Below are 144179 nucleotides of genomic sequence, written 5' to 3'. Positions count from 1 at the left end.
TCATGGCTAAGATGGATCAAAAAAGGCTTGGTCGACGACAGAAGTGATCCGAACCATCAGACCTTAGATCGGGTGTATCTCGCAATTCGAAATGAGTTACCTGATGTAAAATATATGATTTTGGGGTAAAACGAACTACTTTAGCCAATCAACCCAGCTATGCTGGGTTGCGCAACCCAGAATTGCAAAAAACCCCTAAATCGACGGTCGTTTCCCTGTTTTAATTTCGTTTTTACTATATAGAGTAAGTTTTAGTTTGATTATAACTCTTCATCCGTCGGGCTTTAAGAGTTGCGCCCAATGTGAAAAGAGCTTAGAATAATTAGGAGAACGGTTTGGTGAAGCCAAATAGGACACTTACTATTTTTGGCTGAAAATCTTGCGCACTAATAGACATCATGACCGTCTATAAATAGTAAGTTTACTATTTATAGTAAGTCGTGGATTCTAGGAGTTGTAGTTGTAGTTTGATTCTGATTTCTTTCTCATTGCTTGGTACCCTTATATTAAAGGGATGTGAACTCGTTTTTATGTATAAATAATCAATTTCGAATTTATTAGAAATTATTTTTATTTTCTGCTTTCTTTCCTCGTGGATTCGAGAAGTCTCTATGAGGAGTCCCAAGAAGCTCCGTGGATTCGAAGTAGTTATCCTCATCACGTTCATTCCTGCGTCAATTGGTATCAGAGCGAGGATTCCCCTCGGGCCAATGGCAAACAATGAAGGTATGTGTCACGCCGCAAACTCGGAAACTGAGCTCACAAAATTTTCGATCACCGAATCCGGTGCTGACAGCCTCTGCAGTACCCCATTCTCGACTCCTAGCGTCCATACGCCAGATTCCGATCCGGGATGCTACAAGGAGGGTTTTTTTTTTGTACATTCAACTCGTAATAAGCATAACCACAAGCATACCCAAATCACAAAGGCAACATCATCATCACATATCCATTAATATAATCAGTTGAGTACAATACTGAAAGGAAGATACATATATCAAAAATCGAAGCTCCAGAGGTCCGCTGTATGCCCAAGCTCAATGCTGCTGCAACCTATCATCATCTGCACGCATCTATCGTGCATAAGCTTATAGAAAGCTTAGAGGGTGGTGTAAGTGTGTGCACAAGGTAAGTGCCCAGTATTCAATACAATGCCGAAAATAGTGGTAATCCATAAATCGTACATTACCAGAATAAGCAGAAAGATTGACAAGATCATGAATTATCAAAGTAAGCAGAAATACTGACGAGATCATAACTCATGAGACAACAGAGTAAGCAATATAGAATAGCTATGCAAATAAGGAGTCATAAAAAGTTAAATGTCAGATGCCAAGAATGCGATGCAATATACAATTCCTGAAGAGTTCATGAATAACGTCAGCCATATCTATACCATATAAATGCAGTAACCCAAAATGCCATATGTGGTGTGAATGAAATGACCATACCGGAGTGTGAGGTCGGGATGATAGTACGTAGTATCGCAAGCTATGGGTTCCATCACAAGGAACTTCTATCCAAACCAGTCTCATACCTAAATTTGGATAGTCAGACTCAATGTGGTAAACTCCTGATCTCAGGTTAGTTGCGCGCCCCAACCGAAATCCTAGCCATTGCGAAGGCACACGTAACAAATAGTTGCGCACCACCAACCCAAGTGGATAGTGAATGAATGAATGCATGAATGAGTATGCAACTCCTACTCACTAAATCCACATATCAGTACAGTTCATCTCTGAGATCATCACCGGGGTTTAGTACACTCCAAATGGTACTGTCGCTCTCCTAGCGGCACAGTCCAAGTGAGCGTAAGAAACCTCACTATCCGCCTGGCCAATAGTCTGCCAATACCTATCCGGCACGTCGATAGCGGACCCATTTACAAGCTGGTCAAACTCAGCCTAGTATTGCCCCCTACCCTCGGGCGGGTAAGGCCACACCCCCTCCCAACCGACCACGACACAGTGGGAGACGCGGTCTCTTGGTATTCGGCACTCGGGCGCTCATGCATCCACTCGGTCTCGACGTTGGGGCGTCTCCTGGCCACGGAGGTTTAGAAATTTTCACCCAAGGACATCTATGGCGCCCGTATGCTAGAACCAGACATTTTCGGCGTCCCATTTGGCCATCCACGATATGCCTGTGGAGGCTACGACCCTGATGTCGCTAAGGCATATAGTAATCATAATGCGAGATGCATGAGTCATACAATCCAGGCATGCATCAATCCTACGCACACCGCGTGCTCATGTGAGAAAACCTCCGCCTATTAGGGAGTCTCATAACAACATGCTCAATGACATATGCAATGATCAACCACATCTCATAACAAACATGCAGATGATGCGTATGGGCATGTATCATGATGCTATGCTGTCACATACTCATAATCAGTATCAACAACCGGCATCGACAATCGACCTCGACAATGTGGACATTTACCCAACATTGCCCCCAAGGAATGACCCTCATGGATCCTAACATATAGTGGACCCATGACCTCACACAAGGTCCAAATATAGAACACCATGGGCCTTACTCAAGAGCTTAATACATATCACGATAGGCCTCTCACATGGGCCTCATATACAACACAATGGACTCCATCGCCTGAACCTCAAATGCATCACAATGGACCTCAACTACGGATCACATATACATCTATAGGTCTCGACAATCGGCCTCGGCAATCAAAAATCGGTAATCGGCCTCTATCGATATTAGGCAATTGGCCAAGACAAATCAGAATCGGTAATCAGCCTCGATCGGTATTAGGTAATCGGCCGATCAAGGCCTAAGGGAAGGCCACAGTGTGGACATCTAATCAATATTGTTCCCAACGAGTGGCCCACATAGGGCCAAATATATAATAGGCCCATGACCTTACAAAATGGTCTCATAAATCAAGTGGGTCGCGTCACATGGGCCTAATGCACATCGCTATGGGCCGCATCATATGAGCCAGAAATACATCTCGATGGGCCTCATCACATGAGCAGGAACATTTCAGAAACACATCTCAATGGGCCACAACGTATGGGCCGAGTATACATCACAATGGGCCACGACCCATGGGCCGCAACCCGTGGGCCTCAAATACAAGTGGGCCATATTAATGAGGCCCATATATAAACCTCAGGTGGGCCCTGCTCATGGGCTTCAAATACATAACATGCGGGCCCTACCCATGGGTCTTATACGCATCAAATGGGTCACGCGTCATGGGCCCAATACATGTCTCAATAGGCCTTGCATCAATGGGCCGCACTAATGGGCCTCGTACACATCAAGTGGGTTGCATCAAATGGCCGCACAAATGCACAATAGGTAGGCCCTGTACATGTAGCAGATGGGCCCCACTAGATGGTTAGTGTGGATATAGCATGCATACATCTAGTGGGTCACTCGTCCCACAGACGGTGTGGATAAAACATACATCGAAGCTAGTCCTCTATGATATGGACGGTTAGGATGGAATATATGAGGTGGGCTCTGCTCATGGGCTCTAAATACATTTCGATGGGCCTTAACCCAAGGGCCTTGAATACATCTCAATGGGCCTCAACCCATGGGCCCTGATATATATCATAATGGGCTGCCTACCCTGGATGACGTGGATAAAAAATACATCTTGGTGCATCCCGTCCAAATAGTTGGATAGTATGGATATAAAAACTTATATATATCATGAGGGATCCATGTGTACAACGGATGCATCAAGGTGGACCTTACACAGATGGACTGCAGGGAATAAAATATATATGTTGCACGGGTTCCACATCCCACGTCCAGAGATTGGGCGGTGTGGATAAATAAATACATCGTGCTGGCTCATACTGCATATGTACGGTATGCTTATACAACACATATAATAAACGTATAATAGGGAGGGCCCCACTGTCCAGTAGCTGCTGGACGATGTGAATAAGGACTGCATGCATCAAGATGTGCACCTCGAATGGACCACAAAATACATCAAAGTGGGCCCGACAAATAGGCCACAAAATACATCACAGTGGGCCCGACAATTGGGCCACAAAATACATTAAAGTGGGCCCGACAAATGGGCCACAAAATACATCAAAGTGGGCCCAACAATTGGGCCACAAAATACATCAAAGTGGGCCCGACAAATGGGCCACAAAATACATCAAAGTGGGCCCGACAAATGGGCCACAAAATACATCACAGTGGGCCTCATAACATGGGCCTCCTATACATTAAGGTGGGCCCCCACTGGACGGGCCACAACACATCAAGATGGCCTCCCCCTCACATGGTCATACGTACATCAAATGGGCCACACCAATGGGCCCCATGTATATCAAACGGGCCACACCCAAATAAAAGTGGTGGTAATGATTTCCACCATTTAAGTTCCTAATGTCCACCATAACATATGTTTCCCATCCAACATGTTCATAATTTATCGTAATGATAGATGAAGTAGGACAAATATCAGCTTAATAGGAAACTCCCATGGCCCTTAGAAATTTTCTGCGGTGGACGTCATTGTCCACTCCCTTGAATGGTGGGGCCCACTTAAACTTTAGATCTGACTTATTTTGTTAGTCTCAAGCCTGTTAAGACAAGCTTGCCAAATAGTTGGACGGTTTGGATGCAACACATGCATCAAGGGCGGGGTCCACATGAGCTATGGATCTGACTCATTCTTTAGCTCACGCCATGAAATGAGCTTTCAAAATGGATGGACAGCTTGGATGCAACACATGCATTATGGTGGGTCCCATGAAGGCCCACAATCATGTACATATAATATAATGTAATATAAAATCTATATATGAAATTTATAATATATACAATATAATATATACACACACACACACACACACACATCAGCCCCAGACGTGGGTGGTCCCACCGTCCAGGTGTAGACAGTGCAAGCCAAACATATACATCACCGGTGGGTTCCACATGGGGCCCACTATAACGTCTATACGCCATCCAACCCATTGATAAGGTCCACAGACCTTGATGAAGAGTAAAAACAAATTTGATATTGATTCCAAAACATCTGTGGACCCAAAATGGGTTTCAATAGTATACGTTCAATCCCACTGTTTCTTCTGACGTGGGCCACCTGAGCATTGGATGAGGCTGATTTTTAGAGGGGGCCCGCTGTTGGAAGTGGCCCACCATATGAGCGGGTTGGATGACAAATATACATCATGGTGGGGCCCATGGCTGGAGCCATGGGTCCCTGCCCGTTTTCACGCTGATGCCAGCAGCGTCTGCTGCACAACAGCAGGCGCTGTACCATTGTTTGTTTTTTTTTTGAAAATCTCATTTTTCTGAGGTTTTTCATACATGGGACCCACATCGGAAGAATCCACCCCGCCCATTAATTTCTACGGCCCATGACAAGTCCATCAAGTCCAATATTGGACATCTTCAAGCGTATAGGAAAAATTGAGTGAATTTAAACGGTGAAAGACACTGTTTGATATGGTATGGCCCATCAGTAAGTCGGTTTGGCCTCATTTTTCGGCTCAACGCCTAAAATGAGGTGGGAAACATGATGGACAGAGTGGATCAAAGCCCTACCTTAAGGTGGGGCCTGCATGAGCAACTCACCCTAAAGTTTACATTGAAAATTTATTTTGTATTTCCATTGGTTGGACGGTACCCTCGGTTCACACTTCACTCTTCAGCCACGTCCAGCGTCCCTGGACGCTGGACGGTTTGGGAAACACATACATATAAGGTGGACCCCACCTACAAATGTGCCACATGGGGGCCACCAAATGGCTGGATGTTGTGGATACAACACATATATAAAGTGGATCCCACCTACATATGGCTTGGATAGAATACATGCTTCATGATGGGATCCGTCCGAGTGGGCCACATGGCCACATCATCACACAAAACAATAGACAGAGGGAGAGAGAGGAAGAGAAAGAAGCACTCACCTTTGATCTTCTATTCCTTCTTCCGCCTATGCAATCTAGAACCCCAAGGGAACAATTTCGACGGTTGAGATGATGATCCAAGGGTTGGATTAGGTGGTAGGAAGGGGGCCACACTAGTTTCTCTCCCATGGAATGCCATGGACGATTCCATGCTTGGAAAAATGAGAGAGAGAGAGATGATGAGAGAGAAGTGATGGTGATGGGGTGTACTTGTGTAAGGGAGAGAGTTGACTTTAAGGGGGGTGGTTGTACTTGGGGATAGGTGTGAGTGATGGGAGTGATGTGTACTTGATTGATGTGATTGATGGGATTGATGTGATGGATTCTCGGGATTGCAACGCGCGGCGTTTTCCTCGAACTGAACGCAGGCCCACATATCCTGGCATGGGTATCGCCTCAGTGAGCGAGACGCGGCGTCGGAACCGCGGCGACGGCGCAGTCGCACTGGTATAAGTCTCGGGTCGAGCCGACTCAGACATACATGACACATTTCAGGGTCGCGCGCAAACACTGATAACCGATCGCAGGTCGCCGGAATTCGACCGGGATGACTGCGGAAGCCTACGGAATAGTACAGGCTAGGATACGGGTCTTACAGTATGAATCAAAATCCTGTGGACGGTGATCCAGAGATTCGTTATCTTTCGGAAAGAATGGAAGCTTTCCACTGGAAGAGTCAGTTGACCATGCAAGGGCTGCAGTCAACTCTCGACCGTCTTGCGGATGCGCTACTTCCACCCCTAGCCCTACGCGGTGTTCCACCACCTTTGGTTGCTCCACCACCCATGGTGGCTCCACTACCCATGGTTGTTGTATGACGCAGCCCCGATTTTCATAGAGCACTGACAGTGGCAAACTGTAAGGCTACACCAAATTATTCAAGTTCTAGCGACGAGGACCTTAATGAGGGTTTTAACCGACGACCAATCCATGGAGGTGATCATCTAGATTGTGCTGAAAGAGACTATCGAGGTAAGGCTGAACTTCCTAGTTTTAACGATTTATTACGTATAAAAGATTTTCTCGATTGGCTAGCCAAAGTAGAGAGATATTTTGATTATATGGACGTGCCAGATCATAAAATGGTAAAATTGGTAGCGTTTAAATTAAAATCTGGTGCTTCTACATGGTGAGAACAATTATAACTCTCACGAGCCCGCCAGAACAAGGCGCCCATCTCATCATGGCCACGGATGAGACGTCTTCTTCGATCACGGTTTCTCCCCAGTGATTATGAGCAGATATTATTCCAGCAATATCAAAATTGCCAATAAGAAAATCGAACCGTCACAGATTACACTGAAGAATTTCAACGATTAGCTACACGAAACGATCTATCAGAATTTGAGTCAAAGAAGGTAGCACGATTTATAGGTAGATTGCGACCGATAATTCAGGACTGAGTTCAGATGTACCCAGTCAGGACCATGGATGAAGCAGTTCAATTGGCGGGTAGGGCAGAAACACAACTTGTAAGAGCTCCTACTCATCCATATCCTTCAACTCGACCCCCCATGACAGGTCCCACGCAGGATTTAATGCTGGCACGAGGAAAAGATCCAGTAAGAGAACGTCCTCAACCTCTTACAATCGCAAACCGTGATATGGGGAGCGGCTCCTCAAGACCTTAACGTGCAGCACCTACAACAGCGGGTCCGAGTAGGATTCCAAATCCTTATGCTCGGCCAAGGTTGAACAATTGTTACCGTTATGACCAACCAGGCCACTTATCAAACACTTGTCCTCAACGTCCCGCAGCACACTTGACTATAAACGAATGGGGCACTGAAAATGAGGCCGCAGAAGAAGACCATGGCTTTGACAAACATGAACAAACCACTGAAGAAATAGCAGATGACGATGAAGTGACGGGCGAAGATCGTGGCAAATTTCTAGTTGTGAGGCGATTACTGTATGCCCCACGAAAGCAATTACATCCACAGCGACACAATATTTTTCGTACTCGGTGCACTGTCAACGGAAAGGTCTGTGATGTAATCATAGACAGTAGTAGTAGCGAGAACATCATCTCAAGAATGATGGTGGACAAGTTGTAGCTACTAACGACGAAGCATCCTTCCCCGTACTCAATTGGCTGAATAAAAAAGGTGAATGAGATCAAGGTAACTAAACAATGCACTATATCATTTTCAATTGACAAAAATTATAAGGATCAAATACTTTATAACGTGGTTGACATGGAAGCTTGTCATATGCTACTCGGTCAACCCTAACAGTCGGACCGTGATGCGACCCATTGGGGACGAGATAATGTTTACATATTCGTAAAGGATAGTCGAAAAATAATCCTTACCCCTATGACACCAGAGAACCACCCTAAGGCTTCTAAAGTGGAGAGGAGTTCCCTCTTAACCATTCGAAATTTCATGGAGGAATCCAAGAAAACCGGCGAGGTATACGCCATAGTGGTGAAGGGCGAGGAAGAGGAACCCACAAACATCCCTCTAAGTTTAAGACTATTACTAAACGAATTCAAAGAAGTCTGGATTGAGGATCTACCAGATGGATCTCGTCCCTGAGGCTAGCTTGCCCAACCGCCCTCATTATCGGATGAGTCTGAATGAGTATAAGATACTTCAGGGGTAAGTGGGAATTAATCCGTAAGGGTCTCTTGAAAGAAAGCATGAGCCCATGTGTCGTACCAGCATTATTAACGCCAAAAAAAGATGGAAGCTAGCGCATGTGTGTCGATAACCGAATTATCAACAAAATTACCATCAAGTATCGGTTCCTAATACCACGGTTGGACGACATGCTTGATATACTAGAAGGGACCAAGGTGTTCTCTAAACTAAATCTAAGGAGCGGGTACCATCAGATTCGTATCCAACCTGGTGATGAGTGAAAAACGACATTCAAGACCAAGGAAGGATTGTATGAGTGGCTAGTCATGCCCTTCGGCCTATCGAATGCACCAAGTACTTTTATGCGTTTAATGAATCAAGTTCTAAAATCGTTCACTAGCCGATTTGTGGAAGTATATTTTGATGACATATTGATATATAGTCAGGATGAGGCGGAGCACAGGAAACATCTCAGGTAGGTGCTATAAGTCCTACAAATTAACAAGTTGTACCTCAACTTGAAAATGTGCAGTTTTTTAACTGATAGCCTGTTGTTTCAAGGATTTGTTGTAACGTCTACAGGCATTCGTGTGGACGATGAAAAGGTACGAGTTATTAAGGAATGACCGATCCCGACAAACATTCATGAGGTGAGAAGTTTTCACGGGTTGACGACTTTCTATCATCAATTTGTGCGAGATTTTAGTACCATAGTCACGCCTATAACAAATTGCATGAAAAAAGGACCGTTCCAGTGGACCGATAAAGCTGACAAGAGCTTCATAAGATCAAGCATTATTTGTCTACAACACCGGTCTTAGTACTTCCTAATTTTGACAAATTGTTTGAGGTTAAGTGTGACGCTTCATACGTTGGAATTGGAGGAGTGTTATCATAGGAAGGTAAGCCGGTAGCCTTCTACAATGAGAAGCTCAGTGAAGCCCGAAAGAAGTGGTCGTCTTATAAACTTGAGTTGTACGCAGGCGTTCAAACGCTGCGACATTGGCGACATTATCTGATTCAAAGAGAGTTTGTTCTGTACACTGACCATCAAGCATTAAAGTTTATTAATAGTCAGACTAACGTGAATCGTGTGCATGCTAGATAGGTTGCATTTTTACAGGAATTCACGTTCGTTCTGAAGCACAAGTCAGGACAACAGAACAAGGTGGCTGATGCACTTAGCCATTGTGCATCACTACTTGTTACGATGAGCAACGAGGTGGTCGGCTTCGACTGTCTCAAGGAGCTGTATGCCGAGGATGAGGACTTCAAAAATTTTTGGATGAAGTGCCAAGAAGGTCACCCCAGTAACCTTCATATACAAGATAATTTTCTCTTCAAAGGGAATCGATTGTGCATCCCCAAAATTCTCTGAGGGAGCAGATTATTGAGGAGCTATATGGAGGTGGCCTCGATGGACACCTTTGGAGAGACAAGACGTGAGCTCTTGTGGAAGAGCGGTATTACTAGCCGCAATTAGTGCGTGATGTGGGAAAAGCCGTATAACATTGTCATATTTGTCAAACTTCTAAGGGGCAATATCAGAATACAGGCTTATACACTCCGTTACCGGTGCCTGATGGTCATTGGGAGGATTTATTAATGAATTTCCTGCTTGGTCTCCCACGAACACAACACGGTATGGATTTAGTGTTCGTGGTGGTAGATTATTTCTCCAAGATGACACACTTTATCCTATGCAAGAAAACCCTCGATGCAACAAACGTGGCGAATCTATTCTTTAGGGAGGTCGTACGGATACACGGGGTCTCTAAAACCATTACTTCTGATCGTGATATGAAGTTCATTAGCCACTTTGGGCGAACTTTGTGGACTCGATTCGATACACGACTTTAATTCAGTAGTGGTTACCACCCACAGACTGATGGGCAGACCGAAGTTGTGAATCACGTTGGGAAACCTCTTTCGCTGTATTTCAGGAGAAAAACCAAAGCATTAGGATTTGGCCTTATCTCAAGCAGAGTTTGCATTCAACAACATGGTGAACCGCTTAACAGGAAAATCAACATTCCAGATTATCTACGAACGAGTGCCTCGCCACACACTTGACTTGGTCCCTCTGCCTAAGCACCCAGGCACGAGCATTGCAGCAGAACATATAGCAGATAAGATCATAGGCATCCATGTGAAAGTGCAGACCAAGCTACATGCCTCGAACGAGAAGTACAAAGAACAAGCGGACAAGCATCGGTGACAAAAAAGTGTTCGAGGTGTGCGATCGCGTTATGGTCCATCTACGCAAAGAGAGATTTCCAACCGGGACGTACAACAAGTTAAAAAATAAGAAGATTGGACCCGTCCCAATTATTCGAAAGATCAATGACAACGCTTATGCTGTTGATCTTCCAGATGACATGGCGATCTCACGAACTTCCAACGTCGCGGACCTGACTGAGTATCATGAACTAGAGCAGGATGAGAACTAGAGGACGAGTTCTTTTGAAGTGGAGGGGACTGATGTAGAGCAGGTCGCGGACAGTTTCATGGCTAAGATGGATCAGAAAAGGCCCGGTCGACGACAGAAGTGATCCGGACGGTCAGACCTTAGATCAGGCGTATTTCGCAATCCGGAATGAGTTACCTGACGTAAAATATATGATTTTGGAGGTAGAACGAGCTACTTTAGCCAACCAACCCCACTCCACCGGGTTACGCAACCTAGAATTGCGAAAAACCCCTGGATCAACGGTCGTTTCCCTATTTTAATTTCATTTTTACTATAAATAGTAAGTTTTAGTTTGATTATAACTCTTCATCCGTCGGGCTTTAGGAGTTGCGCCCAACGTGAAAAGAGCTTAGAATAATTAGGAGAACGGTTTGGTGAAGCCAAATAGGACACTTACTATTTTTGGCTGAAAACCTTGCGCACTAGTAGACATCACGACCGTCTATAAATAGTAAGTTTACTACTTATAGTAAGTCGCGAATTATAGGAGTTGTAATTGTAGTTTGATTCCGATTTCTTTCCCATTGCTTGATACCCCTATTTAAAGGGATGTGAACTTGTTTTTATGCATGAATTAATCAATTTCGAATTTATTAGAATTTATTTCTATTTTCTACTTTCTTTCCTCGTGGATTCGAGAAGTCTCTGTGAGGAGTCCAGAGAAGCTCCATGGATTCGGAGTAGTTATCCTCATCACGTTCATCCCTATGTTAGGAGCTCTTTACTATGACAGGGGGGCCATAGGAAGCTATTGTGGTCAAAGGTTAGGTGGGGCCTACCATGACGTTTATGAGAAATCCACTTCAACCTTTCCTTTTTCCGGCTCATGCGAAGACATGAGACAAAATGCGACAAATCCAAAACCCAAATGGGCCACACAACTAGAAAAGGTGGGGAGGAAATGCCTAAGGCATATTCCTATCATGTGGCCCACTTGAAATTTGGATCACCTCATTTCTTGGCAAATGTCCTAACATTAAATAGCAAAACGGATGAACAGGCCTGATGGGTAAAATGGTGAATAAGGCAAATCAACACCAAGTTGGGCCTGATGGGCAAAAACTATCTATCCTAACACCAAGTCAAACCCCTCACATGAAATGATCATCCGATGAAGCCACAAGTGTGCTCAACAACCTATATGGTCATGGCCAAGGTAATGAAATACATGGAACACAACTCCCCCTTATATACTGAGCCAATGTATCCAATCTCGAGTGCCAAAGAGCATCAAAAGTAATACCTCTTAAACCCATACAAACATGTTCCATAAGAAATAATTAAGAATAATTAAATGCATCATGCCATATAAATTAAGGTCTAATATCATCAGCTTTTCAGGGCACAACCCCAACATGACAATGAATCCATATGTCGCTGCCCTGCTTCCCATATCAGTATACGTTTGCCATTGGAATAGGCCAATGGTAACGGACTTGTTGGCAATATACATTGGTGGATTAGATCAGTCTTAACTAGATTGACTTGTGAATGTATTAGTGTTGACAAATCCAATCCTTAGACTTGAAGGCATGTGAAGAGTTCAAGGTTCTAGTGATGTGTATTTTGGCTCACTTTACAAGGTTATATTGGTGGCCAACATATGGGAGGTGTTAGGTTCATGCATCAAAATTCAATTAAGTTCACACAATTCCACATGTGATTCACTTGTTTACTTGGACAATTTTATAATTATTTATAGTTTAGACTGTCCATCAAGCCTTTCATAATAGCTAATGCATTTAATATCTTTAATTATTAATTGAGATTTTTCATATGTTGAAATTTAGTTTTAATGGTTGATTTATTTTAAAAATCAATTTTGGTGGACATCCAATGGCTAAGATCTATTGATCCATCCATTGGACCTACATGGGACATTGGGCCAAGTATGGTGGTCATGAGAGTGGAAGGATTAAGTCAATACAGGTACGTGAATAGATAGGATCACAGACGTGGAAGGATTAAGTCAATATACATACGTGGATGGATAGGATCACGGACTTCAGATGAATTTTCAACATGCCACCTACCTCCTTGGGCATCATTATCACCTTAGAGAGAGAGAGAGAGAGAGAGAGAGAGAGAGCAAAGAAAAGAAACTACCGATGAGAGAGAAGTAGATTCTTCTCCTCGCTTTTCCTTCTATCCATATGTCCACGCGTGTGGGGTCCACTTAGTGGACAACTCTCATTGTGTGCCCTTAGCATTATTGTAAGGGTTTGTGGGAAGTTTTCTCCACTTCTCATCTGCGATGGATTGAGGAAAGACTTCCTAATTAAAGATTGGCATTGGATAACAGTTTTCATTTTTCTACACTATTGATCTAGGTTGTGTATATGCATGTTTAGACACCTGAGTCTTTGTACTTAGCCAAAACGAACCGCCAAGCATACAATAGCACTATTGTGCCACTCCAATTCATCATACAACATCTAGCATACCAGCTCCATGCGCGGGGATTACAAAATAGAACGAATACTCTCTGAATCAAGCAACTTAGAAATGTAATCTTACTTCCGGATGTTAATAAAAGCCACTTTGCATGAATTATGTAGAATACAATCTAATATCTCATGCAACCTCAATTTATATAATATGCCTGACACCCAACGGCTAAATGAGATACCCAACATCTAACGGGTAACCGAAAGGCCATGATACCCTTATCAGTTATCACAATCTCTCAACCAGCAAAAGATATTTTGTTGCAAACAATATCATTTATATTTACAATTGTAAATTAATTACATCCATAGAGGGATTTCATTAACCAAATTAAAATACAAATTCAAAAGCTTATCTTCAGCCAATTCAGCCTGCTGACTCAAAACGACTGAACGAGTTCTTCCAAGCCACACCCAGAACTTTTCAACCATGGCAGCATAAGTGCAACGGCTATAATTCCTTTTCAATTAGAAACATGCACCCTCTAAAATAAGGATTTGATCACTTTTCGAGCAGGTCAGCCCCAACACTAGTAATATTTTCAGCATTAGCTCTCTCTCTCTAGCCAGGCCTGGTGGTGGGTGAATAGGTGGAATTAAGTGATTAATGGTACAGGTGGGACCCACATTTCAGTGATCTAAGCCACTGATCTAATGGATCATTCCATAATATCTCCCCCATTAGACGATAATATCCATCAGATGGACAAATCACAAAGTTAGCATCTCATCTAACATGCAAACTTATACAGTATACCTCCCATCCATTGCATGACTGATTTGGATCACTCATGCGGGTCCCACATGCACCAGTCCCAAAGCATGGAATGGATGGATTGAGGGATTTCTCAAACAATGTAAATATAAAAACCCATGAAAACTTGGTTGAAACTATTGCAACGTGGCAAGACCACATTCGCTAATTCAGTTTAGCATGATGAGGCTTTAACACGTGAATTCATGCAATCCACCTACTCCTATTTTCAGCTATATATTATTTATTCATTTATTTATTATTTTCATACAAGGATGTCTTACAAACGACTAGTGGGACGAATGGCTTAAGCCAGCCACTCACCAGATGCATGCATTTTTTTGGACCGGTCATCCACTTTTTTTCTATATTGCGGCCCACCTGATGAGTAGATTGATCTACATCGAGTATTTTTCAGTGGGGTGTTCCTCCATCTGTGTGATTTTATGAAAAGGATGGATGATAAACAAAAATCACTGTAGCCATAGGAAGGTTTCAGCGGTGCAAATCATTATTCCCACTGTTTCCTATGGTGTGCCCCACTGGATCTCTGGATATACTTCAATTTTGAGCTGAACCCCTACAATGAGCTGTAAAAGCAGATGGACAGCATTGATAAACCACATATGTTCACAGTGGGCCCAACAGAGTTTACTACCATAGAAGCTTACTGAGTTAGCAATCTGTAGGAGAGGATTCTATTCTATAGTCCACATCACTATCTACAATATATTAGGTAGCCTAAGTGGTTCAGGCCATTCATCAATGGGACCAAACCCAGGCCTATTTTCAATGGACCATCATCATAAGCTCAATCCGACCTACAGGTTTTGATGGTCCATTGATACCCATGATCCAATGGGGGCCACATTTGAGGATTCAAAACGGTTGATCTGTTGTGACCCACCCAATATCCAAGCTGACCGATCTTTATATCTAGCTATACCTTATATTGGAATGATTTCAAAGAATCAAGCCTACAAGTTCACAAGCTGTGCCGAGCCAGGGCCACCTCTCCTGAGTGGTGTGGGTCCGAATTGGCTCATGGGCGCATATAAATCCACTAATCAAAACAATGATGAGATGCTGACACCATCCTTCTGTTGGGCTTTGAATGTATCTCTGCATAATATAATTGAAGAGCACTCGAGCATGGACGGTCCAATAGATCTAAGCCCTTCATTTTGTTCACCCAACATCCTATCATCACGGTTATCTTTTGGAAATAGCTTCCACACGGTGCGGCCCATATGATGGCTGTAAGTACAAAACCACCTCATTTCACCCACGATTTTATTAGATACCAATGCCACGTGGCAATGTAGGCAGGCAAAGAGAATCGTATCTGCACGAGTGTTTGTCCTTTCATCATCGTGAAGCCTACATTTATTTATCAGCATAAAAAACAGGAATAGAAAATGGCCGAATTTTTAAAAACCAATGGCCAAAAATAGAGATTTGGACGAATTGGCACCTTAGAAGATATCTTGGGTGCCTAGATCAAGCACAATACAAAACCTAAGTATTAAAGACCGTTTGGCAACTTGTATTTGGTTTAAATTGAAATCCAAATCACAATTATCCTGCGTAAATTGTGATAACTTGTATTTGGTATAAATTGAAATGCAAATACCAACTGCCAGAAAATCTGTGTGAATTGTGGCAACTTGTATTTGGTATAAATTAAAATCCAAATCACAATTACCAGGAAATCTGTGTGAATTGGAATCCACACTCATATTTGAAACAATGTAGATGGAACTCATCAGGATCAAAATATTGTGTTTGGCTTGGAGTGAAATGTCTTCTGTAAAGATGCATAAGATTAATTCTACAAATTTTCTCAAGTTGGCCAATGATATTATGTAAAATCCACCTCGATCACAATGCGCATAGCCCCATTCCGCCCCATTTTAACCATTGTGCCGGAAAATCAGTCCAGTTTGCAATCAACACGAACCACAGGATTAGAAAAAAATATCAAAGACAACACTCACTCTCCAAATTATTTACCTCTGTGCCCACCTAAATCACAAAAGCAGCTTGAGATTTATCAATTGGAGTATAGATCTCATACGATCATCATGAGTGAAACTATCAATCATCATGGTGGGCCCTTAAAAATTCAATAGTATATGTGCTCTTTTATCTGTTTCGGTTCAAAGACTGAATAAACCAAGGGTGGATTGATTTGAAGCATTTAGTATCACATTTTATAAGTAAAGCACTTAAATTTTGAAGTAAAATTCAGACAATTTTCATACAGAAGTCACTGACGTGAACCACATGATCAACTAAAAACTTTCCAAATAATACATGATGTGATCCAATAAAACTAAAAACTTCCCGAATAACACCGGATGTGATTCAATAAAACTAAAAGCTTCCAAAACTAAAAACTTCCCAAATAACACCGGATGTGATTCAATAAAACTAAAAGCTTCCAAAATAACACATGATGTGATTCAATAAATCATTTCGCATCACTTGACAGCATAAATTCAATGACATTCGGCAAGAAAATTAAGTCATTGAACATCACCTGATAGCATAAATTCAATGATATTAGACAAGAAAATTATCGTCTTCAAAAATTTAAGAATCATTAGACACTACTCTTCACAATTGCCACCGATTCCAAGCTGCAAAATAATCCTTCTAACAATTATTGTATATCTTCGTCACCTAAAAAATCTCATAGATCTTTCTAACATGATGAGCTTTTTAACTGCCCATATGGTTCACGTCAGCGACTTCTGCATGAAAATTATCCAAATTTAACTTCAAAATAAATTCCACCACAAAATCCACTCAAAGACGAGGTACTTTATCCTCTCAACCAATAATTGCATCACTATAAAATCCACTCAAACCAACAAAAAGTACTTTTATCCTCTCAACCAACATATGCATCAGCCCATTAAAGGTCTCAAAAATCAGCTCAATCCCATATGAGGAAAAATTCACATGTCTTCACTTTACATGACAAACTACCAAGGATTCCAATTCACACCAAAACATCCTTTCTTGAAGTTCATGCCAGGTTGATATTTAAACTTTATATGGCACCTCCCTCCATAAGGGAAGCATCGATAAAATCCAATTATCACTTTTGTGCACTGTACTAAATACAATCACTTCTTGCTATTATCTATCATTATTCACAAATTCATCCTGCCAAATGTCGCTTCAGAGCCTGTTCAATTCCACCTGGCATTTGGAGATGACAGGAAGGGATGGAAAATGAATTTTGAAATCCACTACACAGGTGGGCCACACAGTAATGGGTGTGTTTTATCCATGCCGTCCATACGTGTACACCTTTTACACATGACATTCTAGTTATATTCTAACTATATACGTGTACACGAGAATGATTACAATTCCAGGATTTTGCTTCATCCAATGTTTTTCACGTATCCAGAATTTTGGATGGCCCAAATGCCATGGTATTTCCTGACATGCAATCAATCATTATGCAATAATGGTATTAATCCCATCCAATGGGATTCCATACCATTAAAATCCCCAGGACCAAACACGCCCTGAATAACTGCTCAGCGGCATTTATCACAACATCCTTGGCACTTGTAATAGCTTTCAGTGCACTTGGAAAACCGACCATCTCATGATCTTGTCAGGGATTGCATTCATGCACAGCTGACCATCTCATGGATCCTGTCATCAATGGACTGCTTTCCCATTTCCTGCTTAAAGTAACCATCGACTTGCGAAATTAGAATCTGAATCGTTGAACAAACGTCCTACTGCGCATACCAATGGCTATCATGGCTACATGGTCTAAAAGATGGACGGCTGAGAATCAAAATACATCAATAGTCCACTTTGGAGGCAAAACATGGCCATAACCAATGAATCAATACCCACCAAAATCATGGTCATGCAACTAACAATGTTGCATCCAAACCTATTAAACTAGGGATTAAAAAAAAAAAAAGCAGGCCCCTTTGCTCAAAAGATGGGCCACACTATTATAATGAAATCAACGGACAAGAAAGAATCTAACACAACATACAACATTAACCTCATTGTATAGAAACTATAACTAATGAAGAAGGTAGACCACACCTTGAATATAACATATAACGAAAATCAGGACACAAAGTGACTCAACGTACATACCAGCCCGATTTTCATGTCAGCCGTTCATCAAGTTGTGACCACATTCATCTAGAAAAAGACCTTCAGCTAAAAACGAAAAAAAAGACGAAACAGAGAAACCTGCGTATTAAAAAGAAAAAAGAAAAAGTAGATGTCAAAGGAAAAATAACATAATGATCTTTGAGTGACATTGGAAAAATAACAGAAACCCATTCTCATAACTTCCAAGTACCACACGCTCACCAACAAGGGTCTAAAAGGAAAGGGAGGAACGTCTTGAAATTATTAGAATGGGTGTTACCATAGGAAATATGAAAAAATAATAAAAATTATTTTTCCACATGTACCCGTTCTCATAACTTCAATTAGCTCTATCTCTCTTTCCATGAAAGAGCCGTTCAAACGGATATGGCCCCCACATCCATGCAGAAAGGAAAGAAAACCTGGATATCAATAGAATATGTTATCTATAGAAAAATCACAAAAACGATTTTCCATCATATAATTCCAACCTCTTACCCCTTTCGGTGAAGGTGCGTTGTTTCTCTTTCTGCATTAATATAAGGTTTTGTGAAAAAAATGATACTTTACCAAGACATGTTAGATTGTACACTGGCACTTGGAAATTACTTAAAGAATGTACACGTGGCGTATCATAGTTCCAATCCAACCGTTCAAATCGTATGCACCAATTTAGATTCTTAGTTGATGTCCCACTTAATAGACGGTTAGAAATGAAAATATCTGGCTGTCTTATTTCAAGAAAAAGGGTGGCCACGAATCAGAGTTTATGAATATTCAACCAGTTCGATTTTTGGAATGTATACTAGTAACTAAAGGTTCCACAGTTTAGACGGTTTAATGAGAGTTATAATTTTCTACATGTACTATTTTTAAGTGCATGCTTATCAAGATTCATATGCAGCCAGAGTATCAACCAACAACCCTAAGGAGACGGTGGTTTTGCAAAACAAGGCGGATTGCGCCCCTTGATTTCGTAAACCACTCTCTGGTTTCCCAAGCCTCTGGACGGCACAGATTGGCCGTATGAGTCGCCCCCATTTGACCCCAGTCGTTGAGGTTTCAGATGATATAAACCGTCCATCTTCTCTTTACTTCTATACATAATCTATGTTCTTAGATTCATTCCTCATTGATAATTTATAACTTCGATATCTAAATTTGAATGTATATCGTTGAAATCTTCTCTTACATGTTCGCAGTTCTTCTAAATATAGTGATGTTTATAATCATCAATTCAGTGTAATTTTCTCATTACTATTGTAATAGCACAAAATAGAGAAGAGGAACCGTTCCGATCATGGTAAATCTAAGTATTTAAGCTCGATGAACCGGACATGTTCAACACATTCGTACAACGAAGTCGCAAAATTACATTAGAAAAAAAAGAGAGAGAGGAAGAAACAAGAGGTTTGCTAAAATACATCCTAACGTATTTTGATGAGATACGTCGTGACTCTATCCGCTGAATTTTTTGGTATTTTTAGTGATCCAAACCGTTTATGTGATACAAATCATCTTGAATTGAGGATTTAAGAGAAAACAAATCTTAGATTGAATGTTTTTGTCTTAGATCGTAGAGGCTATGTTAACAGTTTAAATACAAAACAAAAGAGCAAAATTTGCAAATGATCAAAGCAATAAAATTAAAAGCGTTTGTTTTCTTTTGTTTTCCATCCTCTAATAAAGAGGAGAAATACCATATAAACGGTTCGGATCATTTTAAGATGACCCAGATACAAAGGCTAAGGTCCGGACGTATGTTTTCTGGCAAAACTTCATCAATTAATATAAAGCAATAAAACTCGTCTGGACTGGACCACTCACGAGTGCAGTCCTGCATCTCGGATGCGGGAGCGGATTGGGTCCGGCCCCGGACACACCCTCGACGGTGCAGCCTTCACGGTGGAGCCCATCTTGATCTATGTATTCTATATCTACGCCGTCCATCAATTTTTTTAGATCATTTTAAGGTATTATCCAAAAAAAAAAAAAAAGAAGCATATCCAAATCTCAGGTGAACCATACCATAGGAAACAGTGGTGGTTGATCATTAAAAAGTTCCTGCGGGTCACAAGTTTTGGAACGAGATGATATTTGTTTTCTCCCTTCATCAGGGTTTGTGTGACCTTTTCAGCAGGTTGCAAGTTAAATAAATATAACGGTCCGCCCTAGGAAGTTTTAAATATCGGGGCACTCAATCACCGCAATTTCTTATAATATGGTCCACCTGAGGTTTGAATCTGATCATTTTTGGGTTCATATCCAAAATTATCTAACAAAATAGATGGACAGCGTGGACTGAGAAAACATACATTAATGTGGTCCCAAAGTAAGGGCCGCACCTAAGCCCCATCATGCAGCCCACCGTTGGATGACACATCAATTAGGTACGGTCCATCGACTGCCACCTGAAAAGAATTATAAGGCCCAAGTAAATGACACGTGTACGATGATTTAGACAACTGCTCTTTTAAAGCATTCCTTCCAGCAAGTTAGTAATAATGTAAGCTACTTAGATTTAGTGGAGTCCATGACACACGTCAGTGTCACCCAACCGCAGGGAGAATCCGGATCCTCTCATTGCCACATAGATAAGATTCCTGATTTTGATTAGTCCACGTCATCATTTACACTATTAGCACTATGACGCATGTGATGACGCATCTTAAAGCACATTGCAATAAATAAAAAATAATTTATTTTTCTATTTGTAGCAAGTAAACGATTGACGCATGTGATGACGCATCTTAAGCACATTGCAATAAATAAAAAAAAATTTTCTTTTTTCTATTTGTAGCAAGTAAATGATTGACGCATGTGATGACGCATTTTAACCACATTGCAATAAATAAAAATTATATATATATATATATATATTTTGGCCTGTAGCAAGTAAATGATCAGGACCTAAGAATAGAGTATCACAGGGTAATAATAAAATACATAAGGTATAGTTTAGATGATACTAGATAATGGATATTAGGAGTCATGAGTAAGAGGTTATTTATGAGTAGGGGTGTACATCAAGTTGAATCGAGGCTCGACTTGGCTCGGCCACTAGCTAACCTCAGCTCAAACTCGGCTTGGTCATCGAGCCTGACTAGCCAGCTTGATCCAGTTCGGTCAGCAGTTTGAGTCGAGTTCGAGCAAAGATCAAGCCGAGTTCACAATTGTAACATTTTTACAAATACTTGGACTGCACCTTCAAAATCAGACAGTATTTGAGACAGCAACAATGGATTTACAGGTATTTTATCAAACACCTTCTAAGCAACATAAAAATCAAGGAAAAAAATGGTGTTAGTTTCATATACATACTTTCCTTATCACCAGCCACACTTCTGTGAGTCATTTTATCAAACATTTGGTGAGCAACATCAATATTAAAGTAACCGAGTCACCGAACTAGTTCGATCTAAGTTCGATTTGAGCTGGGTTCGATCCGAGTTGAGTCGAGCTGGGGCCAACTCGAACTCGGCTCGAACTCATTTCCGAGCTCGAAAAAATCAGCTCGACTTGGCTCGAACTCAACTTTGAACCAAGTCGAATCGAGCTTTTTTCGAGTCGAGTCAAGCGAGCTAACCGAGCTACATCAGTTCGTGTACACCTCTATTTATGAGCATGTAAATAGAATACATTTCACATTTGCTTATGCAAGTAAATGGGGGAACTATAAGGTAGTAAATTAGTGTACTTGTGATATTTGACTAAATGATCATAATAAGCTTATTATAATATATACTACAATAATTGTTCTATAAAGTGAGCCTAATTAATCAAAGAGTTAGATATCATGATTGGGTATACTGATGGACCCTAATAAAGTCACGATCAGTCTAAAATTTATATAGGGGTGATATGGTTCAACTATGTTAAATGTAGTCTTTTAATTGAATTGAAAATGCTAAAATCCCGTGGAGCTTGAATGAGAGGATTTACTATTGGCGAATCTTTTTCTTCTCATGCTTCTCCAACAACCCGTTTGGCACCAAGGATTTCAATGTATCAAAAATCTACAAATCTACATTTTAGGTTTAGCATCAAAACCAAGGACATGGATTTAGATTGAAATGTATTTTGAATTGCTGAAAATTGAGGATTCAAAATCACATCTTTAAGCTGTGATTCGAGAGGAATCGTCTCTAACAGCTTTATCACATACCATTGGAGAAGTTTCGAACAAAAAACCAAGACACCACGCCCCAGTTGGTAGAGTTTAGCAGCATAGGTGGGCCACACCATGATGTTTAGCAAATGTAGCCAATGATTGGGTTGTTTGGGAGTACCATCATCGTGCCATATATACAAAGGACACATGCATGACAATAACTTTGATTACTCATGATTCTACGGTTGGTGGGGTTTAGCGGCATAGGTAGGCCACACCATGATGTTTAGTAATGTAGCTATTAATTAGGTTGTTTGGGAGTATCATCATTGTGCCATGTACACAAGGAACACATGCATAACCATAACTTTGATTACTCATGATTCTCTGAGGGAGCCTAAAAAGGCATCTTACCTTGTTTACTTCTAAATCTCTTCCTTTCCTCTAATTTTTAAATCAGTCCCATTTACTCCTGATTCCATATACTTGCATCCAAATGCACTATTTACTCCCATCCAAATGCATCCTTAATTTCTAACAATTCAAATACGTAACTAAGGAAGAACAAAATTAAGTTTGTTTTGGTACATTTGTGATTCAAGATGCGGGCCCATGGTTTAGTGATCCAATAAATTGATCTTATGAACATAGATGTGGTTTTATTTAAAAACTCTTTACTTAGGTTAGGCATATTTAAAAGTCCCTCCACCTAACAATCTTTGATTAATAGGCATTTATTTGTCAAACTTTTACATTGGTTTCTTTTATTTCCATCACCCATTAATATAGTCATCAATTAACTAATTACAATTTCCAATCAATTTCAATTAATTCAAAAGAACCTCCCAAAGCTTTTAAATGACTCACCAGAGACTGTCATTGATTTCATCAATCATCCATTCATGCAACTAGGAATAGACCATTATACAAAAATAACCAATTAGACGATGTAAAACATCTAATTAATAGCATGGAAATTGGACAATCAAGATTGGGCGGAGAAATAAAATATGTCATATCATCATCTTGAAACATGTATTTAATATATATTACTTTGTATTGTTTATGATTCCAAAATGTCAATTTGGTTCAACCATGTTAACCACCATATGATATATGGTCTATCAACAACGGATAATTGTAAAAAATTGGCCTCATTGAAAGGGTTGTGAATATTACCTTGCACCCTAGTTTGCTCCCAATAATACTATTGAATGAATCATCCCGATTGATGATTGAGCATCTCAAGTGGCATTTAGAAGCTTTGGCATGTTTCTAATGTCCCTTTAAAAATGGAGAAATTAGTAAAACCCTATTCTAAAAATCAGTGTAATTCTAAGTTTTAGGACAATCCAAATTAATATGACTCTGTTCATTTTTGTGTAGTTGGATTTAAAATGAATACCAGCGGGTATATAGATTAGGCATACTCATTGATACGATTGATTCATCCATATTAGCCCTATTAATGGTAGGCCAAACCTTTAGCCCTTTATTAATGGTAGGCCAAATCTTTAGCCCTTAATATTAAGGATAGGCCAAATCTTATACAAACATTAGTACATTGAGGTGAAGCCATTCAACTACGTGTAAATGTCATTCTACCATTGTGAGGTCAGTTGTACTATACATTCAAAAGGCAAACCAAGCAGCTGATAATCATCCAGATGACAAACGAAGCGGTCGATAGTCATTCAGAAGATCAATCAAGCGGCTGATAATCATCTAGGAGCCTAACCAAGCAACTGCGTTGAATGTGGTCAAGTCAGCAAGAAGACCTGGAGCCGTTACATGATAGATGACAAGAGTAAAAATGAGGAGGGTTAAGACGTGTTAAACGGTTATAATAACCGTCAAAACGTGGGAAACATCTAAATGGTCGAATTGTGGCTATGAATAGTAAATGAATTCAGCAGAAAGATTTTTTCGCATACCAACCCAATCAAAGCTAATATATCTTTTAATTACATGTCATTTATATTCTTTAGTGTACTCACTCTACTTTTTTTTGTCAATGTTTACATTTCATAGCGTAATCCGTAGTATTAATTAAGTAGCTGATAATCTTAGCTGTAATTTGAATTTACACTCATACGTTGGATTCAGTTATCCATTCAGGAAGGCGTTATATAGCTGCTCTTCATGATTGACTGTAAAGATTCCTTTTCTGTTTTTTCTTTATTTGTATTAAATTATCCTTTCGTACAAAAGGCAAATGTTTAACCCAGAGGACTGACCTTACCCTTTAAATATTGTCTGATCTTTTTTACATACTGAGTGAGTGGTTGAATAGATGACCAATCTGATTCGATCTTGATCACATAGTACGTATTTGCCTATCTCGATGCTTGGTGTCATGGTTGTTCAATTTAAATTGAGTCGCAAATTCAATTCTGGCACGCCCGCACTTGTCACGTGACAAAAAACCACAAATCAAACATTAATAGGGTCCATGTGCTTATATGTAAGCCATGCAACTGGTACATCAAGGCCTTAAATGATGATGGGTTTCCTGAAAATGAGATCTATATAACATTGGGTGGGCCACACCATAAAAAACAACACATCCGCCCAAAACATCCAAAGTTCACATAGCAGCTTGCATGATAGTTTAGATCAGCCGCTCTTTTAGGGGCTTCCCACTTTTTTAGTGGGTGACACTTGTGACGTACATCATAATGCGGCGACCCTTCTGATTATGTTGGATTTGGTACATAAACTAATGTAGGCCCACGAGTTGAAAAAAAAAAGGTTTTTCTATTCTCTCTCTTTTCCCGAAACACTGTAGAGAGGGCATTTATTGTGAATTTGGATTGCCCATGTGACTAGATTCAGTTTTGACCATCCAATTTGATGCCCATCCTTTGCATCAGTTTAGACCATCCAATTTGATGCCCTTCCTTGCATCGTTCTTTCAACATTGTTTATAGGTTCCGTATTTAGGAACCTACGAGGATAAAGACCCTCTTTAACTTCCATTCTGATTGGCTGGTTCTTTCAACATTGTTTATAGGTTCCATATAAAGGAAACAACGAGGACAAATCCTCTTTAACTTCCATTCTGATTGATTGGATATCTCTCATAATGAATCAAAGGAAGATGCGACGATTTATTCCAGGAAATCCCTAACAAAAAATACACACTATTCCCTCTTTTCTATCAAAAAGATCATAACCACTACTGACATTCCACGAAATTTACCCACTGCCCTTTTTATCTTTACACCCTGCCATCCGTGGGTTTTTAGAAGGAGAAGATGGCCCCACCCACATTCATAACAGTATGGTGGTTGGCTTTCACCCTCGCATTGCATTTTAAATAATGATATGAACCGTTTATGCTCATAATTACATGCTACCTAGGCCATGATAAGAAACAATTGTTGAACAAATGATTGTGCATGAAGATGAATCTTTAATGGCTCACATTTAAACCAGGATTCAAAGAAGCATAATTATAAGACGTGGTGTTGAGAACATGAATGGTTTAAATGAATCTAAACCATGGGCCAGGGGTGGAAATCAACTGCCATATCCTAGTAAAACCCTACCCAACAATCCGAGCAAATAGCACACATGTAGTTTGCGTTACAACATATTATTGGCCCAAAAAAAAAAAATGTTGGTCCAATGATCAATCACACGTGTGAAAATTGGCTATTAACATGAAAATGTTTCAACATTCCAATTTCAGCGTTCAAGAGCTTCCCCATTCTTTTGGGGAGCAGATTAGGTGAGACCCCGGCCTCACCCAAGATGGTGAGGCCCATACCTTGGGGCCCACCTTAATTTAGGCATTATGTATCCACGCTGTCCATCCCAAAAATCAAGCAGATACAGTCATCAAGTGGACCATACCATAGGAAACAGTGGTGATTGAACGCCCTACCATGTTTATTTGCCATCCAATTTGTTGATAAGGACAGGTTACATAGGCTGGATGAAGGGGAAAAAAACACAAATATCAGATTATTCCAAACCATTTGTGGCCCATTAAGGGTCAATCACGACTAGACTCTCGGTCTTCCTTTCCGGGCTTTCAGATTTCTCAAGGAAATAGACTAATAGTCCACCTAATACTAATGGCCCAGGATCCTTACTCTTGATCCCGTGGTAGAATCTCAGGAGTTTCAACACCCGGTCAAGGGTCCGAGTGTCCATAGGTGGTGAGAGCCCACTACGGCGTGAGTGTTGGGGTGTGTGTGTGTGCATGTGTAAAATAAAAAAAAAAAATTAAAAATAAAATAAAATAATAATACTAATAATAATAGCCCAAAATGATATGAAAAAATCCGATAGAGGGCATGGATACGGAATATATACATGAAGGTGGGCCCACAATAAGGGCCACACCTTCGCGGGTGAGTTCAGGGTCTCACCTAATTCACTACCATTCTTTGGGATGTTTGTAGTGTGAGCCAGATAAATGGCCACTGTGGTCCCTACTACTGGCTCAGTGGTAGACAGTGTATGTTTGGTCACGAGTTCGATTGCCCATGTGGTGTACAAGTGCTAGTGTGCATGTTGAATGGCCATTGTGTGGTCCCTACTGTTAGCTCAGTGATAGTTAGTGAGCCTTTAAACACTAAGGTCACGGGTTCCAGTGCCCATGTGTTGTATGGGTGTGTGCGTTTTAATAAATTTTTTAATTATTATTTTTTTTTAAAAAAAAAAGGGAAAAAAAGCCTCATGAATAGCCACATGCTTCAAAGATTTTGCCCACTCCCAGCCCAGCCCATCTGAGGTTTCAATGGCATTTTTCTCATGTATATGGTACACGCCTAATGAACAATCCAACCATTGCACAAAAGTGGGTCCCTGGCCTGGCCCAGGACATGTATTATTATCATGGGCCACGGTTGAACGGTGCATAATTAACACAGATTGCTTGAACATTCGTAGCCTGATTCGTGGACAGTTCTATGAGATGGGACCATTTGATCAATTACATTTTTAACCGTCCAAATTATTCCCATATTGGTTGAACATTCTAACTTGATTCCTGGACAATTGTTCCACGAGATTTGACCGTTGGATAGTTCCCATTTTTAGCTGTCCAATAAATTCCCAGCAACCGATAATCAGTAAATCAAACAAGCATTATTTTAAAATGCTACATCTTCTAAATCTATAATTGTAGCAATTCAACTTAAATTACATATATGATGTCATGTGTAATTTCTAAGAGACAGACTATCACCAATAAGGCTCTGACAGAGAATTAAAGTTCTCTTTTCTTCAAGGTGGGCCCGTAAATTCTTCTCCGTTGTATTGGGTTTTCAACCATGGGCTGAGTTTGGGGCCCGGGTACCTGGCATGGGCTTAAGCAACTGAGCCCCAGCCCAGTAACAGAAATAGAATCACAATGTTAATTTCACCCAACTTACAAAAATATCAAAGGCACTGCAACCGTCCATACAATGTGATTATAAGGCAATCCAAACCGTCCACTCGTTTTTTGAATAAGACATGAGATATTTTTCATTTTTAACCGACCCTGTATGTTAGCCAAGCAATGAAATATTATTAAAAGGTTGTTCGGATAATCCTATCACATAACTGGCTTGGATCACTGAAAAAAAAAATAAAAATCAAATCAAATGAGTAAAGTCTCGACATATCATATTACAAAACGTTAAGATGTATACTAGCAAAACCTGTCAGGAAAATTATAAAAAAAATAGTCACCTGGAAATCCGCACCACGGCAATGGGCCAAAAAGGAAAGGGAAGAACCACTGGAAATCATAGGAATGGGGGGCATAGGAAAAAAAAAAAAACACACCTTTTATCCATTGTATAAAAGATGATTTTCCTCACGTACCCATTCCTGTAACTTCAAGAAGCTCCATCTCCCTTTCCATAAACACCCCCCCCTCTCTCTCTCGCTCTCTCTCTCTCTAACGCCATTTCTAAGATATTTCCCCTCTCAAACACCATTTTCAAGATATTCTCTTTGAATCGCAATTTCTATTATATACAAACATGAATGACATGTTTTTCCTGAAAACCGCTTTTCCCACCCATTGTTTTGTTCAAAACTGCTATAGAGCCTGAGTTGCAGTTACAAGAAAATAATTATACTCTGGTGGAGTATGATGGATCATACACAGGCACTTAGAAATTGCAGATGTGTCATATGAGTAGTCCAATTAAACCTAACAAATTATTGTATCTAACGTAGATTTATCATAATTCAGAAATTAAGCTTATTTGATTATCTCACGAGGAGTAGTGGGGACATTTGTGGGACGGTTATAAAATCCAACGGTCTTATTTTCACAAACAAGTTTTTACGGATCAGATGATAGCATTGTCCAACCACTCTGATCTTGGGTTTTCCCATGGAGGCGGTACGGTGCATGGTCCACTCGATTTTTTTAGTTAATATAAATCTAGCGAATAATTCCGAGTCCATGCGTATCAAGTGCCATGCACAGCCGAGTATCATATAAGTAAAAAAGATACCAAAACCCATGTGACCCCACAAGTCTGAGGGGAACGGATTGGCTACTCCCTCCGACACCAGCCCCGTGGCTGGTGGTCGGTGCTCTGTGGGGCCCACCATGATGTGCGTGTTTCATCCATTCCGTTCATCCATTTTTACCGATCATTTTAGGGCTTGATACAAAAAATTATAGGGATATAAATCTTAGGTGCGCCACACCACAGGACAAAAATAATGAATGGATATTCACAATTAAAATCCTCCTAAGGCCCACTGTACTGTTTATTTGACATCCAATCTGTTGATTTAATCATAAAGACCCAGATGAAGGGAAAAAATAAATATCAGCTTGATCCAAAACTTTTATGGCCCCCAAAACGTTTTTAATGGTCAAAATTCATTTAACACAGTTTCCTGTAATGTGGTCCCCTTGAGATTGAGATATACTTCATTTTTTCTATTATATTATAAAATGATATATAAAAATATATGGAAGGCATGGATGATACACATACATCATAGTGGGGCCCACAGAGCACTGACCACCAGCCAATGGCTGGTGTCAGGGGGAGTAGCCAATCCGTTCCCAAGTCTGAGATACTTGTTATTTGTGGAGGATTGAAACCGTGCATTATTTGAAAGTGAAACTCAAGTGGGCCACAGCCGAAAAGTGTAAGATGACGCCTAAATTCGAGCATGTGGCCCATCCGAGCGGCCAATAGCTTTGATTTGGAGGTGGATTGGATAATGACACTGCCGGAAGGGACCGGCTATTAGACAGTGCTCTGTGAGCCCCACCATGATGCAAGTGTTTTATCCACGCCGTCCATAAATTTTTCCATATCATTTTAGACAAGATACCAAATATGAGGTAGATTCAATTCTCAAGTGGACCACACCACAGGGAATGGTGGTGATTGAACGCCCACCTTTAAAAGCTTCACGGGGCCACGAAGGTTCTGGATGAAGATGATATGTGTGTTTTCCCTTCCTCCTGGTCTATTGACCTAGTCAACAGGTTGGATGGCATAAAAACATTAAACATTACAGTGGGCTCCAGTAAGTCTTTAATAATATGCTTTTAATCACCCCTCTTTTACTTGTGGTGTCGTCCAGCTAGGAAGTGGGTCTGTCTCATTTTTTGGCTCACTTCCTACAGTAATGACCCAAAATGGATGGACAGCATAGATAAAACATACACATCATGGTGGGCCCACATAGCATAGTGCAGTAGCCACGTAGCTACTGGTGCTGTCAGTATTCAATCCTCTCCCTTTAATTTTGGGAGCAGGTTAGATGAGACCTTGGATCTAGAGGTGGGTGGGACCCCTGACTATTGGGCTCACAGTGATGTAGGTGCATTAAATCCACATGGTCCAACCGTTTTCAAAGCTCATTTTAGGGCATGATTATGTGAATACCCTGCGGCATATGTACTACGCAGGCGGAAGGAAGCTCTTATTTTCCCTGGCTTTCTCTATTTGTCAGCTCTGTTTTGTTTTGATTTAAATTCATGGTCTACCCAAAAGTAAAATTGTGTTTATCTTAGAATCTCCACTAGCGAAAAGAATGTTGGAATTTATAACAGGTTAAAAATTATGAAATTGCTTAAAGGTCAAAGAATCACAAGATTTTCCAATTCAAGTAACTAACTTAGCTGGTATGTTCCGTGAATTTTGACTAATGGCATCAGTTACGAAAAAAGGAGTTAGGCACTCTGTTTTGCCCTTCAAATGCACAGTCTCTACTTCTTAAGACTATATGGTTTTAGAAAAGAATTAGAGAAATTTTGAGTCTAGTTATGCTTCACAAAGTTTAAAACTCCAGGCATGCCAAAAGAGAAAATAAAATGACACCTAATCTTACAACGCAAAGTTTAAGACCCCGAGTAAGCAACATGAAAATAAATAGAAATTAGCCTTAGCCCATGGGGTTTAAGACCCAAAGTAGGCAAGTAAAATAAAAAACAGTTAGTTATGAGAGAATACTGCAAAAAAAAAAAAAGTGTGTTTATTGTTGGTGTTCTGGTATGTGTACAAATAGAATGCGACTTAATTTGAGATGTGAGGAAAATTAAAAAAAAAACATCAGACACAATTTTCAGTTAAAATGGATGGTTGAATGTCTTAAATCATAACCTTACTCGTTGATTTCATTATCTTTTTGCCTTTGACTTTGACTGAGAGAGCAGTCGCGGATGACGCTAACTTCAAGGGCTGGTTAAACAACTCTTCCACGACAACAAAATCTCCTAGATCCTGCCTCTCTTTATCTCTCTACGTATTCTTCTTTCTTTGGATAAAAGGTTGTGGGTCATATTTATAAGAGAAATCTGTCGGCTAGCGATTGGCCGACGGTGTACACTTGGCAAAAAAACTGACATGTAGGATCTGTCAAAAATATTTGGTCAGTGCAAAGGTTGACAGATGACCGTCAGCTAGTGGTTGGCTGACGATATCCAATTTGAGTGTTTACATATGCTATCTTTTAGCAGAAGTTGCATGCAACTGAATGTTAAAGCGAGTGGACACTCCACCTCATGAGTTAGACATAATCGTAGTTTGGTCTACTCCAACTAGAGTATTGTTTGTTTAGAAGCTTGTTTGGTTAAAGATTAACCTAGACGTCTTGCGAGGGTTGGAGAAAACATTGTAATTTGTCCCTCCACATTTTGTGGCTTCATGGGGCATCAAGTTGTAACCTTTTTCACAATGCGATCGACATTTGTGCATCAAAGGAGTTTATGAGATTGGATTATCGGTGGTTATAGCCCCCGCGCTTTTTACAAACTTAAGAGGATATCACACTTATTTGGAAAAGGTAGTATTCGATGCTCATGATCTCCTAGGATTGTCGGTAAGATCGGTCATTTGTAATGGGCAGTTGCCTATACATTTTGCAACTTTATGGATCTCCCACATTTCAATGCGTTAAGCTTATAAGTGTGTCGATCAATAGAACTTTATTTGATTTTGGCTAGAAATGTTGCTGAGTTGTTTTGGCCATCCTCGATCAACCAAGCTCGACTGTCGATCGATCAAGCTTTGATCAAAAGTCTGCTATCTTGGGCTGTTTGGTTTACAACAACTCTAAACCTCTTGTAGCCAATTTCTAATGTTTCAAATGAGCTCATAAGACTATATGATGATCAAGCAAGAGTCTACCCATTTAAGAACAGATTATTTAGAGGTTATGTTGTTTTATGTATAAGGTTAGGATTACCAAGGCACCTCATAATTTACTTGTTCTTCATTTGTTAATGTTTCATGTCCTCTTATATCTTCGGTCTTCAGCTTCCAAGGATTCAATTGAATTATGGACAAGAATTTAAGTGAAAGCTTTTGTGGCCCCATCAAGTTTTTAATAATGGCCATTTATTTCTTGCATCATGTGGTCCACTTAAAATTTGAATCTGCTTCATTTTCGAGGTCATGTCTTAAAATGAGCTGGCAAAACGGATGGATAACATAGATAAACATATACACCAAGGTGGGGCTATAGGGACGCCCGTACTAAAAGGGTCACTAGTACATCCGAGTCCTTTTCCTAAGCATCTTTAGGGCCCTCATTTTTGAGGGCTCATGCAATCCCGTTATTGTGTGTCTATTTTTTTGGCTTTTTGGATGGCTAAGGTAGTCTGAAAATGGCACACACATCTGGGTTGTACATCATGTGGTCCGCACAATGAATGCTGTTGGCGCAAAATGTGCACATTTCCACTCATCAAGTGGGCCGCACATGTAAGAGAAGCGGACGGTTGGGAAAAGATTGACAGGATTCCACATTCAACGCATGATCAGCGTCCCAATCCTATCTTGGTGCCAGGACTAAGGGCAGCGGCTGATGACTGACCCCTATCTCACCCACGTTCCTTAGCGGTGCTTGTGTTTGGCACCTTCAATGCTCGTCTAGAAATAGTATTCCTCACCATTAGAATGGAAAATGGGCTGGGTTGGCCCATCCTCTAGGCCAGGGTAGCATTCAGGCATATGTTTTGGGCCCAATGAACAATTGGGTTGGAGCTGAGCCCGCATGTATTGAAAGTCCTGACAAGTAGGCAAGGCCTAGGTCGAGTCATTGTACGGTGGTGGTCCCGGCCGCAACCTCATTCATTAGCCCAGGCTAGCTGGATCTTAGACCATGGGCTGGGCCTAGACATACCTTGCTTAGTTTCACCTATACATTGTTTGGATCAAAATGGTTTTTGAGTTGTCCCACTTTCATGGTAGGGCAGCCTTCACAAACAAGTTGGATGCCATAAACACAACCTATGCTCGTACTTACTAACACAATAAGCTTATTCTACAAGTCCTTGTAGAGGACCCGGCCTCGTGCATATCTAATAACAATGCTGTGTTATTGACTGCTGCAAGCTTTAAAGGAGGCTCGGTCCTCGACTCTTCTCTCACATGTGCTAAGCTTCATCTCCCATCATTATGAGAGAGGAAGAGAAGGAAGATTTGGTGGCTGTTTATCTTCTCCGGCGAAACTCTAATCGCCAACAGTAATGGTCAAGGCAGTAAACTCTCTCTTCTTCCTCATAGTTGATGCATGATGTAACCATGTAAATGAAACTCTAACATTTGGTATCAGAGCCAGACCATGGAATCAATCATGGAGAGAGGAAATAGATTCAAACCCCCACCATTGTTACCCACGTGGACTAAATTTGTGCCTTTTTTATGTGTCCACTTATTTTGGGCCCAAATATCTAATCCAATAGCTAAAGTTTTGTGTAGTGTGTGACCAAACTTTAAATCATATCTATTTGATTTTATATTCATGGATATGTGTGTAATTGGGTTGGTTTCTATGAAGATACATGGGCTTCATAGCTGGTCATGCACCTATTCTTTTTGGGCTTCCATAAATTGGGGCCTAGAAAAGGGCCCAACTTGTTAAGGTGGAGACAGCACTTAACAATGCTGTAAGCTCTTATGGGCCTTGCCCATCAATCTATAAAAACCCTCAAAGCAGATCCAATTATCAGGTGGACCGTACGGTAATTGACCGTCTTATCATTAAAAACTTTTTAAGGTGTATATTAATGTTTTTTAGTATTTATTTACCATCCAATCTGTTGATATGCTCACATAAGCCTGGATGAAGGTAAAAAACCAAATATCAGCTTGATCCAAAACTTTTGTGGCCTGTTAATGGTCAATCACCACTGTTTCAAATGGTATGGTCCGCATAATAATTGAATCTGCTTCATTTTTGGAATAATGCACTGAAATGATTTGGAAAAACGGATGGATGAGGTGGATATATAATACATACATCAAGGTAGGACGGTAATCCCACTGTAAGGGCCAGACCGTCTGGGGTCAGGGCCTGGGTCTCACCTAAGCCGCTCTCCTGGACGGATCACTGCCGCATCCTTGAATGCCGATTGCGTGGTGTAGACATCACAATGAATTATCATCCATCTAAAACAGATTAAAACTGGTGTTTGGACCATTTACACTTATCCCCATGGTTATGTAAGCACAGTAAATTGCTGACAAGAGTATAACACCGCGTCTGAGAGCCCACATCGTTTAATTATTGGGCCTCAATTTAGGGCCGGTGGTTGCCCACGGGTTTGTACAATAGGCTCGAACCAAGCCCATTGCAGCCAGCCTACAGTTGGATTGTGCTAGGCCTCTATTAGAATGTGGCTCAGGTCGAGGCCGGCCGGCCATTGATCCTATGGGCCTCAAAATCAAGCCTTTTCCGGGGCTTGTAAATGTCAAAAGCAATGCCGGCTTATGGCAGGCTGAGGCAGGAGCCCAACGGGACAGCTCTAGCCTTGGTGAGCTAAGAGCGGGAGGCCAGCTTGATCATTGATAGACCTATGTAGAACGGCATTTATAAAAGTTTGTAGATCTGTAGCAAAGTTCCAAAACCAAAATGTCAACCTCCGCACAACATAAGCCCAGCCCATGCCCGATTAATAAATGGGTAATATTTTAGCCCCAGGGCCTGACCATAGGCCTAATATTCCAGGCCAAGGCCAGCATGAAGCGGGCCAGGCCAGAGAGCAGTAGAGCTCGATGGACAGCCCATTGACAGTACTACCGTGGAACCTTGGCCCTTAATCCTATAAAATACATGGCAATCTGGTAGTCTGCAGTCTGCCACGTAATTAGTTCGCGCGGCTCCTAGCGATTGAAGGCATGAATCCGACGGTTTTTTTGTTTTGTGACCCACATTTCAAGCCAGGCCATGTAGCATGCGGCACCCACTTCGGTATTAAGCGCTACTGGAAAAGCTCTGTGGGCCGTATTTTATCCACGCTGTCCATCCATATTGGCAGCTCGTTTTACGCATAAGATAAAAAATGAGGTAGATCCAAATCTCAAGCGGACCACACCTAGGAAACAGCCGCGATTGAATGTTCAACATTAAAAACTTCTGAGGGTTACAAACGTTTTAAATCAAGGTGATATGTGTTTATGTGACCTGATCAACCGGGTGCAAGGCAAATAAAAATTACAGTTGGGCCAAGAAAGATTTTAACGGTGGGCATTCAATAACCACGGTTTCCTTTGGTGTGGTGCCTCATTTTTGGGCTCATTAGCTAAAATGAGCTGGAAAAATAGATGGATGGCATATATATATATATATATATATATATATATATATATATATATATATATATATATATATATAAAGGGGCCCACGGAGCTTTCCCAATAACACACACTACCTACGTCCGTGCTGTGTGTGACACTGCGCAATCGAGTCCTGTAGAGAGGAGTAGGAGTTGGAAGCCTGCCTTAGTCCTGGGAGACGTACCGTTTAGTAGGGATGCCATGGCCGAAATAAACAGAGTCCTCAGTGGTCAGCGGACTGCCGGCTCTTTCTTCTGCCGAAAATACATTACGGGGAATGATCACATGCGTTCTAACACATGCTAAATACCGTAGTTCGGACACTGTAGGGGCCCACCATGATGCATGAGTGTCATCCAACGAGTCGCGATATAAGACTCCAATGTAGGCCTAGATTCCAAATACCAGCCTGTTCATTAAATTAGTTGGGCCACACCAAAGGGAGCAACAGGGGACATTGGAGATGGAACGCCTACCATAGGAATTTTAGGATGGACTGGACTGTGGGTCCATCTTGCTGTGCATATGTCATTCAACCCAATTGATGTGGGTTCCGAAATTTAGGTGGGCCACAAGCGAAACATAGGCTGTTAGATATTATGGTACATTGCTCTCAATGGTGTATGATCCCACGTGAGTATTTGGTAAGGTCCGTAAGGATGATTCTTCGGACGTTCAGTGCCCATGAGTCTCGCCCAATGTACCGTTTGGATTCTACGTACACATCACAGGCGTACCCCACGAAACTCAAACGCATGGTAATTACAATGCATTCGAACGCACGTGACCATCATCACAACCGACCAAATTGTTTTACCACAATGATGCCTGATTCGTGGAGTTCCGGGAATGAAGTGCGCGCACATCAAAACTATTTCAGCTTTACAAGTGGTACGTATGCATGGGGATCATGACCATTGATTTTCAGTGCCACATCCAAAATAAGAGACAAGAGGAACCGTGGACGTCCAATAACTGGAGGCAAATCAATGGTTAACAGAGAGTTTGTCAAAAGCTCATTTAATATTGGTTGGTTAGGATTATCTGATTAATGGGCTATCGTCTATACGTTTGGTTTTGTAACTGCCTTACATATTTGCAACGCGTGTCAATGGGAATTGCAACATGCAGCAATTTCTTGTGAGAGAAAAATACATGCCACCAACTTGCTACTTTTTAAAGATCGATGCAGTGCTTAATACGCACAAAAAGTAATAAAGGTTCCAGCCCCAGCCATCTTCCTTCAAGTAGGGGACTCTGATTCAAGATTATTCAGTACATTCCACCCTACTCAAACTCCTTTGGACCCATCATACTAATAGCCAGGAGAAGCTGCACGAAAACCATTCATCTACTCACCACTGAATTAGATGATCCATCGATCAGAATACTTGGTCTTTTTTAATTATTCATTGAATGGAGGGTGTAATGAATTTTTGGTACACACGACTCTACCAATTCATGAAAGAAAACATGTGATGCTACTGTAGCAGTATCCACGTAGGAAAAAGCATTCAAGAGAGGGAGAATATCAGTTACGATATGATAGCTCCAATCGAATATTACTTACTGTGCCCGTATCAAATATCATCATTACAGGAGTTTGTTGGTGTTGTTTGGATATCCCAGCAGCAGCAGCAGCAGCAATGCAATGAGAAACTGCAAGCGTCTGAGAGAGGGTAAGAGAGAGAGGCAGCAACGCAGAACAGCCATGGCTGCCATCTCAGCAACTACCTCAAGAATCAGATTAAACACAGTTTAAAAAAGACAAAAATTAAAAAAGTAAAATTTTTAAAAATGTTTTTTTTCGAAAGAAAGCAACAGAGGAAATGTCTACCCGACGACACACCAACACTCATCGACGGCCTACCTTATTATTGTTACGTGAGATTATATACATCGGAATTACCCAACCAACCCAACATTTATCATTTTCCTCTCTCTTTCTGCGCTGTGCACATCGCCCTGTCAGCCTGCGGCCGTTGCATAAGAAGTTTTTATTTGACTTTTCTTTTTTCTTTTTTTTAAATGGCGCTCAAGCGGGGCCCACGAACCTCTCCTGCTCCGTGAGGGCATGGCGGAAGTGGCAGCGGTGGCCGTAGGGGCACGTGTCGCCAGCGAGGACCATCCGGCAGACCTCAGTCTTGTAGCGCGGATGGCGGATGACCGGTCGGAGCTCTCCGATGCCATGGGCGAACTGGCAGTGGTCTCCGTACGGACACGTCCCGCTCTCCTGCCACTTGTTGCAGAGCTCCGTCTTGAACATGCCTTGGTTATAAACCTCGAACTCCAGCGCTGCCTCGTCGTTCTTCTCTCCAGGAACGTATACGCGTTGCTACAGTTATTAAAAAATGAGTAAAATACATCATTATTAAAAAAAGAAGATAGAAATCAGTTATTTTACTACAAGTGACAGTGGTACTAGGTATCCAACAGGTGGGGCCCGACTTCCAGTCACGTGATGGGCCAATCTGGACGGCTAGGATCAGAAATAGGTGACATTTGGATACATAATCCATAGACCATGTCGTGCAGCAATGACCGATTTGGATCGCTAGGAAGATCCCACCACCTTTGATGTTCTTTGGCCGAACAAGATCTCAATCGACGACCGTATATTTCTTGAGGAAGAGACCACAGGAATTATACGATCCACGGTTAAAAGGTCATGCAGCTTTCAGTCAATACTAGTGGGGCCCATGGTTCGGCGGTCTAGATCAAGAGTTCAATGAGTCCGACCATGCTCATTGAGTCGGTGGCCAGTACATACTGTTTAGATTAGAAATATTGCCAACGGTATGGGGCCCACCAAATCGGCTCTCCGGACTCCTAAAACCTGAGTTCCCAAGTACAAACTCGATGCGCGAGAGCAAAATGGATTCCTGGGCCCTCGGGCCAAGACCATGTAATTTCTCGTGGGAGGGGAAATGACTACGACAGAGTCCCACGTCCATCAATGACATATTCGCGATAGAGCACACCGAAAATACCTTTCACAGTGTCGCTTTTTAGAATATAAAATCCAATCGCGAAGGCGGTTCAGAAAAATGAAAATTTATTTGACCAAAATAACCTCCGGATCCTCTGTTTGCCAAAGGCACGACTTTCCCGCTTTTTTCCTCGTTTACTGAATAGTGATGGGTCCAATCTCAATCACCATGCAAGTACACGATCACACGGTCCAGTTAGATTGCAACAATCACAATTTTGCTGCTTGACGAAAACAGACGATCCGTATTCAACTAATTGACGAAGGCCATTATCTTCGAAGGGTATTTTCGTTCCCAACACAACAATGCTGCATTCTGAAACCATGTAAGCCCAACATCAGTGTAAATGACAACATTGCCATAGGTGAGAAATACCTTTCACAGTATTGCCTTTTTGGAAATAAAAAGCCGAATCTCGAGACGTTTGTATCAACTCCGGTGGACTTAATTCAGTAAAATCCCGGGAAATTCTCAGTTAATGACCAAAATATCCTTAAACCTATCGAAGTAATTGATTAAGGACATTGAATTCAAAGGGTATTTTCGTCCTTAGGCCAAAAATAATCAACGCATAGAGATTTAAACAGCTACTTAATGTAAAAACTACGAAAAATGCCTCGTATTAAAGCAGAAAAATGCTGTACCCAGTTTCCCGGGAGGATAGGGTCATTTCAGTCATTTTGCAATAGAAATTTTCTGGTTTCGTTAAAAAACGACTGCCTGGAAAAAGAAAAAATAAAATAAAATAAAGAAAAAGAAATAAAAAGCAATTATAAATGAAGAAATCGGAACTCACCGATCCGACAGTTAGCGGACTTGTGGGGCGGAATCGGTTGGCGCGACTAGAACTCGCGTTACTCCCACTTGGTGGACTCACCTTCAGAAATCCGCTCGACCGTACCGAGATGCTCTTCGGCAGTGTAACCCGTTCCGTGCTCTTCTTCTCGAAACGATTCTCCCCGTAACCAAGCACGCTCGTCGGACTCGTTTCCGGGACCTCGCTCGAAGCCCGGCCGTTGCGTCCACCATCTCCCACGCAAAGGCGCCGGAAATCATTCACGACTGATAGCGGCTGAAAGCCGGGCGAGCCGACTCGACTCGGCAGCGAGCTCGGTTTTCCCGTCAAGAGGCTCAGCCGCTTGCTTAGATCTCCGTTCGCAATCCGAAGCCTCGTGTTCTCCTGACGAAGCGCCTCCACCTCTTGCGTGGTTTCGTGCAGACGAGAGAGACACGCACCGTACTTTTCGTATAAATCGTGGTATTGTAACGCGAGCGTCGCTAGGTAGAGGCGGTTTTCCGTCGCGTTTGCGTTCTCTTCATCGCAGGAGCATGAAGATGGGCTTATGGAAATGGAGCTCGAGTTGGGAACAGAGTCTTTGGGAGGAGGTACGATGGAGTAGATACTGGTGAGATCGCAACCGTCGGAGTTTCTATGAGGAGATGCGGAGAGCCGTTGATTCTGAGAGAAATTGGGAGTCGACATGGCAGCTCTGATGCCGCCATTGGCGGGACCGATCTCCTTCTGCATTTGTTGCTGAAAGCAAAAGAGGAAATCAAACGAAATGCGTTTCCAAGCTAAACGCTTGCAGATTTTCTTGAAACAGAAGAGAAAATCGAAGGAAATGCGATTTTGGGCAAATTTCCAGGAGATTTTCTTGAAATCAAGAGAGAAAATCACAGAAATGGTCGTGGATTTTCGTGCAGAACAAGAAAACTTTTTAAGAAAATGCTGTTTATCAGCAAGATGAAGATCATTTTCAGTGATTTTTACAGATTCAGTGCAAAAACTATAGGATCTGAGGAATGTAATAAGCTAATCCAACTAAATCATCAAAGAAATGCATAAAAAACAAGATCTGATGAGATTAACAAAGCTCATCCAGTAAAAAAGCAGGAAATGGATGTGAAATCGATCGTCTGGAAAAAAACAGCTAAAATCACCTCTGAAATCGTGGTAGAAACTACCAATAGAGAGGGCGATCGGCTTTCTTCTCTCAGAGAGAGAGAGAGAGAGAGAGAGGGAGAATCAAGAAAATGGAGAGCGAGGAGGCTTATATAGGAGGAGAAAGCATGCTGGTTAGAAGGAGACCGGATCTGAAACCGTTAAATATTCTAACGGAATGGAGCGCCCGCACAGAGGCAGGGTCTTAACGGCGGGTGACATCCTACGTGGCCTAACGGACTATACTGTTAGTCACCCATGGCTCAGCTTGGCGCCGCATGTCCGAACAGACGAGTTCGTTTATTGGGTCTGTCGCGAGATATAACTAGCGTGTGAGTCCCCACCCAATGAGGCCCACACGCTGAGTGGTCCAATGATCAGAACTGTCCATATTGTGGAATCTACCTTATAAGGGCAACAGTTATCTGTAGATGATTTTATAACTATTTAAGTATGATCTGAAAGGAAAGGAAAGTTTTCAATGGATGGAATTCAACTATAAAATGCAATGGTTAGGATCATCACTGAAGCGTGTTATGATATAATATCGTGTTTATTACAGTAATTAACGAAATGAACGGTTCAAATCATCATACCATCTCATAAAGTGGCCAGTGCGTGGCAACGCACGCTGTCGTGAGTATACTGTTGGTATTCATCATACAATCGTAAACCTCAGATCCGTGGACACTAGCTTGTTGAAAGAAGACCACTGGTTATTTTTCATTTTAGCCGTCCAATAAATGTACACCAATTTGCAATTTAGATAATCAAATAATCACTAATTTTTGTTAATGATACATCTAAACCGGGACCCGTAATTGGGACAGTCGAAATTGAAATACTTTGTAGGCCGTATATGCAATTTTCAAGTAATTTCTAAGTGCCTGAGTATCATCCGTCACTCCCTGCAACAGTATCAAAGCTTTCCTCAATGGCCCACGTAGCAGGAATCTTGTTATCCTGAGATCTATCATCAGTGTCCATATGAAGCTGAGTTAAGGGAGCCGATGCGTGGCCCTCCATGCCATTTCTGCATGCACGTGGATTAGATGGACAAGATCGAAACTGTACATATGGAATTCCTGTAGTGACTGGACCATGATCCAAAATTCACGATGTTTGGATGACCGGAGCCCCTTAATTGGAGCCTTACAAATGAACACTAAAACACAAAATCTGCAGACTACCCGTTCAGTAGGAAAGTATCTTCTATCGGATTATTATAATCGTCCAATCAAAGAGATCTTTGGTCAGTAGCCAAATCAACGGTGGATCGAAGGGGTGTCTGGTTCAGATCACCGTACACGTGGTATGGTATTTGCTTATGGGTTAGAAAACGGTATTTTGCAATGTTGTTTTTAACGGGAGATCTCTGGCCGTTGAAATTTGGATTTGCAGGAACACAAAGATGTACGCGGCCCACCGTGATGTGTTATAGCTACGCATCGATTCCTTTCCCTGGTTGAAACATTCCTAGGGCCCGCCATGATGTTTATTTGCATCTAACCCGTTTCATGTGTGTGCGCGCACACGTGTATATATGTATACACACAAACACGTACGCTTGATCAAAAACTCATGTGGCCCCAAAGAAGTTTTTAATGGTGGGTGTTCGTCCACACTGTTTCCCGTGGTGTGGTCCCCTGAAGCATTCCTTCAGCCTCATGTTTGGGCTTATGCATTACAATGAGCTGGTGAAACGGATAAACGGAGTGGATATGACATATACATGACGATGGCCGCACAAGCTAATGGCTGCAGGCCCAAACCTACCTGGGATCTTCCAGACGAACGGTATGGATCATCACTGGCGAGTGGAGGGGGGCCAATTGTGTCAGTTACGGGCGGTTCGATTGCCGTTTCACAGAGAATCAACGAAGGGAAGACGGGTTAAATTTCTGACAACCAGACCCACGTCCATCTGAATCTGTCAGCATATCCGTACTTATAAATGTAAAATTAGGAGAAAGTCCTGAAGATGTTACATATTATATTTAGAGAGAATGCAATTTCTATCCACGGATCAAAGCTCTACATTATGAAAAGGGGAAATTTGTTGTCTGGATGTCTTTATATGATGTGGCCCACATGAGTACCGGAGAGACCTCGGTTTTGGGATCCAAGGAGATTAGGAGGGGCCTACATGATGAACGAACTGAATTTCATTAAAAAGCCACTGTTAGCCCACATCCATTTGCAAGCTACGCTTAAAATAGAAATGCTATTACCGGATTCATACTTTTAAAAAAATGTGCCGTAGCGTGCAACCGCTTGTAGGTGATTAGTCCTAAGGGCAATCCACCTGATTTTGAGTACTGATCACCTACAACCCGTTTGTACGCTACAGCCCTTTTAAGATTCGCTTTCATAATTTCTTAATTTCTCCATGGGTCGTTGTTTAACCTACAACTAACTGTAGGTAGTCTGTCCGATCATGGATAGGGTCTACTTAGAATGGCTTATATGTGGGCCTGATCATGGATGGGCCACAATTCCAAAATACAATGCTCATCGGGAAGGATCAATACTATTTTGCTCTGTTAAGTATAGTACGTGTGGGAATGAGTGATGCAGCGGTCGATCTGATGGTTCAGGAGACCTTTGGCCATTCCAACAGTCTGGATCACCCATCTGTGGCCCCACCACTATGTATTACATCTTTCGAGTAAGAGGCATGGTAGGGCCTGCGCTTCAAAAATCATTCAGTTTCTCAAATAACACCATTCAGTGCACGTGAATGGTTTGAGATCCAGACCGTTGACCAGATGGACCCTAGTATGGATGGGTTATCTTTGAAAATCTTCCATATCAGAAGATCCTGACCCTTAGATCAAAACCCACAGGCCCCATGGCTAGCATATAGGATCCAATCCAACCCGTTTCAAATACGGACCAATCAGGGGTCGAGAAATAGACTTAAAATCACACGTTTTGGACTAACTTTTAACCATCCATTTGATAGCCATGAACTGGATGGCTATGATCAATGCATCAGTGAAATTCTTGCCATATTTACCATCCAATAATTCCCGCAATTTGAATGGCTCGGATTACCGAATGCTTATCCCACATGTACCGTGGACGAGCCACAACTATTTCCAAAATGGTGGTGCACTATAACCCTAGTCTAGCGCCTCTACGAGTTGGCGGCATCTTGTCATCTTCCGTTCTGGTATTCCTCATGGGTATTTTGGTCATTAAAAAAGGCAAATGTTTTTCCGCTGCACGTGTAGCGTGCGTGCGTCTCATCTCAAGAAGAACTTTCTAAAATTAGGATTTCGAAATGATCACTGGATGCACACCAACGAGATTAAACGGTGGAGATGTGGACCCCACAAATCATGAACCATCCTGGGAACTGTCAGGATAACTACAAATACACTGTTATTTGTTACTCTTGATACGCAGGCACTCATAAAATATTCACGTGGCATACATTAACTCAAACTAAACCCGTTAATCCTCGCCCGCTAAGTCAGAGTCCCAGTATCAGATTAGTTGAAAAATCCTGACCGCTGATTCATGGGCATTTGTTGAAAATGGACCATGGGATAACTTTCATTTTTAACCGTCTAATATTACCCACCAATCGGACAGTTAGATAATCATTAACCGTATTTTTTGGATTATGATGCATCTAAAGTGGACCCAAAATTTTGCAGTTTAATTTGACTGTTGCCACGTATGCAATTTCTAAGTGCCTGTGTATTATCCGTCACGAGCTGCCAGAGTATCAAAGTTTTTCTCACATGCTATGCTTCTCATGCCACAAACCATAGCAAGAGAAATGCCAAAGGGATTACACGAGTTCATTAGCCGCACGTACAACTCTAGAGCACGAGTGAGAGATGTAAGCTGACCATCATGTGGACCCATTTTGGATTCACTTGTCCTTAAATCTGGTCAGTCCACTCATCAAGTGGGCCACATAAGTATGCTGAATGTCGAATGTTGTTCTGTCTTTCTATCCATCCATTGCTCGGACACGTGTGCGGCCATCAGAGTAGAGGTCCAACTGGATTCTTGACAGAATATCTCCAAGGTGGGTCCCGCCTAAAGAATGGCTGGGATCTATCGTACATGTTCTAAATTCGAAGTGGTCATTTTGTGGAGCGCAAGTGCACTGCACTCATGTTCTCCTATTATCAATTTAGCATGGCCACAAATTAATAAACGGTCTCACGGACCCGCCTTGGGATGATCCAAACCGTCAATCAGGTGAACGCCATCATCGGTGGGCCATGATTAGCCAACTTAGTCCAGGAACCCTTCCAGTTGGATATCAACGGTTTACTTCTGCTCAAACAGCCTGTACATGTACCATCATTAATCAGACGATCACGATCGTATATCAGATTGATTTTTTATCTGATTTTCCCATTTAATTCTGTAGACTACCATTCACATTTCCATCCGATTATCAATAGCAGCCAAACAATGATGATTCCTACTGATGGATGGCTCAGATCATTCCAACATGCATCCCTGTAGGCCCCATCCATCGAGACATACTAGGTGGACACTGAAAGCTCGCTGGATCCACTGCATGAGCTTTACAGGATAAGCTTAACCTAAACACTATATGTGAGGCCCACCGTGATGTTTGCATGACATCCAATCCGTCCATTATGTGAATCTCCTCGTGTCCCACTTGGAGCCCAAGAATCAGACCGATCTAAAACACAATTGGACCACAGCAGAAAAATCATGTGTTGTGGCTCACCTGAGTTTTGGAATGGCCTGATTTTGAAGCATCCATTCATCCTAGTGGGATACATCCTCTTAACGGACAGGATCGAATATATAAAAGGAACAGTGAGCGCCATACACAATTTGGAGTGTTTTAATGGTGCCATGTCACCACCGCAGTGTGGTCCACTTATATTTTAGAAATACACAAGAAAGATAATGGACGGACTGGATATAATGGATGCATCACAGTGGACCCACTTCATTGCATTGTGGTTTAAGCTTAACCTATTAAAGCTCTGTGCTGGCCTCCACTGAGAAGGTAGCGTTAAGAGGACCCGGTTTGGCTGGTGACCCCAACACTAGCGACCTAGCTGATGTCAAAGCTGGTGAACCTACCATGATTTATGTGTTTTATCCACGCCGTCCATCCACTTTTCCAGATTATTTTAGAAAAATTTCCCAAAAATGAGGAATATCCAAATCTCAAGTGGACCACACCACAGGAAACAGCGGGAAGAATGACGTCCACCGTAGAAACCTCTCGAGGACCGACAGTGATGTTTATTTGTCATCCAAACTATTCATAATGCTACAAAGACCTGAAAGAATGAAAAACATAAATATCATCTTATCCAAAACTTATGTGTCCCCCAAGAAGTTTCCAACGGTAAGTGTTCAATCCCCACTGTTTCAGGTGGTGTGGTCCACTTAGGATTTTTTGTGTCCCTCGTTTTTGGGCTCATAAACTAAAATGAGATGGAAAAATGTATGGACGGAATGGATGAATACAGATACATCAAGGTGGGGCCCACAGAGCTTTGACATCAGCTTCTGGCAGATATTGGTGTCACGAGCCAAACCCCATGCGAGGGGCCATCTGTCCGTAGCCGTATGTATTATAAATAAATGCATGCATGCATGTATGTATGTAAGTTAGTTAGAGAAAAGGGGTAATGATGATGTTTGCTTTGCGTGGAAGGATGGATGGTGGTGGTTCCTCATGGTATGATTAGATGATATATGGATTATGACATGTTATGGTGATATTATCATGTTGTATTTGTTGCTTCCTTATCAAAACTATAACTAACTCTATTGCTCTCCCATCAATTCCATGCATTTGGTGTATCAAACTCCATAACTTACATCTATTTCCCATGCACTTAGCATTCTTGGAGATGTTGAAATGAAACTTCCCTTTTTCATCTTTTTTATTTTATTTGTTAAAGCAGATTGCTTGAAATACTTGTTCACGGGGCTGTGTGGGGCCCATTAGAGATGTTTGTGACAAATCCACTTCGTCCATCTGTTTTGAAAGAATACAATAGGACAGGATTCTAAAAATCAGAAAGATGAAAAGCTCAGGTGGACCACCCCAAATGAAAGAGTAGGAACGGAAATGTCCACGGTTGAAACGTTCCTGGAGCTGACCATGATGTGTGTTCCATCTAAACTGTTCGCAGGGTTATTAACACTCGAATAAACTGTAGGCAAAACAACTACCATCCTGATACAAAACTTCTCTCGCCCTCGGGAGTTCAATCCCCACTCTTTCGCGTAGTATGGCCCACTTGAGTTCAGGATCTGCTTGATTTTTAGAATTATCCTTTTTTGGTCTTTCAAAACAGATGGACCGATTGGATTTTTCACATACATCCCTGTGGGCCCCACACAGTCCCGAGCACAGGAATATGCAATCCGCCTCCTAACATCAGATTCAAGTGGTTATGAGCAATGCTTCAGTGCTCTAGAGTAGTATAAGTTATAGTGCTCCTACTTGAATCAGTATACATAGAAAATACAATCCATTGATCTAGACGGTTCATTTGGTTCAATTTTCATTTTAATGACTAGTGACAATCATCACACTGCTCTGACAATCTTAACCATCTAATTTCTAGCATGAGATATTGATGGTTGGGATTGTTTACACAAAATAGGACCGATCGACAATTTCATCCATGCACTTGTTTGGACCCATCATGGATTGCTTTATTGTAAAGTATCACTTTTGTTAGGCAATCTTAACCATCCCATACATGGGTTAGAAAAATGATAACTATAAAAAAAAGTAAGCCCAAATGGGAATAGGTCATCTGATCAGCGTGATTATCACATTATCGTGCATGGAATGCATTCTGGACTTACTGGACGGTTCAGATCGATGATTGAACTGTCCAGATGACCCAATGCTGCAAGGAACATCATAACTTTTGATGTTCTCAGTTTTTAGATAGATTAGAAGAAATTAGAGAAATGCTCCAGCGCTCTCACAGCACAAAGCCGCTAGTTGCATCGGGTTACTTGCACAGTCCAATCAAACGATCTGAACTGTCCATTAAGTGGGGCACCTATTTTATGAGATGTCATGCAAAAATCACATTGATAGGATGGTCCAGTCCGTACATAAACTGGTCTTACTTTTTTAAGCCATCCTTTTCCAATACATGGATGGGATGGTTATAGTTGCCTAACAATAGCGATTCTTCATGATCATAAGACGGAAGAATATTGTGCACTAGTATGCATTGTATTACGTATGCAATTCCCATGTTTTGGACACGTGGACGGTACAGCAACCAACTTGGACCGTTCATCTGGTGGTTTCCAGGTTTGATATGCTGTGGCTAATATATCAATCCTATTGAAGGGCAATAATAACTTGATGAGGTATATGTTGATGGATGGTCAAAGATGATATTGGCAATAGTCAAATGGCCCACATCCAAATGCCAGGGAAAATATAGGACAATCAGATCCAAAGATAAGGGGATCGGGAACGTTGATTTGGTGGTTCGCAGTGTGGATGGGCTACTAGCAACCATCCGATAAGGGGCCCACAAAAGAAACGGTTAGAGCAGCAGTCCACATTCGAGATTTGACAACCAAAACTCACAACTACTTGATGGTTGGTGGTTGTCCAATCACTGCAATTTTTGGCTTATGGATGAAAAGGGGTGTTCAAAATGCGCTTAGATCAGATGATCAGTGGCCTTCAAATCAACGGTGATAAACAAAAATAGCTATCCGTGAAACCTTCAGTGCGAGGAATTGAGAAGAAATGGTGAATTGGATTATCTAATAGGTGTGACTAACTGACGGTTTGTTTTTTTTTTTTTCATCCATGGTAAGGCCCATTAGATGGACGGTGTACCGTGGAAGGATGGCTGTATAGTTCTTCGTGCTCCAAAAGAAACTGATCGTATGATCCAACTGTTTGATTTCTCTGTTGAACATAGACCATTGAGCAAGTTCTTTCGGCGTCCATATATGGGCCACTGATTGGATGGAGCAAGACTGGAAAAAGGACAATGGCCCACACGACATGAGAAAATTACAGCAATCAGCTGGCTGGGATAGCTCAATGGATGTGAGTTCCAGCTACAGTAAGCCACACCAAATGAACAGTCCGGATTCGTAAAAGGTGGACCTTACCCGTACTCGATGGGGCCTAGAAGTATGTGCCCCTTCATGTTTTCCTTTGGAGCCCAACAACCGGGACCGCGACTAGGCTGCTACCGCGGAGCTAGTGATGTGGGTGGGACACTGACCATAGGCTCAACCTTAATGTATGCATTGTATATCCACGCCTTCCATATGTTTTTCTAGATTATTTTAGGGCATGTTTCGCAAAAATGAAGCAGATACAAGTTTTAGGTGGACCACATCACAGGAAACAGTGATTATTGGCCATGAAAACCTTTGTAGGCCACAAAAGTTTTGGACCTACAATGGCCCTGCACGTACATGGACCACATCACAGCATACTTAATGAACTAGCGCATTGGACATGCATCTAGGTGCATTTGATCCAATTTTCTTTTTAAATGTCCTTGAGCTTCATGGACATTAATCACATCCATGAACATTTTTCCATGTGCATTATTAGTCCTTTCCATTCATTGGGCAATTTGGGACCAACCCTTGAATTCCTTAGCAGAAATTGCTAGTAATACCCACTTTTCCATATCTTCCTTTTTTTTCTTTTTTTATTATATATATACACACACACACACACACACACACACACCCAACACACTCACACTAGTGGAATTTCACCACCTATGGGTACTCGAACCCTTGACCAGGTGTTGAAACTCCTGAGAGTCTACCACCGGAGCAGGAGTAAGGACCCATAAGTGTAACAGAAATATCTTCCCCTAGTAACAAAAATAGGCCATAACGTGACCCACATGAAAATGAATGCCATAAAAGGATAACACAATCAATATTACATATGGCATACCCTCAAAATTGTAACAGAAAAGGGCCAACAAGAGATTAGCGAGATAAGCCACACAGTTCTTACTTGGTTCAGTTAGGCTTACAATGCACTTCTATAATGTCATCGTTCTCTAACCCTAGGCTCTTTGGTGTCGCAGTAGAACTAACTTTATCTCCATCAAAACAGAACACCAAGGTTTCCTTTTTGCTCTTGACTTTCTCGGCATACATTTTGAAGAGTCTCTCGAACTTGTCATCCTACAAAACAAGAAGGGATCGCATGCTGTTATAAAGATGTATGTTTTTTGGATTGGTATGAAGTTCTAGTTCCTGTTATGTCATATTACAGAAAATATCACAGATGCATTTCTACTCGTAAAAAGGAAGTATATGAGCAGACACATATCCCATAACTCTCAGCTCTGTAAATCAAAAGGATTTGTCGTATTTCACAACAACAAAAAAAAAAAAAAAAACCAAACCCTTTAGTATTCAAAAATGGTTACACTACGACTGTAACAGCTGTTTGAGTAACAGCAACGGTAGTGATTGTTATGCAATATGGTTACACTGTTCGAGCTCTATGGGCCCCACCATGATGTGTTGGATATATCCACGTTATGCATTTGGTGAGGTTATGGGATGTCTCAAAAATCAGCCATATCCGGAACTCAGGTGGGCCACACCCTAGTTTTGGAATGGCCTGAAATTTGCTGTGACCCCTCATCCAAGAGGGACATGCACAATGGATGGGATGGATGTCTGAACCACATGTCAATGGGGACCTATAAACAATCAAGAAAGTTTCAATGGGTGGGCATCTACTCTCAACTACTGTCTGTGGCATGGCCCACCCAAGTAATGGATTGGCCTGATTTTTACACCCATGGCCCACAATGGAAGGGTGCATCTGATTGATGGGGTGGATGTCCAACACACATCATGGTAGGGCCCACAGAGGTCGACTTCATGGTAAGCTCCCAAGAGGTCGACCTCATAGAATATATGTAGTGTGTGTGTGTTGACAATATTGTGAAAGTTTTGGAACCATATTGAAAGACTGCAACTAAACATACAAAGCTTTGTATTAAAAGTAATACCATAAACATGCGAAACTGCTTAAGTCCATCCTTGTCCTGGATGGAAATGACGATCTTTTCTCTTTTATCATTCGGTTTTGATGGCTGGTCTCCTTCAGGTTCTGGAACAGACTTTCCTGAACCACTAATTTCTCTTTTGACAGACTCCTCCACTGCTCGGAGGACATCCTCAGCTGATTGAGCAAATAATGCCAATTCCTGCTTCTTTAACCTGCACATCAGTATTTCATAAGCACCAACAATCAGGACTTCAGAATAGCAGGAACATCAGAATAACACAACTAAAAAGGGTGTGTAAAGCCCCTAATCTATTTTGCCTTTAAGTTAAAAGGCAAGGGAGTTCGAGGAATGAACAATCTCCTAATCTCCGAGGATACATAACACAAAAGGGGGGGTGACATGAAGTCCACCAAAATGGCCTTCGATTGGCTCATCTCACAGTAGTCTTCCGTACAAATCCAAGCCACAGATCTCAAATCATCTAATGGCCGACTTTGCAGAAAAGATACGATAAGGATTAAAAATACTGGTTTGCACCAAGGAAGTTGGTGGCTACACCAATTGCTAATCATTCTCATGCCTGGAAAAGTCCCTCAAGGTGTCAATAGCAGTGTTGCAAATTGTTAGATTACAATACTGACACATGCTCTAAACTCGGAGTAAAATTGATTTGCAATTCTCTTTGCCATTTCCCCCAAATCGTGAGCATCAAATTCACCAAAATCCACTTGCTACTTCAGAGCTCCCAATCCTTACATTGGCCAAAATGGCTGTTAATTTGAAGTGCATTCAACAAAGACCAGGCAACATGACCTAACGTGGCAGTGCAAACTAAATAAATGTATTCAATGAATCAACCTAATCAATTATCTGGCCACTTCCAGCCTTGAATTGATTGAACTTCTAGGAAACCAAACCCAACAAAATGGATTCACAAGGAACCCCACAAATTATGAACTGCAAACCAAACTTGAACTGAACAGCAAACATGGCAACAGTCAATAACGTCGCTGTAGTGACGTTATGATCTTTTGATATTGATGAAATGTATATGGAGTGTGTTTGGGAAGGTACATGAACCAACCACCCTGTGTGAAAGTGGATATGCACCAAGTAGGTTGGCCAGCACACAGTCTTGTGATTGACTAAAGGCACCGCAGCACCACCCCTCAAGAGAATATTCCTCGACATGATTATATTTTCACCAAGCCACATCTCACAACTACGGCCATTGTGGCAACATTTTAAGGTCCAAATGAGACTAGATGATCAGACCAGTTTAGATTGGAACCAACCATGGAAACGGGCTCACCCAAAAAACCCAGTCAACGTTTTCAGAACTCATCTCCTGTGATATAAGCATAAAATCTGAACCGTCCACATGATGCAGCACCCCATGCAACTCCTCGGGCCCAACTTTCACCCTGATCCAAAACTTTGGTGGGCCATGGCAAAAGAGAGTGACAAATCAAGGGTGAAAGTTAGGCCCTAGGGGTTTCATGGGGTGATGCATCATATGGACAGTTTAGATTTTACACTCATATCATGGGAGATGAGTTCTGAAAAAGTTCTCATGAGTTCTCGTGAGAACTGGTGTGCAGGTGAGCATTCCTCTATATATACATATATATGAGTAATGCTCACTCGCAACTAGTTGTATGTCTAACTAGTTGGCGTGTGGGGCCCACCATGGTGTTTGTACAACATCTTGCCCCTCCATGAAAATGAGATGCCTCTAACGTTAATGTAAAGGACTCTCTCTCTCTCTCTCTCTCTCTCTCTCTAAGATAGCAACAAGGCACTAACGTTAACGTAAAGGCTTACATCGAGAAAGTGGACATGTAAAATCAAAATACACAACCTCAAAGCAATGAAGAAATGGGAAAGATGATGGGAACTCCTGCCTTATCATAACCCAAAGAATTTTTTTTTATCAAATGTCCAAGATTTAGAGCCACCAAAACAAGTTACTTGTAGAAGTCAAAACCCACTTCAATACTAACATAATTACTATAATCACATCGAAATCTGATGTTGATGCATGCTCTCCTGGGAAAGTCAGCTATGAAGCTCTAACTCTAATCATGGTTAGAAAAGGAAAAGTTGTGCTAACCTCAAAATTGTTCCACCTTAACTCAAAATAATTGAGTCCATTCAAGATCTTGTTTGTATTTTCCGTAAGTGTTCCTTGAAAAATTTCTTCTACCTCTTTCTTCTCTATAATGGAGCAATGAGCCCCTTAGGTTTTTATTTTCTTTTCTTAAACATTTATTGCTTAGTAGCTTAGTGTGATAAAAATAATAATTGTAGAGGTGCTTTAACCACATTAGAGAGTTCTCCCACTGTCACCTACCTCTTTCTTCTATGTAATGGAGGATGAACCCCTTAGATTTTTATTTTCTTTTCATAAACATTTAATGTTTAGTTGCTTAGCGTTTCTACAACTTTTAGTTATTCATGCTTTAGTCATGTAATTTTACTAAATTTACGTTGCAATTATTTCAACATTGGAATGTAATAGTAATTTACACATAATGAATATTAAATAATTTATATGAAATATTTTATGTATGTTAATACAATTTCTTATACGATTCTTACAATTTTTTTTTTCTTATGGTTTATGTTTCCTTATTTTCACATTTTTAAAGAAAAAAGGAAATTAGGAAGGCATTTCAGCTTTCAAGATGCTTGCATCTCCTCGAAGCTCAGAAGTCTAAATGACTCACCTCACACCTCCTTTTGAAATTTGCTTCAAACATCCATTTGCATGACAATTATCAAATGAATAGGTGCATTTGATGGGGCAGATTTTGTTCCATTAGCCACGCCGATTGTTAATGTGATAAGTACATGCACAGAGCCACTGGTTAACTCAATACCATTTTAGTGTATTGCTTAAATTCCCAGATGGAAAGTGGTTGTATGTGTACCAATGAGATTATGTGTACATACCAAATTATCAATATATATTAGGTATTAATATATGAACTGACACTCAATAAAAAACAGCATATTTTGGACCAAAAAATTCACAAGAGGGCCCCACCTATGAGAACCGTTCATCTCATAGGCTAGATGATGGGATGGGCCACCCCCCTCACATCCGCTTTCTGATAATCATTGCAACTTAATAGTTACACTCCATGATGCACATTTCGATAAATTAGGGGCTACATTGTGGAAAGATTGTTGTGTATTCAATTGAGATTTGAGAACAACCTAAAACCAAGGTATTCCGTAATGGTAACGGTGGCTGTAACGGCCACCACCATTACCTTTACGATACGGGGCATAACGGCTATTACGGCCCCGTAACACCCGTTAAGGTCTCTCTCTCTCTCTCTCTCTCTCTAAATAAATTGAAAAACCCCCGAAAAACCTATATCTGCTCCGTAGTGTTGATTAAAAAGTATGAAAAATGTGTTTGTCCCATAATAGATCATTACGGGGCTATTATGGTCTTTATAGGGGACGTAACGGGCCGTCAACAACAATTACAGGTCATGTTTTTCCATAACGGTTGTTACGGCCGTTACGACCCCGTAACATGTAACAGTTGTGATGGGGACATCACGTGCACACTCGCACGCACGCCGCCCCTTACGCATGTACGCCAGAAGAAAGAGGGTCCCACCGTCGATCTGGATCGATGACGACATCCAGGGAGGACCTTCTAGTTAGAAGACGAAGTTTGGTTCAAAAGAGTGGGCCCGATAGTTAATAAAAGTCCATTATGAGATCTCATAATCGTGGCCCATTAGTCGGATTGATTTCATATTTTAGGTTTTGCTTATTGTTATTATTTAGAACATCATGAACGCTTTAGATTTCTCTGTTTGGTTTTTATTTTAGTTTACTTCATCGCCAAGTAATAGGTTACGCACATGGCGCGAGTTTTGAGGTATAGGGTTTTCTTATAAATAGGCACCCCTTGTACCTCTTTTGATTAATTGAAGATTAATAAAAATTCTGCGTTTTCCTACTCTCTGAGTTGTGAAGCCTAATTGGGTGCAAAGCCCTCCCTTCATCGAAGGGTTAACTACCGTGGTGCGAAGCCACATCTATCTCGATTCGCCCCCATCCATCTCCATCTCTACTACCCATCTTCTACTATCCCTTTTTCTCATCTCACCCCATCATCTACACTTCGAATCAATCATCTATTGCAGCAATTCTCTTCCCCACATCAAAATTTCAGAATCTGGCTCTACAGAAGGGCTGAAACTTTGGCAGAGCACCACGCATAAACCATACATCGGATCGAGTTGAGATTTAGGGGTTTTGGAGTCCATCCCTGACCGACCAAGGCCAAGGTGGCCTTTTTCTGAATAGTGGGCCCCACACACGTGTAGCTGGGATCACACGCACGTGCGTTTGGGCCATTGTTGTTGTCCACGCGTGCGGTACTTCTCTGATTCGTTTCTCTCCTCTCCTTCACTCCGCTTTCACCCAAAATCTCTAAACCTAACCCTAAATTACTCAAATCTCCAATTTCATGCCCTTTTTCTTGCCCTAAGGTTCCCCGAATTGGAATTTCTGAATCCCTTGGATTAGAAACTGATTACTATGCATGTGTGGATGATTATTTCTTATCTTTGAGTATAGTTTGGTTCATAATTTGTATTGATCCAGCCCTATCATGTGTAGGCCTGGACCCGCATAGATTCCCCTTAATTAAATGGTTTGGGCTTTCATGTGGGATATGGAATTTGTGTAATTGGTTTTGAACTAACGTGATCTCAAGCCTAAAATCTCACACATCATATTTGAATTTCATGTCCTGCATCAAATTTGGTATCAAAGCCTAGGATTCTTGTAGGGGAATTCATTACATATTTAGGGTTTGGTTGTTTATGTCCATTATGCATCAATTCTCATCATATATGGTTGTTTAGAGGTCCATAAACCCTGACATAAGCTGCTGAAATTTTTGTTATCCCCTTATTTGAATTATTTTAGAAATTAGCTTAGCTTTCTATTTCTAGGTTTAGAAACTTTCCTTTTCTTTTTTTAGAAACTTTCTTAATCTGTTTTTAGAAACTAATTTCCTTTCCTTTTTCTTTTTTAGAAAGTAGTTCACTTTCCTTTTCCTTTTTTAGAAACTAGCTTACTTTCTTTTTTTAGAAACTAGGTTGCTTTTTAGAATCTTTCCTTCTTCGTTTTTAGAAACTAGGTTGCTTCTTCTTAGAAACTTTCCTAATTTGTTTTCAGAAACTTTCCTTTTTCGTTTTTAGAAACTAGGTTGTTTCTTAAATTTAAAAAATAATAAATAAATAAATAATCTTATATTTTGACAACTATATTGCTGAATTTTGGTTTGCACCCTACACTAAACATGAAACAACTGCTAGAGTCACTAAACAAGCTGTCCCAACAGATCGAGTCTTGGGGTAAGCGCTTGGAACAAAGCATAGATCAACGCCTTGACCAAATAGAAGCCTTTCTCAGGACAAACCCCACCATTAGGGAAGATGGCCAATATCAGGTAGGTGGCCAAGAGGATACACCAATGAATAAAGTTGGCCAAGTAATCAGTTATGGGCGTGCACCAGGGCGCCCACCCCATGAGGGACATCAAGACCACTATTTTGAGGAGTACAACATGTGCGGCCTTGTGGCTAGAGAGAGTGCACCAGAAGCTAGTGTATAGTTACCCACTGAGGCCATTCTGATAGTGGATGAGTTTCGCGATGTCTTTCTTGATGATCTACCAGATGAGTCTCCCCCTAGGAGGTATATAGAGCACACTAGAACATGGAACACCATAATAACTACAGCCGAGTTTGCATTTAATAGTTATGTCGATAGGTCCACAGGTCTCAATCCTTATGAAGTCGTTACTGGTTATAAACCTAAGAAACCTATTGATCTTGTCCCTATGTTACTGTCCCATAGGCCGTTAGAGCCTACAGAGTCTTTTACGCATCGCATTCATTCATGACATCAAGAAATCAAGCAAAAGATCACTACTAGTAATGAACGTTACAAATTTTCTACAGACCAACATAAATGTTTCAAGGAATTCAATGTGAGGGACTCCGTGATGATCCGTATCTGATCCGAGCGGTATCCTCCGGGGACTGTTCGTAAGTTACACGCGAGTAGCGCTGGAACCTTCAAAATTATAAAACAAAACGGTCTCAATGCGTATGTGGCAAATCTTCCACCCTCTATGGGAATTAGTTCCACATTCAATGTGGAGAATTTAGTTGCATTTCAATAGGTCATTGATGAATTGTTCAGCCTTTCGCCTAACCATCCCGATTACCCAGACTTTTTTCTTAATTTATGGTCCCCTCCCGACCCATCTTCCCAACCTCTACGTCCCATACCTACCCGTCTCGACCCATTTTCTCAGCCTCTACCTCCCATGCATACCCATCTCGACCTATTTTCCCAACCTCTACGTCCCATACCTACCCGTCTCGACCCATTTTTTCAGCCTCTACCTCCCATACCTACCCTTCCTGACCCATATTCACAGCCTTTACCTCCCATACATACTCTTCCGAACCTTTTTTCTCAGCCTCTACCTAGCCTTCGCACACCTAGAGAGGAAATAGAGAATATCTTGGGTCATCAGATAGTTTCAACGTCGGACGACGGGTTTCAGAAGTACCTGGTTAAATGGAAGTCATACCCAGCTTCAGATAGCATGTGGCTCACTGAAGAGGATCTTCAGAGACTAGATCCTGACATCCTGGAGCGGTTCAGGAGTTTTATTTCGCCAGTGACAAAATCTTCGCAGCCGAAGAGAATTGATGGGGACATCACGTGCACACTCGCACGCACGCCGCCCCCTACGCATATACGCTAGAAGAAAGAGGGCCCTACTGTCGATCTGAATCGATGACGACGTCCAAGGAGGGCCTCCTAGTTAGAAGAAGAAATTTGGTTCAAAAGATTGGGCCCAATAGTTAAGAAAAGTCCATCATGAGATCTCATAATCATGGCCCACTAGTCAGATTGATTTCATATTTTAGGTTTTGCTTATTGTTATTATTTAGAACATCATGAACGCTTTAAATTTCTCTGTTTGATTTTTATTTTAGTTTACTTCATCGTCAAGTAATCGGTTACGCACATGGCGCGAGTTTTGAGGTATAGGGTTTTCCTATAAATAGGCACCCCTTGTACCTCTTTTGATTAATTGAAGATTAATAAAAATTCTGCGTTTTCCTACTCTCTGAGTTGTGAAGTCCAATTGGTGCGAAGCTCTCCTTTCATCGAAGGGTTAACTACTGTGGTGCGAAGCCACATCTATCCCGATTCGCCCCCATCCATCGCAATCTCTACTACCCATCTTCTATTATCCCTTCTTCTCATCTCACCCCATCATCTACACTTCGAATCAATCATCTATTACAGCAATTCTCCTCCCTACATCAGAATTTCAGAATCTGGCCCTACGGAATGGCTGAAACTTCGGCAGAGTACCACGCACAAACCGTACATCGAATCGAGCTGAGATTTGGGAGTTTTGGAGTCCATCCCTGGCCGACCAGGGCCAAGGTGGCCTTTTTCTGAATAGTGGGCCCCACACACGTGTGGCCGAGATCACACGCATGTGCGTCTGGGCCATTGTTGCTGTCCACGCGTGCAGTACTTTTCTGGTTCGTTTCTCTCCTCTCTTTCACTCCGCTTTCACCCAAAATCCCTAAACCTAACCCTAAATTACTCAAATCTCCAATTTTATGCCCTTTTCCTTGCCCTAGGGTTCCCCGAATTGGAATTTCTGAATCCCTTGGATTAGAGACTGATTACTATGCATGTATGGATGATTATTTCTTATATTTGAGTATCGTTTGGTTCATAATTTTTATTGATCCAACCCTATCATGTGTAGGCCTGAACCCGCATAGATTCCACTTAATTGAATGGTTTGGGCTTTCATGTGGGATATGGAATTTGTGTAATTGGTTCTGAACTAACGTGATCTTAAGCCTAAAATCTCGCACATCATATTTAAATTTCATGTCCTGCATCAGGTTGCCACCGTTACCTTTACGTAACGGCCTGTATGGCCCCGTAACGGCCTTGACGGCACACCATGCCTAAAATATATACAGGGAAAGCGTATCTTTTAACATATAACAAAGAATCTAACTATCTACCTATCTATAGTATGTACAACTATATGTACAAAGAGTCTACCCATCTATACATGTCCATTTGTATGTACTGTATAAATATATAGTTATACCAGAAATGGATGCAAAAGAAACTCTGTTGAAAGATGGTGGGGCTGCATATATCAAGTGTTCTAGGCCAGCAATGAATGGGTTCAGCAAAGCTGGCCCTAGATCTGATTGGATCTGGATTTTGGATCTTTCAGGCCGATGAAACAGATCGACAGTTCAGCGACACTAACAATGACAATGGCGACCAGCGAGATACAGTTTCTGGTGAGAGGTCGCTAGAAACACTGATCTGACAGTTCTAGATCCGATGTGGCTATCAGGAGTTTGGATCCGATAATAGTCATGCAGAGAAGATATTGGGCTTGAGAAAGAAGAAGAAAGACTGAGAATTGGTGTATGGTCTTCAAAAGACAATCTTTAACAAAAGGAACAGATTCACCAAAGAGATGGTGTATACAGCATAGTTTGAAAACTCAGTTACTCAACTTGACCCAACGAGATTTTGAGCTAAGTCCCTTGTTAACTCGCTGACAAGCTTGTCTCAGGCAGGACTTGACAAGACTCATCGAGTTGACTTGAAAACTCCATCGACTCGATGCGACTCGGTGTGGCCTGAGCAAGTCACTCCCCGGTTATTAGTGTTAGTTGCTTTTTTTTTTGTCTCTCTCTCAAAATAAAAACTGATGGAGATACCAACTCGATCAAGCAACATCCTCAAGAGCAGATGCACCAGCAGTGAGCTATTTGGTGCATTTGTATTTAGATGGGCATTTTATATACTACAACTATTTCCAAATATATTAACTTTTGCTCACATTGTGTACCACTCAAGCTGAAAGAGAATTTTAAAAGGATGGTTGTAAGATTAGCCATGCTTTACAGGACAAAATATTTGCAATTAAGAGAGCATGTTCATAGCATGAGTGGCGCTGAAATGAGGATGTTGAGATGGATGAATGGCAAGGCGAGGTGGGATAGAACCAAAAAATGAATCTAATCAAGGGAATGTAGGAGTGGCACCAATAGATAATAAGATGAGGGAAAGTAGACTTAGATGGATTGGCTATGAGCACCAGAGACCAGAACTACACTAGTTACAGGGAATGAGTTAGTACAAGTTGAAGGTTCTAAAAAAGCAAGGAGAAGGCCCAAAAGGACGTGGGTGAAGGTAATAAGAAAAGACTTGATGACCTATGGTCTAATTGAAGTTACAACCTTTGATAGAGTGGAATGGTGGAATAGGATTCATGTACCCAACTCCAATTAATTGGGATAAGGCTTGGATGTTGATGACAATGGTAATTAAATTTTACGCACAACCTACACACTCTAAGCTTACTGATTAAAGTATCAAGTGAAGACTTGTTTGAGTCTTTTTGTTGGCCTGACCCAGCTGGATATCTGGTCAATTTGAGTCTTCAAGTTTTTGAACTATGTATAGAAGTCCCAATTCTAATATATCAAAGAGCAGAGCAAATCTATCTCCAACAAGCAACATCGTTGGAAAAAATCCGTCAATGGTCTCACTAGAGATGGGAATGGAGATAGCTGATGGGGGTAGTCTTGGATCAATAGTCAGGGTGGGCTCTGATACAATGATGAATTAGGGACTACATTGTGGAAATCCTGTTGTGTATTCTATTGAGAATAACTCGAAATATACACAAAGAGAGTGACAGAGTGTGTGTTAATAGATAAAACAAAGAATATACCCAGATAACACAAAAATAAAATCTGATTACCCATATCTAGCATGTGCCGGGTACAAACTGCATGTGTAGTTGCATTGTATGCATACATATCCTGATAGATATATGTATCCTATTCCCTAACACATCCAATGGCCATTTTTTCAGACAATTAAGAGCATCCGATAGGGGAGAATTTTGGTACTTCACCGTATGACTTATTAGGATTGCCAAAAAAAATGTGGGTCCCCATGTATACGGTTTGTTGGGTTGAGCAATATGCTCTACCAGACATTGTACATTTTCATACCTCAACTCTTGTATCGTAGGATCCTCCTGGAGTGCCGCTGCAGCAGCTACCGGTTTCTTGGGTGGAGGCAGCAGCCAATCCTCTTCCTTTTCCTCCACACTTTCATCAACATTCACAACTTCACAGCTCTCCACTTTACCTTCCACCTAATAATCCCAACAATATGTCCATGTTAAAAGAGGAATAAGAAGAAAATATGATATCATATGAAACAGCTCCACTCAAATGTACACTTGCCACACGTTGCTAGAGAGTGGCAACTCATACAGCCATGCTATATGATCATGACATGAAGCATGCCAATCTGGACTGTCCAAAACATGGGCTACAATGTGAATTGAGCATAGCCGGTAAAGTCATACCCATCAGCCAATCCTGACTAGACTCGTAGCCATCAATTGGATGGCTAAAAGGAAAATGGTCACAGTCCAAAGTCAATGGTGGGAAGAGAGAAAAACTTTGACACCCTGGCAGAGTGCAGTGGATTATACACATGTACTTAGAAGTTACTCGGAAATCAAATTGCATACATTGCATTCAAGTAATTCAAAATAAACTCTAAAAACTATGGGTCCTGCTTTAGATGTAACATGAACAAAAAATTTGCCAATATTTAGCTATTTGACTATTGGATTTGTCATTTGTGGACATCTATTGGATGGCTCAAAATGAAAATCATGCAATGATCCTATTTCAAGTGTACAGGAATCAGAGGTTGGGATTGTTCAACCCATCTGATTTGGGGACTCCAAATAAACAACAATTGGTTTCACAATAGACATAGTTTAACTTGAGTAAATATATGCCACGCGAACAATTTCTGATTGCCTATATATCGAACGCCATACCCAGCCAGAGTATCAAATAACTCCCAAGGTGAAAATCGGACGGCTACAATTACCCAATTAGTATGATTCTCGAGCTACATGCCATCCACAACAAGGTTTACAATCTCTGCAGTCCAGGTTTGTGTATGTGTGTTCTATATGTGTACAGTGGATTAATTTCCTAGATTAGCAAATTGTGGTAAAATGCCGATTCTAGTCTATGCCAAAAAAAAGAAAAAAAACAACATTGAATCGAAAGACGATTGGATCGAATACTTACCGAGGGATTTGAAGCCCTCTTCCGTTTGGCTGTGAAAAATGGAGGCGAAGCCGAACAGTCATCTGCAAAACAAGGATAATCAAGATGATGATGGTGATGACAGCGATGGTGATAGGAAAGGGGGAATACCGTCAAGGAACACGAAATCGATGGGTTGAATGCGACTGTAATCGAAGAGCGGTTCCAGTTCTTCCGTCGATTCCTCCTGCAAATACCGAAAAAGATTCAAAAATTCAAACCCTAGAAACTTCAGAGAGATAGAGTAGAAACTAGAGAGGGATTTCTTACCATCTACTGAGACTGAGATTTTGAGTTTGCAGAGAGAGAAAGAGAGAGAGAGAGAGAGAGAGAGAGAGTGTGTGTGTGTGTGTGTGTGTGTAATTTTTAAGGAGAATGAGAATGAGAATGAGATTTATATTTGGCGGTTCATGAAATTTGAGAGCTTCTTCGAAGAACTGGACTGCGAGACCTCCACACGTGTGCGCGGTCTACCCCCAGGGTAACAGTTTGGTGGGTGTTACCCTTACCGTGTGGGGCCCACCATGATGAATTTGTTTCATATCCACGCCGTCCATCCGTTTTTTTCCTGATCATTTAAGGATTTTGTCTAAAAAATTAAGCATATCTAGATGTATGGTGGACCACATCACTGGAAAAAGTGGTGAATGACCAGTAAAAGGCTTTTGTAGGCCAAAAAGGTTTTGGATCAAGATAATATTTGTATTTACCTTCATCCAATTTTTTTTGACCTTATCAACGGGTTGAATGGAAAATAAACATTACGGATCTGCTTATAGTGGGCATTGGGAATTTTTTAACGGTGAGTGTTAATAATCACTGTTTCTTGTGGTGTGGTCCACCTGAGATTTGGATATACAAATAAATTTTTGTATAGATGATAAAATGGGCTGTAAAAAAGAAATGAACAGAGTGGATATACGAAATATTATCAAAGTGGGCCCTACGGTAAGGGTAACACCCACTAACATATTACCCCTGTTACCAGGGTAACACCTAATCCGCGCGCGCATATGAGCGGACGCGGATTGTGTGGTGAGGCGCTCACCAGCCACCACCCTTTACCGTGGTGCGAAGACTCCGGGGGGCCCACCATAATGTATTCGTTTTATCAACACCGTTCAACCGTTTCCAGCTAATTTTCGGGCACGAGAACAAAATTGAAGTATATCCAAAACTCAAGATTGAATGCCTACCGTTGAAAACATTTTGGGGGCCACAGTTTTAGATCAAGCTGATATTTTCCTTTTCCCTTATTCAGGTCTGCTTGACCTTATCAACAGGTTGGATAACAAAATAAACATCACTGTAGGCCCTGGAAGGCTTTCAACGATGGATGTCATTATCCCACAGTTTTCTGTGGTGTGGTCCACTTGAACTTTGGATATGCCTAAATTTTGATATAATGTACTCAAACGAGGTTTAAAAACGGATGGACGGCGTGGATAAAACAAATACACCACGGCGGGCCTCACAGAATCTTCGTACCATGGTAAACGGTGGGGAGCGCCTCACTACACAGTTCGCGTTCCACATGGCACTTCCCTAGGTATACATGTCATTTACCTCAAATCCAAGCCACCGAAAAGTTAAAGGGTCCACTGTATATGAATTATAAGTCAGAAATACACTGAAAGCAAGATTGTAACTGGTCTATTTATGGATATTAATCAACTGTAAAAGAGCAAGTAGAAAATGGTCCATATTCAACAAAACAATGTCCATTTAATCAGAGTTAAAGATTGTCTGAAAAACCATATATTCAATTAATGACCAATCCAAGTGGGTCCCGTAAGTTTTGACGGTTTGGATTTAATTTATATGCTATATTAGCATCGAATGGATACTAGCTACAGTACGCTTGCGTGCTTCGCCATCAGCACTTCTACACGCAGCTGCACATGGCAACATAACAAGTACGTAAAAGATCTGCTCCGTTTATCATGTCGGACTTAAGTCGGATTATTCCTAACCAAAAATTTAGATTATATCATTTCAGCTGGGCCGACAATCTTACCAACAGAAATCTAAACCGTCCATTTTTAGGTATGACAGTGTAGTAGCTGAGTTTAAAATCAAACTATCTACAGGAGATGTCCCACATGATTCGGGGATCTGATTGTCCTCACATCTTCTATGTTAGTACGTGTGGCTGCGTTGAGAGGTGCGGATGTGTTTGGGCAATCTAGCCGTTGATTACATGCAATTTGAGCTGTGGACCTGTGGTTATTGCGCAGGCAATCTCGTGCGAGATCCTGGCTGTTCATCTGTAGGGCCGCAGCAGGCACGCGCCACACGATGAAAATTTGACCAATCAGGTGATTCAGTGCATGAGGTAATCACACGTGTATTAGAAAATGTAGGGTTGGAAATTTTTGGACTTCCCATTCAAAGTACACGTGCGGTCCCTTTTGGGCCAGGGCACATGCGTGGTGGGCCAGATCTAGCGTATCTTGCGTGCGGATGCCTGCAGGTGCAAGTGCGCTTGCATGACTGATATTGGTAGTGTTCCTGCCACCAGACATTCCTTCCAATGTTCGAGATCCGTGCCCGTCATAAAGTGGGCCGGATTTTACAGGATCCGTGGACCATATGTCAGACAGGTCTACTCACCTGGGCGCGGCTTCGGTGGATCCCCGGTTCTACCGAGGTGGGTGGGAACCTGACTGTGGGGCCCAAATTGATGCATTTAGCTTACATCCACGCCATCCATCCTTTTTGAAAGCTCATTGTAGTGTATTATTCAAAAAATAAAGTAGATTAAATTCTTGGGAGGACCACACAATAGGAAACAGTGGTGATTGAATCCTCACCATTAAAAACTTCTAAGGGGCTACCGAAATGTTTATTTGCCATCCAACCTTTTGATAAGGCCACAAAGACCTGGCTGAACGGCCCACACAAATATCAGCTTGACCCAAAACTTTGGTGTCTGACAAGAAGGTTTTTAATGGTCAATCACCATTGTTTCCTACGGTATGGTCCATCGGAGATTTGGATCTGCTTCAGTTTTGGGATCATACCCTAAAATGAGTTTGACGGCGTGGATGTAAGGAACATACACCAAGGTGGGTCCCACAGGGATCCCACCCCCTACTCACATCGCGAGCCATGAAAGTACCGGTAGTGACTATTGGTCAATATATCAGCCGTTGATTTGTTTGTTGAAAGTCTGACCCCAGGAATAGGCAGAACAGGCTGATTTTCGGCCCAGAGGATCTAATCAGCGTGATGGGCTGATCATCACATTGGGAGGGTTGCTGATGGGCTGGGCCTTGAACCATCACTGGGCCCACAAAGTAAAACGTAGTCCTGGCCCAATGATGAACAAAACAACCCATTCACTTCATCCATGCAAGATCCAGGCTGTTCATTGGGAGTGCCCCACCATGCATGTGATCTAGCCCAATGAGTTTTGGACCAGCCCTAATCTGGCCAAATTGGGCTAGGCCGAAAGCTCGATGACAACTAGCCCATTGACAGCAGCCCATCCACTCATCAGGCGGTCCACCGATTGATGGGCCACATAATGGAAGAACTAACGATAGAAAACGATGGTGATCAGGTGCTTTTTAAGCACTGAATTAGACTTCTTTTTACAGTGACCGTCCAAGAAAGAGGCGGAGAGGGAGAGGTTGAATAGTTAGAAGTAGGGTGGTAGTGGGTCGGGTCTGGATCAGCCCAATCCGACCCTAGGCGGGCCAATTGTTACGGCCGATCCATGGCCCATTACCCTGTGGGCCAACCTGACCCACTTACAATAATCAATCTCAAGCACAAACCAGTGCGGACCCATTCAATAAAAAGCGAGTCAGGAAGGCAGTGCCTTTCAACACAGAGGTCTCGGATTCCAGATAGGGCTGTCAACGGGTCGGTTTTGGCCTGGCTGAGGCCTGCCAAGCCTGGCCCACAAAGTAAAACCTATGGATGAACCTAGCCTAGGCCTGTGATGGGCCAAAACAAACAGGGCCGAGCTCACCTCGTGACAACTATGTATGGCCCTACCCTAAAGTCCAGCCCAAACCCGAGGCTGGACACTTTTCCGATAGATCTGGGCTGCTTGAAACCCTAAACGGGCCAGGCTTATGGGCTCCTAAATAAAACCCTGGACCAGCCCTTGAGCCTTGTATTTCAGCCAGGTCCGTGTAGGTCATCAGGACAGCAGAAATTACTACATTAATACACATAGATTTTACTAACGTCTTGGCTAGTAACTAGAGCTGTACCTGGGTTGAACCAAGTCGAGCTTGGCACAACCCGGCTCAAGTCAGCCAATAGTTGACCCCAGCTCAAACTTAGCTCAGCTAGGTCTTCGAGTTCGTCTGGCCAGCTCGGCTTGATTTGGCCAGCAGCTCGGACCAATTCGAGCTGAGGTGAGTTGAGCACATTCAACATTTTCTCAAACATGTATAATACACCTTCAATTTTTCACAAAATGCAAAACAGTAACAACTCTTTATAAGTATTTCATCAAACACTTGATGAGTAACATAAAAATCAAGATATGAGGGCAGTCATACTTTGTTGAGTCATTTCATCAAACGCTCGGCGAGCAGCATCAATATCAAAATAATCGAGTCACCGAGCTAATTCGACCAAGTCGATTCAAGTGGAGGTTTGATCTGAGTCAAGTCGAACTCGAATAAGCTTGAATTCAGCTCGAAATTTTTTTGAGCTCCAAAAACCAACTCGACTTAGTCCGAATCCAATTTCAAGCTGAGGCGAGTTGAGCTTTTCCGAGTCGAGTCGAGTGATCTGATCAAGCTGACTCGACTCATGTACAACTCTACTAGTAACATTTCCAAACCTTTTAAATGGCACGTGGGGTGTTCCATTGTCAATCTCAACCATCCATTTATTCATACGAGCCAATTGTGCCAATTTGGTATAACCATAAGTTGTTTATGAGCCATAAATTATATTATTAGAATTATCAAATTAATGCATTACTATAAAATCATAAGAAATACAAAGTGACTATGTCTATAGATGTTTTAAAATGATGTTTGGACTTTTTTTCTCTCCAATTAATCTTGGCTTTTCATTTTCTTGGTATTGATAGAAAGCCTAAGATCATCGATTGGCATGATTTTTATACCATGGAATCTGGGCCAGAGTGCAGTGCAGGACTTGGTAGCCATGTGTTGAGTAGGACGCAGCCTGCAATTGATCTGGACCCAAAAAATGAGGCCCATCAACTCTCAAGTAGGCCAAAATGTTAGAAATAGAGGTTTGGATTGCTCAACCGTGATTTTGGAACAATGAGAGAATGTAGTCAGCCTTAATTTAAGTTAATATATTCCTCGTGTACAAATTTTAAGTGCTTGCTTATTAAGCATCAACCTAGTTCGACTATCAGGGAATCAAATAGATGAGTAGATTAGGTACAGCCAAATTTGGGCACAAGACGACTCAACTTGCTTAACTTGACTTATCCGACTTGTTTGGACCCGACTCGATCTTAACCGAATGGGTGAGTCAGTCCGAACCAAGTAAGCTTCGCCCAATCCGAACTCAACCGAGTCTTGTTCGAGTTACCCAGTAACTCAACCCAACTTGACCCAAAACTCGATCTAGCGAATCCGGCGCCGACAGCCTCCGTAGAACCCCATTCTCGGATCCCGACACCCATTTACCAGGTTCCGATCCTGGGATACTACAAGGAGGGTTTCAAATCATTAGTCTGATTCATAATGAGCATAACAAAAGCATAACCCACAATCAATAAGCACAAGAACACCACTACAAAATCCACTATGATCAAAAACTTTTTAGTACAATGCGACAAAAAGGGAAAATACAATGTAACAAAAGAAGCAAACTCCAGAAGCTCAGCACTCCAACTACAGCGAGACTATGGCCGCGACTACGTCCTGGCGTCACCGCACGCATCAATCGTGCATAAGCTTATGGAAAGCTTAGGGGTGGTGTAAGTGTGGCGCAATATAAACGTACTCAAAATGCAAGGTCGAGTGATGTGGAAACATGGTAATGAGCACATGAATGCAATCAGCCGTACCAAGGCTATGCGGTGCAAGATATGAATGCCATCGGCCAAAAACACGGCCATGCGATGTGAAATGCAACTCAAGCATGCCAATCCTCAACATGTATCAGTACAGTTCTCATTCAGGATAATCACCGGGGTTCAATACACTCCAAATGGCACTGTCGCTCTCCTAGCCGCACAGTCCAAATGAGCGTAAGAAACCTCACTATCCGCCCGACCAATAGTCTGCCAATACCTATCCGGCACGTCGATAGCGGATCCATTCGCGAGCTGGTCAAACTCAGCCTAGTATTGCCCCCTACCCTCGGGCGAGTAAGGCCACACTCCTTTCCAACCGACCACGACACAGTGGGAGACACGGCCTCCTGGTATTCGGCCTTCGTGCGCTCGTATATCCACTCGGTCTCGACGTTGGAGTCATCCTCTGGTACCATCGGGTTTAGGGACTTTCACCCAAGGACATCTATAGCGCCCGTATGCTAGAACCAACCATTTTCCGGTATCCAACCCAGCCATCCACGATGTGTCTGTGGAGGCTATGGCCCTGATGTCGCTAGGGCATATAGTAACTACAATCACACAAATGCAAGTGCATGAGTCACACTATCAGTCATACAGCCCCGTATATACCATGCACTTATATGAGGCAACTCCGCCTATCAGGGAGCCCATAAACAGTCTATCCAAAGGTGTATGCTATGATCAGTCATCCTCACATCAGGCATACATATGATGCGAATGATCATGAATCATGGATCTATACTAAACATGTATAAAGAGATGAGCTCTAGGTATAATGGAGATGACCCTATACGGCCTACTTACCATAATTATGGGCCTATCAGTGGGCCTTAGGGAGAGTTATAATGCGGACATTTAACCAACATTATCGATTCAATGTGGACATCAAACCAACATTGCTCCCAAGGAATGGCCTTCCATAAATCACACATTGTAATGGGCCTTTTATACATCTAATTGGGCCCTGACCCAAGGACCCAAGTACATCAAATGGGCTACATAACATGAGCCCCATATCTATATCAAGGTGGGCCTTAATGGGCCTCATAATGTGGGCCTAATACAAATCAAGGTGGGCCTCAACAAGGACCACTAATGCATGAAAATGGGCCTCCATAATGGGCCTTAAATTATCTCCGCAATAGTTGGGCCGTTGGATGAAACACATACATTATGATGGAGCCCACACTAATAGAGAGTGCGGTTGACAATACTTACCTAAGTGGGGCCCACCAAAATGCTCATTGTCCACCCAGCTTAAGACCCAACATAATGTTTCTTTTCCACCCAACTAAGGTCCAACACAATGTTTATTTTCTACCCCAACTGTTCATAAAATTACGTGGACCAAGGTAGGGCCCATTGTAATATTTATTTGTCACCCAACCGTTCAAAGGGTCTTATGGTACTGGGGTAGGGCCCACTGGACTGGGGAGCTGTGTACACAGCCAGGGAAGCCCACGGTAATGCATGTTTATAAATGTATGTATATATATATATATATATATTTATTATTATAATAACTATTATTATATTCACATGGACAGGGGGTCCACTGGGAGGTGGTCCCCAAATCCAGTCCACTCATTATGTGTGTCCCACTTGGCAGAGGGTACGGACCAAGTTTTAGTCGTATCCAAATTTCAGGTAGGCCCCACCAACAATTTTATATGTTTTAGGCATATATTCACCTGATTTTTTTTTTTATTTTTTATTTATTTATTTTTTTTGGATGGTGTGGCCCACTTGAGATCAGTATACGGTCGATTTTTAGGGACAGACCATAATCAAAGGGGACCCATCAAATGCTCGGTGTTGATGTCCGAAACACATCACGTGGGGCCCACAGCTGGAGCCGTGAGGCCCCAGCGACCGCCCCTCGTTGCTGCAGCAGCAGCAGCGCTGCTGTTTTTTTTTAAAAAAATTTTATTATTATATTTTTTTTTTGTTTTGGGGCCCACCGAGATGTGATTCACAATCCAGCCCACCCATTATGTGGGTCCCATATAAATGACGGTACAGACCAAGTTTCGGCAACATCTAAAACTCAGGTAGGCCCCACCAACGATTTTTATATGTTTTAGACATGTCTTCACATGATTTCAAATGATGTGGCCCACCGGAGTTCCATATACAGCTGACTTTTGGCGTGAACGGATGAACCGTGGGGACCCACCAAATGCTCGGGGTTGATGATCGAAATTCATCACCGTGGGGGCCCACAGCTGGAGCCGTGAGGCCCCAGCGTCCGTCCGCCCGTCACTCAGCAGCAGCAGCGCTGCTGCTTTAAATTTTTTATTTTTTTTTTATTATTATTTTTTTTTTGTTTTGGGGCCCACAGAGATGTGATTCACAATCCAGCCCGCCCATTATGTGTATCCCACTGTTCTACCCGTCCAGAACCAGTTTCACCTGCATCCAAACTTCAGGTGAGTCCCACCGAGTACCTTTTTATGATCTGGCATGTCTTCACATGGTTTTAGATGGTATGGCCCACCTGATGATCAGATCGCCTCAAAATTTTGGCTCAACGCCTAAAGAAGACTGGAGAATAGATTGGACGGTGTGGATCACATACATACATCAAGGTGGGGCCTGTATGAGTGGCCACCACTCCTCTTGGCTAGCCCGTTAGCACAGCCCACGTCAGTTTACACTTCACCGCTCGCCAGCGTCCAGCGTCCAGGAACGCTGGACGGCATGCATGAATACATTAATGTGGTGGGTCCCACGTAGATGTGGCCCACCAATACTTATACATAATATATATATATATATATATATATATATATATATATATATATATATATATATATTATATTATATTATATATATAATACATATTATATTATATATATTATATATATTATATAAAATATAACATATATTTACATATATAAAGTATTTGACCCACCTAAACGGTGGATGGTGTGGATCATCACCTACAATAAGATGGGCCGCACCGTCTAATGTAGATGGACGGGTAGATGTAACACATATTGGTGGGATCCACACCATCACAAAGGAAGAGAGAGAGAGAGATAGAAAGAGAGATATAAGGTGAGATAGAGGAACCCCGCCACTATGGGCCCTCTTGAATACATCACATACATCCAAATGGGTCCCACCAACAAGTGGGCCCTAAAATTTAAAATAATGGCAATTCACCCACCTTATCTTCCTTCTTCTTGGTCCCTTAGACTCCAATGCCCCTCAGCTTCAACTTTGATGGAGGATGATGGACTCTTGATGGTGGGGATGAGAGATGGGAGGGTGTAGATGGATGATGGAAGGTGGACCACACTTGAGAGGGAGAGGAGGCTTGGACGTTTGGGGCTTGGGGTTGCTTGGAGAGATATGAGAAAATGAGAGAGAAAATGAGAGGATGGGAGTGATATGAGGTGATGGAGTGATGGGTGTAATTAATGGGGCATGGGTTTGTTTGAAAAGTGAGTAAAGGAGGGATGGGTGAAGAGAGAGAGAATTGACTTTGTGAAGAAAGAGGTATGGGTTGTTGTACTTGAGATAAGGTTGCATTTAATGATGATTGATGGGACTAATTGTGTAGAGATTCTCTCGAAATCCGCAACGCGCGGTATTTCTTCTAATAAACGCCGATCGGCATCTTCTTACCTGGTATCGGTAGATTAGGTACAGCCAAATTTGGGCACAAGACGACTCAACTTGCTTAACTTGACTTATCCGACTTGTTTGGACCCGACTCGATCTTAACCGAATGGGTGAGTCAGTCCGAACCAAGTAAGCTTCGCCCAATCCGAACTCAACCGAGTCTTGTTCGAGTTACCCAGTAACTCAACCCAACTTGACCCAAAACTCGATCTAGTTGGACTCGACTCGATTCGAAACCTACTCAACTTGGATTTGGGTATATGTATAATTTAACAAACCATAATTTTTTAAGTATCTCTAACCCTATACACCATACCCGACCCCCACCATGATCCGATCCCAAACTCTCTCTTCTTCCCTCATCCTCCTCATCTTCCAAGGTCGACAACCACCCTCTCACCCTCTCTCTCTCTCTCTCTCTCTCTCTCTCTCTCTCTCTCTGAATTGGTGCCAACTCGAACTGACTTGATACTTTTTACTAGGTCGGACTCGGTCCGGATTAGTATAGGGCAAACCCGGATTTGAATTGCTTCAGGCATGTTAGACTTTGTACCAAGTTGAGTTGAGTCGAGTTTAGGTCAATCCTATTTCAAAACCAGATCAACTCGGGTCAGCCCTAACTCGGTTCAACTCGAATCGATGCCCAGCTATAGGTGCGGCCTGGCCTCACCCATGACAATGCTACCCTTACCATGGGGCCACCTTGATGTATGTATTCTAAATCTACGTTGGCAATCCCTTTTTCCAAATCATTTAAGGGCATGAGCCCCAAAAAAGAAACAAATCTAAATCTTAGGCCGGCCATGGCCATACCATAGGAAATAGTGGTGATTGACCCTTAAAAACTGATTATGGGCCACAGTTTTTTTGGATAAAGCTGATATTAGTTTTCTACCTCCATCCATGTTTACTTGACATTATCCACAGGTTGGATGGCAAATAAACATTACAGAATCATCACATCAGGCCCTAAGAAGTTTTTAATTGTGTGGAATTATGAACACTGTTTCTTATAATATTCTCCACCTGAGACTTATAGCTGCTGCATTTCTAAGCTCATGTCCTAAAATGATCTAACAAAACGGATGAATAACATGGATATAGAATACATACATTAAGATGGTCCCCACAGTAAAGGCCTGCCATCTTGGGTGCGGCCGCACCTAACCCGCTCCCCACTAACCGCGAGGGACACAAGCTGGCGGAACCGGATTGCCTGCCGTGTGACACAAGGATATCCCTCTGGCACCACCTGGTCGAAGCTCTGTCCGGGCCCACCATGATGCATTTGTTTTATTCACTCCTCCATTTATTTTCCAGCTCATTTTAGGGCACGAGCCTAAATTTATGCAGATCCAAAGCTCAAGTGGACTACACCCCAAAAATCAATAAGGATTAAATTCCACCGTTGAAAACCTTGTAGGGTCCACCAGGATGTTTTATTTGCCATTGACGGTGGGCCACACACAGCCTGGGACACGTCGTGACAAAGGGTTATCCACGGGAGCGGATTAGGTGCCAGTATCACCCAAGATGGTGCAGTCCTTACCGTGGTACCCACCTTGATGTATTTATTTTATATCCATGCAGTCCATCTGTTTTTAAGTATCACCTTAGGGCATGAGCTCAAAAATGAAGAAGGTCTAATTGGATTAATTGTATAACATCAATTTGATATTCAATAGTTTTAACGGTTGGGATCTCCTTATCAGCAGTTAGATTTTGGCTTATCCTTATGCTCGATCCATAAGGTGGGCCACTATAATAGACGGTTGGTATCTATTTCCGTTACGAACGTAGAAGACTGAACAGGGAACTCTTATTGCTCCAGAGGATACTAATTATAGCGCTTGTACTTCAAGCGCGAAACACGAACGCATCAAAAGTGCATATATTTAATCAACACCGTTTCTTATAATATGGCCCACCTGAGATGTGGATCTTTCTTCATGTTTTGTCTCATGCCCTAAAATGATCTTTCAAAACCTATGGACAGAGTGGGCCCACAGTAAGGGCCGCACGAAATCCACTCTCATGTCACTGTGGCGGGTGAGACAGCCCACAGGCAATCTGCATCCCAAGCTGGCTGCTTCATGCAATTCATTGCATCTTTCAATCCTTTACTATGATTTGCTAATGTCGGCATGTCATCTTTCCCAAAATAACCTTCACGAGTGCTCCGTCCAGATGGCAGACAGTAGTATGCGACACGGCAAACGGCCCTGTACAATGTCACAGTCAAGACAGGGGCATATATGGAAAGCATGAAATTTACTCTAAGGAGGGTGGTGATTGAACGATGGGGCGAAGGGACATCACACGTGCAACAGATCTGGGCCATTCATTAGGTAGTGCCCAATAAATAGCATGCAACAAAAATTAGGGTCGCACATTAATCAAATTATCCATGCGTACATTGAATTCGGTTCGTCATATATATATATATATATATATATATATATATATATATATATATATATATATATATATATTCTCTCCGTAAACTTCTAATTCTAGTCTTGAGTTAGACCAGCATGATGAGTGGGCCATCAAGTTTTTTTTGAAAAAAATAAAAATCTTATTATTATTATTATCATTATTATTTAATTTATTACATAGCACGTTCACAGTCCGCCATACGAAATCGGATTACCTGCTGAATACAATGTGCTTTTATCGTATTGACTAAACTCTGTTAGGCCCATTGGGAATGTATGTTGTTTATCCATGCCGTCCATCCATTTTTTAAACTTATTTTATGAGTTGAGACTAAAATTGAAGCATATCCATAGCTCAAGTGGACCACACTACAGGAAACACAAAGAATAATGATTTCTACAGTTGAAACCTTCTTAGGGCCTACAATGATGTTTATTTCCCATCCAACCTGTTAATAAGATCACACATACATGGATGAAGTGAAAATAGAGATATCAGCTTGATCCAAAACTTCTGTGGCCCCCAAGAATTTTACAACGGCAGACATTCAATTCGCACTGTTTCGTGTGGTGTGTTCCACTTGAGCTTTGGATATACTTCATTTTGGTCTTAAACACTAAAATTATCAAGTAAAATGGATAAACGGACAGGATAAAATACATAAATCAAGATGAGCCCCACAGAGTTTACTAAGTACGCAATCAGCTTCGGCACCCTACCTGATGAATGGCCCTTTTATATAGGGGGAGTGGATGATACTCAGACAAGGTATGACGCTTGATGCGCAGGGCGCCAAGAGATTGGTTGTCTGCTTTGTTTGTTGAAACAGGACCCTTGGATATTTTGGTTCTAAACCGTCCAATAAATGTCCACCAATCCGACAGTTAGACGGTGAAATAAGCGTAACTTTTGGGTCGGGATACACCTGGACAGGGGGCCATACTTTGGACAACTTAATTTGACTTGTATGCTACATGTGCAATTTCTAAGTGCCCGTGTATCATCCATCACACTCTGCCAGAGTATAAAAGTTCTCTTTCATGTATGTTAAGATATTAATTAAAGCTCCCACCAGTCCTTTTTTAGGCATACCAACTCATTTTTGGTGAGTCGGCCGATAAGTACGAATCCCTGTTCTTGCCACCTTTCTACGCCTATTTTTAGAGAATTTGAAGGTCAAATGAAATTTTTGAATGGGCTAAGGTGAGCCATCAACCTTGCTTCTATGGAGATCTTGACCGTCCAAGTCGTGGGTCCTATTGTGTATGAAGCTGAGGCAGAGATTTATACTGATAATAAATCCTAGCAGTCTAGATGGTGGCTATCAAATGGACGGTTGTAAATGGAATGGTCTGTGGTTCAAATTCAGACTGCCAAACATGTAGTCAAGATTGTCTGATTAGTCTGATTTTGGTCTATAATCCATTAAATAAATGGGCCTGTGTGGTTTGGTCGGTCTTGATTGATTTACATGCATGCCAAGTGTATGGTGATGATTTAGAGGCTATATTCTTTTGAAATTATTATTATTTTTTAAAATTTTTTTAATGAAGATTAGATCATTCCTAATCTTTGATAATCAAGCATTTAAGGGTAGATTAGTTGTTTGCTTTATTACATGGGTGCATGTCATGTCATAGGCTTCATCATCCATGCCCATGACATTAAGACGTGGGACAAGACTCCGGTGTTAGTTCATTACCATTTCCAAAATGGTGGTGAAGCATCCCACTAACATCTGCCATACATGTAAATCTTATCCAGACCATTGAAATAGTGGGCCACACAATATGGATAGAGTACATCTTAAAAGTGAAACCGATCAAGCAATCTAACCATACATTAACATAGGTGGCTATAAAATGGATTATTAAAAGCAAAGCAGTAAAAGCTTTCAACTCAAGAGGCAAGATCAGATGGTGTGGTTTTTTGCTAGGCTCCATCCCCAATCGGGTTTACATTCTGGACGGTCTGGATTGCGTACAACTATGCCATCATAGCTGAACCAGCATCATCTTAAAACGGTGGTGAATTATGGCAAGAGCTTGCCCTAAGATTTGGGTATTTGGGCGGATTTGGCTAATCCATCCAAAATCATCGTTCTTGATTAAGTAATTAAGGTTAAGATATACATATTAATGGTAATTAGTAATGCTTAACCGAAATACAAGTTTAAAAAGGGCAATTGAGTAATGAAGAGAAAAGGTGTCACTATAAAAGAAGACAACAACCTTTCCTTAGTTTACTGTGTTTAACTTATAAGAACATAAACAAATTGACAAATACCTGAATTGCCCTTATAGGTGACTAACGGCTGTTAATACGCTAGGTCTGCTTCAAGACCCGGGCCCACAGTAACTCAGGTTGGCCCACTTAGGGATCTAATCAGAACAAAACAGTTGTGAGGAGATGATACAGTGAGCCGGAGGAAGCAGTATTTGGTAGAACCATCATTCCACATGACACATGACAAGGTGATGTATCAATTGGGTCCACACACACACACACACATATATATATACTGTCACCAGGACAGATGGCTGTATTTTAAAAATGAAACCCATGAGACGATCCTGTCCATTGCTTGTCTATAATTGACCGTTAATTGCTTTTGTTTCCAATCAAGGCTGCAGATTATAAGAATAGAATTGTTTGATACATATTATTTTCGAGACAAACTATCCATGCTAGGGATAGAGTGATTTTTGAGACATAAACTATCCATGTTAGGGATAAAAATTGTACACATGGCATACATGAACTCAAATTAAATTAAATAAATTGTGTGACCCATTGCTAAGTCAATCCCAAAATCAGATTGGTCCAACAATCTTAATCTCTGATTTGTCACCATGTGTTTGTTGAAATAGGATAATCGGAACCACCACGCATGCAACTCCATAATGTAAGGACTTTGTGCGTCCCACTGTGATGTATATGTTTTATTCATATTGTCCATTCATTTTGTGATATAAAATGAAAGCATATCCAAAGCTCGAGTAAATGACACCGCATGAAATAATGGAGATTGAACGGTTACAACCAAAAAAATTTCGAGGGCCACAAAAGTTTTAGATCAAGCTAGTATTTGCATTTTTTCTTTTCATCCAAGCCCTTACAATCCCATCAATATTACTGTGGCCCATAGGAAGGTTTTAATTGTTGATGTCATTTTCTCTATGGTTTCTTGTGGTGTGGCCCACTTGAGTTTTAGAAATGCTTCAATTTTGAGCTCATACTCTAAAACAGGCAAGCAAAACGAATAAATGGCATGGACAAAACACATACATTATGGTGGGCCTCATAGGGTCTTTAATTGCACCATGGAGCTCCATGGTTCTGGTTTACCTTGCTATCGTAGAGTCTGACCACGATAAAAGAAGGTAAAATGGAAGAAAAAGAATATGATTTTCTAAATCTTGCACTGCAGGCCCCCCATGAATGAAGGCTGTTGAAAAAGAATCCCTCGATTAAAATATTCTAACCCTTCGTTGGTGTAGTGGGTCCCACCATAGATGGTGACACTAGGGATTCTCCTATTATTATTATTATTAAATTTTTTTTTATAGTGAATCCATTGAGCCTTGTGTTGACTTCATCTAGTGATTAGGTCCTGATCACCAGTTAATATTTTTATTTCATTTTTGACTGCCTAAATAGTATAATAGTCATTTTCTTTCATTCTTACTTTCGCTACCATAGATAAACGAAAACTGCTTAGTAAAGATCTGCATGACAATTAAATTTTAAAATTGCTAAAACTATGCATTATTAAAGGACATGGAATGGGTCTGAGCTATTTAGATAACTTCTAAAGAAAAGATCTCTGCCAAAGATACCTATTTTAACTGCTTTTGCAAACGGTTTGGCCCACATGCAATACATGGTTTTTCTTCTCTTCTCAAAACATCGACTTTAAATTAGTTAGCTCCCATTGGTTTCATAATTTTAATGGCTGAGAAAGGGAAATGAATTACCTTATGATTCTTGCTTTTATGATAGGAAAGAAACCAAGGGCTATAAATAAGTACCATCCTTGGCCCTCTTCACCATGCTTAATATTGTGTGAGGCTTTCCATCCATTGCACACACATTGATAAAGTTTTGGGGAGAAGGTGAGCCAAGAGCAATCCATGTCATCAAACATATGGGTCGCCAATCAAGACCGTTTATCTTCATGACTGATTATCTTTAAGCATTGGTATGTGCGTATTTAAAATGCACGGCTTAAGTATGCAATAAATCTACAATATTGTGGTTTTTATTTGATAAACTTGTTTACGTATGAGTTTCACAATCCTAGTTGTAGAACGTTAACCCTTGATTGAGTACTGATTATGGTTTACATTGGAATTCACTTCCTCTCTCCATGTGCATTGCGAGTCCCCAACACACTAGATTTATTAGCATATATAAACGAGGTGCTAAAATAAAACTATATACTATTAAAGGACACCAGGAAGGGTTTTAAGCCAAAATAAAATGAATTCAAGTAATTTAGTCTAGCTGAAGCCATCAACTAAGGGAAGCTCTATCTCAAAGAGACTAGCTTTTTACAACCACTTATCATTCCCTCTCTCCCACATTCTACCGAAAAGGAATGGATAGTGGACAGTGGTGGCCTAAGCTTTTATGACCACACACATAATCAATTCACAACAAATGCTTGGGTGTCTTACTAACTCTGTTGTCGAAATTGTCATGTGCTGGAATGTGTCTCTTTGGTAGGCATTGTTTGACAAACTAATTGCATCTCAAGGTATAAGGCTTCTTTATAAGGTGCATTTATCACTTGCAATTTGCAGTATGCAAGTATAAACCTTTATTTATTATTTATTATTATTATTATTTTTTTAAAAATCTACTCTGCCCTTGAAAAGATTGGATAGTTTTGAGTCAGCGAGTTTTTTTTCCCTTTTTTTTTAAAAAAAAAATCCTTTTTCTTTTAAGGCACACACCCACATCACATGAGCACTTATTCTCTTAATTTCAATATTGAAACAGAGTTTGTTTACCACTGAGCCATGGAGCCTGCTCCAAATGTGTCGAATGTTAAGTTAGCCTGTGACCATCTAGATAATTGGATCTCCAATGTAGGTGGGGCTGAGAAATATTCGGAAACATGAAACCTATACTGAGAAACATGAATCCCTACATCAATGTCAACGTTGCTTTGAAGCACATTAGCATGATATATTTCTTATTGTATCCTTAATTTTTTTATTTAAATCTATTCAATTATAAATTAGCTTAACACACACATTATTGTCATCATCATTACAGCCTGAACCCAACTAATTAGGGTTATATTCACTTAGCATGTGGGCCCTAAAATATTGGAAACGAGTGGATAGGTTAGAAAATTTCAGCCAAGCTTTTAACAGTTATATATTTGTTTTTTAGTGGCCCACATGATTAGTGGATCAACGGGATTCTTGCTCTAGGGGCATCATTATAATGGTGTCATTTTGACGCGTCCTGTATCTTGAACCTTTCATGCTATACTGGCTCATTTGTGACACATAAAATGAGCTTCATTGCACACACGACGGGTGGGCCTAGCACAATTCTATATATGTATATTTTGAGAAATTTTCTCCTAAGAAAAGGTTCCAATGCAGACCCATGAGAGCCCTTTAAGAATCCATCCCATGTGATGAATATATACAATCTAAGTCATAGAAACCCTTCGCCTAGCTTGGATGAAGGGTCAAGCAAAAAATTATGTTTTTTTTTTTTTTCCTACTTAGGTGTTTCTCGGTAATAATCAAAGGTAGATGTCCCCTCTCACTTTGCTGTGGCCTATTTGATTTTTGGATTGAGGTGATCTTTAGGTCTAAGGGATTTTATGAGGTGATGTGTTTGATCATGGACGATTATATGTCATGCAAACATAACAATATGGGATGAGTTCCGAAAGGGTTCTCACATGATCTCATGAGTTAATTCCATGGCATTGATGGCATGGACTTGATGTTGTGGCTAAATAATTGATTGTGCCTCTTCTCGAGCAATTTCGACTCTCCATTTTATAGTGTATTGATTGGATGGTTATGATAGGTAAGTAAAAGACACGCCTTGGGTTAACATCAAATTTGGAAATGTCATGAATATTTTCTACTTTAATTTTAGTTCTTTACACATATGCACACCACATGAAAACTCGGTCCGATAATCTTAAAGTTGAAACAGAGGTTGTCTACCTCTAAGCCAGAATGAGACCAAAATGTCACTATTTACAAGACATCCTTCCCTATTTCAATTGACTCTTAAGGCATGATCATAATGTCTTTATTATTGTATTTTCTTTATTTTTTTAAAAAATTATTTTACCATTGCTTATACAAGAGAAAATAGACAACTAATGGAGAAAAGGTTGATGCCAGTTGGACAGCCATGGTGTAAAACTCGTGCCAAATCTACTACTTAAATGCCGTCCTTAATTTAAGGGAAGAAAGATTTAAATGCTTATGCACACACCAAAAGGCAGACCCGTTGGCACATGTGTGGCGTGTAGCTGCCTTGTACACACGTGTGAGCTTATCAAAACTCAGGTTAAATAGCCTTCTCTTAAAAAATGTACTCAAGCTATAGAATTAGGAGAAATCATTCAATAATACTGGAGGATGTGTAGTACCATTGGATTTTCATTTTGTAAAAGTGGATCCCATGGTTCAACGGTCCAGACAGTTGCTCAGATGGGCCCTGCCATAAAATGTACAATCGAATAAAAGATTAGGATTATTGAACGAAGGAGATTTCGGAGCATACCATCATTTGTGGGCCCCATTAGATAGATGATCAGGTTACTAAAAGCTATGGGCCCACTTGTGCACAGTCCAACAAATATCCCTGATATTTTGAAAACTCTCCAACAAGGCACACGTTTGTGGATCTTAGCCACTCATCAGATGTGTCCGTGTACATAAAAAGAGACAGATATCAATGTGGTCCACTCAACTCATGAGGCTACTCGCCAAGTAAAAAAAAAAAAAAAGAGGCTACTTGCGTTGAGGGGAGATGGAAGTGGCGACATTTTTGGTACACATGCTAACAAGGCACACGTGTGGGTATCTTAGTCACCTGTCTAGAAGAGGCCACCAGGACAAACCCCAAGAATGGTGGGAGCGGATTCAGCCAGGCCTTGATGTATGTGTTTCCATCCGTTTTGCCAGTTATCCCAAAAAACGTAACAGATCCAAATTTCAGGTGGACCACACCACAGGGAACAGTGATGATTGAAAGCTCACCTTTGAAAACTTCCTAGGGCCCACCTTGATGTTTATTTGCCATCCAACCTGTTGATAGGGTCACATAGACCTGTATGAAGGGAAAAACAAATATCAGCTTGATCCAAAACTTTTTTGGCCCAAGAGAAGTTTTTAATAATCAATCATCACTATTTCCTGTCGTGTGGTCCATCTGAGATTTGGATCTGCTTCATTTCTGGGCTCATGCCATAAAACAAGCTGGCAGCTGGATGGAGTGGATGTACATGAAATACGCCAACGTGAGACCGAACTCGGTGTTACCCCGATCTGGCCAAATCCGCTCCCAAGAAGGGTCTGCCCATCAAGTTTGCCGCACGTGTGTAGTTAAATACATACGGACAATTTAACCTTCCAGCTTTCTCATACACGTGCCACCACTAATGAGTACAAACGGCCTGAGTTTTGGGTCAAGGCTAGCATTCGATGGACCCACCTGATGAAAGGCCCAGATCCCGCACAAGTGCTCCACTTTGGCACGTGTGCAGTTAATAACCCCTTCAATCTCTCTCCTTGGGCACAGCTTCCCGAAAATGATATTTCTGCCATTCCAACAAACACGAGGTTAGTTTTGGTAATTTTCTACTCTCCTAATTACACGCACCGAAAGGTTAGGGCGTAATTGTATTACACGATCAACCCATTCCTTACAAAATCACATATATTTCTAACAATATCTTATATATCCGAGGCAACTTCCTATCTAACGTCGCTAGAACAACTTTATCTACAACGCCGTGTGTGGGGCCATCATGATCTTCCTATCACATCCAATCCGTCCATCACGTGAGCTCCCTCCTGTAATATGCATACCCCAAAAATCTAGTCTATTCTCCTAATTCGGCCACACAATGTAAAACCTATAAAATTACATCGTGTACCAACCTGAATACTGGAATGGCCTGAATTTTAGTATATCCAATTCATCCTTGTGGGCCATACCTTATGAATGGATTGGATGGAATATACAAAACACGTTGAGCCCCACACATGATCAGGAAGGTTTGGACGGTGGCATCCCATCCCAACCATTCCATATGGTGAGACCCACCTCTGTTTTTGATCGACCTTATTTTTGGGATGCAGGGTGAAATAAGAAGGTTACCCCTTATGGATGGATTGAATGTGGGCCTTACATCAAGACGGGCCCCAGACACCACGTTGTATAGTAAGTTTGTTATACATACTCTTTTTACAAGCTCTGTTTTTTTTTTCCCTCTATAAAAGCTTCCTTATGTAATAAAGATGTCTTTGCTTTATAAAGGAAAATTGCATGCATGGAATCTTTCTATTCCTATTTTTCTTCACTACTTCTGCAGTGAAAGATTTCTTCTCCTTCTTTCTTGAAAATCACTTGGATTCTTTGGCAGATGGAGAGCGGGAAAGAAGGGGAACTAAAGGAAGGCGAGTCGCCGCCTTCCGGAATGTTCCCAGACGGTCTCCGAGTTCTAGTCGTCGATGATGATCCGACTTGCCTGAGGGTCGTGAAAGAGAAGCTTGTCTCGTGTAGATATCAAGGTATCAGTTTTAGATCTCTCTCTCTCTCTGTCTCTGTGGGTGTGGGACATTTTCATGTTTGGTATGAGGACCGTCCATGCTGAGGACTTGCATGTATAGCCTTTTCTTCTTTCTCTACTCATGTTTTAGTTTTTTAAATTTAAATTTAAATTTTTTATATTTTAATTTATATTTATATTTTTTGCATACCTGCAATTGAATATGTATATATGTGTGCAGGCATGTGTGAGTGCAGGCATGTATGAATGTATGGTTTTTTTGGGCACTGGGGTATTTTCTTTTCTTTTTTTTTTTTCTTTTTTTTTTAAATATTTATTTAAATAGGTTTTGAAGTTTTGGTATGAACATTTTGAATATGACTGATATGAGCCTACTGATATCTCTCTCTCTCTCTCTCTCTCTTTTTTTTCTTTTTTTTGAGTTGATTTCTTTGTTTCATGATGGTTTTAAAATTAGTTTTTTTTTTTTTTTTGTAAGTGTTTGCTGCAGTTGGTACTATTAGGGAGTTTTTGTTCACGGGTACTGTTTTATTTTTTTAATCTTATATTAAGATGTGGGCCTTTTCATTTAGATGCGTACTAATCTCTATTTGATGTATGTTATGAAGATTAAGAGAGATAATTGAAGAAAAATCGTGTTGATGGAAATCTTTCATTAGATTAAATCTTTTTGTAGACTGGATTAAATCGTGATTTCTAAGGATCTTATGCATGTTTTCTCATTCAAATCCTTTGAAATTTAAGCAGTATGAGAAACAATGGGCTGTTTTAGATGCCTTATTAGGCACTTTCAGTGGTTGATTTTTATGACTATTGATGGTGGTTTTACGGTTTCATCTTGTTCATGGGCATTTCTTTCTAAAAGATTGTCTGATTGGTTTACTTTCAGTTACAACATGTGAACATGCAAAGACTGCTTTGTCCATGCTCCGAGAGAGGAAAGACAGGTTTGATCTTGTTCTAACAGATGTTCACATGCCTGACATGGACGGGTTTAAGCTTCTTGAACTTGTTGGCTTGGAACTAGACCTGCCTGTGATTAGTGAGTGTTTTCTAATTTAATTTAATTATTATTTTTTTGGGTTTCTTCTCTGAAAACAATTGATTGACTTGGATCTTGTAATGGAAGTGATGTCGGCTGACACGGCGGTGAAGGTGGCGGTAAGAGGGCTTGAACATGGAGCTTGCTACTACCTTATGAAACCCATATCCTTCAATGAGCTCAAGAACATTTGGCAGCATGTCATTCGGAAGAAGAGGTCTGCATCGAAGGAAACCGAGCAAGCGGGCAGTGTCGAAGATTCTGAGAAGGCATCAGAGGAGGAGGTTGAATGCGCATCTTCAGTAAATGAAGGAAATTACAAGCAGCCTAAGAGGAAGAAGGAGGAAGATCTTGAGGATAATGATGATTGTGATGAGGAAGATAATGATGAGGATTCTTCTTCCCAGAAGAAGCCACGAGTGGTTTGGCATTTGACACTTCACACCAAGTTCCTGGAGGCCGTTGATCAATTGGGGTTTGATAGTAAGATCCCTTCTTGAAATTGATCATTGATTTTATTATCCGTGAGATACATGACCTATCTCTACCTAGCATGCTGTAAATCTACATGGTGATCATGACCATTGATCTGGCGGGATACCACATGGATGAATCTGCCATTTGTGTTAACAATCCCATTCTCAGACCATAAATTGGATACGGTCCATGATCATGCAATGGCCCACCAAATCGATGGTAGTGATCACTATACACAAGCTCCACATGTACGATAGCTGCAGTGATTTCCCTTGTTATTAAGCTCCTGTTGTGTTTCATGTGTTCTCACATACCCTCTATTATTTTCCATTATTTGGATTCAGAGGCAGTCCCGAAGAAAATACTGGAGCTCATGAATGTTCCAGGTCTAACAAGAGAAAATGTCGCTAGCCATCTACAGGTTTGAATTCAATGCTTGCAATTTCTTCATTTTCATGAATTTTAGAGAAGGGTTACTATCTTGATTTTTGGTTCATTCGAATGATATCTATCTGTAGTTTCTACCATTTCATGGCTCGTGCAATGGGTGAATCAATTGAAAGAATGAAAGTGAGGATATTGAGACCACTGTTGGAAACTTCCTAAAGCCCACGTTCATCAGGGCCATCCAACCTGTTGATAAGGCAACAGAGACCTGGAGTACTTTTTACAATACAAACAACAAAAATATCATATTCATGAAAATGGAATTTAATTTCCATGAATTTTGACATTTCCAAACAGGCCCTAACTTCGTTATTCTGCATAATGTGGAGCCTAGTTCTTCAATTTGAATACGAATGAAGGTGATTGTGATTTCATCTTTTGCACCTTATGTAACTAAGGGGGTGTTTGGATCAAAAGTTGTTTACAATAAGTTATATGCCACACGTAGCTTATCGTAGTTTCTACTAATTGAGAAGATAAGTATGTTTTGTAAATAGCATTCTTATTCTCATTTGTCTCTCCTATGCCTCTCTTCAGCAACTTATGAAAATTAGTAGAAAAGCTTTAAAAAAATTAACTGTATTGATTAAGTACTTTTAAATAAAAAGTTACTTATAACTAATCATAAACCAAACTTACTTATCTGAAATAAGTTACTTATCTACTGTAATAAGTAGAAAAAGTAACTTATTTGCTGGTATCCAAACGGGCCCTAAGTTTATTTTTTCAATTTACAAGACAGTTCTATCTTGTCTTTGTTACAAAGTTTATTTTTTCGATTTACATGACAGTTTTAAACGTTTGATTGCAGAAATACCGTCTGTTGTTACGAAGGCTGAATGATGCAAAGCGATCCCACTCCAGCCTGTCTAGCTCTTTCTCTGGTGGGCCACAAAAACCGAACATCGGATCCATTCATCCCCAATTGATTTTTGATTTCCAAGATCAGGTGGGCCATCCCCAATTCTCAGATCATCGCAACCTGATGGGACTATCGCCACTGCTGGCAGGACGCATGCAAAATCCCAATGCTCCCACTCCATCCATTGATCAGATGCAATTGATCAATCAAGAAGCACAAAACAACAACACCACCATGGCTAGATTAAGGTACGGCTCACCGATGATTGACGGCCAAGGGAACTTCCACCAAGTGCTGCCTGGTGGTAGTAGTATAGATCCAAAACAATCTCATCTCATGCAGCAGTGCGATGGAAGCTCAATTGGACGTGGGCTGGTCACACATCAGATGAGAGTGGGCCCATTGCCTCTTAGCAGTGAAACAATGCAGATGGTCCATCAGCCACAACAGTCGCAGTCAGGACTCCTCAGCAATGGTCCACTCGATAACTTCAGCATGCCGAGCATTCAAGGCCACCTTTCGAGTATCGGCAATTCAGGATCGTTTGCCGCCCGCTGCCAACCCCCACCTTCTAATTCAGGCAGTAATTACAGCGGGCTTCGGCTTACAAGCACCGGTGGTCTATATGGGCTAACTCAGGCTGGGCCAATCGCTGAAGCATCGAATAATACCAATTGGAGTAATAATCTGATTAATGAGATTAATAGTGGATCAAACTTGGGTTATGCTAATCAAGGGGTGGCCTCTCTCGGCAGGTTTGCAAACACCAATCAGTTGCCAAGAAGATTCAGTGATCAGATCCAACAACAGAATGATTTTGCAAGTGGGAGTTTTACGAAGCCAACGGAGAGTGATAGCCTGTTACCAGATGTTTTGAAGAATTCACCATTTGCCAACAGCTCATTCATACCTCAGTTTGATGAAGGTGATCTTGGAGATTTGGTTTTCAAACATCAGGTCAGTGATTTAATGGAGGTTTTTAGTAATACTAATAACTTTTATATGGGTGCTCACCCACGCATGCCAATGTTTCCAGTGCCTGGGTGATCTGGGTCTTGCAACTGGTGGGCCCCACTGCTCATTTGGTGTTGAAATGCAGGTGGTCTGATTTTTAGGTGGGTCACACATGAAGGATGAGTGTGGACTACTGGTCAGTGATTTTAACTATCCATCTCTACTTACATGTGTGGCAAAACCAAATGACCAGAAGGTCTTAATTTTTGGGCTGTGGCCTACAGGCGGTGAGGCCCACCGCCTGACCGACGGACGGACGGATTTTTGAGCTGTGGGGGTCCATTTTGAAAGCCCATCATTGCATTTCTCACATATCTCTCGTCCGAAATCCCTTTACCACATCTGTTTTACACTGTGCGTAAAACACCCCAGGGCTGTGGGGCCCACCATACTGTGAATGTACATGCACTCCGTCCATCAGGTGATAAGTCTTATTTGAATTGTTCATGTAAAATTTCAGCCGATACACCAATGGGAACAATGTAAAATCGCTACTAAAACCCCTATGATGGTGTTGATTTTTGTACATTCACTTCCTCCTAGTGATTTATACCTTATAAACGAGTTTGATGAATGATACACACCATGGTGGCTCCACACAAAAACCTACGGTTGGCATCCAATCCCCATTTTTCTCCATAGTGTGGCCCACCTTAGTTGTGCATCTGCCTGAAAATTTTCTCCACTGTCTAGGGCTCAAGTATAAAACCTGATGGGCGGACTGGATTTTACCCACGCAAGGTGTTGTAGAGGATCCCAGTCCATTGCCTCTTGAGGATGAAATAAATGGAATTATCTCAAAATAGAAAAAATTTCCTCCCATTATTTTAAAAGATTTTCAAGAGAAGGAGAGGTATTCACAAGTTTTTAAACTCTCATGCCAGCATGCACATACCGGTCCAAATGCATGCGTGCATACATATTACCATGCTTACGTGGATGTCCTATAGCAATCCATGAAACTATACACGTCCCAAAATGTACCAACTAACCCATGCATGCTCATGTGAATTTATTCATGTTTATATGCTTTTGGATTTTTGTCAGACCATGATGGTGAAGTATGTTAGCGTTCACCCACCTTTACTAGCACTCATCAGGGAATGTGATCATTGATCTGGTCCGTCCACAGGACTGTCCATCTCTTGGATTGGTCATTGGCCAAAATCCAGCTACACTAGAACGTCTACACCCATGCAAAAAGTATCCATCAATTGGACGGTCAATGCAATTTTAGACTATAATGCTTATACTGACCATCCAATAAATGGAAGTTGTAGGCACCCAGTAGTGGAACTTTCCGAATTGGCTTATGGGCAATGGGTTATCCATGATCTAGCCATTCGAATGTACCGCTCCAATGGCTGAGAACATCAACACACGAAGGCGGGTGAAGTCCACATACCTCCCTAACTTGGTGAAGTTTGACAAGACCTAGTTCTAATCTTATATAATAAATTAATAAAGATATATTTTAATAAAAAAAATGGCACTTGATTATCTGATTAGTGAAGATATATTTGACGGTTAAAATTGAATATCTCCAACAATCCTTTTGGAATGGACAAGCGTCCATGAATCAAAGGTTAGGATTGTTCAACAAATATGATTTTGAAATAAACATCTAAAAGTAAATATTAATAGATATTAACTTTTAAGCTTTCTCCAATATTTCAGTCATATATAGTAGTGGACATTTTCCAACTAAAATCCTAAAATACCACTAAAATCAAATATAAAAGTGATTAAGAGATAGTAACAGGGAATTAAAATTAAAAATTAAAATTATATAGGGAAATCTTGTAAAAGCTAAAGTATAATTAAATTAAATTTATTAATTAATACAATTAAAAATTGTAAATATTTTACCATAAATCATATATAAATTGTGGATATATATGTTTGTTGAATATGTATATTTCCCATTTCCCATTTTAAGAGTCACTTGTTTGTCCACCATTCATTTGGTTAGGAAATCATACTTATATACAGTTTGTATAATCAAAATAAAAAAGAATATTATCAGGCTAAAAGGAGTGATAGCATCAGGTTAATCATGCTTGAGTAAATAAATTAAAAACAAGAAGTGACCCATCAACTCACGTCTCCCACGTGATGAGCGGACTGGCCTTACACTTTAACAGTACGGTCCCACCTGATGAATGGTCCAGGAATTCCAATTTCTCAAAAATCTAATTTGAAGCTCCTGAAAATTTTGGGGTAATGTGGCCTACTTGAGTTTTAGATCAATTTGTTATTGGGCTCATGTATTAACATGAGCTGGGCAATGTCTTCATGTGGCTTTATAAAGCCTTTGTTACATGGGTTCTCTCTCATACTATGCCTTGGTGCGGGCTATTCATAAAAAACAATGATTCGTAAGAGAGGCTACCTATTACATTAAAGAAGTGAAACGACAAAATGCTTTGCAGAGGAAAAAGTAGCGAACAGCTACTTGCATCATACATCTTAATCAGTACATACGAATATATTTAAATGTACTAACCATGCATATTCACAGCTATAATTGGATTATGCTCGAGTATGTTTGCTAATTTTCTTTCATGTAAGCTTGCACAAATATTTAGGCATGTCTTCTAGAATACATCTTAATGCATTTCTATTGGACTAGGGATTCAACTTGGGTGATTTGTGTTGGGTTCAGTTGAGGGTCAACCCAAGCAACCTTTAGAAGAGTTAGCCCAATTTCCAACCTAACCCTTGGGTGAGCGCTACATGCTATAGATGGCTAAGCACTACGCATTACGCTACCGCTATTTAAAACACTGGTGAGAAATGTTCAACAAAGAGCTAAGAATGTAAGGGGCCTAACACAAATTAGAGATCAATAAATATTAGTCATAATATATATATATATTACATATAAGGTTGGGCTGTAGATAGGTGAGGTTGCCCAAGGGCTGGACCCAAATCAGCCCAACCTAGGTCAGCTAGAGGGTCAGCTAGAGGATTTTCAACTCATGCCCAACCCAACCACTGTTCAGGTTGGGCTAATAGGAAGATAATATAGGATACCACCAAATGTATCCTAGCAAAACCTCTAGGTGTATCATATTTATAAATGTACTAAGCCACCCAATCATCTTCATGCAGTTAGATTAGACGCATATTTATATGTTTTTATATGATCAATTAACAAATGAATTACGACATTGTCAAAAATTTCCACTATAGATTAATTAATTTGGTGAATGCAGGTACAAGATGTGGCCGAGCTCATGGAGCCCGACTTTGACATCAGCTCATTTCAGTTGGACGACGGCAATCGGATCGAGTGAATTCGATAGACATCCAAAAGCATGTCGCCATGGTTGCAAGTTCTACATCCCAAATGGGGCCCGATGGATGGCTGTAATAGGATGGATTTGTGAGGAAGCTATGAAGGAGTTCACTCAAGCTCAATCTCTTAATAAGTTATTTGATCTTGCAAGAAGACTCGATACTGTTTTATATTGCTTGGATGTTGTTGCAGTCTGGTTTTTATGTAGCCTTATAAGAGAATGCTTACTACTTAAGAGTAGCTTTAATCAGATCATAGAACACTTTCATAACATTATAAGTTATAGTGCTCCTAGTTGCATAAGCTCAGTTAGACACTCCAATCAATCGATCTGAACTGTCCATTGAGCCCAGGACATACTTAGGCTTCCATGCAAAAACTGCACTGATTGGATGATCCGATCCTTCCTTGATTTGAATTTATTAGCTATAAGCAGACCTTTTTCCAGGCCATGGATGGGATGGCTATGATTGCCTAATAAAAGCGATTCTATAGAATCATAAGAAATCTATTATGGTCTTGATCATCCAAATGAATGACCATTCATTGAACGGTTGATATTTGTCAGATTCGCATGGTAAACTACAAAATGTTCGTTGGACCTAATGAACGGTCTAGCACAGTTCAAGCGCTCCACTGTAACTATATGCAACTAGGAGTAATATAACTTATAGCGATTATTTAGACATGATGGAAACTATCAAATAGATGGATCGAATTGTTGGTTACACATAATTTTGTATAAATGATCTTGACCATCCATATTAGAGGCCACTGATTAGATGGTTAAGATGATCAGATTAGTGTGATATTTGCATGTTATCAGATGCAATGAGTGTTGTACCTAATGGAAAATAGAATAATCAAATGGACTGTTTTTAACTATGGTTGATATTAGTCTACGACTGACTTTTATTTCATTCTAGATTCGTTTACAGGCCATCCTTGGGCAGGACCAACGTAGACAGGCAGTCCTGATCCAACATCCCCACCTGCCACGTCATGATCTTGACCATCCATCCATAAGGTCTCATAGATGGACCAGATTGCAGATTCTCAACTTATCTGAGTTCCTTGTCAACCATAATAAGGTGAGTTGAAAAAAAGGGTCCGGATTTCAACTCTTATGCATGGATAGTGTTTATCTTAAATCAGTGAGATATTTTACACGTGGCCCAACAAAAAGGTCTAGTTGATGAACGGTCTGGATCACTCTGTTGTGCGGCTGAGGAGTACTAGGCTACAAGGTAAACAATCCCATATGAATATAAAATAGGGTCCGATGGAGGATCCACCTAATAGAAGTATTACACAGGGCCTTGCTACCAATTAAAGTGTCAGCGGTCCACTCCCTATCAATTAAAGTATTACACAGGGTCCGCAGCTTAAAATTTAAGCCTGTTTACTAATGGCACCCGTTTCAGGCTATCTGTAGGAGGCCATGGGCAGGCCTGAGATCGGTGGTTTCAGCTCAGGGTGTTTGGAGTTTCAAGGCTATTTGTCATTATCATGCATGGTACAACCCAGATCTTGCACCCATGGCCATCATGACCCAAGCCGGCTGAGGCGTATGTCTTACTTTGTAGTCTTGTCTTGGACAGATCTCGGCCCCAGCACAAGCCTGGCATCCAACGTATATGAGGCATACACGTGTATGCCAATCTGAACCGTCTAATTTATAGGTCCATATGTGGATGGCTGATCAAACAATCTTAGCTATCTGAACTTGGACAGCTAATCATCTTATTTCTAACAGTTTGATGAATGCAAGTTTTACGGCTATGGTTGATTCACAACGATGGCCACTGTGTGTACGATCAAGATTGGCACGCATGTGTGTCATGGCCCATGGCTGAGTTGCCACAACATAACGGGTAGTATCAACCACCACACACTATAGTCTTTGACCTCCAACTCTTCAAAAGGTGTCGCTTATCACTCTTAGGGAATTTCCTGTGTGGTCCACTTGAACTTTAGATCTCCATCATTTTTGCGCTCATGTATAAAATAAACCTAAAAAAACGGATGAACGGCGGGGATAAAACACATGCAACATGGTAGGTCCACAGCTTGAGCCACGTCATGCCACAGGGATATCCCCGTGGCGGGTTCGACAGGGAAAAGGATTGGCTACTCCCCCTGCCACCAGCCAATGGCTGGCTGGAGGTCGGTGCTGTGTGGGCCCCATCATAATATATGTGTTTCATTCATGCTGTCCATCTATTTTTATATATCATTTTATGATATTTCAAAAACAATTATGTATATCCCAATCTCAAGTGGACCACATTACAGGAAACAGTGTTGAATGAACGTTGACCATTAAAAACTTTTTGGGGGCAATAAAAGTTTTGGATCATGATGATCTTTGTTTTTCCCCTTCATCTTGGGTCTGCATTACCTAATCAACAGATTAGATGTCAAATAAACAGTACAGGGGCCTTAGGAGGATTTAAATGGTGGATGGAACTTAGGAGGATTTAAAACGGTGGATATCCAATCACTATCGTTTTCTTGTGGTGTGATCCAACTGAGATTTATATCCCTCATATTTTTGGAATAAAGTGCTAAAATGATATTTAAAAATGGATTAACGGAATGGATGAAACAAATACATCATGTTGGGCCCACAGAACGCTGACCACCAGCCACGGGCTGGCGGCAGGGGAGTAGCCCATCCGTTTCCGTTCCACAGGCACTCCGCTTCCGAAGCGGAGGCCAGTTGCAACGTTTTTTTGTTTTGGAATAAGCATACTGTGTGTGGGACCCACCGTGATGTGAGGATCACATCCACTCCGTCCATAACTTTTGCCCCTTCATGTTCACTCAATATCCAAAAAATCAATTCCATCCAAAACACGTGTGGATCAAGGCACAGGGAACAGCTGTGATGGGGATTCCCACTATTAAAAATTTTCAGGCTTTGTATGCTGCCTACTCTATTTTGTATACTCCATTCAGTCCATTCATCATATGCGCCCCACTAGCCTTAATGGACACATACAAATCTAGCCTTTCCCGACTCTGTACCCCCCCCCCCCCCGCCCGGTGATGCATATGTTTTATCCACACAGTCCATCCGTCACGAGCCCAAAACTGAGGGAAAGGGATTGGCTACTCCCCTGCCGCTAGCCAATGGCTAGTGGTCGGTGCTTTGTGGGCCCCGACATGATGTATTTGTTTCATCCATGCCGTCCATCCAATCTTCAGGATCATTTTATGTTATGAGCCCAAAAATGAGGTTGATCCAAGTCTCAAGTGGACCGCACAGTGTTGATTGAACTCCTACCATTAAAAACTTCTTGGGGACCACAAAAGCTTTGGATCAAGCTGATATATATTTTTTCCCTTCATCCAAGTCTGTATGAACTAATCAACAGGTTAGATGTCAAATAACCATTACAGTGGGACCTAGGAGGTTTTTAACGGTGGACATTCAACTGCTACTGTTTTCCCATGGTGTGGTCCTCCGGAGATTTATATATAACTCATTTTTTGGAATAAGCCCTAAAATTATCTTTCAAAATGGATGGACGGCGTTGATAAAACACATACATCATAGTGGGGTCCACATAGCACCGACCACTAGCCACGGCTGGTGGCGGCGTCGCTAGCAAAAACCGCTTTATGTAGATCACGGCACGGGAAACAGTGAGCGCACGGTTGAAAACTTCTTCCTAAAAAGGAAATTTATCCCATGTTTTGCTAGAGCATCGTATAACATACACGTCACATCATGAGTATGCATATAAGTCTATGCAAACCGTTCAGATCATCGGCACAAGTTGGTAACAATACAAAAATTACTTCCACGGAAGCATGCAAGCCGTTCTACTTGTAGAAATTATCATATTGAATCTGAACCGTTGAATGTTTTTAGCATTGGTATCGTTTCTTCATTTTATCTATTGGGTTTGGTCTCTTTCATATTGGGCCCCACAATTTGGACGGCTCAGATTGAGGAAAATACCCAAAAGAAGGATCCGCGACTGTATCATACGCCATAATCTCCTCGAGCACGGTATAATATCGACACCTCAAGATTAAAAAAGCGCCACATTCGCTACTGTACGCTTGGTGCCTAATACGCATCAGCGCCAGTAATGTTTCTTCGCATCTTCTTCTTCATAGTTCTACCGTGCGCCGGCATGGCCGCCATCTTTGTCATCTACCTGGTATTGCTATGGTGCTCCCTGAGGAGAACAGGCGGAATTGGGTACCCGCAGAAAGATCCGAAGGGGTTATCGGAGTCGGATCTACAGAAGCTGCCGAGGAGCGAAGGCGTGGTTGAAGGGACGGAGTGCGCAGTGTGCCTGGACGAGATCGAGAGAGGGCAAGTTGCACGCGTTCTTCCGGCCTGTAATCATGCGTTCCATGTCCACTGTGCTGACACGTGGCTTTCGAAGAAACCGGTTTGTCCTATTTGTAGATCGACGCTTGGGATTCCTGCAATGGAATGCCCGCAGAATCGCTAATTTTCTTTTTTCTGCCTTTTTGATTTTGGGGATTTTGACTGCTTTCGAGTTTTATGTTATCGGTTTGGCGCGATGCATGATTTTATCTTTAGGGTATCGTTTGGTGCCAAGCGTACACTTGATTTTGTAAATGTTACTCCATTATTATTATTATTATTATTATTTACTTCTAAGCTATTTAGAATACATAATTTTAATGTATTTTAAAATCTCTCCTTTTTATAGTGATGATCCTATAGTTTATGATGGAATCCTTATATCCCAAAGGAAGTAATCGGTTCTAACGTTGCAAGGTCCGACTCTTCACACACACACACAGTCGATCCCTTTTCACACATCATTTTAAAATACGAATCCAAAAAATGAAGCTCATAGACCTTTGCATTTAATTATATACATTGATAGGCCTTAAGACGGCTTCAGCTTTTACAGAAAGTAGTGATGACATGGTATGAAAGCATATGGTCAGTCATGCAACAAATATGCATCCGTCCACTCTTACTAAGGGCCTCGTTTGGCCACGTGCCTTAGGTGGGATTAAGCTGGATGGAATTAAAAAAGTAGTATTAAATGCATGTGTACGGTATTATCTCTGGATTGGGTGTATCCCATGCTTTTAAATGGCATGTTTGGAAGATATGGGAGTAACTTCTATAAGGGGGTTTGGAGCCAAATCCGGTTTGAGAAAGAGAAATTATGGGATTGCAAATGTATAAATTATTTTATATATTTTTTTGTGTCACCATCAAGGTGGGCTCCATTTGGACAATCCGACTCGTTCACCAAGTAAGTTAGCTCGAGCGGATCTTATGGATCCTAACTTTGACTGGTTTGGATGATCAGGGACCCCATAGAGAGCCTTGAAAGGTTTCAACCGTAGGAGTTCATTTCCCTCTGTGTGGCCACTTGAAACTCGAATCTGCCTCATTTTTTGGCCCATGGCCTAAAATAATATAGAGAAACCGGTGGTGTATAGTGTAGATATATCATATACATCATGGTGGGGTCATGAGTGGAACACCCCACCCCACCTCCTGAGTGGGTCTTACTAACCCACCGTCACCTATAGTGTGGTCCACTAATGGTTGGATCAGTTTGATTTTTGGTTCCATTGGTCAAAATAGCCTAATTAAAGAGGTGGATGGTGTGGATTTAACAGTTACCTCATTATGGGTCCCATAAGTAGAAACCCATTATAAAATTCTATGCATGTGAGTGTAAGGTAGGAGTTTTTCGATCTTTGTGGCCCACTTAAGATGAAGATAGACTTCATTTTTGGATTTTAAGGATAAAACTGAATGGGAAATTGGATGGACAATTCAGATGAAACATACACATCAAGTTGGGACCCACGAGTGGAGGCCCCTTCCCTTACAACTCGTAGAGGTAGGATTCGAAGAATCAACTAGGGATGACAAAATTCCACCCATAACCACGGTTTTTGGGCACCAATCTCAAAATGATTTCATCCTCCATTTTAAACATGTCAACCAGTTATATTGCATAGGATTATAAATACCATCTCATCTAATACCACCTAATCCACCTGGCCAAATAAGCCTTGAGCATGTTTCGGTGCGAGTTCTAACCTGCGTTTGCTAGGGAGGGTTGAAGTGTTGAGTCCCGTAATATGTATTGATACACTGTCAACAACATTTCAATAACAAAAATTCAGCATAATATTTATCATTCAACAAAAATAACACATATTACCCAACTTTTCTTGTTTTATAATCACTACCTATACTTTATATCTTTCGGCATTATCTAAGATTGAGACTACGAAGCATCACATCTAAAATTAATATGATGGGACACATTCCACTAATAAAGATAAACAATTTGATGCCGCCCATTGTCACGGTGACACCTATAGTTTGGGTAGCGTTCGGATGTTGCGGGATTTGATTGGGCCACGTGTTGGTGTCAGTGTCAGAGATGAAACTACCCGATAAGTTGTTGGGATGTGGTGGGATTTGATTAAGGCACCTATCGTTCCATAGATGTGGATACGGATCGGTTGGATGGTAATAAAAACATCACGGTAGCCCCTAGAAGTGTTTCAACGGTGGATGACATTATCGCCACAGCTTCCTTTTGTGTTACACTGGAACTATAGACCTGCCTCATTTTTGGGATCATGCCTTAAAATAATCAGACAAAAGGAATGAACAGTGCGGATAAAACCCTTACATCACGGTGAGCCGTTGATCTTTAATTTTGGCATTGTGTCGGGTTTCGTTGTGTCAGTGTCAGCCTGAGCCCAACCCGTCTACAAAACACCAATTCTGGTCTGAACCCAACCTGTAACCCATTAAGCTATGGCACGACCCAACCCATTTAAAATCCCTCATGCCTGAGCCCAACCTGACCCAAGCCATTTAATTGTAACTGAATCAGGTTCAACCCCACCTGACCCAACACACTCTGGTTTGAGAATGTAATAAGGACACACATCCTACTCATCGCTGATCATTGCCTGTGTAAACATACATGCATCATTTGTATTCATCACGTAGTTTTGGGCCGAGTAGGGTACGATCATCTGGTGCAACCCATTGATAAGCTATATGAGCTGGTCGGGTTAGCAAAATTTCAATCTGAACCCAACCCATTTGCTTAAACGAGCCAAATTTTCCGACACCAGCTATTTAGCTTGGGGCCCAAAACTGCCTTAGATGTTAACCGGCACACACCGGCTGGACCCATTGCCACCCTTAAACACTAATGCACCGGATTCCACTTCTCAGTTTCTCATGTAGTTTGGTGTGTTCCTTTTGAAGACAATGGGCCAACGTGTGCAAGATCTGAGAAAGTTATCAGGTGGGGTCCACCTCGAACACAACACTAGTGCAAAGGTCAGGCTAGTCCACTCATGGGGTGGCCTGCATATGTACGCAGAATATAAACCATTTGACATTTCTCTTTTCACATTCAACAATTTGTTGGGGGGGGGGTGGGGAATAATTGCAGAATACATTTTCCATCACCATAAATTTCCAATCAGTCATCTATATTAGTTATTGGACCCTTGAACCAGTGTCGGGCATTCAGTATCCATGATGAAACGGTGAGGATGAGGAGGCCACCGACAGCGACAGGAGTGTAGTTGAGAGTGTCCTTAGTGATCGGGTATGCAACGGGCAGAGAGAATAGAACTGTGATTGTTACCACCCATAGGACTGCGATCCAACCGACCAAGACACCATAGCGGCCCAGATTGAATGGGCCTGGAATGAAATGCTTGCGGGCCAGTGTCACCCTAAAGAAGATGGGCAGCGCATATGCAATGTAGAGCCCGATTGTTGCAATTGAAACCATTGCCTGGAACGCCACTAAGCTTCCGAGAGACTGAAATAAGAACGACGCAGTTAGTCAGCGAGTCTATAAAAAGAAAACAAGATAGTATTAAGTAGAACAGTACTTTGGTGACCCAAACCATTGATATGATGGGCCCATTTTATGTGGCTTATTGACTAAAATATCTCATATTTAAAAAAACTGAACACTTCAATAGATGGCCCAAAGCAAATGGATGGTCAACATACAAAAAACAGCAATAGTAGTCAATCAACTGAATAAAGGCCAAATCTTCTATAGCGAGGATCTTCCAATCTGGGGCAATTTTGTGGCAGGGCCATTAGAGAGAGGCCCATCATATGAACTGTTTGGATTACTGGGCCCCACTGTACAAACTTTAAACCTGGACATATTGTACAAATTCTCAATCTGAGCTCATGATGAAGGGCATTCATCATGGCCACTGGTATGAATAGAAGGTTATATCGAAGCTATACGAATACGGGTAGGTGTCGGAATCCGGGACTGCACTAGAAGTGTTTGTTCCCAAATCCAGAAGTGACTGACATGGGTGCTTTGTCAATTAAAAGTACATGTGCACAATAGGTAATGAGTTATGGGTGAAAATTTTAGGAACGTTTATGAAAAATCAAGTTTCTTCAACCCTCTTTGTAACTTTGTCGGACCCACCTAATCAAGGGTGGCCATTTCCCCTCAATATGTTCCCTGTGCTGTGGCCCATCTGATTTTTGGGTTCCAGAGGTTTTCTGAGGTAATGTATCGTATGGATGGTTGGATTGTATGAATGCATCATTGGACCTCACATCTGCCCAGTACCACTGTAAGCTTACAGTGGTGCAGGTGCCACCAGAGAATGCCCCTTCTTTAAAAGTAAACATTTTCATTGATGAATATCAAACCTAAAATGCCATGACAACGGAGGCATTTTGGATGTCTAATTTGTTCATTTGTCATTCTTTATTATTGTAATTTAAGTAGACAGTCCCAGGTTCGAACGGTTGGACCTGAACGGATTGATGGTTTCGATACTTGAGAAGAAAATGCATACCGTTAATGCCATGCAGAATGATACTACAGCAGAAAGCCAAACTGCATATATGGGAACCTCGTGCTTGTTCACTTTATGCCACAACCATGAAAATGGCATCGCTCCATCCCTTGAAAATGCATATGCCATCCTGTTATCAAAGGAAGACACCTTAGGCATGAAGGAAAAACTGATCTATAGAAATTGCATCCTGTTCCTAAATTAAGAATCACAAGCAATCTGTATTTATGAGGGACTTGGGCGTGTTTGGATGCACTGTCACACATTTCAATTATTAGTCTAATAAGGTGCAAGTGCAAGTAATCAAACCGTAATTTCCTTAGAATTCATATTTCAGGCATGGTGTGCCATAATGGCCGTTACGGGCCATAAAGGCTATTATGTAAAGATAACGGTGGTAAGTGTTACACGTTATGGGGTTGTAAAGGTCGTTACAGACCCCATAACGGCCCATTACGCCCCCTGTAAAGACTGTAATGGCCATGTAACAGTTCATTATGGGGCCGATACAGGTTTTTGGGTTTATTTTATTTTATTTTGTTTTAATAATAATGAAAAAAAAAAGAAGAGACTGTAACAGCCGTTACAGTGGCTGTAATGGCTGCCGTTACGGCCACCATCAGCGTTAGAGAATAACCTTGATTTCAGGTCATTGGGATCCAAATTGAAATTATGTGCCTTTCGAGCTGAAATTAAAATAAATTCATTCGCAGTTTGAGGGTCACTTCCTCATTATGGATACTAGGAAACATCATTAGTTCTTATCATTTCCTATTAAACTGACTGTTCGCAATTCAATTTGCTTGGGCATCCAAACATGTCCTTAGATTTAGGCTGCATATTGATTCACTACTTAATTGAACTTCGAAATTTTGTTGAAGCCGTGGGTTTCCTCGCCATTGTAACAATTACTGAAATGCAATTCAAAAGTGCATCAAACTGCAGCCTTAGAATTTACAAACAGTTATACAATTCTTAACCAAGTATATTCACTGTATCCTCAGAATTTGAGTTATGACAAGTGGGGACTGGATTGAGAGACCATTGATTGATCAACCCCGCAATGGATATGAAGAACCTAGTTTTTCATTCATTGGCCCTTTTATGGTTGAATCTATTCTGCAGCATTGCTGTATTTCTTCCTTTATTAAACGGTTAGCATTTCCTATGGTATGGCCCATCATATCAACATTCCGGAACACCAGAACATGGCTGCACTTGTGTCGACTCAAAGCCTCATTGCGATAACAATCAAACGATCCTCTATAAAACTAAGCATGAAAGAAGTTCAGATTGGTAAATAACAACCAGAAAGATAGACACGGGTACAGATAATGGTACCTAGAGTTGCTTGTCACTGAACTCATACCACAGAAGAAAATGGCAATGGCAACCACTCCCAAGCAAACGATTCCACCAACTCCACTGCCATATCTACTCTTGAAGGCTTGGTAAAACACCTCAGCAATTGCATAACCACCAGCGTCGTTGCCCTTGTTCAAAAGATACGGAATGTTGGTTACTGCAAATGTGATACCGAGTAGGTATCCCCACCCAACGATGATAGATATTCCGATTGCGCTTATTATTCCTCTTGGTCCGTTTACATCTGCATTCTTGGTTTCCTCCGTCTGAAAGCAAAAGTACAGGAAAACAAAAACTGTCAAATTCGGTTTTACTAGTCTAGAAATGTGTTTATTAAAATTAAAAAAAAAACATGGTGTTAGAACTTTATGAAGGAAAAACATGAAAAATGTCAGTTTGGGTAGGCCTCAATCAACTGCATGGCCTATAAATGAGCTTTGCTAAGGGCCTGTTTGGACACACTTGTGAAAAGGGGGTTTGAGAAGGTCTCCGCCCTGATTTTTACCACCTGTTTTGTTGAGCAGGATGGTGGAATGGGTGTTTGCAAAGTGCATCCAAATGCACATAAAAAAAACCCTGGTTTGGCTCAAAAGGCGGTCTAATCCTCAAATGCCCCTTTGAAGGGTGTGTCCAAATGGTCCCTAAGCAACTACAAGCACCTCCTTACATGAAGCTCTACGAATGGATGTATGGCACAGGTATGGGACATCCCAGATGTTTACTAGGTGGTTCTGCTGTATAAATGATCTGGCCCAAAAGCAGGTCGTTGAACTCATCATGCGGGCCTCACCATTAGATTACTTGGCCACAAAATCGGGATGTTTGGCTCATCAGGTGGGCTGCATGCATGAGGTGTGTCCTGTCTGGGATTCAGGTTAGGTCATCCACACGGTAAGGTCCACCTGATGCATAGCTGGAGTGTCACCCACCTGACACAGAGAACAATGCATAGAGCTGCATATGGGCTGAGCAAAACTCTGGCATAAGCAGAAACAGCAGAGTGCAAAAGTCATATGCTAATTGAAATTTTCTCAAAAAATCCTACTCCATAATGCTGATTACTTCTTATTTTTCCTTCTCTTTTAAAATTACATAATTTGCTTTTCTCCTCCTGTTGAAAGATATAAATACCATTAAAAGATAAATTTTCATTGGCTTACTTAAGGGCATTTAAGTAATCTAAAGAAAATCTTCTAAAGCAATCCTCCAGCAAATCTTTAAGGGTATTTAAGTAGTTTATTTAGTGTAGTTTGACAGTGTTTATAGCTTCTCATCTTCCATGGTTATGAAAAGACTCTTACCATGTGAGCAGATGCATCATATCCAGAAAGTGTATACTGGCTCATTAGAAGCCCCAGGCAAAAGATATATGGTTTGCTGCGAATCCCATCACCATTATCAGTGTTGAAGTGAGTAAAAACGAACTCGGCGCTAGCCTTTTCAGTAGCAACTGTCGGTATGACAATCATAAGTACAAAAACGCCTGCATATCACGAAAAGGTTAGAGCTCTGAGGGCAGGTTGCCTCGAGTAACATGAGTTAGAATTACATATTGGAGACTGGACTGGAAATCTCTTCAGAAAACAAACAATGTTGGATCAAGCATTTCCTCAGTCTACCACATCAGATGATCCTAACCTTCTGACCGCCATCGGTAGTAGTTAAATTTTTTCATTTCTTGATGGATAATATTGCCTGATGAGGAAGAGATTGGGGCATAGCCCATCTTGTTAAGGTTCCAAAAGATAAATGGCTTTAATTGCCTAAAGATGAGCCCAACTAGTGCCGTTGGTGGGTCCAACAAAAAGAAATTTTGGTTTTTCTTATGATCAAGCATTACATGAAATGCCGCTGTTTCTTACCTATAACATTCCATGTAGCAGCAATCTGTCCAAAAAAAGACAACCATGTAATCGGAAGACTATTTATAAGGGCATGTAGAAGCAGAATTCCCCCATGAAAGCATATGACTACATATTTAGAAGCCTGATATCCACCTCCATTGTTGCCACCTGTGCTAAGCAGAATTATCACTTGAAGTAATTGCGCAAGTGAAAAATCCACACTTGTTGTAACGGCCCACTGCAAACATAAAAGTTATTTAATGGCTTGGATGAAATTGAAAAGGAAAATTGGCCTCCAGTATATAATGGAGATTTTGTACTTCAAAATAGATTATTTTCAAGAAGTACCTGTCCAACAATGTTGAACCTGCATGAAATTCAATTGAAGAGCATCAGATGATTCGAGCAAGGAAAGACCAAATAGACTGCAGATACAAGAAATGAGAAATATAAAATGAAGCAATTTTAAGGGCTGGTTCGAATTGTCCCAAAAATGGGAACAGAATGATGATGGATATTAGTGGTCATAATTCAATTTACGTTTTGTGCAAATTTCTCAGGAAGGAGCATTTTGCAAATCTGGCCATCTGCATTGTGAGGGACACCCAATGGCCCCACTTCCCCTGAAATCTTAATGCCGAGACGCGTAAAAGCTCATGTTAGTGTTTTGGGTGCATCCAAAGAGCCACAAAACTTTGAATTAAAAATTCAAGTACATGAAATATTTCAATAAAATCAGGCCAGTAATAAAAAGTTATAATGTTCTCCAAACATAATTCCTAATGAGAAGAATGTAAAAAATGGCAACGAGCTTAACCAGATCGACAATTAAGCAGCATTACTTTCAAGGTAATCCATTACCTTGTTGCATTGCTAAAGAAATGAAGATTTATCTTCCTAATATTCCACATTTTATTCAATATACTCCCAAATGGTAAAGAAAACATAAATTCAGTATCACGAAGATATAAATATACATGTAATGGATTTCTTTCATTCAGATGCTCTGAGTTCTCAAATCAATGTATTCCCAAATTACTCTTATTTTGTTCTGACAAAGCAAAGAAAAAGAAAGTTAACGGGATAAGACTTGTACCAACATATATGATTTTTGAGTTTTCTAACAGAGCAAAGATTGATCGTAACAACATCATGTAACGAACTCTCGACCAAATCCAAATAATGAATAAGATGCCATATAAATCAATCTTATTCTTGATGTTAACAAGGAAGAGATCAAGCAATGTAACAAACTCATGGCTAATGTGGTGATTACGCCATTTGATTATTGGTGAAGTGGAAGGGCCGATGTGATAGAATAGCCATATGAGACATAAGGTTTTTTGTTGTATCATTAGCTTACACAGTGTTTGGATGATCAATTGATTTGAATTGCAATAATTTAATTCGATGAAGTGGAAATGAAATGAGTTCGGCTAGCCTAACTCCATTCATAATGTGTGGGCCCAAACAGCAATTCAGATCATTTCGATTCCAGCCTAAAACACATTGATCTATAACTGGCGTTGGGTCGCCATATGAATGAAAAGTCCCTCAGCTCCATTTTACTGAAAATCAGTCAACGAAGCATTGAAACACACTATTATCTAAATCATTTCAAACTTATTATGTGTGGAGCTACCTTAACCAATGGAGCTTAAGCATCTCCATCAGCAAAAAATTCCCATTTCACTACTAGAAATTTCAGTTAAAAATTTACATTTATACATATCGATTTATTTGCACATGAATAACAAAACGGTGAGAAAAAACCCGAAAAGAGGTGAAAACCCAATTAGCAAATTGGCAGTTTGACGTCAAAAAACGATAGCAGAAGACATCAAAACAATTACCATCCTGTCAACCATGAGGCAAAGGGGGCCCAATCCTTCCCCGCGAGCCGGGCACTCCAGTAGTAGAGTCCGCCCGATGTGGGGTAAGAAGAGCAAATCTCAGCCATTGACAGCCCCACGATCATGGTAAAGGCTCCGGCGATGAACCACCCATATGTTGTGGCGACGGGTCCACCAAACGTCAGGCCAGTGTTGTAAAGGGTGGTTATCCCGGTCAGAACAGATATGATCGAAAAGGAAAAGGCGAAATTCGATAGCAACCTGAAATACCAAACATGACCCATAAACCAAATTCTGACAAAAACCAATCCAAAATCCAAAATTCATTAAAAAAATCCAAAAATAAAATAAAAAATAAAAACAGAGTTGAGATCGTTACGATAGATCCCGGTTCAGTTCCTGCTTGTAACCAAGCTCATGCAGGCGTGCATGGCCTGAATCCTGTGCAACATCATCTATGGAAACTGCGGAAGTAGGCCCCATATTACGCTCCCAAACCATTTTTTAATGATTTTTTCCTCTTTTTTCTATTAGAAATGGGCACCCTTTTGCCTTATTCAGCAACACCCAGAATTTTTTCAGTTGGGTTTGCTATAATTCTGCAAAAGGAGGTCTGCAAATGCCTGGTATTTGTTAGCAGACAATTCTCATGATCCAAACAAGGCAGCTCTCTCTCTCTCTCTCTCTCTCTCTCTCTGAAGTCCAAACAGAGCAGATCTCTCACTCCCTCCCTCTCCACCCTTTCTCCCGGTATTTATATATAATTATTGAGATGGAGTATGCAGCTCTGTCCTCAAGGTGTACTTACTAAACACGCATGGTGATCATGACTGTTGAAATAGCGGGCCATCATTCGGATGTTCCTTGCGCCCCCAAATAAAAAATAAAAAAAGAATTGGATGGAGTAGCTGTCCAGTCACTACTATCCAAAATGAACGGTATTCACATTCAACCAAGACAACCCATGATGAATAATTGGAGAGGATTGTCATGGTGTAGGATGATCCACGTTACTAACACATCGGCTCGAGGAAGCCCGGAGAGAAATTGACAAAATTCATGATAGGTTAAAATTTCGTTGAAAATTTTAGAACGATTGTTTGGCAATTTCTGCCAGATTTGACAGGTCGATGTATCAAGAGCTTGTTCGACAGATCAACCAAACGGATCGACGGGTCGAGATTCAGATAACTATTAGTTTTAGTCTCTGTAGATTTTGAGCCCGTTTGACTAATCAACTTGGCTAATGGGCAATAGATCAACATATGGCAGAAATTTGACGGTCTTCTTAATTTCTTTCATATTTTGATTAGGAATCTTTTAATTATATTTTAAAATTTGTTTAGGATTATTTAAGGATGTTAAATTTATATTTTAGAGTAATTACTCAATTAATAAAATTCTTAGAAATAAGTTTATTTTTCTTGTAGATTTGAGAAATCTATCTTTTGTATTCAAGAGGGCCTTGTGGAATCAAGGTGTTTATCGATCGTTGAATACGACGATCAACCTCATCACATGCTTCTTTGCATCAGTTGATACCGGAGAGAAGTTTTTTCTCGGATTGGTAGTTTTTACGACGAGTAGGACAACAATCCTATAGACGTTGCTCTATAGAATTATTTTTTAATAGCGGTGGCTTTCGAGGCGTCACAACAGAAGAAACGACAAGTCATGCAAAGGTTGTAGGTTGATCTCAACTGCATGATGGAGGCTTTAGGGCAACTTCGTGTTCATGGTGATGATCTACCTCTGATAGATATTAGAATTTGCAATCGTGCTAATTGTAGAGTGATGCCGACAATGAATCTCAGAATCATGCCTGAGGAGGTGGGGTCCAGCGATGATGAGATCGATGACATGATCCTCCAATATCTTGGACGAAGCGGTGATCAGGTAGATTGGACAAATCGAGAGTTAATGATGAAAGTTAATCTTTCTAACTTCAATGGCTAACTCTACATCGAAGACTTTCTCGATTGGTTGCTTGAGATTGGACGTTTCTTCAATTAAATAAGCATCCCTGAAGAGAAAGTTAAACTTATAACTTACAAGTTGAAGGACAAAGTTTCAACTTAGTGAGAGCAACTTTAACTCGAGCGGACGAGATAAATAGAAACACTAATCTTTATGTGGTCACGGATGAAACAGTTATTACACGCACAATTCATCCCTAGTGATTGCGATAATGTATTATTCTAACAAACCAAAATTGTTGGCAGAATAATTGATTGGTGATGGGTTATGTAGAGAAATCTTATTGTTTGTCGGCAAGATGTGAATATAGCCAATTGGCGAGGGTCTATGTAGGGAAATCTCATTGTTTGTCATGACGGGCTATTGAATTCATCAGTGGCGTACGTGTGGTCCCAATGGAAATGGAGAATTAACCCAAGACTTCTAAAGTGAATAGATAGTTTTTAATAATCGAATAAGATTTTCACAAACAATTTAAGGAGATAAAATATGTAGATGCATTAGTTGACAAGAACAAATATATGGAGATCGTGAACCTCCTAGAGAATTTAAAATAAATGTTGCAAGAATTCAAGCCAATTGTACCCAATGAACTTCTTAAAGAGTTACCTCCTATGCAAGATAAAAAAATCACATTAATCTTGTCCAAGGAGCAAGTATGCCTAATTGTATACATTATTTTTTAAAAAAAAAAGCGAGATCTTACAAGTACAAGCAAGGAAACTATTATATAAAGATCAAGTTAAGGAGAGCATGAGTACATGTGATGTGCTAGTATATGAGTCTAACATCAAGTATAAAGAAGAGGCTAACAAATATTAGTGTCATATGGTGTTTCAAGTGGATGATAATGTGCTAGTTCATTTGCGCGAGGAAAAATTTTCAACTATGGCATATAAGAAGTCGATAAATAAGAAAATAGGCTATGTTCTGATTCTTAAGAAAATTAATGATAACGCCTTTGTTCTTAATCTTCTAAATGATGTAGGAGATCTCAAGAACTTTCAACGTAGCAGACCAGTATGCGTGTTGTGAACTAAGTCTATTGAAAAACTTGCAAAAGTTGAATATGCATTGTGAACTAAACTCAATGATAATTATTTACTTCAAGTGGAGGGGTTTGATTTAGGACATGATCAAGCATATTCTTAATACACATATATACCGGAAGAAGCCTAAAAAGAAATTGAAGAAATTAAACATAGTTTGACTGATCGATGGATCTAGCCGATAAGTCGAAATTTTTTGGATCCTTTCTCTTGCTCGAGTGGTAGACTCTCAGGAGTTTCAACACGCGGTCAAGGGTTCGAGTATCCATAGGTGGTGAAATTCCACTAGCGTGAGTGTGTGGGGGTGTGTGTGCGTGTGTTTTTTAAAAAATAAGTCAAAATTTTGCCAGAAAATTCAAATTGGTTGCTATACAATTTCTGCAAGTTTCAACCGGTAGACAAACTAGGTCAATAGGTCGAAATTCACAGAATTTCCAATTTTTATATATGGATGATTTTGAGTCTGTTCAATCAATCAACTTGATTGGTCGATGACAGGTCGACAGACGACGGAAATTTACATGATCTTCAGAATTTCTTTCATATTTTGATCACGATTCTTTTAATTGCATTTTAAGATTTTTAAAGATTATGTAAAGATGTTAAACTAGTTTTTTTAAAGTAATTATTCAATCAATAAATTTCTTGGAAATTATTTTGTTACTTGCAGTGGATAAAAAAAAATCTTTCTCGTAGATTCAAGAGAGCTCTGTAGATTCAAAGCATTCCTCGATTGCGGAAGACAGTGATATTCAATTTATAGGATATAGCATATTCAAACAATGGTCCACCGTATCAACGGTCGCGATCACTACAAATACCGACACAGGTTTCATGAGGGACATCTGCATGTGCAATTAGTCGTCCTTCTTGTTGTTTTCTTCGTTGGGGTGTGGCTAAAAGAGCCGACCGTTGAAATTCTACACGTTCGTTTACGGAGAAGTGAAGGTGGAGGTTTGCTAGAGTACGCATCCCAACGTATTACATCGGGATCATAACCGTTGGATAGTGGTCCTTCTCATTCATCCAAATCGTTTATCTGATGAACCACCCAGTGGATGGTATATAGACACTAAAAAAAAAAAAAAAATCATATTTAAAATTCAAACCTTTGACTTTCTAATGGTTATAGATACCGTTCATATTCAAAGGAAAAGAGTAAAAAAATAATTGTGTTCAAATATTCAAATTTAAAGTCCTTGACTTATTTATATCCCCAATAAAAGGTGTCCCATCATACAAACAGTTTGGATCATTTAAATATTACCTAATATTCAAATGATAAAGTCTGGATGTATACCATCACAATGCATGGGGATGTATACTATCAGACCTACTGGTTTCCTTGAAAAGAGTATCCATGGACATGACGAGGGCGCGGCCAATAGAGGCGTTGACGAACCGAGCTAACTCGGTTAGCTCTCTAGACTCGATTTGACTCATCAAAGTTTGATTCGACTCGACTTGAAAAAGCTCAATTCAACTCGATTCAAAGCCAACTTGAGCTTATTTTTTGAACTCGAAAATGAGTTCGAGCGGGCCCTAGCTCAACTCAATTGGGATTGAACCCAACTCGAATTGAACTTGGATCAATCCAGTTCAGTGACTCAGTTACTTTGTTGAAATGATTCAACAAAGTGTGGCTGGTGGCAAGGAATGCGTGTATATGAAATTAATATCTTTTTTTTTTTCTTGGGTTTTATATTGCTTAGAAGGCGTTTTATAGAATACTTGTCAAACCATCACGGCTGTCTCCGGTACAAAGAGATTTTGAAAGTACAATTTACGTGTTTGTGAAAATGCTTAATGGTGAACTCAGCTTGAATCAGCCCGAGTTGCTGGCTGAACCGAGCCAAGTTGGTCCATCAGGCTCGAGGACCGAGCTGAGCTGAGTCAAGCTGAGGCCAGCTCGACTCGATTCAACTCAATATACACCCATAGTGGCCACATCGAAGACGGTGCGACCCTTCTCGTGGGGTTACCATGGGGCCCACCTTGGTGTATGTTTTATGTATCCACACTGTACATCGGTTTTAAAAGATCATTTTAGGGCATTATGATAAAAATGAATTAGATCAAACTATTAGGTGGACCATACCATAAGAAACAGTGGTGATTGACCTTCCTACCATGAAAAACTTCTTAGGGCGCACCTTTGTTATCATAGTGTTTATTTACCATCCAATCTGTTGATAAGGTTACATAAGAATGGTTGAAGGTAAAAAAACAAATATCAGCTTGATCCAAATCTTCCGTAGTCCATTAATGGTCAATCAACACTGTTTCTTATGGTATGGTCCACCTGATAATTGGATCCACTTAATTTTTGAAATAATTCACTAAAATGATCTTAAAAAACGGATGAACAGAGTGGATACATAATACATACATCGAGGTGGTCTCCACGGTAAACCAACGGTAAGGGCCGCACCCGTGCATGATTAGTCACCAAGCATTTACACTTTGGCTTTTCGATGGATGCAAACCCTTTTCCATTTGGTAATAAAAAATACCTTTTTGTACCATCAGATAAAACAAAAGGAGTGAAAAGGGGCGTGTGCTTGAAAACGTGGGGTGTGGATAATTTCCCATAACACTGGCAAGTTGCTTAAAGCCTGCCCATCCACGCGTGGACACACGCGCTGAATGGCAGAGATTAACAGATCCGAGATTTTCATTAGGTAGGCCACACTATTTATATATTTCGGCCTCAAGATTAGGGTGTTTTACTTCTCAGGTAGTCCATACCATAAGAAACAGGTGGATGGCTTTGAAAATTTGTTTTAACCGTCCGTATATAAAACAGCGGTCCACCTGACTAAAATAGCCCGAAATTTGATCCATGAGATTTAATCAGTGTGGCCCACCTGGTGGAAAGATCGGATCTGGTGCAAATATGCCACATCGATACATATGGCTACGCGTGGATGGGCAGTTTATCAAACCTCCTTTGAGCTTGATATTCGGCGTCTTGACTTTAATACTAAAAAGAGATTTTCTTGGAAGATATTTTTGAACTAGAGCGTTCACATTATCGGGAGAGTCGTTGATTTTGGAATTGGAATTGGAATTTGGAATTTGGTTCCAAAGAACTGATGGGCTGGCTCCCATCCATTGCCCACTTATATATGGACAGTGGGAATCTGAATCTTTATCTAGAGTTTCGAATGGTGGGGCCCACCAAGACGCGATATGAATATGATATCATGATCTATTTTCTAAATTAAGCTTCGAAACTTGGCATGTGCTTGCAAGTTTCAACCGACAGCGGATTAGGTGACCCCGACTGTGGGGCCCACTGTGATGTATTTGACTACGTCCACACTGTCCATCCGTATTGAAAGTTCATTTTAAGCCATGATTCAAAAAAATGAAGCAGATCCAAATCTCAGGTGGACCATAATACAAGAAACAGTGGTAATTGGCCGTTAAAAACTTCTCTTAGGCCACAAAAGTTTTGGATCAAGCTGATATTTGTGGGGTCTCTTCATCCAGATATTCGTGACCTTATCAGCAGGTTGGATGGCAAATAAACATTCTGGTGGCCCAATAGAGTTTTTAATGGTGGGGATTCAATCATTCCGGTTTCATGTGGTATGGTCCATATAAGATTTAGATGTACTTCAGCTTCATTTTTTGCATCATGCCTTAAAATAAACTTTCAGAACGGTTGGACAGTGTAGATTTAAGGCACTTACATCACCGTGAGCCTCATAATCAGGGGTCCCACCTACCTCGGTGGATGCGGGGTCTCACCCAATCTGCTCCCCTTGCAACCTGGGTTCAGATCAGCCTAGACACGACAAGCACAACTGACTTGAAATTAAGTTGGGTTTGAGCTGAGTTCTGACTGAACAAATTCAGGCCCGGTTGGCACCTAAGAATTTAGGTTAGGTTTGGGTTAGAACATGTCCTCCTGAGGTATCGACGGGCTTGGGTTGACCCAACGCACCCAAGTTGCACCCCGTGGCTAATATGTCCTGTGGTGGGGTAAAGTGACGGTAGAAGTTTGGATTGAAGTCCGGCCTGCTGCCCTAAAGTCTTAGGGCCCATCAGGACACAATGTTGAGAATGGGATCCTTTGAGACAAAACCCTAGTTTCGATCTAAAACTTGGTTTTCAGCCTGCTTGGATCCCACACCCACAAACGTCAGTTTGGAATTCACCCTACAATTTAGGCGAGGAATTGAAGGAATTTCAAAAACAAATTTGGTTGGGGAAAAAGCAAATTGGTCCCTCACATGGAAAGAATGATAACTTAATTACAAGTGATATACTTCCGAGCCAAGGTAGACCTTGAGCTAGGGTGACCGAGGTCTAAATAAAAGGGCCACTGACACAGGACAAGTAGTTCCTTTGTTTCAAATATGAGCTGTCGAGCTAAGCTGTTAAAGGATGAATCTTGGTAGAAGAGGACTCACCTCGTTAGGAATGTTTACCACACCGGTAAAGAACCCATGGGGGAGGAGCTCAAGCCCCAAGCTCCCCAACATCCTGAGTGATTAGGGCAACCACCGCTAGAGGCAGTATGAGAAACTTGGAGGGCACCTCGCTCCGAACCCAAAAGAGGAGGATCCAGCCTGATCTCGACCGAAGATCACTCTGACAGAAAGCAGGCTCGATGACGTCTTTGGAAACATGTTCGATATAAATTTTCTGTCAGAACAAAGACTCTCCAACGTAGTACATTAATACATGATGGTTTGGAACCGACTCCCGGAACCCTATATATATGACTACCCTAAACTAAAAGGGAAAAAACATGTGAAAATCTAAGCCCTAATCCACACATTTGACATCATCAACAAATCTAACTTAAGCATCGGAGGGTCTGGAGCAAGCCATTGGCAACCCCTCGGTTGTCCATCTCTTCTCTTTTGCAGATCCATTCAAGGGCGTAATTCTATACTGATCTTTATCTGTTGGCCAAAATACGATGATAACAAATTGATTGATTTTTTGCGAAACAATAATTGTACTAGTCTTTTGCAATCAAAAGTTGATAGAACTCGATCCGTCTGACTCGTTCGGACTCGAATCGATCCGAACCGAGTGGGTGAGTCGATCCAAATCAAGTAGCCTTTGTCCAATCTGAACTCAAATTGAGTCAAGTTTGAGTCACCCAATAACTCAACTTGACCTGACCCGAAATCCAACTCTGTATTGGCTCAACTCAATTCAAAACTTGACTCATACATATTTAACAAAAAAAAAAAAAAAAAAACTTTGTTTTGTCATGTAATTGATGGAGACATTGCAATTCTTATAAGTGCACTTAGGTTTTGAGTTGTGATTTCAGTATGTGAATACCCATTGCACCTAACCCAACTCGGTGCCGACTCGACCGACCCAATACTTGTACGAGGTCGGACACGGTCTGAATTGGTCCAAGCTAGACCAGGACTCAGATCAAGTCGAGCATGCTAGACTCGGTACCGAGTTGGGTCTGAGTTCAGGTCCAGTTTATTTCAAAAATGGGACTGAGTCCGATCAGCCGCAACTTGGTCCGACTCGACTAGATGCCCATCTCTAAAGTCAAAGAAGCTGTCAGGCATTTTGCATTTTCCTAATTCATAGGCAAACGATAGGCCCCTCGCCCCATGACAAAAAAATGAGTGGATAAAGAGATGGCCGCACAATAAATGCAACTTTGAAGGCGAATATAAAAATAGAAGTTTGGTGAGATAAAACCCGAAGTATTCCAGTAAGTTGAGACTTCAGCCGTTGGATTAGAGTCCGTAAACCGTTTATAAGATGGGCCTAATCCTTGATGGGCAATATTCAGAAACACTCAAATTGAAATATTTTAACCCATTGATTATTAAAATATTAACAAGATCATCTGTGTTAGAAGGAAAAGAGTAAAATGATTAAAGGTGGAAACTTTTCAACATAAGTGGTTTTTTTTTTTTTTTTTGGTTCTATCAGATAAGAACCATCATATAAACGGCTTTGATCATTGAAAAATGACCCAAGATCTAAAATCTAAACTCCGGTGTATGCTATACTAATACCTAGCGATGTATTCTAACAAACCCGTGAAAGTCACCGGGTATGGGCAACCATTCCAAGCCCAAGATGCGGATTGGGTCACGGGTTCGGTGGATCCCAGATCTACCGAGGTGAGTGGGATCCCTGACTATGGGGCCTACTTTGATGTATTTTAATTATATCCACGCCGTCCATACGTTTTTAAAACTCATTTTAGTTCATGATCCCAAAAATAAAGCAGATCGAAATATCATGGGGACCATAATACATGAAACCGTGGTAATTGACTATTAAAAACTTCTCGTGGGTCACAAAAGTTTCGGATCAAGCAGATATTTACGCAGTCTCTTCATCCAGGTCCTTGTGACCTTATAAACATGTTGGATGGAAAATAAACATTCCGGTGGCCCCCACGAAGTTTTTAATAGTAGAGATTCAGTCACAATTGTTTCCTATAGTATGGTCTACCTAAGGTTTGAATTTTTTTTTTTTTTTTAACCGTGTTCTAAAATGAACTTTCAAAATAGATGGACCGTATGGATGTAAGGCACATACATCACAGTGGATCCACAGTTATGTAGGGGTTTTATCCACATTGTCTACCATGTTAGGCACAAATCCAAAATATTAGGCAGATACAAGCTCAAGTGGACCACACCAGGAAGAAGCCGTGATATCGACTCTTATCATTAAAACCCAAAATGTGAAGATTTGATTGGACACGTCTCTGTTAGAGATGGCCATGTTTGAAAGTAGTTATTGACTGAGACTTGGTCAATTAAATCGGCTCACTCAACGTAATTGTCTTTCAAGCCTCACCAAATCGACTTCCGTACGAAGGTAGCTAGGTTGAGGGAACTGGATTTGGTGAGGTCCTGAAATGGGCAGATGGACTGTGCCATGTGGCCTAGAGGGGCCCACTAACTTTCAAATGATCATTAAGTCGAGTATGCACTCAACACTTTTATGATAAACACACACACACTAATAAAATGGCAAGAAAGTGGTTTGTTAAAGTAGACCACATTGAATTTAGTGTTTTTCAGCCTCACCAAATCTAGTTCGTTGATTGTGTTAGTGTATATAACTATTGTCATGTGGGTTGGACTAATCAAATTTTGTCACGTCAAGGCATTACCGAACTTGTTTCTACCATGCCTTGCTATATCTAGTTCAGGTTCTAAAATATGCCAGGTGTGGATTGTGTCATGAGGTGCTCACTACTAGGGCTGAAAGTTGGGTGGGTTCAACTCAACTAACCTGTGACCAACTCGACATTGGGTTGTTTGGGCAAGATGTATCAAGTTCGGTCTCAGGTTTAGGCTATTTAAAAACTAACTCGATAAAACTTAGATTGAGCTTAAATTGAGGTCTCGGGTTGCCCAATCCAACTCAAACCCAATCGATATATAAGTTACTTATAAATTATAATTAAGTGTGGATTGTCTATGTTGAAGGCACATAAAATTCCAATGCCGTCGGGTTTCATTAGTCCATGTTATTTCCGATGAGTCAAGCTAACAAGATGTGCTAAATTTCTCTTCCAAGTAGATTTTCTTACTACACAACATGACTTTTAAAGGAGTAGTTGTTTTATATTTTAACTTGTTTGTTTAGAAAAAAGTGAATTTATTATAATAAATAACATATATAATTAATAAAACTATAGGTACAAAAAAAAGATGCGTATTGAAAATATAATAAACTAATGTAATAATGAAAATATTAGCATGTATCCACCTGACCAACCCAATCAATACGACTGAGCCTGTTTGGGTTGGGCTTGGGTTGAGAATTCCTAATCCAAAGTTGGGTTAGGCCAGGGTTGAGCACCAACCCGACTGATGCAAGGATGAATGTGATGAGGTTGATCACCATCTTCCTCAAGGGGATAATTACACCGAATTCATGGAGCTTCTTTGTACTCATCATAAGGATTCCTTGAATCCACAAGGAGAAATAGAAAATAAGAATAAATTTTAATAAATTCAAAAATAAATTAATTCATGATAAAAATGAAATTATAACCTTTTAAATAGTAATCTCATACCCAGAAAGAAGTTTCAGACTCAAACTCCTTAAAAACGTGACTTACTAAAAATAGTAAACTTACTATTTATAGACAATCATCCGCGATTTTCATTAGGTGGGCCACTCTGTTTATATATTTCGGCCTCAAGATCAGGTTGTTTTACTTGTCAGGTAGTCCATACTATAAGAAACAAGTGGATGGCTTTGGAATTTTTTTAACCGTCCGTTTATAAAACAGCGGTCCACCTGACTAAAATAGCCCGAAATTTGATCACTGAGATTTAATCAGTGTGGCGCACCTGATGGAAAGATCGGATCTGGTGCAAATATGCCACATCGACATGTATGGCTACGCATGGATGGGCAGTGCTCCACAGGCGTGTGGGTTTATCAAACCTCAGATGAGCTTGATATTGGGCGTCTGACTTTAATACTTCTGAGAGATTTTCTTGGAAGATATTTTTTAATGTTGAGCGTTCACATTATTGGGAGAGTCGATGAATTTGGAATTTGGCCACGAAGAGCTGATGCGCTGGCTCCCATCTATTGCCTACCTATACATGGACAGTGGGAATCTGAATCTTTAACGAGAGATTCGTATGCTGGGGCCACCAAGGCGCCATATGATATCATGGTCTATTTTCTAAATTAAGCTTCGACTGTGGGGCCCACTGTAATGTATGTGACTACATCTACAACGCTGTCCATCCGTAATGAAAGTTCATTTTAAGCCATGATTCAAAAAAATGATGCAGATCCAAATCTCAGCTGGACCATAATACAAGAAACGGTGGTAATTGGCTATTAAAAACTTATCGTGGGCAACAAAAGTTTTGGATCAAGCTGATATTTGTGTGGTCTCTTCATCCAGATATTCGTGACCATATCAGCAGGTTGGATGGCAAATAAACATTCTGGTGATCCCATGGAGTTTTTAATGGTGGGGATTCAATCATTACAGTTTCATGTGGTATAGTCCATATAAGATTTGGATCTACTTCAGCTTCATTTTTTGGATCGTGCCTTAAAATAAACTTTCAGAACGGTTGGACAGTGTGGATTTAAGGCACGTACATCACTGTGAGCCCCATAGTCAGGGGTCCCACTCACCTAATCTGCTCCCCTTGCAACCTGGGTTCAGTTCAGATCAACCTAGACACGGCCAACCCAACTAATTTGAAATTGAGCTGAGTTTGAGCTGAGTTCTGATTGAGCAAATTCAGGCCGGGTTGGTAGACCAAGTGAAAGATACCTGGTTTCAACACTGAGGTCTTGGCATCGATTCCCTATTGGGGTGGCTAACAGGGAAGTGTGATCTAACACACCCAGATCCATAGCTCAAGTGGTAGAGTGAGTGAAAGATATCTTGTTTCAACACTGAGGTCTTGGCATCGATTCCCTGGTGGGGGTGGCTAACAGGAAAGTGTGATCTGACAGGGAAGTGTGATCTGATGTGGTAGACTGAGTGAAAGATACCTCATTTCAACACTAAGGTCTTGGCATCGATTCCCTAGTGGTGGTGGCTAACAGTGAAGTGTGATCTGACAGTGGGTGTACTACCAAGCTAACAAATAATAATAATAATAATAATTCAGGCTAGGTTGGTACTGAGGAATTTAGGTTAGGTTTTGGGTTAGAACATATCTTCTTGAGGTGTGGTGGGGCTTGGGTTGACCCAACCCACCCAAGTTGCACCCTGTGGCTATTTTGGCTGTGGTGGGGTAAAGTGACAGTAGAAGTTTGGATTGAAGTCCAGTCAGCTGCCCTAAAGTTTTTGGGCCCATCAGGACACAATGTTGAGATTGGGATCCTTTGAGATAAGAACCTAGTTTTGATATGAAACCTGGTTTTCAACCTACTTGATCCCACACCCACAAATGTCACTTTGGAATCCACCCCATGATTTAAGCGGAAAATCTTAAGAATTTTAAGAACAAATTTTGTCGTGGGGAAAAGCAAACTAGTCCCTCACATGGGAATAGTGAGGTAGATCCTAAGCTAGGGTGACCGATGTCCAAATAGAAGGGCCATCAACGCAGGACGAGTAGTTCCTTTGTTTCAGATATGAGTTGCTGAGCTGAGCTGTTAGAGGACGAATCTCGGTAGAAGATGACTCACCTCGCTAGGAATATCTATTACACTGGTAAGGAACCCATGGGGGAGGAGCTCAAGCCCCGAGCTTCCCAACATCCCCAGTGACCAGGTCGACAACTGCTAGGAGGCGGTACGAGAAACCTGGAGGGGACCTCGCTATGGACCTGAAAGAGGAGGATCTGGCCTAAAATCGATTGAAGATCACTTTGACAGAAAATTAGGCTTGATGACATCTTTGGAGACATGTTCGATGTAAGTTTTTCTTTAGAACATGGACTCTCTAGCATAGATACACAATAGTTCAGAACCGCCTCTCGTACCCTATATATATGACTACCCTAAACCAAAAGGAAAAAAAAAAGTGAAAATCTCAGCCCTAATCCACACCTTTGACATTATCAACAAGCCTGACTTAGGCATAGAAGCGTCCACAGCTAGCCACTGGCAAATCCTCAATTGTCCATCTCTGCTCTTTTGTAGATCCATTTGAGGGCGCAATTCTACACTGATCTTTATCTATTGGCTAGAATACGACAACAACAAATTTAATTGATTTTTTGTGAAACAATAATTATAGCACCCTTTTGCAATCAAAGGTATAGTCCATCTAAAATGATATATTACTCAATAGTTAAACTAAATTATTTCAAAAGACTATTTATTGCCTTGAGATTTGGATCTGACTTATTTTTATATTCCTATCTTATTGTTGTCTTACAAAACCGATGGACCGAGTGGATTTGTCACGTACATCTTTGTGGGCCCACACAATTTCTAGCAACATGGCTAGAGTTGGGCACAGGACGACTTGGTAGGCTCGACTCATCCGACTCATTCAAACTCGACTCGATCCAAACCGAGTGGGTGAGTTGATCCAAATCAAGCACACTTCGTCCAATCTGAACTCAAACTACGTCGATTTTAGGTCACCCAGTAACTCGATTTGACTCGACCTGAAATCCAACTTAATATTAACTTGGCTCGATCCAAAACTCAACTCGTATATATATTAAAAAAAAACTCAGATTTGACATTTCAGATATGAGATGGCATGTAACTGATGGATAGGCCGTAAATCTTGCAAGTGCACCTAGGTTTTGAGTTGTGATTTCAGCTTGTGAATACCTAATGCACCCGACCCAACCTGGTGCCGACTTGACCCGAGTCAATACTTGTAACCGGGTCAAATATGGTCCGAATTAGTCCAAGCTAGACCCGAACTTGGATCAAGTAAAAGCATGCTAGACTCGGTGCCAAGTTGGGTCAAGCTCAGGTCAAGTTTTCAAAAACCGGATCGAGTTGGGTCAGCCCTAGCTTGGGCGGACTCAGACTCGATGCCCCAGCTCTAAACAGAGTCCAAGAATATCTCACTGCCAGGCATTTTCCTAATTCATAGGCAAATGATAGGCCCCTCGCCAGAATCAATGGCACATGACCAAAAGATGAAGGACTAAAGAAATGGGCCGTACCATAAATGCAACTTTGAAGGTGAATATTAAAATAGAAGCTTGGTGAGATAAAACCCGAAGTATTCCACTAAGATGAGACTTCAGCCGTTGGATTTGAGTCCTTAAACCGTTTATACGATGGGCCTAATCCTTGATGGGCAATATTCAGAAACACTCAAATTGAAATATTTCATCCCATTGATTATTAAAATATTAACATGATCATCTATGTTAGAAGGAAAAGAGTAAAATGATTAGAGGTGGAAACCTTTCAAAATGAGAGGCTTTTTATTTTTGGTTCGATCAGAAAAGAATTCATCATATAAACGGCTCTGATCATTGGAAACTGACCCAAGATGTAAAATCTAAACTGCGGTGTATGCCATACTAATACCTAGCGATGTTTTCTAACAAACCTGTGAAGACACCGGGTATGGGCAACCATTCGGTCCATTCCGAGCCCCGGATGCGGATTGGGGCGGAAATTGGATTGCGTACTGAGTTACTCAGTACGCTCTTATCGTACTGAGTTACTCAGTACGCAATCCACTTCCATTGGGGCGTGGCTTCGGTGGATCCCCGACAGAGGGGCCCACATTGATGTATGCTACTTATATCCACACCTTCCATACGTTTTAAAAAATTATTTTAGGCCCTTATCCCAAAAAATAAAGCAGATCCAAATCTCAAGTAGGCCATAATACAGGAAACCGTGGTAATTGACTATTAAAACCTTCTTGTGGGTCAAGCAGATATTCGCGTGGTCTCTTCATACAGGTCTTTGTGACCTTATTAACAGGTTGGATGGAAAATAAACATTCAAGTGGCCCCCACAAAGTTTTTAATAGTGGAGATTCAATCACAATTGTTTCCTATAGTATGGTCCACCTAAGATTTGAATCTGTTTCTTTTTTGGACCACGCTCTAAAATGAGCTTTCAAAATGCATGGACCGTATGGATGTAAGGCAGATACATCACAGTGGACGCACAGTTAGGGATCCACCCAAAACGGCATGGTGCAGATTGGGTATTACCCTCGCCGGACCTCCGAGTGGCCGGACGTTTGCTGAGGTCCTGACATTTGGATTGCACCATGTGGCCTAGAGGGGCCCACCAAGTTTCAAATGATCACCATGCCTTGCAATATCTAGTTCAGGTTCTAGTATGGCAGATGTAGATGGTGTCATGAGGTGCTCACTACTAGGGGTGAAAGTTTAGTGGGTTCAACTCGACTGATCCGAGACCAACTCGACATTGGGTTAGGCTTAGGCAAGATGTACCAAGTTCGGTTTTGGGCTTGGGCTATAGAAACACCAACTCGATAAAACTTAGGTCAAGCTTAGATTGAGGTCTTGGGTTGCCCAACCTAACCCGAACCTAATCTATATGTAAGTTACTTATAAATAATAATTAAGTGCAGATTGTCTATGTTGAAGTCATGTGACATTTCAGTACCATCAGGTTTCATTGGTCCACGTTATTTCTGATGACTCAAGCTAACAAGATACAATGAATTTCTCTTCCAACTAGATTTTCTTGCTACACAACATGACTTTTAAAGTAGTTGTCTTATATTTTAGCTTGTTTGTTTAGAAAACATGAAGTTATTACAATAAATAACTATATATAATTAATAAAACCATAGGTACAAAAAATAAGATGTGTATTGAAAATATAATAAACTAATGTAATAACGAAAATATTAGCATGTATCCACGCAACCAACCCGATCAATACGACTGAGCTTGCTTGGGTTGGGCTTGGGTTGAGAATTCCTAACCCAAAGTTGGGTTGGGTTGGGTTGGGTTAGAGTTGAGGTATAGGAACTTTGGGTTCGGCTAGGGTTGAGCGCCAGCCTGACTAACGCAGGGATGGACGTGATGAGGCCGATCATTGTCTTCCTCAGGGGGATAATTACTTTGAATCCATGGAGCTTCTTTAGACTCGTCACAAAGATTTATCGAATCCACAAGGAGAAATACAAAATTAAAATAAATTCTAATAAATTCGGAAATAGATTAATTCATAATAAAAATCAAATTAAAACCTCGTAAATAGTAATCTTAAACCTAGGAAGAAGTTTCAGAATCAAACTCCAACTCAAACTCCCTAAAAATGTGACTTACTATAAATAGTAAGTTTACTATTTATAGACAGTCTCGTTTTCTATTAGATCTCATGGTTTTCGGCCAAAAATAGTAAGCGTTCGATTTAGCCTAACCATGTTATTCTCCGAATTTTTCTAAGCCATTCTCATGTTGGGCACGACTCCTAAAGCTCAAAGGATCAAGAGTTATGATCAAATTAAAACTTACTATAAATAGTAAAAATGAAATTTAAAAGGATTTTTGACCGTCGATTTGATGGAATCTCAAAATTTTGCGTGGGCAATCCAAGGGTTGGTTGGTTGAAGTAGCTTCTCCTACCCCAAAATCATATATGATGCACCGAATAACTCATTCTAGTTTGTGAGATATGCCTATTTTAGGGTTCGGTTGGTCCTGATCACTTCTATCTTTGATCCATTCTTCTCTGGTCCATCTTGGACATGAAAGTGTTCGTGACCCGCTCAACATCACTGACCCAACTTGCTCGACTTTCAGCCCTACTCATTACTCTTCACCCTTTACCATGGTGTGAAGACTTTGTTGGACCCATCGTGATGTATGTGTTTTATCCACACCGTTCATCCATTTTTCCAGCTCATTTTAGGGCATGAGTCTAAAATAGAAGTATATCCAAAGCTCAAGTGTACCACACCATAGGAAATAGTTGGAATTGAACACCTACCATTGAAAACTTATCAGGACCATAAAAGTTTTGGATCAAGCCGATATTTGTATTTTCCTTTCATGTAGGTCTCTGTGACCTTATGAATAAGTTGGATGACAAATAAACATTATTATGGGTCCTAAAAAGGTTTTAATAGTTAACGTCATTATCTCCAACATTATTCTACAGCGTGGTCTACTTGAGCTTTGGATATGCTTTAATTTTGGGCTTATGCCCTAAAGTGAGCCGAAAAATGAATGAACATCATGGATAAAACACACACACACAATGATGGCCCCCACAACGTCTGTCGAAATTAGTATCCTGGAAAACTAATGTACCTCCTAATTCACTGGCCATATGGATATTATTGGGCAAATCTTAGCTTTTAATCTTGATAATCATATGTCGTAGTTGGATATGTGTTGCATACCTTAGACATATTTAGTTTTACATTTATTTTATTTAGTTGAATATTTGTTGCATACTTTCAACACATTTAGTGTTACATTATTTATATAGTTGGACATATTTTGCATACCTAAGACACATGTAGTGTTACATTTATTTTATATTCATTAGGCCATATGTGATGTACATGGTACATCCTTTGGTCTTATGGAACTTGAAATTGGACATAGTAGTTACGAACCGGAGAGAATTATGTTACATTAATATTAGTACCAAAATGAACAACAATGGTCACAGATGCTTAGGACACATCTATGGATGCCAATCTTTAAGATGTATGATTATCGTGTGATAACTTGGGTCACAATAGAAGGTCATCATCATCAGAGATAAACTTAGAGTTGGTTGTGTCTTTTTGTCATTACCTTATGCATGGAGGTTGAGCGTGTCGTGGATATAAGATCCTAGTGTGGACCCTTAAACATTTGGATTAGTGGATAGAAGTTTAAGCCAACAATCTAGGGGTCCATTAGTATGGATTATGATTATGTGATCAGGGACTTGAATGTGAACATCAATTAATCAATTCTTAGACTTGAGGACGTGTAAAAGTCTTAGATCTTGATTGGACGATTTTGGCTCACTTTAAAGGATTTTTTAGAGGCTATTAAAAGTGTGTGATGCTGAGTATGCTCTTCATAGTTTATTAATTCTCACATGGGCGTTTAAAAGATCTACTAGTTTCACCATGAGACTTGTTGGGCCTATAAGAGATCTATTAATTTCATCATGAGACTCACTTATGACTAGATCTGGTTAGATAAGGAAGCCTAGGGGTATTCATCGAGTTGAATCAAGTCGAGCTGGCCTTAGCTTGAACTCGGCTTGGTTCGGTCAGTAGCTCGGATTAGTTTGAGCCAAGTTCGAGCTGAGTTCGTCTATGCAGCATTTCCACAAACACCTGGACTGCACCTTCAAAAACCCACTGTATGTAAAACAATAGTAAAAGTTTTTCAAGTATTTTATCAAACACCTTCTAAGCAACATAAAAATTAAGAAAAAAAGGATATTTGTTTCATATACATACCTTCCTTGCCATCGGCCACACTTCATTGAATCATTTCATCAAATGCTTGGTGAGCAACATCAATATCAAAGTAACTAACTCACCGAACTGGTTTGATCCGAGTTTGATTTGAGATGGGTTCGATCCGAGTCGAGTCGAGCTGGGGCCAACTCGAACTCAGCTCGAACTCATTTTCGAGTTAAAAAAATTAGCTCAACTCGGCTCGAACACAGTTTCCAACCAAGTCAAATCGGGCTTTTTCGAGTCGAGTCGAGCAAGCTAATCGAGCTAGCTCGATTTGTGTACACCTCTAAGGAAGCCATTAAGTGATTTTTCTGTTGGCCCATCACTTCAAAGGTTTTAACCTTTAAAACTACTTTGATCGCACTTGATGATGATTTGTTGACTCAAGTCTATTGGTTCATTTCATGATTAGCATGTGATTTAGCTCATAAGTGGATGCCTTTGATAGTAGAGATATTAGATCATGCCTATGTGCATAATAAAAACGGATTGACAGACTTCCTTCATAAGGGTAGAGGATCACAAATCTGAGTGCACCTCCTAAAATCCTAAATTCTTATTTATAGATCCTATTGCAAATGGGAGTATAGAGAGGAAATAAAACTTAGGTGGTCCAATTATCAAGTTCAGTCCACCGCACTTATAAGAGAAACAAATAAGTGGTCCAACAAACCACCAACTATCTATACTTCATTATTCAAAGAACAACCTAATCTTTCAACAAACGCATGTTCTTAGGTGTCAGACATACATCTGCCACTAGAGGTGGGCATGGGATGACCTGATCTGGTTAACTCGACTCATCCGACTCGATTCGATCCAACTCGACCCGAATTGAATGGGTGAGTCAGTCCGAACCGAGTAAGCTTCGCCGTATCTGAACTCAAACCGAGTCGAGTTTGAGTTACCTAGTAAATCGACCCAAAACTGAATCTGGTTAGACTCGACTCGATCCGAAACCCTACTCGACCTAACTCTCTAACCCCACCCCAACCCGATACCAACATCTTTCTCTCCCTCCATCATCCTCCTCCTCTTCCAAGCTCGGCAACCACCCTCCACCATCACCCTCCTCCTCCTCCTCTCCTTCCCTCCCTCCAAGCCTAACAACCACCCACCACCATCACCTTCCTCCTCCTCCTCTTCCTCCTCTCTCTCCTCCACACTCCCTCCCTCCCTCATCTCTCAATTCGACTCGGTGCCAACTCGACCCAACTCGGTACTTTTGACTGGATCGGACTCGATCCGGATCAGTCCAGGCTAGAACGAACTCGAATTGAGCCAGGCTTGCTAGACTCGATATCGTGTCGAATCGAGTTTGGGTCAGGCCTATTTCAAAACCGGATCAAGTCAAGTCAACCCTAACTCAGTCCGACTCGACTCGATGCCCAGCTCTATCTGCCACACCACTGTACCGAGTAATTTCCTAAATCTCTCCTCAAATTATTAATAGAGGATGCTCGTACGCAATGTAACTGGTTCATCTGGAAGATTCAAAATGGATTAAGCTAGATTTTATGCTCAACTAGCAGAAATCATTGGGCGGAACAATGGTCAGATATGTGAAGGTTCATTATATCATTGGCGGGTCCCACCACCTGTCTCATCTTTTTTATCTATGTGCTAGTGTGCCTATTTGCACGTGCACACTTGAACATACTAATCCATTGATCAGGATTATCCAATCACGGGAAGGATCCGGATCGTTCCAATAATTAGGTCCCATAAATCATTGTCCATGTAGTTCATCCATTTCTCTAATAATATAAGGGAAATGTGTCATATGTTCAAATGCAAATGTATTAACAAGATAATGAATTTAAAATCATAGCATTTTAAAAAAAATATGTATAATTACTGTATTAAAATCATAATATCAATACATTTTGGTGATGATTCAATATCAAAATAATACAAAAATACCAACATTATGATTTTATAGCTGATAAACTAGACGAGCGAATTAGGTCGAATCTAAATGTTGTTCGCAGACAAGCAATGCTAGCCATATCATCCATGGATTGATAAAAAATGGATGGCCATAAAAAAAAGATGGCCGACTCATGGATGGATTAGATGACCGTATTGGTGTAAATTTTTGCATGGAATTCTATGAAATATTTAGTGGACCTATGGCTACCGGCGGCCATTCAAATATCAACCATAGGTTCTAGCGCCCCAAGGATAAACAAGTACATACAAGGCAAGAAGCAATGCAACTGCAAAACAAGATCATAAGTGGCTTACACAATCATAATTAAAAACCCAAAAACTCATACTCAACTAAGGGCCTATATATATATATTTTATTATTGATTATTATTTACACACGCACACACACCCCACACACTCACGCTGTAGTGGGATTTCACCACCTATGGGTACATGAACCCTTGACCAAGTGTTGAAACTCCAGAGAGTCTACCACCGGAGCAAGAGTAAGGACCCAACTACGGGCCCATTTGGATACCATCAAATAAGTTACTTTTTCTAATTATAGCAATGGACAACTAACTTATTTCAGATAAGTAAGTTTGCTTTACGATTAGTTATAAGTTACTTTTTTACTTAAAAGTATTTAATCACTTCAGTTAATTTTTTAGCTTTTTAAATTTTCATAAGTTGCTGAAGAGAGGTATAGGAGAGACAAAAGAGAGAAGAAGATGATAAGTATGTTATTTACAAAGCATATTTATCTGATAATTCTTAATAAGTAGAATAAATTAAGATAAGTTACTTGTGACATAAGTAATTTATGTTAAGCAACTTAAGATCCAAACGGGCTGTAAATCTAGCATGGTAAAGTCAACTCGAAGACTTGAAGGAATCTTAACTCAACTCAATATTATACAATTTAAAAATATAGACAATCTGAATAAGAGTGCGGATCCTCTGTTTCCTGGAGTCAGGAACTCCCTGATTCCACCGTTTTCATTGGTCAACGTCACTGTAAGTGCCACGTCATCAGATTTTTTTAAATATATTAAAAAAATTTATATTTCAAAAAAAGTATAATGCCGTTAAATATATTAAAATGGTTTCGCTTGGGAATCGGATTGCATATCGATTACGGCAAGCTCTTGCTCTCACCGTAGTTGGGCCCACCTTGTATGTATGTTGTCTATCAAAGCCATCCATACGTTTTTCCATCTAATTTAAGGGGTTGAGCCCAAAATTAAAGTATATCCAAATATCAAGTGGATCATACCGTTGTAAACAGTGGGGATAATGATTTCCACTGTTGAAACCTTGCTAGGCCCCATAGTGATGTTTATTTGTCATCCAAATAGTTCATAAGATCATAAAGGCATGGATGAAGAGAAAACACAAATATAAGCTTGATCCAAAAATTTTGTAGCCCTGAGAAATTTTTAATGGTAAACATTCAATTCAATTGTTTCCTATGGTGTGGTCCACTTGAACATTGTATATGCTTTATTTTTAGTCTCAAGCCCTAAAATTATCTGGTAAAATTTATGGATGGAGCGGATAAAATACATAAAATCATGGCAGACTCCATGGAGTTTACTCAGTACCCTGACATAGTAAGTTACTCACCACACAATCAACGGAAACGGATTGGCTACTCCCCCTGCCACCAGCCAATGGCTGGTGGTCGGTGCTCTGTGGGCCCCAACATGATGTATGTGTTTCATCCATGTCGTTCATCTATTTTTCCAGATCATTTTATGGTCTGAGAAAAAGAATGAGGAATATCACAATCTCAAGTGGACCACATTATAGGAAAGGGTGTTGAATAAGCATTGACCATTAAAAACCTTTTTGGGGCCATAAAAGTTTTCAAGCAAGCTGATCTTTGTTTTTCCCTTTCATCTAGGCCTGTATGACCTAATCAAAAGATTGGATGTCAAATAAACAGTACAGTGGGCCTTATGAGGATTTTAATGGTGGATATCCAATCACTATTGTTTTCCTGTGGTGTGGTTCATCTGAGATTTATATACCTCTAATTTTTTGGATAAAGCCCTAAAATTATATGTAAAAATGGATGACCACCAGCCACCGGGCCGGTGGCAGGGGGAGTAGCCAATCCGTTCCCACAATCAGCTACCTTCTATTTGAGGATTCAACGCACGGGTTAAGTAGCGAGACTGCTACTAAAGTGCTGTCACCTAGTTATGTGGGACCCACCATGATGTATGTTTTGTATCCACATCGTCCATCCATTTGGAGAGATCATTTTAGGGCATGAGCCATAAAGTGAATTGGATCCAAAACTCGAGTGGACCCCAACACAGAAACAGTGGAGAGAGTGATGCCCGCCATTAAAAACTTCAAAGGGTCACAAAAGTTTTCCATCAAGTTGATATTTGTGTTTTCCCTTCTTCAATGTCTATGTTAACTTAAGGTCCACTTTGATTTTTTTATTTAAGTTTTCATTTAGGGATTCAGTGGACAGGTTGAGTAGCGAGACTCGCTACTAATATGATGTCACGTAGTTATGTTGGTCCTGCCATGATGTATGCTTTGTATCCACACTGTCCATTCATTTGGAGAGATCATTTTAAGGCATGAGCCAAAGAATGAATCAAATCCAAAACTCAAGTGGACCTCTCCACAAAAAAAATAGTGAAGAGAGTACGCTTACCATTAAAAACTTCTAAGGGCCACAAAAGTTTAAGATCAAGCTAATATTTGTGTTTCCGCTTCTTTAATATTTATGTTAACTTATGAACAAGTTATATCTCAAATAAAAATCACGGTGGACCTTAGGAAGGCTTCAACGGTGGACGTCACTCTCCTCACTATTTTCTATGGTGGGGTTCACTCCAACTTTGGATCTACCTCATTCTTTTGATCATGCCCTAAAATGATCTCTCCAAATGGATGTACAATGTGGATACAACACGTACATCATGGTGGGCCCCACAGAACTTGGTGGTGTCACTTTAATAGTGAGTTTAGCTACTCAACGTGTCAGTAGCTAATCCACCTCTAATTTCTTTCTTCTAAAATTTAATTAGGTCATATCATCTTACAACAATTTTATAAGCTAAAAAATATATTTACAAAATCTGCTTGATTAGCAAGAAATATTAGTTGCAACCCAGGATGAATGATGTCCGTAGGATCCTCACCATGGGCCTACCTTGATCTATGCGTTGTATATCAACTCCATTCATCCGTTTTCTCATATTATTTTAAGACTTGACCTAAATCGGTACTTGTGATTGGGTCAGATTCAGTCTGAATTAGTTTAGGACAGACCCAGACTTAGATCGGGTTAGGCATGTTGGACTTCGTATCGAGTCAGGTCGAGTTCGGGTCAGGCCTATTTCAAAACTGAATCGAGTCGGATAATTCAACGTGGGCCGTAAATCATGTGAGGCCACCGACAATATAGACCATCCATTGTCGATAATTTTTTTTGAGTCGTTAGACAAAGTGACGGGGTTCATTGGACAAAGTGACGAGGTTATTAGACGAAGTGACAAAGTTATATTAAACAAAGTGATGAGGTTGCCCGACAAAGCAACATGATTCCATTAAACAAAGTAATAAGGTTAAATGAGATAAAGAAAATAGGGTTCCATTAGATAAAGTTATAGATTATCGAAAAAAGTGATGGACGTTGCCAGACAAAGTGACCCGGTTCCACTAAATGAAGTGACGAGACTGGAAGACAAAGTGATTGGGTTTTACTAGGCAAAGTTGTGAGGTTGCTGGACAAAGTGACGAGGTTGTTGGACGAAGTGACGAGGTTCACTAGACAAAGTGATTGGGTTACTGGACAAAGTGATGGGGTTTTACTAGACAAAGAGACTATGTAGTAAGACAAAGTAACAAATGTCTACTATATCAAGTGACGAAGTTTTACTAGACAGAGAGTGACGAGGTTGCTAGACAAAGTGACGAGATTTCACTAAATAAAGTGAAAGAGGTATTAGACAAAGTGACAAGGTTCTATTAGACAAAGTGACGTGATTATTAGACAGTAACGGGATTCCATTAGACAAAGTGACGATGTTTTACTAGATAAAGTGATGGGGTTGCCAGACAAATTGATAGGGTTTTGCTTGATAAAATGACGAGTTTTCGAATAAAGTGACTTGGTTCCACTAGACAAAGTGACGATGCTACTTGCAAAGTGAGAGGATTTCACTAGATAAAGTAGCAGCTTGTCAAATAAAATGACGGAGTTTCAATAGACAAAGTGACAAGTTCATTTGATAAAGTGATAGGGTTGCAACACAAAGTGATGGGATACAGTAGACAAAGTGACAGGGTTACAATACAAAGTGATGGAGTTTAGTAGACAAAGTGACAGGGTTGTAGCACAAAGTGATGGGGTACAGTAGACAAAGTGATGCGGTTGCAGTACAAAGTAATGGGTTCGGAAGACAAAGTGATAAGGTTGCAGTACAAAGTGACGGGGTTCACTAGACAAAGTGACAAGATTGTAGCACAAAGTGATGAGGTACAGCAGACAAAATGACGAGGTTGCATCACAAAGAGACGGGGTACAATAGACAAAATGACGATGTTGCAGTACAAAGTGACGGGGTTCAGTAGACAAAGTGACGAGATTGCAGTACAAAGTGATGGGGTTCTCTAGACAAAGTGACGTGGTTGCAGTACAAAGTGATGGGGTTCACTAGACAAAGTGACGGAGTTGCAATACAAAGTGACGGGGTTCATTAGACAAAATGACGAGGTTGTAGTACAAAGTGACGGGGTTCATTAGACAAAGTGACGAGGTTGCAGTACAAAGTGACGGGGTTGCAGTACAAAGTGACAGGGTACAGTAGACAAAGTGACGGGGTTACAGTACAAAGTGACGGGTACAGTATACAAAGTGACGATGTTGCAATAAAAAGTGACAAGGTTCAGTAGACAAAGTAATGAGGTTGCAGTACAAAGTGACAGGGTTCACTAGACAAAGTGATGGAGTTACAATACAAAGTGACGGGTTTCACTAGACAAAGTGACGATGTTGCAGTACGAAGTGACGGGGTTTGTTAGACAAAGTGATGGAGTTGTAGTACAAAGTGACGGGGTACAGTAGACAAAGTGACGAGGTTGCAGTACAAAATGCTAGGGTTCAGTAGACAAAGTGACGGGGTTGCGGTACAAAGTGACGGGGTTCACTAGACAAAGTGACAAGGTTGCAGTACAAAGTGATGGAGTTTAGTAGACAAAGCGACGGGGTTACATACAAAGTGACAGGGTTCAGTAGACAAGGTGACGAGGTTTGGATTGGATTCAGTCGTAATAAATGGTGGGCGTGACTCTCTCCATTGTTTTCTGTGGTGGGGTCCACTCGAGTTTTGGATCTAATTCATTCTTTGGCTCATGCCCTAAAATGATCTCTCCAAATGGATGGACGGTGTGGATACAAAACATACATCATAGTGGGACCCACATAAATAGGTGACATTACTTCAGTTGCGAGTCTTACTACTCAATGTGGCGCTGAATCCCAAATGAAAACGAAAGCGGTGTCGGTGCTCTGTGGGCCCCACCATGATGTATGTGTTTCATCCATTCCGTTAATCTATTTTTACATATAATTTTAGGGGTTGATCCCAAAAATGAGAGGGATATAAATCTCATATGGACCACACTATAGGAAAACAATGGTGATTGGATATCCATCATTAAAGTCCTCCTAAGGCCCACCGTTCTGTTTATTTGACATCCAATCTGTTGGTTTGGTCATAAAGACCCAGATGAAGGGAAAAACAAAGATCAGCTTGATCCAAAACTTTTATGGCCCCCAAAAAGTTTTTAATGGTCGACGTTCATTCAAAACTGTTTCATGTAATGTGATCCACTTGAGATTGGGTTATACCTCATTTTTGGTCTCAGACCATAAAATGATCTAAAAAAATAGATGGACGGCATGGATGAAACACATACATCATGGTGGGCCCACATAGCACCGAGTGGCAGGGGAGTAGCCAATCCATTTCCAATGGAAACCGTGGACGCAGATTTACTGGGAAAAGCCTTTTGCATGAAGTTCCAGCGCTATGATGTATGGTGGGGACCACCATGATGTTTATAAGAATTCCAATCCATTCATCCATTTTTAGAGCTCATTTTAAGACATGTAACGAAAAATTAGGATGATAAAAAACTCAACTGGGCCATACAAGATGAAACAATGGAGAAAGAAATTCCTACTGTTGAAACCTAACTAGGCGTCTTGATGTTTATATGCCATCCAAACTATTTATAAGGTCATTTTTACTAGGATGAAGTGAAAACATCAAAATATTAGACCAATGCAAAACTTTTGTGGCCATATAAATATTTCAACGGTGGACACTAAATCCCCACTATTTCCTCTCATGTGGTCCATTTGAGTTTTGTATACACCTTAGTTTTGGAATGATGTCCTAAAATGATATCTAAAAATAGATGAATAGGTTGGATTTATCACAAATGTTGCAGTGGGCCCATCCGGAATCCTTGCGCAGGATCTTACTGCAAAAGGCTTTGGCAGAAATCCACGTCCCCGACTCGTGAAATCGGATTGCGTACCGAGTCTTATCGTACGGAGTAAACTCTATTGGGCCCATTGTGAATTCATGTGGTTTATCCACTCCGTCCATCCATTTTTTCATATCATTTTAGGGGTTGACCCCAAAACTGAAATATATCAAAAGCTCAAGTAGACCATACCTGTGGAAGTATTGATTTTCACCATTGAAATGTTTCTAAGCCCTCAATGATGTTTATTTTTCATCCAAACTGTTCATAAGATCACAAAGACATGGATGAATGGAAAAAGCAAATATCATCTGGATATAAAACTTCTGTAGCCCCCAAAAACTTTTCAACGGTAGAATTCAATTCACACTATTTCAGGTGGTGTGGTCCACTTGATCTTTGGATATGATTAATTTTTGTTGTAAAATTCTAAAATTAGATGATAAAAGAGATGGATGGAGTTGATACAATGCACGAATGATGCTGAGCTCCAAAGACTTTACTCAGTACGCTTACCATACTCAGTTACTCAGCACGCAAACCCTTCCGTTTAACGTCTCCGTTATACTTCTTCTTATTAAATGTACTTTTTTAATATATTTAAAAAAACTGGTGGTGTGGCACTTACGGTGACGTGGACCAGTGAAAACGCTGGAGTCAGGGAGTTCCTGACTTCAGGAAACAGCGGATCCGCACTCTCTGAATAAATAATTAAAATTATTGTGCTTTCAATGCACAACACAGCTTTGATTCTTGATCACTGCAAATATTATTTTATTGCCAAAAGATTCTATATGTCCTTTTCCTTAACATAAAATTAAAATTAAAATTAAAATTAAAATTATTTTATTAATTTATAATAAATATTTATATTTCATTTTCAGCTAGATTGCCCAAATAATATTTACATTTTATTTTATAAAAATCTCCTGCATGAGAGGTGTTGTCAGGACCCTTCTCACTGTATAGATGGTGGTGATCAGGACCGCTTATCATGTGTGCCATCAGGTAAATCGGTCAATTAAAAAAAATAAAATAAAAATTGCAAGGAGATTGATCAATCAAGGTCAATTGATTGCGGCTGGCTCCCAAAAACATCGATTGGAGCAATGGTCCACGCTACATCAATAAAATATTAAACAACCACATGGTCAGAAGTGCAGACCCACAAGAACCAACATCGCGAACGTGTGCCCGATCGACACCTTTCAACAGGTGCGCCCCACAAAATCAAGCCAGCCGATAATGGAGCTGTCAATGGGCTGGAACAGCCTGTCGGGTTCTCAGTGTAAGCATGACATGGGCCGGGGCTTGGACTTCTCTTTTAAGTCCGTGGGCTAGGCTGAGTTGAAACCATTAAATGGGCCAGGCCCGTTCTTAATTTTAATTACATGTTCTACTCGAGACCCAGATAGAGCCCGAATCCATCCCATGTACATCTGCCATGGGCTGGGCTTGAGCCTGAGTTTAAGGTTCGCTGATTGGGTACTACCCTAGGGTCCCTGGATAGGAACGGATAGGTTCTTTGAGGGGCCACCGTGATGTATGGGTTTTATCCACACCGTGAATACATTTCTCCATATAATTTTATGGCCTAAGGCCCAAAATGAGGGAGATCAAATGCTCAAGTGGACCACACATTAGGGGATTAAACACCTACCGTTGAAAACTTCTTGGTAGCTACTGAAGTTTTGGATCAAGCTGATATTTGTGTTTTCCCTTCATCCAGGTCTATGTGAACTTATGAACAAGTTGGATGGCAATAAAACCACCACAGTGGGCCCTAGGAAGGCTTCAATGGTAGGTGTCATTAGCACCGTTGCTTCCTGTGGTGTGGTCCCTTTGAACCTTTGATCGCCTCATTTTTGGTCTTGTGTCCAAAATCATATGGAAAAATGGATGAACGGTGTGGATAAAGCCCATAAATAACGGTGGCCCCTCAAAGACCCTGTCCGTTTCTAGCTACAGACGGGGGGAGTATCCAATCAGTGTCTGAGTTTCAGGCTCCAAGGTCCTTTGAGTTCTGAAATTTAAATGGGCCGGGCTCCGTCTCACTGTCATTGACAGCCCTATTTCATAAACTTTAGGTTGGCCACATGTGCATGTTCAACATGGACCATTCTCTAACCTTTAATCTGTCTTTTCTTCACATATATGTGGGGCCATCCTGATGAAAGGCCTGGATGTCGCACACGTCCCATGCTGGCATGGGGTCGTTTGCAAGTAGCAGTACTCTTGTTAGGGTCGTGAATGTTTTACTGACTTGCCAATCACCACATGTAGGACCCATACAAACTGCAAACCATGATCTGATGGACCCCTCCCGTCTACGTGAGACGCTCCAAAATCATCCACTCCCAGATTGGAAGATCCTAACCCTTCCATCTGAGCCCATAAACGGAAGTATACGAAAAAGAGATCGCAACGGTCTCGAACAGAGGCCCAAGATTAGGTGGCTAGGAACTTCCGATCTGTGAGAGTTTTGTGGCAGTCCACATATGAAGTGAAGCCTATCAAGTGAACGGTCAAGATCACCAAACCATGAGGAGAGAGATCTGAAAAACCTATATTTCAAAGCAAACTAATGAAAGGGAAATTAGCATAAAACGAAGAGAAATATTGATTCCATCGGGAATTGCATAGCCCACTTGCTATCATGACAGACGGATAGGAGGGGCCCATCGGGATTTGCATAGCCCCCAAACCACTCTGTCGGGATACTCACAACCATCCAATTAATCTTACCGTCCATTTTGGAGGCCTTAATTTTATGGTTCTGATCGCCCAATCAGGGTTTTTATTTTATTTAATATCTTGGCTCCATATACAATCCACGTGGCCCCCTCCTATCCGACAGTCCGATATCAAAATAATAAGGAGATGATATTCAACTCAATAGCCTCCACTGAACAACAACGTTATCTAGACAAAAAAGATTATCTGGGGTTTTCAGCTTATACAAAAGATCTACTTGGTTCGATGATCCAAACCGTTGATATGATCCGGTCCGTTTTGAATGGTCTACGCGCCAAGATCACCCAAACGGAATCCCTTCAATATGTTTGGATCTGTGTCCAGATATTTGATGGGTAGGATTTTTCTTATCTAGAGGACCGGTGCATAGACCATCCACATTAGACCCATCAATATCAACGGCTTAGATCCGTGAACCATGGAAACCAAGTATACTCAGAAAAATTCTGATACTCGGCAGATCATGACCATCCATAGGCATGCACACTGCCATTATACATGTCTCATTCGAACAGTGGGGTCCACTGTAGATGGTCATTGACAAGAATCACATCACAATGGTTAAAACGACACTGAAATATTTACCGTCCAATTTCAACAAAATAATATCCATTTATAAGGGATCTGGATTGTTAATTTAATCTGATCTTAAGAACGTGATCCATGTTGAGAGCAGTGGGGCCCATGATTTGACGGTTTGGATCGTAGTAAATATATGCCAAGTGTACAGTAACATTGATTCTCTAGTAGAGTATGATAATCTGTATGCACGCACAACAGCCATCTTATAGATGCTATATACATAAATCCATCCAAACCATTCAAAAATCGTGGGCCCCATTAAGATTGGTTACATCCCAAGAGTCTCATTGATTGGACAATCCAAAGCACTGATCGACATATCATCATTCCAACCATTGGCCACATATCATGCTTTCAAAGAGGCAAGGGAGTAACTTACCAGCCAGTCATCCAAGAAGCAAATGGGCCCCACTCGTTTCCACAGAGCTTGGCACTCCAGAAATAAAGACCCCCAGAAGTTGGATAAGAAGAGCAGATCTCAGCCATTGATACACCAACGATCAGCGTAAAGATACCGGCAATGGGCCATCCGTAGATCATCGTCACCGATCCACCAAATGTAAGGCCAGTATTGAAAGTAGTAGTGAGACCAGTGATAACGGATACAATTGAGAATGTCACAGCGAAGTTCGAGATTGCCCTGCACAACAGTCTCTCCTATTCAGTTGAAAATGCCAATCCATTGAAGAAAAATTACCAATTTCTCCCTTCACCCCACAACGATTACAACAAGGAAGGGTCTGTTCAAGCGTCCGTAGATGGGCTGGTTTTAGGCCCATCTCATATTGGGCTTTGGTCTCAGGCCAGTCAAATAAATGGGCTAACCCATATTCAGGCCCATACCTTGGTTGAATGTGGACCGTTGAACAGCCCTTTCTTAACAAGAGTAGACCGGACTGGTCAGACGTTTCAGCCAGGGACTTTCGTCGTCTGGGGCGGCACACGTGTGCCATTTCCTCAAATCCAGATCTAAAAGGGAAAAATGAAAGGAGGGAGATGGATACACGTACGAGAGGCTGCGACTGAGCTCTTGCTTGTATCCCAGCTGTTTCAACCGAGAATTGTCAAAATTGAAGCGATCTTCTTCTATTACTGCATCTGCTTCGCCTGTAAGAGGTATGTACGTTCCTATCTCCATTTTCTCCTTTTTCATCTGCTTTCTCTTTGTATTGGGGGGTTTTTGAAGGTGAGGTTCTGACATTTGAGATCTAACAGTCAAGGTTTTTCGTTAGATGAAAGAAGGGGTTTGACCGGAGGCTGGGATTGCTAAGAGAAAGAACGCGGAAAGCAAAAAAGCAGAAAAAGTAGTGAGGAGGGCCGGAATGGAGACGCTGTTTTTGAAGGAGAGCAGGGTTTTTTTCCCTCTCACGAGAGGAAGTGGATTTCGTACTAACTCTGTGGGGCCCACCGAGATGTATGTGAAGTGATTAAGTACCCACTAACTCTGTGGGGCCCACCGTGATGGGAAGCGGAGCGGAAACGGATTGGCTACTCCCCGCCACCAGCTAATGGCTGGTGGTCGGTGCTCTGTGGGATCCATCATGATGTATTTGTTTCATCCATTCCGTCCACCTATTTTTTCTATATCATAAAATTCATAAAATTTATGGTAATACACAAAAAATGAGGTATATCTCAATCTCAAGTGGACCACATTATAGGAAACAGTGTTGTATGAACTTAGACTATTGAAAACTTTTGGGACTCATAAAAGTATTGTATCAAGTTGATCTTTGTTTTTTCCCTCCATCTGGGTCATTATGGCCTAAACAACAGATTGGATGTCAAATGAACAGTACGGTGAGCCTCAGGAGTATTTAAATGATGGATATTCGATCACCAATTTTATCCTGTGGTGTGGTCTACGTAAGGTTTATATCCCTCTCATTTTTCATAAAGACTTAAAATGATATTTAAAAAATGAATGAAACGTATACATCATTGTGGGCCCCCATGGAGCACCGACCACCAGCTCCGTGGCTTTTCCGAAGTGGATTGGCTGGTGTACCTCACACCAATGGGCTTTCTTCCCGAGATGGGTTCAATCTCAAAGTACGGACGGATACCTACCCTAACGAAAGGTAAAACCAATTAATTTCCTGTGTTACGTGGATGGCTAAAATGAAAGGGGTTGTCACATCGGAGTCTTTCATTGATTAATGATAATCGCACTCAACCAACTATGTGGCTGGAAGCGGATTGGCTGGTGTACCACACATCAGCTATTTAGCGGCTGTATATACATGTCGTGCGAAGACGAGCGCCGACGCACCTCGATCTCCGAGTTGCACGAACGGTTCTAATGAGGTAAAGTTACATGAGCCACGTAACGCTGTATTTATTATATTCACACCATTCATCAACTTTTAGGGATCATTCCAGAGCATTAGCTTAAAAATTAATCATATCCAAATCTCACATGGACAGCACCAAAATTAGCACCAAGATAATATTTTCACCGTTAAAAAATTCTTAGGCCTAATATAATGTTTATTTTCCATCCAATATGTTGGTAAGGTTAAAAATATATGAGTAAAAACAAATTTTACATTGTTCCAAATCTTCTGTGGTCCCATTAAGGTTTCATTGATAGACATTCAATCCCCCACTACTTTTTGCAATATGGTCCACTTTATCTGTAGATCGGTATTACTTTTTTGTCTCAAGCCTTACCACGGGCTCACCAAATGAATGGACAGTTTAGATATAATACATACCTCGTGATGGGACCTATAGAACTTGCTAACGCCAATACACCAACTATATAGTTGTTTGTGTGTGGTCTACCAACGAATCTGCTTCCGGACTTGGGGGATATAAATAGGTACAGGAGGATTAGGTACTACCTAGGGCTGAAAGTTGGGCGGGTTCAACTAATCGACCCGACATTAGGTTGGGCTTGGGCAGGATGTATCGGGTTTGGTCTTGAGCTTGGGCCATACAAATGCCAACCTGATAAAACTTGGGTTGGGCTCGAGTTGCCATTCAGGTGTTAGTGATGATATGTTGAACCATCCAGACAATGTTTATATAGGTTAGGGTGATTGACCATTTTGGTCCAGGGCCATAAATCAATGACACCATTTTCTAGCTATTACGAAGAAACTAGTTGTTATTGGCAATTTCTGACCATTGTGCATGTGGGATAATCGCCGATGCATGTTAGCCTTTTAGATTAACTGGCTAGCCGTTTTATAGCTGTTGGGTTAGCCACATGCACCAGTTTCTACATGGTCCGAATTTATGGTGCATGAAGAATTACACCTTACTCCAACGATTAGTTTACAGACTTTATAAAAGCCACATAGGTCTCATTCAGACTACTAGCTCTCATCCCAGCCACCCAACCCACATTCTTTGTCGCACTGCGACTTGCACTCGTCTCGAGTAAGATCGCGAAAGAGCGATCCATTGTGCGAAGTGCAAAGTGCACCACTAGTGCCTTTACAGCCACACTGCTTCACATGCCCACACCCTCGCACCATGCTCGAGCGCATAAACACGTGTGGGTGTTACAGTGCGAAGCTCCAATACTCCACAGATCAACTAAATAAATATAAAGGTATTCCACACCTCACATATAAACTCTATTTTTTCTTATCTCCTTTCCGATTGGGACTATTCCTAATAAAGTCAAAACACAAATTATTTTTTCAAAAAACACATAAATATATATATTTTTATTTATAAAAAAATATTTTTAATCAATATTTTTACAACGGACCGTAAACTTAAAATCATGGTGAATCTCTTTTAAACCATTAATTTCATAACCACGACTCTATCAATCTCTTTCAAACCATTAATTTCATAAATGGAAGAGAGGAGAGTTTTGAGAGGTAGAGATGGGAAGAAAGAGATTTATTAAACGATGGAGATGAATGTGGAGAGTTTGGTTAGCTAGGTAACTGTGAGAAAGCTTAAAAGAGGAACCCGAATTGCCTGTGCCATGTGGGCCCACAGAGATGCCCATGAGAAATCCACTCCGTCCATAAGTTCCCTAAGGTCATGATAGGAGAGGAATCCAAAAATCAGGCAGACCCAAAACTCAGGTGGTCCACACAACAGTGAGAACAGAAACATACACCATTGAAACCTTCCTAGAGCTGAGCCTGTTGTTTATATGCCATCCAAACCGTTCATAAGGTTACTTCCATTGGGATAAACTGTAGAACAAATATCATCTTGATCCAAAACTTCTATTGTCCCCCACAAAGTTTTCAATGGTGGGGTTCAATACACATTGTTTCATGTAGGCAAGGTACACCTGAGTTTTGGATCTTCCTGATTTTGGACGCTTGTCCTATTGCGAGCTTGAGAAACTGATTAATGGAGTGATTTCTAAACGGCATCTCTGTGGCCCTTACCAACAATAAGTTCCTGCGGTCTTCTGTATGGGGCCCACAGAGATGTCCATGAGAAATCCACCCTGTAAACCAGTTTCTCCATCTCATGTTAAGACATGAACCAAAAGTTATAGATTCCAACTGTTTAGTGCAGTGTTGTCCACTTGAGTTTTGAATCTGCCTCATTTTTTAAGTCGTGTGCTAACATGAGCTGGAAAAATTGATGGACGTGATAGATCTCTCACTGACATTTCGGTGGGCCCCAAATAGCTACCAAGATTAGGAACTCTTTAAATGAGAGTGAATTACAATCCATTGAGCAACGTAAGATACACTGAGTGATGAAGGGAATGATAAGATGCATTGAGTTCCCATGAACGGAATAGATTCTCACTGGCATCTCTGTGGGCTCGACAAGCTTCCGACCACAGGAAGTTCCTATGGCCCCCCTTTCAACCTAAGACCCTCGTTCACCTAACATCTCAAACAACCTCATGTACCCAACATCTCAACCCTTTCATCATTAATAGGTGGGCCCGAAATATGTGCGAATCACACATTTGGAATGGTATATCGTATAAGACTGAAAGCGACTCCGTCTCCTTTATAGTTGTAACCAAATTATTCAAATACTTCGTGAAGTAGCAGCCCATGTTCACAACAATATTCCGAGTTGGTGACTGACGTGGATGGAATGACTCCCCATCGATGAGATCCATCCCGTTCATCAGATGTGCCACATTGTGTTTGTACCAGGATCCGAAAATCAGGTAGACTGAACTCTCAGGTGGGGTATACTATAAAAACAGTTGAGACGTGAAATCCCACCATTAAAAACGTCCAAATTGTGTGGCCGTCGATAATGAGGTGTCTATGCCATCGAATCCACTCACCTCATGTGCCACGCTAGGATGAATAAATTCCAAGAAAATCAACACATTCCAATATTCATTTGGGCCACAGCACTTGAATTTAAAGTTTTAGGCATGAATTTACACCATTATCTACGGTATTACCTACCCATGTATTGGATTTGACTGAAGTTTAAGATCCATGGTAAAAATGTGATGATGCACCTGATGGACGAGATAGATCTAATGCATGCTTGCCCCATGGAAGGATCAGTTAGCACAAGTTAGACCCTCCCACCCCCATGGGGCTATAGTCTAATGAAGAGACAGGAGTACTTGGTTTAAGCCGTGGACCTTGTCCTTTGGTCCGAAGTGGAAGGCAAGAGAAGAGTCAATCATCATCAATGCATCCTTTGATTGCTACCAATGTAGGTGCAACCACAACAATGACACTGCGCTGTGGTGTTGAAAGAATCAAAGAGTAAATATCTTATCTTTCTACTATGATTTATGATTGTGCTGTGGTGTGACAGCCTAAAGTACTGTCGGAGAGAAATCCCATGTGCGCCTTCCTTGATGGATTTCATGGACCATCAAGAGTTTTTTTTTTTTTTTCTTTTTCTTTTTCTTTTTTTAATGCTTGGGCTCATCATTTTAAATCCTGAGATGAAAATAGATGACATGACGAATCAATGCGGCTCCGTTAGGCTAATTTAAAATGTAAGAAAGACTAATGTATTTTGTTCTCTCTCTCTCTCTCTCTCTTTGTAGTTATTGTCAGGATTTTAGGGAATCATACAAATCTAGATCCAGGATAACAATCTAATGGCACCAAGCACACACAAGAGAATACGCAGATTTAACGTGAAAAATACTTGCAGAAAAAAACCACGGCACAAAGCGAAAGATCTTCACTATGAAAATAAAAATTACAAAGAGAGAGAAATTACCCAATTCGAATAAGCTCAAATCTCACTCTTAATACACCCTTTCTTAACCTTAAAACCCCTTTAAAAACCCTTAGAAGAATACCTCATAATCCCGTTTACACCCATATATATAGTTTTAGGAAGAATTCTAAACAAAATTGAAAATAATCATAAACGAAATAGGAAACAAATTCCGTCCTTTCGCAGTTGCACAAAAAATCTGGGTATAATCTGATTAGATTTAAAACATCAAATACAACAGTAATCCCCTAACAAATTAGATAAGAAGAGAGCATGAAAAAAGTTTTTATATTGAGATCTTTCCCCATAGATTTGTGGTGTAATTGGAGTGAGATTTATATTGACTTGTGAGATTTAAGCTTTTTTGCGTGTGTGTGCACGCGCACGCGCTTGTCCTATACATATCAGGCAAGAAGAGAGCTTCAAAAGGCTTTATATTGAGATCTTTTATTATAAATTTACCATATAAGTTTCTTAAATTCTCCTAATTAGGGAGGATTTGGAGACACAATAGACCATTTTAGATCATGTAGCATGAGCATTAAGAATTGAAAATCCCAGTAAACTTAGAGAGTCATGTTTATTTATACACAAATTCAAGTTGAACTCCTCAACGCTTAGAAATTTTTATTGCAAATAAAATACAGATTTTATATGGAAATAACTAGTTTTATATTGTGGGTTTTTTAATGCAAGAGTACGAACAGAACTTGCTTAAGCCAGTCGCCGGGTCAATACCGAATCCATATCTTGGAGTTGCTTGACATAAACAAGCTATACAATGTAACAAAACACAAATGAAAGTATTCTAAGTGCTGTTGTGGGCATATTTAGCAAAACAAAAAATGGAAAAAAAGAGTACTGGAAATGCTCGTGTTAAATTTGGTATCAATCATAAAAAAAAGGTTAAAAAAGGGAAATGAAAAAAAATAAAATAAAATCGGTGAATGAAAAGTTTGGGTTTAACATGATGTGGACTAAAAATAGAGTGAAAAACCACTAAATATGTGTGTATATGTGTGTTATGTTATATACTCCAATTAAAATAATTGGAAAATCTTTATATATGAGCAATAATGTTTATAGATAATGGAATAGTGGTCTTTGCCGCTCTAAAATCCTTCCCTTTCAAGTATTCCTCATACCTGTCTCTATAAAAAAATTTCAACTTCCACTCAATTTTATCAATGAGTGGTAATCACCAATCTCTATTTTTTAGATTGTCCCCAGTTTTTTTCTTTGAATAAAATATTTTTATTAAAAATGTGTTAATCCTAGTTTATTGAAAAAAATGAGTGTTTTCACTTACCTTTTGAAATATCGGGAGTTTTAACATCTGATCAATTATATATGTTTTTAAAAATATGGAGTCTAAAATATAGTTTTAATAACTAGGGTTGTGGCATTTTAAAGTCAAGTGTCATGAATGGTGTGGATGTCAACATATTTGTCAACTTATTTTACTAAGTAGGATAAGTCACCTTTGGAATTATGCATAAACATCCTCACATATGCCTCCTTAAGCGAAGCGGCACTTCTTGGATGTGAAGCTTGTTCTTAAGAGTATCCGACTGAGTAGAGATGAGACCTTTTGTAAAGATATCTGCTCTTGTGAGGATATGTACTAGATGTTAAGATTTTCATGGACGTCCTTCTCATGTACAATATGATAGTCAATTTCAACATGTTTTGTTCGAATATGAAATGCAGCATTGGATCCTAAGGAAATAACACTTACATTGTCATAGTATAAAGATAAGATGACCAAAGAAAAACACTAATGTCCTTGAGAAGTGATCACAGCCATGATACTTTGCTTTTGTGTGAGCTATAGATTGATATTCAGAATCAGTGCTAGCGTGAGCAACAGTATACTTTTTGGTACTCCATGTTATTAAGTTTGAACAAAAAATATTCCATATCCACATGTGGCTGTCAGTCAGTTGGATGGCTTGCCTAATCTAAATCTGAAATGGCAAAGAGGGTTGGAAATTCTTTCCATAAAAGTAGGCAATGAGTGAGTGTTCCCTTAAGGTAGCACAAGATTCATTACAGCATGTGTGGACAAACTTGATTTATCACGAAGGCGATATCTGGTCACATAAGCATCAAATACTGATTTACAGCATCCACTATGTTGCTATAGTGTTGGGATCTTCAATTGGATGTCCATCTGTACTAGATAATTTGGCATCAGAAACCACTGTCAATTAAGCTCAACAGTTAGTATATCTTCCATCTTGGACTTGTGCAAAAGATCAATAATGAGATAAAAGTCAGATAAAGTTTTTAAGCTGCAATCCAGACTAATGAATTGGTCAAGTCCTCCATATTCGTATATCGAATTAGACAATTAAAGGTTGATTTACTGTTATTAGTGATTATAATATCATTACCACAGATTAGAAAAAGAATAATATAGTCATCTACTCATCATACAGGGATGGAGTTATCAGCTTTGGACCCCACATAGCCAAGGCTTGGAGATAATTTATAAAACATAAAAACCACGCACACAGAGCTTGTTTAAAACCATAAAATAGCCTTGTGTAATTTGTAGACATGAGAAGGATGCAAGGGGTCAACAAAACGTTGAGAGGTTTATGCATATAAACTTCTTCAGAGAGAACACTATGAAGAAAGGCATTTCGAACATCCATCTAACGAATAGAGTAACCATGATTGCCAATAAGAGTGAGAACAAGCTGTGTGATAGCGGTACATAACCAAGCATTTCAGAATAGTTGATGCCTGGTTGTTGATGATAGCCGTTGGCAACTAGACTAGCTTTATACAATTCAATAGAGCCGTCTGCATTTTGTCCTACTTTATAAATCTACGACACCCAACAACATTTTGATTTGGCTAGATGAAACAAGAGACCACGTTCCATTCTTTTATAATGCATTGAATTCCGAAGCCGTGGCTTCTTTCCATTCAAGAAATTTGGCAGCCTGAGTATAACAGGTGGGTTCTTTCCGAATCAATAGGAAAATCAATGCTAGTCGTAGAGGGTGTTTTGTGGTTACCAACACTTTAGGTTTGAAAATGCCAGGCTTGGATCTTGCTTTCATGGAATGGAAGTAGTAATGTTTTCAGACATTTTAGAGGGGTTGGACGGGCCAACAGGAGGACGTGTGAGTGGAGGCTTAATTGAGGTATTTGTTGTAGATAGGTCTATCTGGAAAGTGGATATATTGAACTGGGATGACTCAACTGTCTACAATATGTTTAGTATGGGTAGAGTAGTGGTAGTTTGGATCTTATAGGTTGGAGTACTTAACCAAGGATAACTAGGGAAGATCTATATTGTGAGGCAGGAATGGTGGGATATTTATCCTTTTCAGCAAACAGGAACCTATTCTCATCAAGCACAATATGTCAGGACAGATATACACGATCTATGATGGAATCTAAGCATTTATAGCCTAATGATTTAAGTTATATCCTATGAACACACATTAGTCAACTGAAAAGATAGCTTCCTGCTGAATTTTGTTGAAGAAACGGATAACTAGTACCTCTAAAATAGTGCAAAATAGTATAATCAGGTTGTTAATTAAAGAGTTTCTCATATGGTGATTTCCAACCAAAAGTTGTCGTACGCAGTTGATTAATGAGAAAGACCACCATGAGACCCAATGTTTGTCAGGAACCTGAGAATAAGTCAGGAGAGCTAATGCTGTCTCGACAGTGAATCCGGATCATCTGCTTGCGGAAAACAGGAGAATCAT

At 40.7% G+C, this 144179-nt stretch overlaps 5 protein-coding genes and 2 long non-coding RNA genes across 9 annotated transcripts; 2 read left to right on the top strand and 5 right to left on the bottom strand.

Annotated features, from left to right (window-relative positions):
* Positions 1-18215: 18215 nt before the first annotated feature.
* Positions 18216-20641, bottom strand: LOC131235530 (uncharacterized). Its single transcript, XR_009166192.1, has 2 exons — positions 18662-20641; positions 18216-18434 (listed from the first exon to the last, which is right to left on the bottom strand). It is a non-coding gene; the product is annotated as an uncharacterized LOC131235530 (long non-coding RNA).
* A 6885-nt stretch (positions 20642-27526) lies between these two features.
* LOC131235531 (uncharacterized) lies at positions 27527-28377 on the bottom strand. The gene is made up of 2 exons (XR_009166193.1): positions 28135-28377; positions 27527-28018 (listed from the first exon to the last, which is right to left on the bottom strand). It is a non-coding gene; the product is annotated as an uncharacterized LOC131235531 (long non-coding RNA).
* Positions 28378-37495: 9118 nt separating this feature from the next.
* Positions 37496-40041, bottom strand: LOC131235451 (zinc finger CCCH domain-containing protein 9). The gene is made up of 2 exons (XM_058232633.1): positions 39276-40041; positions 37496-37824 (listed from the first exon to the last, which is right to left on the bottom strand). Exons 1-2 carry the CDS (start codon positions 40005-40007, stop codon positions 37525-37527), a joined length of 1032 nt encoding a protein of 343 aa, XP_058088616.1. The 5' UTR covers positions 40008-40041; the 3' UTR covers positions 37496-37524.
* Positions 40042-49301: 9260 nt separating this feature from the next.
* On the bottom strand, positions 49302-62087 carry LOC131235120 (uncharacterized). The gene is made up of 6 exons (XM_058232254.1): positions 61978-62087; positions 61819-61894; positions 61690-61751; positions 60583-60728; positions 50441-50651; positions 49302-49598 (listed from the first exon to the last, which is right to left on the bottom strand). The coding sequence occupies exons 1-6, from the start codon at positions 61978-61980 to the stop codon at positions 49431-49433; spliced, it is 666 nt and encodes a 221-aa protein (XP_058088237.1). The 5' UTR covers positions 61981-62087; the 3' UTR covers positions 49302-49430.
* Positions 62088-82313: 20226 nt separating this feature from the next.
* Positions 82314-89733, top strand: LOC131235652 (two-component response regulator ORR21-like). Its single transcript, XM_058232923.1, has 6 exons — positions 82314-82593; positions 83482-83634; positions 83722-84117; positions 84456-84532; positions 85370-86377; positions 89653-89733. The coding sequence occupies exons 1-6, from the start codon at positions 82446-82448 to the stop codon at positions 89731-89733; spliced, it is 1863 nt and encodes a 620-aa protein (XP_058088906.1). The 5' UTR covers positions 82314-82445.
* A 4049-nt stretch (positions 89734-93782) lies between these two features.
* LOC131234730 (E3 ubiquitin-protein ligase ATL23-like) lies at positions 93783-94422 on the top strand. Its single transcript, XM_058231668.1, has one exon. It carries the CDS (start codon positions 93839-93841, stop codon positions 94208-94210), a length of 372 nt encoding a protein of 123 aa, XP_058087651.1. The 5' UTR covers positions 93783-93838; the 3' UTR covers positions 94211-94422.
* A 2788-nt stretch (positions 94423-97210) lies between these two features.
* LOC131234864 (amino-acid permease BAT1 homolog) lies at positions 97211-135533 on the bottom strand. Of its 3 annotated transcripts, XM_058231850.1 has the most exons (9): positions 135309-135533; positions 134678-134938; positions 103642-103902; positions 102137-102155; positions 101807-102026; positions 101246-101427; positions 99921-100210; positions 98580-98709; positions 97211-97561 (listed from the first exon to the last, which is right to left on the bottom strand). In XM_058231850.1, the coding sequence occupies exons 1-9, from the start codon at positions 135497-135499 to the stop codon at positions 97214-97216; spliced, it is 1902 nt and encodes a 633-aa protein (XP_058087833.1). In that variant the 5' UTR covers positions 135500-135533; the 3' UTR covers positions 97211-97213. The 3 variants fall into 3 exon arrangements, with proteins under 3 accessions (XP_058087833.1, XP_058087834.1, XP_058087835.1); XM_058231851.1 differs by lacking the exon at positions 103642-103902; XM_058231852.1 differs by lacking the exons at positions 134678-134938; positions 135309-135533 and adding an exon at positions 104021-104383.
* Positions 135534-144179: the final 8646 nt, after the last annotated feature.

This window comes from Magnolia sinica, chromosome 19 (assembly GCF_029962835.1).
Source record: "Magnolia sinica isolate HGM2019 chromosome 19, MsV1, whole genome shotgun sequence".
NCBI classification, from domain to species: Eukaryota; Viridiplantae; Streptophyta; class Magnoliopsida; order Magnoliales; family Magnoliaceae; genus Magnolia; species Magnolia sinica.
Note: the sequence above shows the minus strand (reverse complement) of the source record. Positions and strands in the feature narration are given on the sequence as shown.

What these genes read in the sequence shown, in the direction of transcription:
- LOC131235451 (XM_058232633.1), bottom strand. Translation starts at nt 40,007, where the DNA reads ATGCAGAAGGAGATCGGTCCCGCCAATGGCGGCATCAGAGCTGCCATG. An exon ending in GTCCGCTAACTGTCGGATCG is followed by an intron (nt 37,825 to 39,275) that starts GTGAGTTCCGAT and finishes TAATAACTGTAG; the next exon opens with CAACGCGTATACGTTCCTGG.
- LOC131235120 (XM_058232254.1), bottom strand. An exon ending in CGATTTCGTGTTCCTTGACG is followed by an intron (nt 61,752 to 61,818) that starts GTATTCCCCCTT and finishes CTTGTTTTGCAG; the next exon opens with ATGACTGTTCGGCTTCGCCT. An exon ending in CCTACGATACAAGAGTTGAG is followed by an intron (nt 50,652 to 60,582) that starts GTATGAAAATGT and finishes ACTGATGTGCAG; the next exon opens with GTTAAAGAAGCAGGAATTGG.
- LOC131235652 (XM_058232923.1), top strand. Translation starts at nt 82,446, where the DNA reads ATGGAGAGCGGGAAAGAAGGGGAACTAAAGGAAGGCGAGTCGCCGCCT. An exon ending in TGTCTCGTGTAGATATCAAG is followed by an intron (nt 82,594 to 83,481) that starts GTATCAGTTTTA and finishes GTTTACTTTCAG; the next exon opens with TTACAACATGTGAACATGCA. An exon ending in TGATCAATTGGGGTTTGATA is followed by an intron (nt 84,118 to 84,455) that starts GTAAGATCCCTT and finishes ATTTGGATTCAG; the next exon opens with AGGCAGTCCCGAAGAAAATA.
- LOC131234730 (XM_058231668.1), top strand. Translation starts at nt 93,839, where the DNA reads ATGTTTCTTCGCATCTTCTTCTTCATAGTTCTACCGTGCGCCGGCATG.
- LOC131234864 (XM_058231850.1), bottom strand. Translation starts at nt 135,499, where the DNA reads ATGTCAGAACCTCACCTTCAAAAACCCCCCAATACAAAGAGAAAGCAG. An exon ending in TCAGTGACAAGCAACTCTAG is followed by an intron (nt 98,710 to 99,920) that starts GTACCATTATCT and finishes CTTTGATAACAG; the next exon opens with GATGGCATATGCATTTTCAA. An exon ending in CATTCTGCATGGCATTAACG is followed by an intron (nt 97,562 to 98,579) that starts GTATGCATTTTC and finishes TTCTTATTTCAG; the next exon opens with TCTCTCGGAAGCTTAGTGGC.